The following is a 130,497-nucleotide window of genomic DNA, read 5'->3' as shown; positions in this document are numbered from 1 at the left end:
CTCCTTAATAATGTTGTTAATTGAGTGTCTCAATACTGTCTTTAGCACAACTTTCTTTTTCCTTCCTACGATTTGGCTTCCTAGATCTTCCCATGTCCAAAACGTGAATACAGTTCAGAATGCAGTAGACCGTGACGGAGAAAGGAGGAGTGCCAATTTGGGCCTTCTGGCGGCCATGACCGATATTTTTTATTTCTTGTGTAGGAATTCCTTGGGGTCAGGCGGTCATGATATGACATAAAATTAAGGTCAGGTCTGAGCCATTCATTAGTTATGGGGGGGGGGGGGGTAAAGTGGGGGGTAAAATTCATAAACAGCTCCATTATGACAAACCTACATTATATTTTTGGATTTTTTCTTCTTAATTTTCATGTAATAATCCATATCAAAACATTCATTAGTAAAATTGATTGAAAAAAATATTCCATCGTTGAAAAGTAGGTCATGGTAATTAAGCTCATTAATTGCTAATTATATTAAAGATGAACTTAATTTTCTGCCTTAATGCACATAAAAACAATACCTTTATCATGTGTCATGCTTTAGTAAGATTTATTTTTGAATACTTTATAGAAAATGGAGAATTAATTAATGGGAGGGGGCGGGTTCACACTTTTGACAACTTTTGGTTGATATCAGAGTTGTCTTATGTAATTATATTAGATAATAAATATCTAATAAATAAATGTTAAATTGTACTGCACTAAGAACTGTTTAAAATAAATTGCTTGATAAATGTAGAGATATTTAAACCAGTTTGGTACGGCTGGTTTAGCTTTAAGCTAAAATGGCGGGATATAATGCCATCCCCTGACATATACCTTGTTAAGGATCTTTGTGTCTACCGGTGAGTATACATGTGCACCTTGTCTCAGACAGTTCATATACCCTTATATATACAATTAATACGTGGCAACTACACTTCACAACCTCAGCGATTTTAGTATACTTTCTTGGTTTGACTGTCACTGATATTGTACATATAATTTAGACATATAATTGTAATTCAACTGTTGTTCATAATTTTGTTCATCCAAATTAAGGTTTTAATAAGGAGTGTTTTCTAAGTTTATGCCCTGTTTTCTTTTCTTTTATCAATATGCCAGTGCACAGGCAGTGCGCTTGTTGTAAAGCACAATATAAAGTAAGGCTCTGCTGTCTGAATAAAACAGACATTCTGTCTTACTTGAAAGCAAATATTAATGATGCCTTAAGGTTTGGTGACCCCGTATGTAAAAAATGCAGGGGAAGATACTACAATCACCATTCATCTACTGAACATCCTAGTAGCGATGTAGAGCACCAGCTTGAGTCACCTGAAAACAAAAAAATCAAACTTGACATTCCACGGGCTACATTAGGTGAATCTCGATGTTTCATTTGTAAAATGTTAAGAGAGGAATGTAAAAGTAAAATGGTAATGCTCTCAACAGAAATGCGAGTAAAGATTTTTATTAAGACAGGTATCCTTGTCCCAAACACCTGCAGATGTTGTTCTTCCCACATAGTGAATGGTGATTTCCCATCTGATAGTCTATCTTCACTCGCATATTCCAGCAAAGACACTGAACTGGATTCTTCTGAAATATCAGAGATCCTTTTGACACTTAGGGCAGCTGCTTCAACGAAAAGTTGTTTAGACTTTGATTCCTCAGATGGATTAACTGATCAAGATTACTACCGTCTCACAGGTCTGTATAAAAATCAATTTTCTGACCTTTTACGATCAGTTAATCCCTCTCTTTACTCTACACTGAACAGAAGCGCAAGGACTGCATTAGCCATCCTGCTTGTAAAGTTGAGGACTGGCATGTCTTTATCAATATTAGCTTCTCTGTTCAACATGACAAAGAGAATATGTGGAAAATGTATTCATTCAGCTCGCCAAGCATTGATGACCCACTTCGTTCCTTCACACCTTGGCCTGCAACACATCACTAGAGAACAAGTAATTCAAAACCATACAACGGTATTTGCAAGGAAGATGTTTGCCTCTGGTGAAGATGTCGCTATAGCTGTTGCTGATGGCACATATATTTATGTTGAAAAGTCCAGCAACTATACTTTCCAACGACGCTCTTTTTCGATGCACAAAGGACGCCCTCTCCTGAAACCAATGCTTCTTGTGGCCTCAGATGGCTATATACTGTCTGTCCTAGGCCCATATTTAGCAGACGGTCGAAATAATGACGCCAACATTACAAAACGCATGTTGAAAACTAACACTGAGAACATCAAGGATTGGTTTCAAGATGATGATGTTCTTGTCGTTGACAGAGGCTTCAGAGATGTGACAGAACTGTTGAATGATGCTGGCATCAAAACAGAAATGCCATTTTTCTTGCCAAAGGGGCAGAAACAACACACACATACTGAGGCAAACGAATCTCGTCTTGTAACAAAGGTAAGGTGGGTTGTGGAGTCGGCAAATGGGCGGATTAAGCAGTGGAAGACCTTGGGACATGTTTTGCCCAACACTCTCATTCCAGTTGTAGGTGATTTTGTGAGAATTGTGTCTGCAATTTGTAATGCTTTTCGCCCCCCACTTGCCTCTGATTCTCCCAATGACCTCATCATTGCTGAGCGAATGTTGGCTCTGTCAAAATGTCCCAATAAATTGCAAATTCAAGTTGAAAAAGAAGGTTTGGCTAGGAAAAGAGCCATATGGGTCAAGCTTGATGAGGCCAGTTTGCCTGACTTTCCTCAGCTGACAGAACCGGAGTTGAGAGATCTTACCATGGGAGTATATCAGTTGAAGCAGGCAAAGTCATATACCATGGAGCACTTGTCTGAAGATGGCCAGTATGAATTAATGGCATGCAGGGAAAAGCCTGGCTTAATTAAAGTTCAGATTCGTTCCAGACATGTTGCTTCGAAACTGTACAACCTGTGGATTGAGTATTCCCCTGGTTTGACTCCTATATCTGGTTGGTATTGCCAGTGTAAGGTTGGTGCCAGGGTAGTGGGCTGCTGTGCCCATATTGCATCTGTTCTCTGGTACCTTTGTTATGAGCGACACCAGCCTAGGATAGCACACCCAACTGCCTCATCAAGCTACCTCAGCTGTGCTGATGACGCAATGATGATTGAGGACTGGTCTGAGTCTGACAGTGACAATGAGTAACTAACTATGTGTACGACCATTGTATGTATAGTGGAGTGAAATGCAACACTAGAGGTTAAGATTGATATCTTTCATTAGCCATTTCTGTGTTAATACTTCGGTAAAACCACTAGATACAGACATATGGTCAAAGTTGTCGAACTAAAATTCAAAGCGCCGCCTCTTCTTTGTTTTCTTTAAAGTATGCAAAAATATTTCTTTTTAAAACATGGTACATGATAAAGGTATTGTTTTTATGTACATTAAGGCAGAAAATTAAGTTCATCTTTAATATAATTCGCAATTAATGAGCTTAATTACCATGACCTACTTTTCAACAATGGAATATTTTTTTCAATCAATTTTACTAATGAATGTTTTGATATGGATTATTACATGAAAATTAAGAAGAAAAAATCCAAAAATATAATGTAGGTTTGTCATAATGGAGCTGTTTATGAATTTTACCCCCCACTTTACCCCCCCATAACTAATGAATGGCTCAGATCTGACCTTAATTTTATGTCATATCATGACCGCCTAACCCCAAGGAATTCCTACACAAGAAATAAAAAATATCGGTCATGGCCGCCAGAAGGCCCAAATTGGCACTCCTCCTTTGTTCAGGTAAGTTCTATTTATAGCTTGCTCTACAGCTGTTTTTCATGCAAACAAAGCCAAATAGGACAGTATAAGTAAAACCATAATACCTCATAAATGCATTTTCCAGTTGAAAAGTTCACACAAGATCAATTTTGTCTCCTCTGCTATTTGCTATTTTGGTAAATGTCAAGAAAATCTTGTTTAACAAAACAAAATTGATTCAACTTGAGTGATCTTTTCCAGTTTCAAAAAGAAAACAAACTGCAGACATGTTATATAAAAATATTAAATTACCTACATAACTTATCATTAATTAATCAAATGTAACCTGACATGGGCTGCCTTCAAGCCGAGTGTTCCTTCAACAGCTATATATTGTATCTCCATCCATTAATTCCTTCAACAAACAAGAGGTCTCGTGGACCTGCATCTCTCACCATTTCACAGATACACTATACCCACATCATTAATCTTCAAAATAGATCTGAATTAATTTACTTAAACCAACTAAGACTCTCCAGACTGATTATCATTGGTCTACCGTGAGTAGATTTTATTCTGGAAGACTTTCAATTTGTTAACATGTATTTCTGAATAAAAACCTACAAATAACATTTTCCCCATCATCTGGTACAAGATTTTTGGTTAATTAAAAGAATTTAAAAGTGTATTTTCACATATATGACACATCCTGTGACCTTGAACATTGGTCAAGATCATTACATTCTATTGACAAACCTTTAAGCACTTAAAGCCAGCAACCTTGTAGTCAAATATTACTGTATGACGGTGTCAACAAGTGACCCTTGTGACATTGATTATGGATCAAGGTCATTTGTGTTTGAAAACTTTGTCTAGCCATTAGGACAGATGGACAAACAAAGTCAAACATCCCTCATCAGTTCCTTCAACAAACAAACAGTAATCTTTTACACCATCCAGTTCCTCCTAAAAACAAGTTATCACATCAAACTGACAGTATTCAGTCCATTTTTACTACCACCTTTCCGATGTTCTGTCTTTTGAAGATCATTTTAAAAGCATTGTTGATCTGTGAACAGACGAGTAAACTTTAAGAAAAGATGATAAAAGGAACAAATAAATTTATTATATACATGTACTAATGATATATTATCCTTGAAAAAATCAAATGATACTTTTATCTGTATAAACTTGTTCAACTCTCTTTTCTTTAGAAAAGTTTTCCTCTCTCTATGTACCCTATAACAATTTGAAATGCAATATGGTAAATATTTAATCATTAAAGTGAAATAAGAATTAAAGTTAATCTAACTTCATCGGCCGAACCTCTCTTCTTAAATATTTATAGAATGAATAAAGTAACAAATGTTTTAGCAAACAGATTTATGGTCTCCTAATACACATTGTGATTGCTGACTAATGAGCCATGATAGGTTTGTGATAAAGATTACAAAAAAAATAACACTATTTGCTAAAACTGTCACCATTTACTAAAACTGTCATTCCTTAAACAAAGACAACGTACCTCTGATAGTAAGGGGGATTATGCCCAGCAGCTATCACTTCAAAACAAAAGACAACTCACCTCTGATAATGGTAGTATGTCTCCAATGTGAGGGGAGTTATGCCCAGCAGCTATCACTTCAAAACAAAAGACAACTCACCTCTGATAATGGTAGTATGTCTCCAATGTGAGGGGAGTTATGCCCAGCAGCTATCACTTCAAAACAAAAGACAACTTACCTCTGGTAATGGTAGTATGTCCCAATGTGAGGGGAGTTATGCCCAGCAGCTCTCACTTGACAACAAAGACAACTTACCTCTGGTAATGGTAGTATGTCTCCAATGTGAGGGGAGTTATGCCCAGCAGCTCTCACTTGACAACAAAGACAACTTACCTCTGGTAATGGTAGTATGTCCCCAATGTGAGGGGAGTTATGCCCAGCAGCTCTCACTTGACAACAAAGACAACTTACCTCTGATAATGGTAGTATGTCTCCAATGTGAGGGGAGTTATGCCCAGCAGCTCTCACTTGACAACAAAGACAACTCACCTCTGATAATGGTAGTATGTCTCCAATGTGAGGGGAGTTATGCCCAGCAGCTCTCACTTGACAACAAAGACAACTTAACTCTGGTAATGGTAGTATGTCCCCAATGTGAGGGGAGTTATGCCCAGCAGCTCTCACTTGACAACAAAGACAACTTACCTCTGGTAATGGTAGTATGTCCCCAATGTGAGGGGAGTTATGCCCAGCAGCTCTCACTTGACAACAAAGACAACTTACCTCTGATAATGGTAGTATGTCTCCAATGTGAGGGGAGTTGTGCCCAGCAGCTATTGCTTCCACACAATCATCTATAGACTTCGAAAAGACTGGGTAGTTCTTCCTGCTGTAGTCGCCCCAATAAACACCAGTAACTGAACAAGACTTCACCAACAGCAGATTGGCTGGAATGCTAGGGATTTTTCCTGAGGTGTAACCGATGGTCAAGATTCTTCCCTCATGGGCAAGGCTATGGAAAGATAACAAAGCAATTGTCAAGATTGTACCTTCTATGGGCAAGGCTACGGAAAGATAACAAAGCAATGGTCAAGATTGTACCTTCTATGGGCAAGGCTACGGAAAGATAACAAAGCAATGGTCAAGATTGTACCTTCTATGGGCAAGGCTACGGAAAGATAACAAAGCAATGGTCAAGATTGTACCTTCTATGGGCAAGGCTACGGAAAGATAACAAAGCAATGGTCAAGATTGCACCTTCTATGGGCAAGGCTACGGAAAGATAACAAAGCAATGGTCAAGATTGCACCTTCTATGGGCAAGGCTACGGAAAGATAACAAAGCAATGGTCAAGATTGCACCTTCTATGGGCAAGGCTACGGAAAGATAACAAAGCAATGGTCAAGATTGCACCTTCTATGGGCAAGGCTACGGAAAGATAACAAAGCAATGGTCAAGATTGCACCTTCTATGGGCAAGGCTACGGAAAGATAACAAAGCAATGGTCAAGATTGCACCTTCTATGGGCAAGGCTACGGAAAGATAACAAAGCAATGGTCAAGATTGCACCTTCTATGGGCAAGGCTACGGAAAGATAACAAAGCAATGGTCAAGATTGTACCTTCTATGGGCAAAGCTATGAAAATATAACAAAGCAATGGTCAAGATTGTACCTTCTATGGGCAAGGCTATGGAAAGATACCAAAGCAATGGTCAAGATTGTACCTTCTATGGGCAAGGCTATGGAAAGATAACAAAGCAATGGTCAAGATTCTACCCTTGTGGGCAAAGACATATAATATTCAGACACTTATAGTGAGCTTCATCTGAACCCTGCAATATATGTGGGACAAATTTTTTTGCATTTCATGTCAAAGAAATAGAAGATTTTGTTTAAATTTTGCTTCATATTATTATAGTCAACTTCAATCTCTCATACTAACCTTCAACCCCAGCTGAAAATTAACCAACCATAACTATTTCAGATGAAATCTGCCAATCTGAGGAACTAACTGATATGTCTCTGTCCTTTGACATCCTCACCTCTTCAGACACGTAAGGAACAAATCTCCTCCTACAGTATCAAACACCACGTTAGGTCCCTTTCCGTCTGTAAGTTCTTTGAGTCGACTCCGCACATCCTCTGTATTGTAGTCTATGATGTGTGATGCTCCTTTACTTCGTATTACGTCAGCTTTTTTTAGACTTCCACAGGAGCCAATAACCTTCACGTCAAAGCTAAATATTAACAACATGGCAACAAACTACAACATACTGTCCTAACTACCCAGTACATGATCTGACACATCAAATTTATAAACATAGATTTTTTCATCATACTGCAGTGAAATGTACATGTATGTCTATGTGTTAATGTACAAAATGATGTTGACTGAAACAATCTATGAGTTGCAACAACTACTTGTTTTTATATTTTAGATATTACCATCCTCCCTTCCATAAACACTATTAATACCTACCTTTGCCCCTAGCTGTGCACCAATATCCACAGCTGACAACCCTGTGCTGCCTCCAGCTCCTGTTACAAACAACGTCTCTCTGGATATCAAATAGTATAGGTCGGCTGATTAACTTATTTGACAGTGCTCTTTTTGTTGTGACTTTATTTTCCCCCCAAAACAATTCTAGTTTTAAAAGTTCAGTTTTTATACATGTGAGTCTCTTAAAATTTGTAAATATATTTACAGTTTTATAGATGTTTGTGCATTACCGGTATTTTCTGATTCAAAAAAGAAGTAAAGATCAGCATGGCTTATAATGTATTTACTTCTAAACTTGCATTTGTGTAAGGAAAACTTAGCACTGGATAAGATTGATGAGCTTTCATAGACATTTTTGGTAATTTTACATGCCAAACAATTTTCTTTTATTAATCTTACATGAGGTTAAGGTCACAGTGACCTAGTTAGAAAGCAGTAGATTTCTGTGGGTTATCAGTGTATTTAGAAAATCAGCTCAATAGTTATACAGTTGTAGTAACTCACAACATATCAAAAATCTTCATATGCACATCATGCAAACATCATACGCACATCATGCATACACATCATACGCACATCATGCATACATCATACGCACATCATGCAAACATCATACACACATCATGCATACATCATAAGCACATCATACATACATCATGCATACATCATACGCACATCATGCATACATCATGCATACATCATACGCACATCATGCATACATCATGCATACATCATACGCACATAATGCATACATCATGCATACATCATACGCACATCATGCATACATCATATGCACATCATGCATACATCTGGCTCAGATCAAAATTGTGCCATGTAGTGTGATCCCACAACTGTAGTTTTAGCCTGAATTCTGACGTTATATTTACAAAGCTGTCTGCTCTGGTACCTATCAACCAAATGTCAAGTGTGAGGGAGATAATACATGTATATCCCTTTAATGTCCAGACTAACAGATTAGATTTTCATAAGATATTAATATAAACTGCACCTGGACATGTTGATGTTACAAATCAAATGATGCAAAATTCTGTGCTTAGAGAGTATAATACTTACAATGAAAGAATGAAGTTATAATAACATACCCCATCTTAAGATTGGCCTTTTCAAGTGCCAACCGAGATGTTGCATAGTTGACAACTGACCCTGCAGCTACCTCATATGATATAGATTCTGGAACTTTCCTTAAAACCTGTTGATATATACACCCAAGAATGTATACATATATAAAGCATCTTTTAATATAGTAATATAGTGCAATGATCCTATGGTGTTTAGTAAAATTATGATCCTTCATGATAAACAAACTAGTCATTTGAAAGGAATCATTTATGATAAACAGATCTTTTCAATAAATAAACAGATTTTCTGAGGGGATTGTTTACTGCAATGAAACATTTCACAAACATATTTGAGCTTTGCAATAACACAACATATTAAAAGTGGGTCATGGTCATTCTTGCAAACAAATAAAGGAAGTTTAGACAAATATATGATATTCATAGCTCGATGTTCAGATAATGTAAATACATTTATGTTCTGGCCAAGGCACTTTAAATTAGGTCAAGATAATTAACTTGGTTACAGGGATAAAACAAATATTGAAAGCAAATATTTCTTCCTTTAGCGTGTTTTACAGACCAAATATTAAGTCTGATGAAGTTCTGTTTTCATTCATTTTGTCATGTGTCTGTCTTTCTGTGCTGTTTAAGTCCATCAAGAGTATTCATTTGAACAAAAAATGTTCGCTACTCATTTTTGTTACTTTGAATATTAAAATACTTTTCTCACAGATGATACAACAAAACTCTCTTGGTTATTTGACAGAAGCCATATTTTCAGGCAGATGAGATAAAAATCTTCTCATTACAAAACAAAAATAAAGATGGTGAAAAAGCAAGGCATGTCAGACTTGTCATATCAGAATATCTATAACATATGTAAATGATTCTCTCAATACCTAAACTACCTTTCATTTTTAGGTCATGAACACCATATTTGTTTAAAGAGTGACAGGTGAGTGACTGACCATTTCTGGGATTATGCAATGGTTGGAGAAGCCTCCAGACTTCAACAAAGCAAACACTCTATCACTGGTTTTCAATGTTTTCACATTACTGCCTACAGCCATCACCTCCCCGGAGATCTCCATCCCTGTAATGTGCCCAGTCAGTCAATAACGATCAGAGTAGAAATAATATTTTCATCTCCCTCACTTGTTAGGTACCAGTAATATGAATTAACAGTTCTTATTAATTTACTTGTGACCATACAATAAAATCATAATTAGATTGTTGTGGTTCAGATAAAACTACACAATTTTCCACAAATGTTATATTTATAATCTATACAGATATTTAAAACTATGTCATTTTCTTATACTGTGTAAACTTTTACCGAGAAGATTTCAAATAATGTAAAATAACACCAGGGTGATGAAATAAATAATACCTCTGGTTGATAAAGACACTATTAACATACTGTCGGCTTTTTAGACTTTGTTAAAATACCATAATCATACTACCTGGTACAAAAGGCGGCTGGTTTACTTCTTGGTAGAGCCCCTTACATTGTAATAGGTCAGCATAGTTGATGCCGCAAGCTTTGATGGCTACAGACACCTGCAGGAAGCGAGTTTATAACAATGACACCAGTAGAAAATTTATTTCCAAAATATTCTCATGAAAGTCAGACTCCAGATTTCAGATATCTCATTATTTTTGCACATCACAGATCTGGTTTAATATAATACAGATGATGAATAGCATGAAAACATTGCTATATGAATCAAGGGCAATAACTCTTTTAGCCTTTGATTCCTACAGCTATAATTCAGAAGTTTCAAATACCTCATTTTCACCAAGACTTGATGGATCCAGTGTTTTTCCATCATCAATGATCTCCAGTGGTTTAGAAAAGTCTGTACAAACTGCTGACATGTAGGTTGCCTTCTGAGAACATTGGATCCCATTCCTATAAGTTTCAGTTTAATTGTATTATCAATACTTTTTTCTTTTTTGTTTCACAAGTACATATATCAGCATTATTTTGTTCTCAAGTGAACATTTAATTCATCTCTGAAGTTTTTGATTCAAAAGCAAATGTGAGCATTAAATAACTATTTGTGTCATAAATGAGCTCCATCATCTGAAGGCAATACATACAGTGTATGTTGATTGGTAGGCACAGACAAAATGGGTAATTAAATTGGGACATTGGGAAATCCGGCTGGACAATGCTAGATTCTTAGGTACTAGATTCTGAGTGGAATGCTCATTTGCAAGGAGTAATTTACTGGTGATAACAAACACTTCCGGGTGATTACGTGTTTTTGGGTATTTATTACCCACTTTTCTAGTAGCATACCCAAAATCTAATCCCTAGTTTTAGGCCAGTTACATGTCTGTGTCTGTCTTTTTTTTATATCAATTTACATGAGATTCACAGTCACACGTCAGAGGCGGTCTTATAGATGTCAATATACACGTAGATCGCATATCATTGTCCGTCTGAGCTGGCCTCACGTACCTAACATAATGCATGTTGACTATCGCTGATGAGTAAAATCAGCTGATTAGGGGTGTATCCCAGACGAAATAACCAAGAACCTGACCACATCGTTCTTGTCAGATGTTTTGCCTCATTAATATATGCTTCTACTGACATAACACTTTGACAATTACCTGCACCACAATGCCAAATATCGACATTTACTCCACATGTTCATCGCCACACTATATTTAACCTATTTAACCTTACCGGATGTTGACAAAATGAAACAAGGCATATAAGTGTAAACTTCCTGTGCACGTGCGTACGTAATGATAATGTGTTCTTTACCATATATGTACATCTCTGGTGGGCCACGTCACTGAATGTCTTCTGGTTTTCATGCGAAGTTTGGAAGACGAAATATGGTACGTGTGACAATTTTTGATAAGCATAAATATTGTTTTCTTGAAAAGGAGCAAAAGGGATTTTGTACTCTCAGGTGGTATAGACAAGTTTATGAAAAATGAAAATGTTTTCATTATTTTGCTTTTACAATAAAAAATTATTCCGATACCGACTTAGGACACACGTTTCAATCTCTCATGAAAGGAGAGGGGAGAAAATGGACAGAAAAAAGTCCAAGTCCCTTTTCATGACTCATGGTGCCATCTGCAAATGTAATAATCAAACCCTCTAGCTCTGCAATTAGTTGTCTGGCAAAACTACTGTGCACACACAAAAATGTAGTTAGTCTCTATGGCTTAATTTGATGCAAGTGCATATTTAAAAAAAATAAAAATCAAAACATGTTCATATACAATACTGTTGAATGCATATATTAAAGATGTCAATTTTTACACCTTTTATATGTATCAAAACATTTTCACTCGTTATATATTCCTTGTTGAATTCTTTGTTGAGTTCCTGTATGGGACTGCTATTGATATGTGTACATTCTAATCGGCTGATCTCTCAATTTAATTAAGTTTTCAGCTGACATCTTGAAGAGTTACTGCCCTTCCGCTGTTTAGTTTAAAGAAATCTGTTTGAAATTGCTTTTTTGATCAATTTTGATAGATTATTGTAAAGTTACTGTTTTCAGTATTTTTTTTTCATATTGATGCAGTGATACCACTTAGGTATGTCACTTTTTTTTTAACTTCAAACAGTCTAGATATACTACAGACATTTTTTATTTGGAAAATAACTTCCTTGATTTTATGATTTTATTTGATGCCAGAGGTCGCCCTCGACGTCTTTGATCCAGGGATGGGGATACATTGGAGCCCCTGTTCACTTTGTTTTATTACTATTATCACCAAAAGTCAATTATATGTAATCAGTAATAAAAATCTACACTTAACTTACTAGAGTTGGGTATATTTAAAATGTTGATGTGTGTCTATCGCTGTTATTCATTAAATACTTTGAGGGGAAAAAAAATTAAAAATCATAGTTATTGCCTGTTACAAGTGATTCAGATAGTGTTTGCATTTGCTAAGTATCGATACAATTTTTTCAACTTATAGAATGGAAAAGCGTTAATCATGGTTATATCTCCTACTAACAGGCCGATTACAAGGCAAGTGTAAAAAGGTCACAAAGACTGATTTTTTTAGAACTGAAAGTATCAGCATACTTGCATAACTACACCATTTATTTGACATTACCAAAAAGCATCCTGTAACATACATCAGAAATGATGTTAATTTTAAAGTGATTCTTGTAATATTGATTTTGATCAAACTTAACTGATCTTAAATAATTTAAATTTATTTAATATAATGAACGTTTACATGCCATTGTTAAATGTATGATAATTCCATACAAGTATACTTGGAAATTTCAGCAAGTAAACCTTGTACAATGTCCCCTTGTGGTCAGATCATCTAATTTAGTAATAATTGAATCAGTTGTTGTTTAGTCTCTACAGTCATTAACATAAACAATTTGGATTATTATCTAAATACTTATTCGATAACAAGCTGTCCATGAACAAGTATTTACATATCAACTAATATTTAAAATGCTGCCATGTCTAAGAAATCATCATATCTATTTTTTTAATGTCACAATATTTGAGTCATATGTGAAGCAAGAAAAAGCAATAGGGGTAGAAAAAAATTGTGCTAGGAAAAGACTTTGGTTAATTATTTGGTTTATCACTAGTTTCTTTGTAAAAAATATTAGATTCAAACAAATAGATGGAAAAATAGAAATTGAAAAAATAAAGAAATCAAAAAAAAAAAAGAAAGAAAAATAATGATAAAGTGTCCCAGTTGAGCTCTGAATTCAACACCTGTTATCAAAATTGGTGATGTATTTACATGTTAAAAAACATACAGCTATGGCACGGTGAATCTATTGACCTAGAGTTTCACAAAATGGCTGGCACTGAGGTACAAGAACTTGAATTGAAATTAAATAGTGTATATTTCATCAAGTAAACTTTGTTCAAAGTCAGCTAAAGATGTACTTGAATCAGTTGTTGTATAGTCACTGCAGACATCAATATCGAAATTCAGATTATTATTTATAAAAACATATTTGATAATTTTAGATTGATTTAAAAAAAAAAATCTTTTATGACTTTTTTCAAAGAACTGTTTACAAGCATTTTGTAAATGAATCAATTACAGTATTAATATCAATGTCCTGTTGACAAGCTAGACATAGCAGTGGCAGGATCCTAGAGAGGAAAAGGTCACTATATTTCCAGTATTTAATCAAAAAAAGAATGAATTAATTTACACTGGACATTAAAAAATGTCTACTAGAATTGCTATTCCTGAACTTCATCGTAAATAGTGAACAAATTGACTTGGTATGTTGGGAAATAAGATTATGTATATACACAGCTGGCTTTGTCAGAACAAAGTAGAGCCATATGTTACTGATGTAAGTAGAATTTAATTCAGGAGACTGAAGGAGTGGGTTGATGTTATATAGACCATTTCAGAGCAACCTTTCCTTTCTAATATATACATTAATTGTTTTATTGTTTCCAGGCAGTGACACACAGATGTAAGGTCTAAAAGCTATGGTGTAAACTCTAAAAAAATACCCAATATCTGGTACAGGACAGAAAAAACTGTAACCATTGGTTGACATACCGGGGGCTAACAAGGTTAGATAAATTGTAACCATTGCTACAAGTACAGAGGATAACAAGGTAAAATAAATTGTAACCATTGGTTGACATAGGAGGATAACAAGGTAAAATAAATTGTAAACATTGGTTGACATACCAGGGCTAACAAGGTAAAATAAATTGTAACCATTGGTTGACATACCAGGGCTAACAAGGTAAAATGAATTGTAAACATTGGTTGACATAGGAGGATAACAAGGTAAAATAAATTGTAACCATTGGTTGACATAGAAGGGTAACAAGGTAAAATAAATTGTAACCATTGGTTGACATAGGAGGATAGCAAGGTAAAATAAATTGTAACCATTGGTTGACATAGGAGGATAACAAGGTAAAATAAATTGTAACCATTGGTTGACATAGGAGGATAACAAGGTAACATAAATTGTAACCATTGGTACATGTACAGAGGATAGCAAGGTAAAATATATTGTAACCATTGGTTAACATACCGAGGCTAACAAGGTAAGATATATTGTAACCATTGGTTGACATACCAGGGCTAACAAGGTAAAATAAATTGTAACCATTGGTTGACATAGAAGGATAACAAGGTAAAATAAATTGTAGCCATTGGTTGACATACCGTGTGTTAACAAGGTAAAATAAATTGTAAACATTGGTTGACATACCAGGGCTAACAAGGTAAAATAAATTGTAACCATTGGTTGACATAGAAGGATAACAAGGTAAAATAAATTGTAACCATTGGTTGACATACCGTGTGTTAACAAGGTAAAATAAATTGTAAACATTGGTTGACATACCAGGGCTAACAAGGTAAAATGAATTGTAACCATTGGTTGACATAGAAGGATAACAAGGTAAAATAAATAGTAACCATTGGCTGACATACCGGGGGCTAACAAGGTAAGATAAATTGTAACCATTGGTACATGTACAGAGGATAGCAAGGTAAGATAAATTGTAATCATTGGTTGATGTCCAGAGGATAGCAAGGTAAGATAAATTGTAACCATTGGTTGATATAGGAAGATAGCAATGTTAAGAGTATTCTTTACAACTAGAAATGTCAAATAAAATTCTTTTACCATTGTAAAGTCTTTCAGGGGCTTTGTGAAATTCAGAGCTGTCCTTAGGCTAGCTAGGTGTCTCCTGTGAGTTGGTTTACAATGATTTACATAGTTTACCTTGTTTAAATAGGAAAATTATATTTTTAACATTTTCAGCCAAACAAGCAAGGCAATTCTACTCATATTACGCCACAAGAATTCAAAAAGGTGAAAAAATTGATTTATGGGATGCCCCCCCCCCCCATCCCCCAACCCTTATGGCCTCATTTCTCTAAAACTAAAATTGCCTCATATTTCTTTATCTGTTTTATTTTAAGGACTGTATATAATAAAAGGTATACACCATCTGGTACAACATGTGACATACATAAAAAAAAAAGTAGGCAGTTTTACATAATAATTAACACATTCTTTTCATATAATATTATCATGTACATATGATATGTTTCTGCTGTGTATTGAAGAGGTAGGACCAATGGAACAATCATGTCCCCGTACCTTAACATAGATCAAAAGTATATGTTTTAGTATAATGAGAATGTAACCCCACCTCAGGAATTGTATACCAATCTGTTTACATATGTTGGTAATAATAAGTTGGCCATCTTGTCATTACTTGTGACTTGCCAATGAAAGATACGGTATACCCTGAATAAACACACATTGTATATTACAATAGTAAGTCACCTTTCATTTGACTCTCGCAAAGGTCAGATACAAGGAACTTTGGCACCCTTTGACATTTCAGGCACCCTTTGAGAGTATGATCATTTCAGTATGATCAAGCTTACACTCCTTAGAGAGTATGATCACGCTTACACTCCCTTGGAGAGTATGATTAAGCTTACACTCCCTTAGAGAGTATGATCAAGCTAACACTCCCTTGGAGAGTATGATCAAGCTTACACTCCCTTGGAGAGTATGATCACGCTTACACTCCCTGGGAGAGTATGATCACGCTTACACTCCTATAGAGAGTATGATTAAGCTTACACTCCCTTGGAGAGTATGATCACGCTTACACTCCCTTGGAGAGTATGATCAAGCTTACACTCCCTTGGAGAGTATGATCAAGCTTACACTCCCTTAGAGAGTATGATCACGCTTACACTCCCTTGGAGAGTATGATTAAGCTTACTCTCCCTTGGAGAGTATGATCAAGCTTACACTCCCTTAGAGAGTATGATCACGCTTACACTCCCTTGGAGAGTATGATCACGCTTACACTCCCTTGGAGAGTATGATCACGCTTACACTCCCTTGGAGAGTATGATTAAGCTTACTCTCCCTTGGAGAGTATGATCACGCTTACACTCCCTCGGAGAGTATGATTACGTTTACACTCCCTTGGAGAGTATGATCACGCTTACACTCCCTTAGAGAGTATGTATGATTGATTAAGCTCCTCCCTTGGAGAGTGATCATGCTTACACTCCCTTAGAGAGTATGATCACGCTTACACTCCCTGGGAGAGTATGATCACGCTTACACTCCTATAGAGAGTATGATTAAGCTTACACTCCCTTGGAGAGTATTGGAGAGTATGATCACGCTAACACTCCTTAGAGAGTATGATCACGCTTACACTCCCTTGGAGAGTATGACCAAGCTTACACTCCCTTATAGAGTATTATCAAGCTTTCACTCCCTTGGAGAGTATGATTAAGCTTACACTCCCTCGGAGAGTATGATTAAGCTTACACTCCCTTGGAGAGTATGATCACGCTTACACTCCCTTTGAGAGTATGGTTTAGCTTACACTCACTTGGAGAGTATGATTAAGCTTACTCTCCCTTGGAGAGTATGATCACGCTCCATTCCTTGGGAGGATACAATCATGCTACACTCCCTCTGAGGGTATGATCCTGTAACACTTCTTGAGAGGGTATGACCTTGTTAAACTGTATGGAATGGTATAATGATGCTACTCTCTCTTGGAAGGTATGACCTAACTATAGTCTTTGGAAGGGTATGATCATGCTGTACTCTCTAGGTGAGTATGATCAGGCTACACTCCCTCTGAGGGTATGATCTTTTTACATTTCTGTGGAAGATATGCTACACTTCCTTGGAGAATATGATCATACAACACTGCCTGGGAAAGTATGATCTTGGTACACTCATTGGGAAGGTATGTTCATACTACACTTCCTGGTAGGGTATGTTTTAATTGGCTATGATTAAGCTATATGTGCCAAGAGGTTACATGTATGATCTTTGATGATGCATAGTAAAATTCCATAAACTTATTGCTTGATCTCTCTTTGATCTTGTTTTTTCATTAAGAATCTGTCATCTAGAGTATTTAAACTTAACATAGTTCAGTATAGAAACACTTATAGTTAAATGTAGATTTCATCTCCGAAAGATTTTCAAAATTAAAAAACATTTAATTTTCATTACATACAGCAAAAGATATAGATAGACAATCTATGCTGTCACAAAAGTGGTATGAGAATTGTGAAGTTGGCCAAATGTTGTGAGGGAAAGGTAATATTTTTAACACCCATTAACGCTTTTTGTAACATGTGTTTTTCAACTCAAAATTGACAGATGAAAAACCTCACCGAAAGTTTAAAATAGTTCAGTTACTTCACCAGGTGTGGTATATGTGAATTAGTCATAAGAATATCTAAATACTGCATTTGCTTAAAACACTCGACAGAACTTTTCTTACAGAAAAATTACCCTGACAAATGTTGACCATTTGTCGACTAGGATTCATCAAGGCTGTATTACTACAGATGCTGATGCTATAGGAGATGTAAAAATGCTGAGAGGTGTGAGTATGTCAGCTTCAAGTCTCATTATCACTGACTAAAGCTCCACCTTACAGGAAGGCCATCAGCAGCTTGAGGGGTCGAGTGCTCACCAAACATCCACCACAGTACTCTCACTAGGACTTACCAATCACAGTCCCTCACATGGACTACACGCCAGTTGCATCATGTTTTGTGGGCCAGATCTCATCTGTTTCCTGTGTTTATAAAGTAATGTAAAAAAACAAGGCAGGATGTCACATGATGCTGCAGAAAAAAAGTGCTGCTGTAAATATTTATAGGGAGTTGGCTGAGGTCGATTGAGGATTATTTTATTATGGGGTGAAGATAGTGATAAACCTTAACAAACGAATATAGTTATACCTGCCAATATACAATGGAAAATTTCATATTCTTTCATCCAGATTTTGGTGAATGGATTATAGTTCTAAAGATAACAAAAGGAATTTTATCTTTCAAAGGAAACTGCTTAACAGGTTTCGTGAACAGGAGTTGGTGTCTATTTTTTCTTTCCCCAAATTAAAACAAGGTGGACAATTGTCAGAGCACAACAAGGAAATTGAAATGAGGGCCTGAACACTTGACTTATTGAGAGTGTAGGGTTTATCTATTACCATTTTTGACTGACAGAAATAGTAATGGGCCAGGAATTTTCTCTTTCGGATTATACCTTTCTCGACACTGAAGATATCTTTGAATGTAAGTACAAGTATGTCCTCATGTGAGGGCAATTGTGGATTAATTGTGAGTGACTTGAGAGGCCTCTCACATACTTTGATGTGTGATTAAGGCAGAGTTTCCGTACTTACTTTGTAACTTATTCTCCAGCTATTTCCTATTTATTCTCTGAAGAAAACACATTAATGTGCTTTTCAAGATAGTTAGAACACTTTAAAATTATGTTTTTCTTATATTGTGCAAAAGTTTTACATTCAACAAAAATATCATGATGATGGGTAAGTAGACTTAAGGACAACCAACAAACTGTTTGGATGATAATTAATGTTCTAGCTTTCAGGAGGATATTATACACAGGCCATCGTAGAGTAAGTAGAAATGAAATTGAAGAGAATTCAAAAAGCATGTTTCTACCATTTATGTAAAGAAATCTTGACTATAAACAATGCAAATATAAGTGGAAGGAAAACTGTACCTATGTCATGATTTTGGTGTAGAGATACAGAATGCAAAAAAAGGAAAATAGGTTGAAAGCTTTAATCTTTTTTTCCAAAATGATCAAGGTCAGAGGACATTAGTTTGTAGTACTAAACTAGAAAAGAGTACTATACAGTTTAATTATCATGTAAAAGACCTTGATCATTCTCTAGGGTCACAGTGATCAAATCTATTAAAGCTGAAAGGATATAGATAAAAAAGAATGTAAATATCAAAAGGTAAAGATTTAACATTGATCGATCAGCAGCTTGTGCATAGAACCAAGGTATTTACATTGGTAAAAACTATAATCATTTTCTTCTAAAGAACCATAAGTCTGTGAATCATGTTATTTGGATTGCAGATGCCAAGAGTGAAATTCTATGGAGTTTCCTCATATAAATTGCCTTTAAGTATACAATACTTTTAAGAACAAACAAGTTGATATCGGATAGGAGTTGGCCCATCGGAAAGTATACACCAGCTTTGGCTTCAGAGTCAAGTTACATCCTTGGGGACATAGTCTGTGGTTGATTAACATGAAATAGCTAAGATTTAAACAATCTATGTACACAAACAGATATAAACAAAGTAAATTATCTCCAGGCTTCACACCTGATAAGTCCTTGTGTTAGACAACTGATGAGATTGGTTCTTGCAGTATTTGTGATAGTTGGGAATGAATGAATGTGTGTACAGAGATATTCCTCTGATCCTTTTCATAATGATATAGCAGCTTTTGCAACTTTCTTTTTGAGTTAAAGCTTGGTTGAGGTCTTTATTACATCTCCTTCTAATGAAAGGCACAATTTGTTAGTAGAGGTTCCTCTCCTTGTCCTTCTTATACTGTCTTGTTGGGGCTGTAACTTTTGAACAAATTGAGATATTTTGATAAAACTTGAAGTATATCTGCATTTTTCATAGGTAATGTGCAGTGTGCTAAGGTGATCTTCATCTCAAAGTTTAAGGTCAAATAAGTGCAAGATATCTAGTATATTTTTGTCCACTTGTAACATATACTTGCACTGCATCATTCACATGCAGGTTGCAGTTCCCTGAAATTAGGTCACTGTGACTGGGACCAGAATACATTTTCATGTGCGTATGCAAGTTAATGGAGTGGGTGGGAGGGTAGATAGTGTTACACATGCCTGTTCCATCATGTCTTAATGCACTGCATCCTGAATCATTGTCAGTGTCATGTGACTTTAGGATCGATCAACATATTTCACCCCATAGTATATTGAAATTAAGTTCTACTAGTACACATAATCAGATTCTGGTTTACATAATATGTATTAAAAATTTTCTAATTTCAATATTGTATTTTCCTGGCCTTAACTTTTAAACCATCAGAGATACAACTTTACAAAGATATTACTCAAATGTCTCCTACATATTGTAATTACATGTCAGTGTTGCCAGATCAAAGGTCAAAAGTCAACTTTAAAATATTTAACTGGTTTATATTTGAATTTTTTAAAGCAAAACTGATAACAACAGTTGACATGTTACTTTACTTACAGATATCATCAAGGTAGGAAAATAAGGATACATTTTTGTTAAATAAGGGGAGATATATTTCTATACCTCGTGTATAATACATCTAACAAGGAAGTCTCGTCCAGGTTCAAAACTAAATCTCTTCGCTTGTCTGTACGTGACATTCGTCTGAAAGACAGGAAATATTACCCCACCATCCTGTGTTAAGTACTCGATAAAGGGAAGTATATTCTGACGTAATTATAAATTATATTTATATCTTGAAGATAGGTTTGCGAGTTAAGGACCACTACAGTGTTGTTCAAACGGTGATTGTATTTTCTCTGAAAGTTAGGAAACAGTACAGTGTGTATAAATAGTGATGGTCTTTTTTCTGAAATTTAAACAGTTGTTTTTTCTGAAATTTAAAGTGGTTTTTTTTTCTGAAATTTAAACATTGTTGTACAAATGGTGATTGTCTTATGTAACAGTTTGTATTTCTCTGGTGAATATTTGAGGTATCTGGTTGGACACTCCCTACCCATTGCAGTTTGTTTTTCTGTGGTGAAGATTTGAGGTATCTGGTTGGACACTCCCTACCCATTGCAGTTTGTTTTTCTCTGGTGAAGATCTGAGGTATCTGGTTTGACACTCCCTACCCATTGCAGTTTGTTTTTCTCTGGTGAAGATCTGAGGTATCTGGTTTGACACTCCCTACCCATTGCAGTTTGTTTTTCTCAAGAAGCTGAGAAACGTACCAGTCTGTGCTGTTTTGTAGTGTCCTTGGAGAGACACTTCACCCTAATTGCTTTGTTAGTTATACAATGGGCCTCCCGTATTCTGTTCAGTGAGACAGCCACCAGTTACTACAATAAGCCATCGCCTCAAAATAACCTTGGCTGTTCATGGAGCAGTAAACCCAATAAACAAACAAACAAAATCTGTTCATTCCTCAGCACTTTATTTTCTTCAAGTGGTAATGTATCTTGCTATATTAAAGATGAAAACAAAATTTGAGACTGAGCAAAACAATTAACATCTTTACTGCTCCCGGATTGACATGACATTTTCCACTCTTTGATTTAAACAGGACTTAGTTTTGATGAGACTTTGACAATCAAAACATGATGAACAAGATGGTATCTAGCCATTTATTATGAAACATCCTGTAAAATTATTTGGCAAATGTTTATGAATTATGGACTAAGGAGGAAGTTTGTAAACAATGTTGATATGAGGCCTATCAAAGTTAGAACAGCGATAGACTTGGAAGCTCCACCTATCAAACTGTCCTTCAAACCGTTATCTGATCAGTTGATGGATGATGATGTAATTATCATCAATATAAATACTGGCCTAGATCAGGTGCTGTAGATGTAGAACTCGGGTAAATTTTATGTACAAATCCCATAGGAACATCAAATTTAAAGAACTTAAACCTGACACCTGGTGACCGGTACAGGTGTGAACCCTGACAAGTAATTAGGATAATTATGAGAAATTAATCTTGTTTTCATGAATTAGTTTGCTGTCTGATTATCTGATGAAATGTTGCGATGCCTGCAGATGTCATAGAACTTTCAGGACAATGATATGACGTCACTGTAACAATCCATCAACGTCACATCAATAATTAAATCAACAATGCAAGCATTGCGACAACAAAAGCACATAAAAGTACCCAATAAAGCCAGCAAGGTAAGAGAAAAAACAGTCATTCACCTCCTTGTTGGTGAGATAGGTGGATCTCAACCCTCGGGAAAAGATATTTAAGTTGCAAACACTTCGCAATCCTCGTGTTTGCTAAGTTGATCATGTTTCCTTTTGTGTTGAGATCCACCTGTCTCACCTCCAAGAAGGTGAAAGATTACATTTTTCTAGTACCTGTATTGCCTTCATGTATACTTATGATGCAGAGCTGAGATGACTTTTGATGACTATTTCAGAATTTTTTTTTTAATTTTTCATTTATACCCTTATCTGATGTGACACTACAACAGCAAATGACAGCCATCAGGATGTTAGGTCCAAATTTCCAGTAGAACAAGCTGAGAGGGAATTTTTTTCAGGACAAAAACTTCCTTGTTGTTCCTTTCAATTCTCATCCCCTTGGTTTGAGCTGTGCTACCAAGAATTCCCTTCATTTGTGTTGTTTTGACGTTTCTTCACAAACCCATCTACCTGAGAAGCTATTTCCGTATAGAAGGAATGTTAAACATAAGGGTTATGAAACGCTTCTGTAGTTTTATTTCACTGATAAAGGATTTTCTGACCCTGTTTTAATTAGCTGTGACATGTATATTCCATTTAAAACTGATTGGAAATAGAATGTTTCTGTAACAGTGAAGGTTAACAATTCTACCTTGTAGCTTCAAACAAATAACCAAATGGAAGTATAAATCTTACAGAGAATTTCAAAACAGCCTTTTTACATTTACTGATAAGATTAAAGTGAATTAGAGAAGTTTAACTGAGAGTCTGCTGTCTCTGTTTTAATTGATTACAGATGCCAAGAGTGCTGAGTTTTTATATATGTGAAATGCAGTGCTAACTCAATCCAAATCTCAAACACATTACTGAGAGGAAATTACAGTCAATTGCTATGTTACCTTTGAACTAGCCTTTCACTTCAAGTTTGTGGTATTCTACTCCTGCTGGTCCAGGGAAGCAATGCAAGTAGTTCATGGGAGATATCAGGCAAAAAAAAAAAAACCCAGAAATTTAAAAATAGGGTTTCATTGGTAGAGTAAATGAAACTTTCATTGAATTAGATGAATTTGTGCCAAGGAACCATTAAATAGTTTGTATTGTTTAATGTAATTCAATCAGACATTTTGACTCGCACAACATGTACTTTTGTCAATGACTCAAGGAGAAATCTGTCCACTTGTATGATTATGACTCATGAATTAATTTTCTATTGCTTGAAAAATATTGACTCAAAGAGATGCATGTCACTCCATTGTCATACATGTTAACTCAACTCGCCATTGACTCGCACAGAGATAACTCCATTACTATAACCCTAATGACACGCCCATCAAGAGTGACTCACAGAGCCACTACTTCAGATGTTTGACTTATAATCCTACTGTTTTGCAGGTAGAGAACTCGGCTAGCTTCTCTCTTTTTGTTAAGGTCCCATATGAAAATATGTAATGAGGAAGTTAACTATGTAGGGCACTGGGTCAGGCCACCATCAACCAGGCATTTTCCTTAAAACTGTTTTATAATTTGATGTATTGTTTTCATTATGACCAGGCAAACTTCCTTTAGAAGAAGCTCCGCAGAGCTTCCTCAATAAAGGACACTCTACTTTATAAGTGATCAAGTGCCAGTTTTAATGATTTTAGTTTTTTTTGAGAGTACTGTAATAATAATAATAATAAATCTGATGAAGCAAATATGGCTATAATCAGGTGTGATAAGAACAGTAGACTTAAATTGTAGACTTCAGATGTGGGTCACCTGACTATACGAGAGGTAGGCTACAGGTGTGACTTGGAAGGTAGAGCACAGGTGTAACAAGGAAGGTAGACTACAGGTGTGAAAAGGAAGGGAGATTACAGGTGTGAAAAGGAAGGGAGATTACAGGTGTGAAAAGAAAGAAAGGTTGCAGGTGTGAAAAGAAAGAAAAGTTACGGGCGTGAAAAGAAAGGTAGACTAATGGTGTGACTAAGAAGGTAGACTACATCTATATGCATGATAAGAAAGGTAGATTATAGATATTACAAGGAAGGTAGAATAAAGTTGTGACAAGGAGGAAGGAAGATAAACTTAAGGTATGACAAAGCAGATAAACTAAAGATGTGACTTAGGAAGTTTGACTGCAGGTGTGACTTCAGATGTGGCTAGGTAGGAAGACTTCAGGTGTGACTAGTTAGGTAGACTTCAGGTGTGACTAGGTAGGTAGACTTCAGGTGTGACTAGGTAGGTAGACTTCAGGTGTGACTAGGTAGGTAGACTTCAGGTGTGACTAGGTAGGTAGACTTCAGGTGTGACTAGTTAGGTAGATTTCAGGCATGGCTTGGAAGGTAGACTTCAGGTGTGACTAGTTGGGTAGACTTCAGGTGTGACTAGTTGGGTAGGCTTCAGATTTGACTAAGAAGGTAGGCTTCAGATGTGACTAGTTAGGTAGACTTCAGGTGTGACTAGGTAGGTAGACTTCAGGCATGGCATGGAAGGTAGACTTCAGGTGTGACTAGTTGTGTAGACTTCAGGTGTGACTAGTTGGGTAGACTTCAGGTGTGACTAGGTAGGTAGACTTCAGGCATGGCATGGAAGGTAGACTTCAGGTGTGACTAGGTAGGTAGACTTCAGGTGTGACTAGTTGGGTAGGCTTCAGATTTGACTAAGAAGGCAGGCTTCGGGTGTAACTAGTTAGGTAGACTTCAGGTGTGACTAGGTAGGTAGACTTCAGGCATGGCATGGAAGGTAGACTTCAGGTGTGACTAGTTGGGTAGACTTCAGGTGTGACTAGTTGGGTAGGCTTCAGATTTGACTAAGAAGGTAGGCTTCAGGTGTAACTAGTTAGGTAGACTTCAGGTGTGACTAGGTAGGTAGACTTCAGGTGTAACTAGTTAGGTAGACTTCAGGTGTGACTAGTTTGGTAGACTTCAGATTTGACTAAGAAGGTAGGCTTCAGGGGTGATGAGGTAAGTAGACTTCAGGGGTGACGAGGTAAGTAGACTTCAGGTGTGACTAGGTTGGTAGACTTCAGGCATGGCATGGAAGGTAGACTTCAGGCATGGCATGGAAGGTAGACTTCAGGTGTGACTAGTTAGGTAGACTTAAGGTGTGCCTAGGGGACGAGGAGGATAGACATCAGGTTCAACAAGAAATCTAGACTACAGATTACCAAATAGATAGACATCTATCTTAGTTATGATATCGTTACAAAGCATACTACAGATTATATATAGTTTTATCAACTTTACTGCACCAATCTTCTGGCCATGTGCATTTTGTCTATTATTAGTTCACAACAGTAGCTTTGATCCTGAGTGGTTTTTATTTTTTTGCAGGAAATAGTTGCAATACTTGGCTTTTGTAGACAAAGATTATCTTTGCCAATAACATCAATACATCATTTTCAAAAAATATTTCTCTGTACTCAAACAGGAATAGAATATGAAATTCAAATTATTTATAAAAAAATTGTGCTTTGAAGGAAAATATGAAAGAACACTGTAATAGTCATAATTTTCTATAGAATAATAAAAAAAATACCCATAGTTTGATTCACCAAGAGAAAAAGATTGTAAAATGTACTTTAGATATAAAGGATAATTAAATACACCTACTTTCTCTTTAGGTACAATTAGTATGTACTGTCCTGAACTCTCCTGGATGATAGTTTTTCTATGCGACAGCAATGCTTTGTTTGTTGGTAAGGAAACAACAGGCTAACAGACACACAGTCTGCACTAGGTTTCCATCTGGACCAGGGCAGATAAAGCATTCACAGCTTAATGGTGGTTAAATCATATAACAAGGGAAAAATACAGAGAAATCCCTGGGTTTCTGATCCAATTCATCTGTAAGGAAATATTATACATATAAAGACAGATTGAAGATGTATCAGGGTGTGATGATATTTAGTTAAATAAAAGATATTTCTCATTACAGCTAAGCTGGAGATACATGTTCTAAACCTCGTAAGAAACAGTAATGAAGACATATTTAACTGGGAACCACAGCTCTGAAAGACTTAATGCATGAGAGGTGCTGGAATCGCTAACCTGTTTTAAATGTTGTGTCACTTTCTGCTGGGGCTATGTTTTTTGTTAGGAACAGGATTAGCAACCTATTAGTGATGGAAATTTTTTTCCTCTCATCTAGCAAAAAACACTTCCACAAAACCGCATATTTTTCTCACTTAGAAAACACAGTGAATGGAAAAACAATCTTACTTGTACCAACCTTGATTTAGTCTAGAATTAGTCAAAAAAAATAAAAATTCGGAAAATCATACCAGGTAATCTTTAGCACTTGATTTAAAATTATTAATTGAATCCATTAATTATGCAGGTGTCGATGTAAAAACATTGTACACGTAACTACATACAGGTGTTAAGGAGGTGTGAGGGTGGAATTACATATGCAGGCCAGAATCTGATTTTAAAGAAGTTCATGGAAATGTGTGCAAATTTTAATAGTGTATAATTAATTTTTTTGATTGATTCTGAGATAAATAATCTGACGAAATCCTGACAATTATGCCATTTGATTGTATTTGTATCATTTTTATTTGATATTTTGTGGAGTTTAGTTCAGTTCACTTTGTTTGAATTTCTGCAGGATATTTAAATAATGACACCATATTTGGATCTAGAGAATATCAGTAAACAATGCTGATTGAGACATTTTAATTTCCTGTTGTATATAATGGTGCTATCAGTGTATCACTAGCTTATGTATGTAGAATTTATCAGGTATAGCTTAGATATGATTAATAAATTTAGTTTTTAAATAAGACTTATATTTTCAAGAATCAACATCATTCATTGCAGTTTACCTTTCAAACTGATAAGCTTCTTTTCTTTCCACTCAGTTAAATGTGTTATCTTAAATTTGACATTTTCACAAAGATTTTAAATCAGTAGTACTATGGAATAAGTACACTTTCACATTTTTGCTTCCTCAAGTTAAAGGTCAAGGTAATTTAAGGTTGAAGGTCACTTTGCTGAACTTTCTATCTTCGACACTCTCTATTTTATTACTCACAGTTCATGAAATTGCTTTTAAAAGTCTCATTTTCCATTTTTTCCTTGTATTGAATTTACAGTATCTAGTTTTACACCAACCAAGCTCCAATCCTGTTTTTAGGTAAACACATACTGGGTTTTGTTTATCTGGTAGATAGACTTGTTAAATATGTTTCAGGAACCTAAATTGCTTTTCCAGAGCATTTTCATTTTTTTCTGCTATCTTTTGTATTGCAATTATTGGAGTGTTGTGTGTAACACAATAGAACAAACATGATGCTGGTTAGGTAGTGAGAAGTTCTACCTTTGCAGCAATTTTCTGTTTGTATATAAAGCTTTACATAGGAGGGAGATACATTTGGACGAGAAACTCATCACCATGTCTCCATTATTTGCTGACTCACCGATAGATCAGTTAAGACAATCTTGATAAGATATTATCTAAAGTATAGGAACAGTTGTTTACTGTGTGAAGCTTAAATTTCACTTGTTCCAGTATCAATTTATGGTAACACAAATTATTATACTGTAATGAAGATATGGAATATACCATTGAGGAAATGTCAAACCTTCAACATTTTTCTTTCAATACGGATAATTTCCTGTTTATTTAGTTGAAACATGTAAATTTATCAAACCATATTGAATTGTAGATCAGAATGAACTTCTTTTGAACCTGTTTTAATAAGTAATTGACTTTTAAAGATTGCTAGCCTTCTGAATATTGGACACGAGAATCAGCCATTCAAATTTAAATTGACTATTGTAAAATGATACAGTAATCACAACCATCTGTGTCCATTTTCTGATGTTCAGTAGAATTGCTTACACAATGATTTTTTTTTGTCCTTGAATACTCCAGGAGTTGCCCCCTCCTTGGGCTTATTGCACCAAACTTGTATGTATTTAATTAAGGAATTTTATGAGATTGAAGTAAGACCTGCATTAACATGCCGTTCATTACATTAAAAGGTGCCGATACTGAGGGTTTGCCGACTCTCGACTTCAGTGTGGAACTATCACTTAGCATGAATAAGATAAACTTGATCTGTTGGGGGAGGGTGGGGGAGAGATATAAACATAATCAATGGCACATGTTTCAAGAAGTGAATTAGGTTCCCAAAGGTGCAGACGTCTTGGATCAGTTAAACAATGACTCTGAGACAAAAAAAAGTGTAGTTTGATGGGAACATATCAATGTGATTTATATAATGGAGTCCAGATGTATCTATTATAGAGCAGGCACAAACCTAGTAGGAGATGTGTTTATACCTGTGGTAGATAGACATAATCATCAGTATGATGTGGTAGATATAATCAGTATGATAGAGATGTTTTTAAAGACCAAGTGAGAATATTTTGTAACTTCATTCTGGGCAACTTACAAGTAACATGATGTTGAAGTCAGTTTCATCCAAATATAATCACTACCGCCACTGTTACCCTGTCTTAATGTAAGCTCCTGTCCTTTCATGGCTCTCATCTGACAAAAGATCTTTGTAACTGAAGTTCAAGAATAAAGGCCAAACAGGTGAACAACACACTCACACAAGCTCATTGTGATAATAGATGGACAAGGACAAAAGAAGCCCCTTGTGACAAAACTTAGTCATTACAAGTTCCTTGTGACAACAGGTGGACAGTACAGACCCTTGTGACAACACATGGACAATACAGGCCCCTTGTGACAAAACTTAGACATTACAAGTTCCTTGTGACAACAGATAGACAATACTGGCCATGACCCCTTGTGACAACAGGTTGACAATACAGACCCTTGTGACAACAGGTGGACAATACAGACCCTTGGGACAACACATGGGCAATACAGGCCCCTTGTGACAACACATGGACAATACAGGCCCCTTGTGACAACAGATAGACAATACAGACAGGTGGTGACAACATATGTACAATACAGACCCTTGTAACAACACATGGACAATACAGGCTTCTTTTTACAAGAGGTGGATAATGCAGTCTCCTTGTAACAACAGAAAGACAATACAGGCAGGTGGTGACACAGTTTTCTATAATATGCATATAGCAGGAAAGAGATGGGTTTCAATACCTTTAAATCATCATTAAATGGGTTTTCTACCAAGAATGCTCATGGAATGTTTTTGTAGTTAGGGTATTTGAAAAAAAGTTTGTTGTGGCGCTGAACATTTCAGAACTAAGTTGAACACAGGTGCAGTCTGGAATGATATAATGTTGAAGGTAGTTTGACTTATGTGTGGCATGAACAGGAAAGAATACTTAACACACATACTTCTTCTTCCTCTGATTATGTAGGAGTTGGTACAAATCACTAGATTGAATTTCATCTGCGTCAGGTTCTGTATTGTTATAAAAGCCTTACAAAAGGGCACAGTGAAGCTGTCCTTGAATCGTGCTATTTTGCATAGAGTACATGCCCTTGAGCTAAGATACCTCACAGGTGGTAAATATCATTGAATCGTGATGTTCAGCTGAATGTAAATGTCCTTGAGTTATGATGTCCTGCAGGGAGTAAATGTTCTTGAGGCATAATATCCCATACCTAAAATGAGTCGGTGGTTTAAGGTTTTAAGGTAGTCAAAGGTTGGCGTTACTCTTTATAACTTAAATGTAAGGGAATTAATGACTTTATGTATATCATTTAGACATTCTCAAGTTATATATATATATTGTTTGTTTTCAGATATAGATGGACAGATTCTAGACTTCCACATCGAAAACAAGGCCTCAAAATGGAAACTAAAAGCTCGTGTGTTAGAGAAGAAAGCGTCCACTTACTGCCGGCAACGGTCAGAGACTGGAGCTCCTGTGGTAGGGAGAATCAACCTACCTCTCTCCCAGAGAGAGGCTGGGAGCTCAAACACCAATGGTATGGCTTTCCTAATGTTTAGCATATAAAGTGACCTAGCCTTGACATGTTTGTGTCAGGAAATGTGAACACAGATTAGATCTTTTCCTCTATTGTGGGACTCTACATATATGGAGGTACTACTGACAATTGGCAAGTTTGTTGGAGGAAGAGTAAAGTGAAGTAAATTATATTGTATGAATTTTTGCCATTTCTGGTAATAAGCCCACACATGTCTATTGCAGTTTCAGTAAAAATAACAACAAATTTTTAGGTCACCTGAGACAAAGTTTCAGGGGCCATAAATGGTCAAAATGATTGACACTTCAATAATCTTCCTCTCAAATCCCAGGTTTGGTAGAATCAAGAACTTTTCATGGATGGAAAGGCCTTCAAGTGCCTTACCAAAACTTGACTTACCTTGACAGACCCCCAGGGGCTGATGGGTGGGGTCAAAAATGGGTCAAATTGACTGAAATTTCAAAGATAGAAGATTTTATATGTATATAGGAACATTCAAATCTTGAATGTTATTTCCTGTAATTAGAACTTAGTTAGAAGCCTTTGCATGGGACAGGTGTTAATGTATACACAATTTACATTTTCTTCATGTATACTATATAGTTAAAGTTATATTATATTTTTTAACAAAATCATTTCTTTATTACTAGAAGCATGGTGACTCAGGTGACGGTTAAGGCCCTTGGGCCCCTTGTATGTCCTTAACTTGTAATAAGCCCATCCCCAGATTCTGAGTCAGAGTCATTATGTTGGTTCTGAGTCAGAGTCATTATGTTGGCAATCTGGCTTATGGTCTTGTAATAAGCCCACTCCTTGCTTTGTGTCAGAAGTCATAAGTTAGCCCCTGGGTTTGTGGTCATGTAATAAGCCCAACCTCTGACTTTTAGTCAGAGTCATTGTGTTGGTCCCTTAGGCTTGTGATCCTGCAATAAGCCATACCCCTTAACTTTGTGTCAGATGTTATGTGTTAGACCCAAGAGTTTTGTAATAAGCTCACCAGCCGACATTGAGTTAGGGTTTGATTGTGTTAGCCCCTTTGGCTTGTGGTCTTGTTATAAGCCCATCCTCTACCTTTACCTTTGTGTAAGAGGTTATGTGTTAGTCCTCTGGGTTTGTTGTCCTGTAATAAGCCCGCCCTCTATTATTTAGTTAGAGTCAATGTGTGGACTCCCTGGGCTTTTTGTAGAATGACTTTATGAATACAAATACATTTTTTTTTTGTATTTATGGAGAAATATTAGAAAATCCTTCTGTAGGATGTTAAGTTATTATGTCACCTATATAATGATTTGAGCCAAAGCAGATTTGTTGGGTATAAGAAGACCTTAATACTTTTATATTTCATGTTCAGAAGCAGCTTATTCTAAAGATAGAATATATATTGATTCTGTAACTTCATAATTAACCACCTAATAAAACCTGCAACACGCTGAATGTAAATACGTGGACAGAACAATTTCTGATTTTCTGAGAAAAAATGTTATCAAAACCAACAGAAAGTGTTCAACCATGACCAAAGAGTGCGCAAAAGGACTAGGATTAGAAAATGTTTTACTACCATGAACAAAGATTGCTTACAAATTCCAAAAACAGAATATTTAACCATGAAAAAGAGTGCACAGAAACACTAAAAACAGAAAGTGTTCAATGATTAACAAGAAGTGCTCGCAAACACTGAAACAGTAAACTTTTTTTTTGTACCACACTCCTGAAGGAAAAATGCTTAAAACAAAATAGAACAAAATTGTTGCCAAGATTAAAAAGTGAAAAAAAAACATACAACCCATAAGATGTCTTAAACAAACATCAACAAGTCATTACCCAAATAAACATGTTTTACACATTCATGGACAAATTATTTTTTAAAAAATTATAAACAAACATAGTTTAAACGTTTTCAATACAATCATATGCAAGATGTGCAAAACAGACATAAGCAGAAAGGGTTCAAAATTAACATTAACAGAGAGAGTACAGATATAATGAGACAGCGTAAAGCAGGAACACCAACAAATCCTGTTGGGACTAAGCACTAACTATGATAGAGAACTTGATGATGATAGTGATGTGTGTAGTGTGTGAAGGAGTAGTGTATGTTAGAAGATGATTAATTTGGTTAGCTTGTGTTGTGAAGAGCAGATGGAAAAACCTGAAGTATTACAGCTGATCGGGAGTAAATTAACCATTACTCTATAGTTACACCTAATATTGTGTGATGTGTGTCAGACTGGGTTTATAGGTACATGGATCAGGATTTGTAAGACTAGGCTCATAGGTACACAGATCAGGATTTGTAAGACTTAGCTCATACATACACAGATCAGGATTTGTCAGGCTGGGCTCATATGTACCCAGATCAGGATTTGTCAGGCTGGGCTCATAGGTACCCAGATCAGGATTTGTCAGATTGGGCTCATATTTGGGCTCATATGTACACAGATCAGGATTTGTCAGGCTGGGCTCATAGGTACACAGATCAGGATTTGTCAGGCTGGGCTCATAGGTACCCAGATCAGGATTTGTCAGGCTGGGCTCATAGGTACACAGATCAGGATTTGTCAGGCTGGGCTCATATGTACACAGATCAGGATTTGTCAGGCTGGGCTCATAGGTACACAGATAAAGGATTTGTCAGGCTGGGCTCATACATACACAGATCAGGATTTGTCAGATTGGGCTCATATGTACACAGACCCAGATCAGGATTTGTCAGGCTGGGCTCATAGGTACCCAGATCAGGATTTGTCAGGCTGGGCTCATAGGTACCCAGATCAGGATTTGTCAGATTGGGCTCATAGGTACCCAGATCAGGATTTGTCAGGCTGGGCTCATAGGTACACAGATAAAGGATTTGTCAGGCTGATCATAGTGACCATGTATCAAGATAAAGGGTTTGTCAGGCTGATCATAGTGACCATGTATCAAGATAAAGGGTTTGTCAGGCTGATCATAGTGACCATGTATCAAGATAAAGGGTTTGTCAGGCTGATCATAGTGACCATGTACCAAGATAAAGGGTTTGTCAGGCTGATCATAGTGACCATGTACCAAGATAAAGGATTTGTCAGGCTGATCATAGTGACCATGTACCAAGATAAAGGGTTTGTCAGGCTGATCATAGTGACCATGTACCAAGATAAAGGGTTTGTCAGGCTGATCATAGTGACCATGTACCAAGATAAAGGGTTTGTCAGGCTGATCATAGTGACCATGTATCAAGATAAAGGATTTGTCAGGCTGATCATAGTGACCATGTACCAAGATAAAGGATTTGTCAGGCTGATCATAGTGACCATGTACTAAGATAAAGGGTTTGTCAGGCTGATCATAGTGACCATGTACCAAGATAAAGGATTTGTCAGGCTGATCATAGTGACCATGTACTAAGATAAAGGATTTGTCAGGCTGATCATAGTGACCATGTACTCAAGATAAAGGGTTTGTCAGGCTGATCATAGTGACCATGTACCAAGATAAAGGGTTTGTCAGGCTGATCATAGTGACCATGTACTAAGATAAAGGGTTTGTCAGGCTGATCATAGTGACCATGTACTAAGATAAAGGGTTTGTCAGGCTGATCATAGTGACCATGTACCAAGATAAAGGGTTTGTCAGGCTGATCATAGTGACCATGTACCAAGATAAAGGGTTTGTCAAGCTGATCATAGTGACTATGTACTAAGATAAAGGATTTGTCAGGCTGATCATAGTTGTCATGTACACCAATAATAGTTATCAATAACTGATTACCTGGTAATAGATGGTAACAATGGTAGTAAGAGATGGAAATGAGGACATGGAAGTTAGAAGAAGTACACAATTCATGATTGTTTATAATGGTGGGCTCCCTTGTTTATAATGCAGGGTTCCCTTGTTTGTAATGGTGGGTTCCCTTGTTAATAATGTTGAGTTCCCTTGTTTATAATGGTGGGTTCCCTTGTTTATAATGGTGGGTCCCTTGTTAATAATGGTGGGTTCCCTTGTTTATAATGATGGGTTCCCTTGTTTATAATGGTGGGTTCCTTGTTAATAATGTTGAGTTCCCTTGTTTATAATGATGGGTTCCCTTGTTTATAATGTTGAATTCCCTTGTTTATAATGGTGGGCTCCCTTGTTTATAATGTTGAATTCCCTTGTTTATAATGGTGGGCTCCCTTGTTTATAATGGTGGGTTCCCTTGTTTATAATGATGGGTTCCCTTGTTTATAATGGTAGGTTTCCTTGTTTATAATGGTGGGTTCCTTGTTAATAATGTTGAGTTCCCTTGTTTATAATGATGGGTTCCCTTGTTTATAATGGTGGGTTCCCTTGTTTATAATGGTGGGATTCTTTGTTTATAATGGTGGGTTCCCTTGTTTATAATGGTGGGTTCCCTTGTTGTAATGATGGGTTCCTTGTTTGAAATGCTAGGTTTCTTGTTTGTAAAAGTGAGTTCCCTTGTTTGTAAAAGTGAGTTCCCTTGTTTATAATGGTGGGTTCCCTTGTTGGTAATGGTGGGTTTCCTTGTTTATAATGATGGGTTCCCTTGTTTATAATGTTGGGTTCCCTTGTTTATAATGGTGGGTTCCCTTGTTTATAATGGTGGGTTCCCTTGTTTATAATGGTGGGTTCCCTTGTTGGTAATGGTGGGTCCCCTTGTTTATAATGGTGGGTTCCCTTGTTTATAATGGTGGGTTCCCTTGTTGGTAATGGTGGGTCCCCTTGTTTGTAATGGTGGGTTCCCTTGTTTATAATGGTGGGTTCCCTTGTTGGTAATGGTGGGTCACCTTGTTTGTAATGGTGGGTTCCCTTGTTTATAATGGTGGGTTCCCTTGTTGGTAATGGTGGGTCCCCTTGTTTATAATGGTGGGTTCCCTTGTTTATAATGGTGGGTTCCCTTGTTGGTAATGGTGAGTTCCCTTGTTTATAATGGTGGATTCCTTGTTAATAATGTTGAGTTCCCTTGTTTATAATGATGGGTTCCCTTGTTTATAATGGTGGGTTCCCTTGTTTATAATGGTGAGTTCCCTTGTTTATAATGGTGGGTTCCCTTGTTTATAATGGTAGGTTCCTTGTTTATAATGTTGAGTTCCCTTGTTTATAATGATGGGTTCCCTTGTTTATAATAGTGGGTTCCCTTGTTTATAATGGTGGGATTCTTTGTCTATAATGGTGGGTTCCCTTGTTTATAATGGTGGGTTCCCTTGTTGTAATGATGGGTTCCTTGTTTGAAATGCTAGGTTTCTTGTTTGTAAAAGTGAGTTCCCTTGTTTGTAAAAGTGAGTTCCCTTGTTTATAATGGTGGGTTCCCTTGTTGGTAATGGTGGGTTTCCTTGTTTATAATGATGGGTTCCCTTGTTTATAATGATGGGTTCCCTTGTTTATAATGGTGGGTTCCCTTGTTTATAATGGTGGGTTCCCTTGTTTATAATGGTGGGTTCCCTTGTTTATAATGGTGGGTTCCCTTGTTTATAATGGTGGGTTCCCTTGTTGGTAATGGTGGGTCCCCTTGTTTATAATGGTGGGTTCCCTTGTTTATAATGGTGGGTTCCCTTGTTGGTAATGGTGGGTCCCCTTGTTTGTAATGGTGGGTTCCCTTGTTTATAATGGTGGGTTCCCTTGTTGGTAATGGTGGGTCCCCTTGTTTGTAATGGTGGGTTCCCTTGTTGGTAATGGTGGGTCCCCTTGTTTATAATGGTGGGTTCCCTTGTTTATAATGGTGGGTTCCCTTGTTGGTAATGGTGGGTTCCCTTGTTGGTAATGGTGGATTCCCTTGTTTATAATGGTGGGTTCCCTTGTTTATAATGGTGGGTTCCCTTGTTGGTAATGGTGGGTCCCTTGTTTATAATGGTGGGTCCCTTGTTTATAATGGTGGGTTCCCTTGTTGGTAATGGTGAGTTCCCTTGTTTGTAATGGTGGGTCCCTTGTTTATAATGGTGGGTTCCCTTTTGTAATGTTGGGTTCCACGTTTAAAATGCCGAGTTCCCTTGTTTGAAATGCTAGGTTTCTTGTTTGTTAAAGTGAGTTCCCTTGTTTGTAAAAGTGAGTTCCCTTGTTTATAATGGTGGGTTCCCTTGTTGGTAATTGTGGGTCCCTTGTTTATAATGTCGGGTTCCCTTGTTTATAATGGTGGGTCCCCTTGTTGGTAATGGTGTGTTTCCTTGTTGGTAATGGTGGGTTCCCTTGTTTTTAATGGTGGGTTCCCTTGTTTGTAATGGTTGGTCCCTTGTTGGTAATGGTGGGTTCCCTTGTTGGTAATGGTGGGTTCCCTTGTTTATAATGGTGGGTTCCCTTGTTTGTGATGGTGGGTTCCCTTGTTTATAATGGTGGGTTCCCTTGTTTGTAATGGTGGGTCCCTTGTTTATAATGGTGGGTTCCCTTGTTTATAATGGTGGGTTCCCTTGTTTGTAATGGTGGGTCCCTTGTTTATAGTGGTGGGTTCCCTTGTTTATAATGGTGGGTTCCCTTGTTGGTAATGGTAGATTCTGATCAATTCAGTTATTCTATTGCCTTATGTTATAAGGTGCAGCACAATTATAGAAAGAAGATGCTAGATAATTATAGACAGTTTTTGTCTGTTTATTTTAGGTTCCTGGTATATTGGTTAATCTTCTGGGCAGCATGTAGAGATGAAAGGTTTGATATTAGTGCTTGCACCTTGTATATAGTATATATACAAAATGTGATGAATAGCTTGGAGAGTCAGGTACTGCCAATGTACATGGTGATGATGCTGTTTTTAAACACTTCCTGTTTCTGGCAAATTGCTTTGAATTCTCTAGGTGTTGTATCAGACAGTTGGTGGCTATGGGGTGTAGGCCTCCTGGGGAGTCTCCATTGTAAGGTAGGTGGCAAAGGTCACTGAGGTCAAATGTGAAAGGTTATTGGACAGCCATGGACTGTTGGATTTTTTGAGCCATGTGTTTCAACAAGTGGCCTGGACAGTTAGTGTTATAAAGCATGATGAACTTGAATATTTTTGTACAATGAGGAAACTTTTCCTGTAAAACTGTCAGATATATCAAATCATTTTTCTTTCCTAAACAGGTAACTTTGTCTCGACCAATTTACCTAGAGTTGAAATTTTATGATTGTAAAAGGAATTATTTACAATGAATTAGAATTAATCTTCTATGTTAAGTTGAATGATCAGCATACTTGTATGTTGGCATGGGGTGGTGAGTGAATTATGATGGCTAGATATCACTAAATGGCCTGATGGTGTTTATACAGGTGCTCTCTGTGTTGTTGCTGAAATTATCTACTGATATGTTATTGAATGTAAATGATGACCCTCTGTTTCAAGTCTGTCTATAGTTTTTTTTTATTTCAATAGAAAATAATGTCACTTGAATCCATCTCCAGCAATATAACTTTATAATTTAAATGTAAATGATGACACCTCATAAATCTTTCTGTATACTAGAGCTTAAATTTTGTATGGATGACCATCTAACAAGTCCAAGAATTGTTCTCAACTAAGGTGTGTTTCTCTCAATTCTCAGTTCGGTGTTCAAATTTAGATGTTTTATGTCATGACAATGTGGATAGATTTAATTGATAATTCAGATTCTATACCAACTTTAAAATTATAATTTAATGTTTTAGTACATAATTTAAGAAATTAAGCTATTCCGACCATAGATATCTTATTAGATTTTGAATTTGTTTCACTTGAATACACTCTTCTGTTTCAAACTTAAATTTCCTGCCATCTGTTTCAGGAAGTAGTGTTATACAAACTTTCTATAGAAACATTTGAAAAACTTCTCTGTGAGAGACATTAAGGGTGCGAAGAAGTTCAGTAAGTTTTGATTTCCTGGTCAATTCAAAGCCACATGTGTATTTAAAAGCATGTAGAGTTTTTAATTAGCTAGTAATGGGTGGTGAATGGTATTCCCCTTATGTAAGGTGATGGTATTACCAACAGTATGGCTTGTGGAGTTCTTCCTTACTTCTGAATTAGTTTAGTATGTCTAAAGTTGGATATCACCCAGCAGGACGCTTCCGCATGTGATAGCAATGTAGAGGTGGAGGTCTCGTTTATAGTAGAAATATAATTCTGGAACCTATGTTTACATCTTAATACTAAACTTGATGAAACCACCATCATCTCTGACACAAAGAACCTGGAGGAGGATGTAAGCTTCTGACATTGATCTGTCGTCATGGTGAGTTGATGGAATGGTAAATTTCATTTAATAATTTGCCCAGAAGAATATGAATATTTTCACTGTTTCATGAGATGCTTTAGTGGAATGTGATTTTGGTCCAGTATTTTCAGCTCTTATGAATTTGATTTGAATTTGATAGCCTAAATGACTCACATGCTGACGGGCAGGTAATGCAGCTGTGGTTGAAGCACCTGTCTGTAGTTCAGAGGTTCTGGGTTCAAGTCCTGGCCTGGTCATTACATTTTATTCCCTGATATAGATATACATACACAGAAGGTGTACTGTGTGACTTTCTTGAATAAGGAAGAAGTGTATTAGAGGTGTAGATCAGGTTAATCCTGAGGTTGGTGATCAGCAGAATATGTTACTCAGTCTAGTAGATATAGGTAATAATAATATAGATAATGATTTGTTCTGTATGTTAGGATGTAGGCTGTAGGATCTATAGTCAGTCTAGTAGGTATAGGGTATGATTTGTTCTGTATGTTAGGATGTAGGCTGTAGGATCTATAGTCAGTCTAGTAGATATAGGGTATGATTTGTTTTGTATGTTGGGATGTAGGCTGTAGGATATATAGTCAGTCTAGTAGATATAGGGTATGATTTGTTCTGTATGTTGGGATGTAGGCTGTAGAATCTATAGTCAGTCTAGTAGATATAGGGTATGATTTGTTCTGTATGTTGGGATGTAGGCTGTAGGATCTATAGTCAGTCTAGTAGATATAGGGTATGATTTGTTCTGTATGTTAGGATGTAGGCTGTAGGATCTATAGTCAGTCTAGTAGATATAGGTTATGATTTGTTCTGTATGTTAGGATGTAGGCTGTAGGATCTATAGTCAGTCTAGTAGATATAGGGTATGATTTGTTCTGTATGTTAGGATGTAGGCTGTAGGATCTATAGTCAGTCTAGTAGATATAGGGTATGATTTGTTCTGTATGTTAGGATGTAGGCTGTAGGATCTATAGTCAGTCTAGTAGATATAGGGTATGATTTGTTTTGTATGTTGGGATGTAGGCTGTAGGATATATAGTCAGTCTAGTAGATATAGGGTGTGATTTGTTCTGTGTGTTAGGATGTAGGCTGTAGGATCTATAGTCAGTCTAGTAGATATAGGGTATGATTTGTTCTGTATGTTGGGATGTAGGCTGTAGGATATATAGTCAGTCTAGTAGATATAGGGTGTGATTTGTTCTGTGTGTTAGGATGTAGGCTGTAGGATATATAGTCAGTCTAGTAGATATAGGGTGTGATTTGTTCTGTGTGTTAGGATGTAGGCTGTAGGATCTATAGTCAGTCTAGTAGATATAGGGTATGATTTGTTCTGTATGTTGGGATGTAGGCTGTAGGATCTATAGTCAGTCTAGTAGATATAGGGTATGATTTGTTCTGTATGTTAGGATGTAGGCTGTAGGATCTATAGTCAGTCTAGTAGATATAGGGTATGGTTTGTTCTGTATGTTAGGATGTAGGCTGTAGGATCTATAGTCAGTCTAGTAGATATAGGGTATGATTTGTTCTGTATGTTAGGATGTAGGATCTATAGTCACTCTAGTAGATATAGGGTATGATTTGTTCTGTATGTTGGGATGTAGGCTGTAGGATCTATAGTCAGTCTTGTAGATATAGGGTATGATTTGTTCTGTATGTTAGGATGTAGACTGTAAGATCTAAAGTCAGTCTAGTAGATATAGGGTATGATTTGTTCTGTATGTTAGGATGTAGGCTGTCGTATCTACTGTTGTCCTGGGTGTTTCCTAAGTACCACTTAGAGTATGTTAGACCTTAATGCCATTCAGGAGGCCATGCCTTGATATTAACATGTTTTGATTCATAAATGTCACATGCTTTATGGCAATTTTGTTGTTTGAATTGATATATCAATAGTAATTGATTGTATTGTATTGAAATATTGTCCTGTTAGGGTATATGGTAGTAAGGACTTTAAATGTCCTTTACCATATAGTTATAGATTAGTGTTGACTAAGGCTCCAAGGTCTAGTATATGGCCCATAGTTTACTGTAGTGATGGAACTGTTACCTAAGGGCATCATTGGTATGTTGTTTATACAAAAAACAACCCAAGACTTGACTTCTAGTTAAGCTGTTTATTGATAATGAACAAGAAGTCTTCTGTAGCAACAAAGAACAATCTCTTTGGCATAACAGGGGCTACTCACTCATAAGCAAACTACTGAACATTTAATTGTGACAGGCTTGACTCTGCGACATCAGAGAAGCAAAGTAAAAGTGAACTGTGCTTGACTCCGGAACAGGAGAAATCACTTGACTCTGATGAACAGAGAAGCAGCTAGACTCACTGATGCCAGAGAAGCCAGGAATGATAGGGCTAGACTCTGTAAGAGTATAGAGAAGTACTTGACTCTAAGAGACTCCAAAGGTTCTAGGGAAGTGACTTGACTCTGACACTGACTCACAGAGCAGCTAGTATAATACTAGGACAAACTTGACTCCAGGGTAACCAATGAGAAGACTCTGGACTCTGAAATGTTACAGAGCAGTGACTTGACTCATGAAAGGACCCTGTCAAGAAGCTTGACCCCATTTACGCACATCCAATATAGTAAAATTTATGGATGACATGTATAAAACAAGCTAAAAGGAGATTTTCAAATTGGGGGATAAAAATCCCCAGGAATTTAAAAACCAAAACGACCGAGTAAATGAGCTTACGAGCGAGTGCCCCCAATTGATAAGGACCATATATTTATAGATTAGTGTTGACTAAGGCTCCAATGTCTAGTATATGGCCTATACTTTCCTGTAGTGATTGAACTATTACCTAAGGATATCATCGGTATGTTGTTGAAATGTTCCTGGGACAGTGCTAGACTGGATTTTGTATTTCTGTATAGTTTCTATGCTACATACATACGATACTGGGTTGATGCCAGCAACCTTACATTAGAAAGGTAATATATATCGGTGTTAACATTTGTAATATTGTCTAGCTGTGAATGTGTTTAACACACTGTGAAACCAAACTACATAGGCAATTTAATAACTCGTGTTTCTCATTACTTATTTACCAATTAATCAAAAGCTTAATTTTCCTCTGGTTTTTCATTCCTTGTTACTTTATGGTTAAGGGCATATAGTTTTCTGTCTTTATGGCATTTTGTCATGCTGTCCTTACTGATGTCATAATTTTGTCATAACTTTCTATCAAATACATATATAGTATATATTGTTATGATAATACACAGGAGTTGTGGTGATTTAATTTTAAAAGTTTACAACTGATTCTACCACATGACTTCAATTTTTATTTCAAGAGTCAGGCATACATCTCTTGACATAGTCAATTGAAATAATACTAAAATGTTCCAAACTGTTCCTTGGTTGCTGGCAGGGTTGTAATACTAAAAAGTTCCAAACTGTTCCTTGGTTGCTGGCAGGGTTGTAATAATAAAATGTTCCAAACTGTTCCTTGGTTGCTGGCAGGGTTGTAATACTAAAATGTTCCAAACTGTTCCTTGGTTGCAGGCGGAGGTATAATACTAAAATGTTCCAATCTGTTCCTTGGTTGCTGGCAGGGTTGTAATACTAAAAAGTTCCAAACTGTTCCTTGGTTGCTGGCAGGGTTGTAATACTAAAAAGTTCCAAACTGTTCCTTGGTTGCTGGCAGGGTTGTAATACTAAAAAGTTCCAAACTGTTCCTTGGTTGCAGGCGGAGGTATAATACTAAAATGTTCCAAACTGTTCCTTGGTTGCTGGCAGGGTTGTAATACTAAAAAGCTCCAAACTGTTCCTTGGTTGCTGGCAGGGTTGTAATACTAAAAAGTTCCAAACTGTTCCTTGGTTGCTGGCAGGGTTGTAATACTAAAAAGTTCCAAACTGTTCCTTGGTTGCTGGCAGGGTTGTAATACTAAAAAGTTCCAAACTGTTCCTTGGTTGCAGGCGGAGGTATAATACTAAAATGTTCCAAAATGTTCCTTGGTTGCTGGCAGTGTTGTAATACTAAAAAGTTCCAAACTGTTCCTTGGTTGCTGGCAGGGTTGTAATAATAAAATGTTCCAAACTGTTCCTTGGTTGCTGGCAGGGTTGTAATACTAAAATGTTCCAAACTGTTCCTTGGTTGCTGGCAGGGTTGTAATACTAAAATGTTCCAAACTGTTCCTTGGTTGCAGGCGGAGGTATAATACTAAAATGTTCCAATCTGTTCCTTGGTTGCTGGCAGGGTTGTAATACTAAAATGTTCCAAACTGTTCCTTGGTTGCTGGCAGGGTTGTAATACTAAAAAGTTCCAAACTGTTCCTTGGTTGCTGGCAGGGTTGTAATACTAAAAAGTTCCAAACTGTTCCTTGGTTGCTGGCAGGGTTGTAATACTAAAAAGTTCCAAACTGTTCCTTGGTTGCTGGCAGGGTTGTAATACTAAAAAGTTCCAAACTGTTCCTTGGTTGCAGGCGGAGGTATAATACTAAAATGTTCCAAACTGTTCCTTGGTTGCAGGCGGAGGTATAATACTAAAATGTTCCAATCTGTTCCTTGGTTGCTGGCAGGGTTGTAATACTAAAAAGTTCCAAACTGTTCCTTGGTTGCTGGCAGGGTTGTAATACTAAAATGTTCCAAACTGTTCCTTAGTTGCTGGCAGGGTTGTAATACTAAAATGTTCCAAACTGTTCCTTGGTTGCAGGCGGAGGTATAATACTAAAATGTTCCAATCTGTTCCTTGGTTGCTGGCAGGGTTGTAATACTAAAAAGTTCCAAACTGTTCCTTGGTTGCTGGCAGGGTTGTAATACTAAAAAGTTCCAAACTGTTCCTTGGTTGCTGGCAGGGTTGTAATACTAAAAAGTTCCAAACTGTTCCTTGGTTGCTGGCAGGGTTGTAATACTAAAATGTTCCAAACTGTTCCTTGGTTGCTGGCAGGGTTGTAATACTAAAATGTTCCAAACTGTTCCTTGGTTGCAGGCGGAGGTATAATACTAAAATGTTCCAATCTGTTCCTTGGTTGCTGGCAGGGTTGTAATACTAAAATGTTCCAAACTGTTCCTTGGTTGCTGGCAGGGTTGTAATACTAAAAAGTTCCAAACTGTTCCTTGGTTGCTGGCAGGGTTGTAATACTAAAAAGTTCCAAACTGTTCCTTGGTTGCTGGCAGGATTGTAATACTAAAAAGTTCCAAACTGTTCCTTGGTTGCTGGCAGGGTTGTAATACTAAAAAGTTCCAAACTGTTCCTTGGTTGCTGGCAGTGTTGTAATACTAAAAAGTTCCAAACTGTTCCTTGGTTGCTGGCAGGGTTGTAATACTAAAAAGTTCCAAACTGTTCCTTGGTTGCAGGCGGAGTTCCAAACTGTTCCTTGGTTGCAGGCGGAGGTATAATACTAAAATGTTCCAAACAGTTCCTTGGTTGCTGGCAGGGTTGTAATACTAAAAAGCTCCAAACTGTTCCTTGGTTGCTGGCAGGGTTGTAATACTAAAAAGTTCCAAACTGTTCCTTGGTTGCTGGCAGGGTTGTAATACTAAAAAGTTCCAAACTGTTCCTTGGTTGCTGGCAGGGTTGTAATACTAAAAAGTTCCAAACTGTTCCTTGGTTGCAGGCGGAGGTATAATACTAAAATGTTCCAAAATGTTCCTTGTTGCTGGCAGTGTTGTAATACTAAAAAGTTCCAAACTGTTCCTTGGTTGCAGGCAGAGGTATAATACTAAAATGTTCCAAACTGTTCCTTGGTTGCTGGCAGGGTTGTAATACTAAAAAGTTCCAAACTGTTCCTTGGTTGCTGGCAATATACCAAACTGTTCCTTGGTTGCTGGCAGGGTTGTAATACTAAAAAGTTCCAAACTGTTCCTTGGTTGCTGGCAGCAAACTGTTCCTTGGTTGTATAATACTAAAATGTTCCAATCTGTTCCTTGGTTGCAGGCAGGGTTGTAATACTAAAAAGTTCCAAACTGTTCCTTGGTTGCTGGCAGTTTTGTAATACTAAAAAGTTCCAAACTGTTCCTTGGTTGCTGTTCCAAACTGTTCCTTGGTTGCTGGCAGGGTTGTAATACTAAAAAGTTCCAAACTGTTCCTTGGTTGCTGGCAGGGTTGTAATACTAAAATGTTCCAAACTGTTCCTTGGTTGCAGGCGGAGGTATAATACTAAAATGTTCCAATCTGTTCCTTGGTTGCTGGCAGGGTTGTAATACTAAAATGTTCCAAACTGTGGTTGCAGGCGGAGGTGTTAATCAAAATGTTCCAAACTGTTCCTTGGTTGCTGGCAGGGTTGTAATACTAAAAAGTTCCAAACTGTTCCTTGGTTGCTGGCAGGGTTGTAATACTAAAAAGTTCCAAACTGTTCCTTGGTTGCAGGCGGAGGTATAATACTAAAATGTTCCAAACTGTTCCTTGGTTGCTGGCAGGGTTGTAATACTAAAAAGCTCCAAACTGTTCCTTGGTTGCTGGCAGGGTTGTAATACTAAAAAGTTCCAAACTGTTCCTTGGTTGCTGGCAGGGTTGTAATACTAAAAAGTTCCAAACTGTTCCTTGGTTGCTGGCAGGGTTGTAATACTAAAAAGTTCCAAACTGTTCCTTGGTTGCAGGCGGAGGTATAATACTAAAATGTTCCAAAATGTTCCTTGGTTGCTGGCAGTGTTGTAATACTAAAAAGTTCCAAACTGTTCCTTGGTTGCAGGCAGAGGTATAATACTAAAATGTTCCAAACTGTTCCTTGGTTGCTGGCAGGGTTGTAATACTAAAAAGTTCCAAACTGTTCCTTGGTTGCTGTCAGTGTGGTAAACCTCTGGTCAGTCTGGGAAACTTTTGTTAGGCTTTCGTAATTCTTGTAAACCTCTGGTCAGTCTTAGTTCTCTGGTCAATTTAGTAAACTTCTGGTCAGTCTTCACTATGACACCATCATGACCTTGCTATTTCTATGTGACATTTCTATAATTGTGAATTCATCATCTCATTATGACCTCACTTTGCTACAATTAAATCATCATTTCTGTGACCTAATTATGACCTCATTTAATCTACAAATTCATACTAACATCTGTGACCTCATTATGACCTCACTAAGTCTATGACTTCATCATTACCTCTATGACATCATGATGGCCTAATCATGACATTACTGTGACCTTGTTATGACATCATAATAACTTTTCTGTGACATAATTGTGACCCCTTAGCCTCCTTGTAGCTGTTGGAATGTTAAGCATTGTTTGTTATTCAGCAGAATCACCAGTATATAACAGGGTAAACACAGTGGTGAGTTTATCAGTACTAATGACCCCCAATCATGTTTTATGGGTGTCAATGATCTGGGAGGGTCATGATGACAACACATACATCCATATCAGTAAGGAACAATATACCTATTAATCTTGGTGCCTCATAAACCACGTCTAACTGGACTATCAGGGACTTTGTTAGCCTTCTTCACCCGTCTGTGGTGATCTGACCAATCACTACAGGTTCAGCTCTAAAGAAGTTCAAGGTCTTTGTTTCCCTCTTTACCCTACTGTGGTGACCTGTACAATCATTACAGGTTCTAAGGAAGCCACTGATCTCTATCAGTTTGATTATATCTCTACAAATACTTGAAATGGTGCTGCAACTTTAATCTTCGTGTGTTAATCAAGATTTGATGATATTTGTGTGACTTCTCTTGACCGACAACCTAAAGACTAGATGTCAAGAATGAAGAGTTTTTCAGGACATTTAGCATGGAACTTTACTAGATAACAGGGAGTTTCACTGACAGACTTGATAACAGGGAGGTTCAGTGACAGACTTGATAACAGGGAGATTTACTGACAGGCTTAATAACAGGGAGTTTCACTGACAGACTTGATAACAGGGAGATTCACTGACAGACTTGATAACAGGGAGATTCACTGACAGACTTGATAACAGGGAGATTCAGTGACAGACTTGATAACAGGGAGTTTCAGTGACAGACTTGATAACAGGGAGATTCAGTGACAGACTTGATAACAGGGAGTTTCACTGACAGACTTGATAACAGGGAGATTTACTGACAGACTGATAGACTAGATAACAGGGAGTTTAAGTGACAAACTTGATAACAGGGAGATTTACTGACAGACTTGATAACAGGGAGATTCACTGACAGACTTGATAACAGGGAGTTTCACTGACAGACTTGATAACAGGGAGATTCACTGACAGACTTGATAACAGGGAGTTTCACTGACAGACTTGATAACAGGGAGATTCACTGACAGACTTGAGAACAGGGAGTTTCACTGACAGACTTGATAACAGGGAGATTCACTGACAGACTTGATAACAGGGAGATTCACTGACAGACTTGATAACAGGGAGATTCACTGACAGACTTGATAACAGGGAGATTCACTGACAGACTTGAGAACAGGGAGTTTCACTGACAGACTTGATAACAGGGAGATTCAGTGACAGACTTGATAACAGGGAGATTCAGTGACAGACTTGATAACAGGGAGATTCACTGACAGACTTGATAACAGGGAGATTCACTGACAGACTTGATAACAGGGAGATTTACTGACAGACTTGATAACAGGGAGTTTCACTGACAGACTTGATAACAGGGAGATTCACTGACAGACTTGATAACAGGGAGATTCAGTGACAGACTTGATAACAGGGAGATTCAGTGACAGACTTGATAACAGGGAGATTCAGTGACAGACTTGATAACAGGGAGATTCACTGACAGACTTGATAACAGGGAGATTCAGTGACAGACTAGATAACAGGGAGATTCAGAGAATGGTGCAAGAAAACAAACATTTTGAGATGCAATGATTGACATGACAATGATTTACTACAAAATAGGTCCAAGTTACTGTGCTGAACACCTTTTCTGGTTTACTTTGGAAACAATTATTCACTATGGATTTAGGAATGGAAAAAGTGTAATATACATTATGATATCTTAGCAAGATAATTTGTGGGATTTATTTTTCTAATAATGTTTGGAAGAATGAAGAGGAACAAGACCAGACCATGGGGCAAGTTGTCATTTCATTGTCTATTAGTTATACTGGCTCCCATATTTAAATATATTGTATTGTGATAAATCATGGACATTAACAAACAGGTGCTTTGCTTATTAAAGAACATACACCTGGCTATACTAATAAGAGAAAAAGAGATAGAGATAATCTATTCATATTAACATTTCAGTGGTACCAAAGATTAAATTGACAATTATACAAAAATCTGGTCTGAAATAAGAAATTTAAATTTTAGATTTAAGGCTTTCGATTTAAAACTGGAGATTTAAGACTTCTGGTTTAAGAGATTTAAGGTTTTAGATTGAAGACATCAGATTTAAGAGATTTAAGACTTCAGATTTAAGACTTTAGATTTAAGAGATTTAAGGTTTTAGATTGAAGACATCAGATTTAAGAGATTTAAGACTTCAGATTTAAGACTTTAGATTTAAGAGATTTTAGACTTCAGATTTAAGAGATTTAAGACTTCAGATTTAAGACTTTAGATTTAAGAGATTTAAGACATCAGATTTAAGAGATTTAAGACTTCAGATTTAAGACTTTAGATTTAAGAGATTTAAGACATCAGATTTAAGAGATTTAAGACTTCAGATTTAAGACTTCTGGTTTAAGAGATTTAAAGTTTTAGATTGAAGACATCAGATTTAAGAGATTTAAGACTTCAGATTTAAGACTTTAGATTTAAGAGATTTAAGACATCAGATTTAAGAGATTTAAGACTTCAGATTTAAGACTTTAGATTTAAGAGATTTAAGACTTCAGATTTAAGAGATTTAAGACTTCAGATTTAAGACTTCAGATTTAAGAGATTTAAGACTTTAGATTTAAGAGATTTAAGACTTCAGATTTAAGAGATTTAAGACTTCAGATTTAAGAGATATAAGGTTTTAGATTGAAGACTTCAGATTTAAGACTTCAGATTTAAGAGATATAAGGTTTTAGATTGAAGACTTCAGATTTAAGAGATATAAGGTTTTAGATTGAAGACTTCAGATTTAAGACTTTAGATTTAAGACTTCAGATTTAAGAGATTTAAGACTTCAGATTTAAGACTTTAGATTTAAGAGATTTAAGACTTTAGATTTAAGACTTCAGATTTAAGAGATTTAAGACTTCAGATTTAAGACTTTAGATTTAAGAGATTTAAGACTTCAGATTTAAGACTTTAGATTTAAGAGATTTAAGACTTCAGATTTAAGACTTTAGATTTAAGAGATTTAAGACTTCAGATTTAAGACTTCAGATTTAAGAGATTTAAGACTTTAGATTTAAGACTTCAGATTTAAGACTTTAGATTTAAGACTTCAGATTTAAGAGATTTAAGACTTCAGATTTAAGACTTTAGATTTAAGAGATTTAAGACATCAGATTTAAGAGATTTAAGACTTCAGATTTAAGACTTCAGATTTAAGACTTCAGATTTAAGACTTTAGATTTAAGTGATTTAAGACATCAGATTTAAGAGATTTAAGACTTTAGATTTAAGAGATATAAGGTTTAAGATTGAAGACTTCAGATTTAAGACTTTAGATTTAAGACTTCAGATTGAAGAGATTTAAGACTTCAGATTTAAGAGATTTAAGACTTCAGATTTAAGACTTCAGATTTAAGAGATTTAAGACTTCAGATTGAAGAGATTTAAGACTTCAGATTTAAGAGATTTAAGACTTCAGATTTAAGAGATTTAAGAATTTAGACTTGCAATCATTTCATTACTGTCTCCTTATCTGGCAGAGAGTCGGATTTGATTGGTTGATTTCCTGACTAATCCAATGTGGGGTGATAACCATTGAGAGTATAGTTATGTCATACACAGGGTATAATGAGATATGTACAGATATGAGTTTAAGTGATATTGATGGTTTTCTGACTGGAATACTTCCTGAATGTGACCCTTTCCTGATAACAGTTGATAGATACACACCGGTTTTCATTTCAGTAATAATTACTTTAACTTTTGTTTGCATATATCTTCCACTAATTCTAGCCAATTAAACCCAGTAGCTTTTTCATTGTCAACTTGATCTGTAAAAATACAAATGCTGCACTGCAGTTAATTAATATTAATAGGGCTTTAGATAATAAAAACAAACCTTTAACTGGTCAAGGGTTAGGCCATAACAGAATTAATGCATACTAAGTTTATCAATATATCTCAGCTGTATTTATGATGGTATGTATTGTTGATTCTGTAAACATTACAAAGTCCATACCAAAATTTGCTCACGACTTGCACATGAGGAGCTCATAAGATTCCAACATGAGAACTAACATATGAGGCTCATGCATTTTAACATGCAAATGAGGCTGTAATCATATGTAAGTATATTGCCCATGTGAGAGAAATGTTCACACAAGCAGCATGTGCAGCATAAAGCTCATGTATGCTAAAAAAACTCACACGACAGAAAAAATCCAATTCCTTTACAGTGTTTCCAGATATCCCCAAATAAGGGCTCTCCTGTGAATGGAAAAGTTTGTACTGGAAGGTGTGTATGGGAGAGTGTATAAATGAGGGTGTGTATGGGAGAGTGTATATAGGAGGGTGTATACAGGAGGGTGTGTATGGGAGAGTGTATACAAGAGAGTGTATACAGGAGGGTGTGTATGGGAGAGTGTATACAAGAGAGTGTATACAGGAGGGTGTGTATGGGAGAGTGTATACAAGAGAGTGTATACAGGAGGGTGTGTATGGGAGGGTGTATACAGGAGGGTGTATATGGGAGAGTGTATACAGGATGGTGTGTATGGGAGAGTGTATACAACAGGGTGTATACAGGAGGGTGTATATGGGAGAGTGTATACAACAGGGTGTATACAGGAGGGTGTGTATGGGAGAGTGTATACAACAGGGTGTATACAGGAGGGTGTTTATGGGAGAGTGTATACAAGAGGGTGTATATGGGAGGGTGTATACAGGAGGGTGTGTATGGGAGAGTGTATACAAGAGAGTGTATACAGGAGGGTGTGTATGGGAGGGTGTATACAGGAGGGTGTATATGGGAGAGTGTATACAAGAGGGTGTATATGGGAGGGTGTATACAGAAGGGTGTGTATGGGAGAGTGTATACAGGAGGGTGTATGTGGGAGGTGGTGTATGGAAGAGTGTATACAGAAGGATATATATATAGGAAGATGTGTGTTGGATGTTGTGTTTGGGATGTGGTGTGTGGGAAGGTGTGTTTCACAAGTCATTTTCTTATTCTGAATAAAAAGCCAAAGCATTGTGAAGAGAACTTGATTTGACAATACTTTAATGATGGATGTGGAGAAGGCAAAATGGAGAGGTCACCATGAGTAGTAAATAAAAACTTTTTATTACATGTGGATGGATAGGTGCTGGTATTGACATAACTTTAAAGGGTAGATAACTGTTGGTGATCTATAAATTACATAATTACATTATACATTGTATAATCATAAAGTTGTAAAATTATAACTTTTATATTTATAACATTGTATGATTATAACATTGTATATATAAAATGATGGCATTGTATGATTATAAAATTGTATGATTATATATTGTATGATAATTATGAAATTGTATAATGATAACATTGTATGATCATAAAATTGTATAATCAAGACATTGTACGTTTATAACATGATATAATTATATTATTGTATGATTGTAACATAACATGTATAATTGTATCCATCATGTTATAATTATACAGTGCCATGATATGAATAACTTTGAATGATTGTATAATCAAATAATTGTATAATTCAGGCACTGTATGATTATAACATTGTATCATAAAACATTGTATGATTAAAACATTGTATAATTATAACATTGTGTAGTTATACAATTATAAATTCACAGCATCATATGAATAGATAATAGTTTAGCCATGCAAACAGGAACGTGAACCTGAAAGGAAGTATATGTAGGAGTTAGCTCCTGAAAAATGATTGGCTTTAGTGTGATCTGTTGTCTCCAATTCATGTCGATGTGAATCTCCTTTCCACAAACAAGGAATCCTTCTATTATAACTTGCTATAACTATTAAAATCCATTCAGACTGCTACTAAAATATCTTTGTAAGCGTTTTAAATTATTTTTTATTAGATGAAACCCTATTTTTAGTTCACCTCCATATTGGGCACTACAAAGTCTGTTTGTGATAAGATATATACACTGTGTATATATATATCTGTCGGAAGGAATGAATAATTTTGCATCCTCTTCCTGTCAATAGTATACTAAACCATATAGACCAGATCTGGTCATACAGCTCTAGGCTATCTCCGTAAGTATGAATGTCACAATCTTTACTTTAATATTGTATATTCTATGATATCTGATGCCACATCAGTCTTGTATGTGATCTAAGAATTTCTACAGAGCTGATATTGTAAGTTACTGTCCTGTTTTGCTGAAATCTGATATATATGTTTAATATGTGTGGCCCCGTAGTCGTCAAACTGCCCTGTGGTGTAATAATACTTCCTATTATAATGGACGAGAGACCATGTTTAAGTATCATGAGCTACGTCATGACAGTATCTTACAGTAGTTTGTATGTACAATAGTTTGTATGTCAGAGATCTACACTATCACACAGTCAACATTGATCCTAGTACAGAGACTGACTTTTTTGGTGGTACCTGTTCTTACTGAAAACAACTTTGGTTCAGAATGAATTTTGATCAAAAGAATGTTAAACAAGTCAAGTACCTGAAAAGAATTTGTGTTATGTGTTAAGTGGTAGAGATCGTCTTTACTTGATGTAGAAGACTCTCATTGAAGTTATTTCATTTCTGAATGGGTTTTACAATCAAACTTTAATTCAGCATTTGTTCAGTAAGTGAATCAATGTCCCGTTTTTTGTCTGTTGTTGAAGTATATACAATGTATATCTATAGAAATATTTCCATATTTTTCTTCTGGTTTCATTTATTAAAGGATCATGGTTAATTGTGTTTCTGTGTTGAATGATGTTTAGGTTTAGGTCATGATCATCAACAGATCAGTGAGGATAAATGTATTTTAGTTCTTTTGATTTTCAAATCATAATACAGATTAGTAATTGCTGCAGTTATAGTCAAATAGATCCTGTCTTTCCACATACTCTAAACTTACTTAATTTGGTACTATCAAATTTAAGCAGATTATCACTTTTTGGTACATATGATGTAAATTTGCATATATTTACTTTATGAACGATGTACAGCAACTGCAATTAGCAGGATCATATTTTAGTGCAAAACTTACAGCAAACAAAATGAAGTAAGATTATGGCTAAAACTATTAAAAAGGTACATTTGTGGTAGTATTATTCATTTAACATCAACTCCATTATTGCCATTTCATTGTTATAAGCTATTTTACCGACTCAGAGGTTATGTGTTGCCCCCTGGTATATCAGAGTGGGATCCATTATAGGTTATCACTTGCCCCCTGGTATATCAGAGTGGGATCCATTATAGGTTATCACTTGCCCCCTGGTATATCAGAGTGGGATCCATTATAGGTTATCACTTGCCCCCTGGTATATCAGAGTGGGATCCATTATAGGTTATCACTTGCCCCCTGGTATATCAGAGTGGGATCCATTATAGGTTATCACTTGCCCCCTGGTATATCAGAGTGGGATCCATTATAGGTTATCACTTGCCCCCTGGTATATCAGAGTGGGATCCATTATAGGTTATCACTTGCCCCCTGGTATATCAGAGTGGGATCCATTATAGGTTATCACTTGCCCCCTGATATATCAGAGTGGGATCCATTATAGGTTATCACTTGCCCCCTGGTATATCAGAGTGGGATCCATTATAGGTTATCACTTGCCCCCTGGTATATCAGAGTGGGATCCATTATAGGTTATCACTCAGGATTATTCTATTGATGTTTCCATCAGATGAATAATTACTACAGAATCATTGAAAAAGTAGTGCTAAGGAAGGAAATATTATTGAACCATGAGTTTTTACAGAAGAAATTCTGTACAAAGTTAGAGGTGACAGTTTCAGTGTTAATAAGGAAACACATGTGCTGAGGCATAGATGGATGATAATAAGTTTTATTTACATAATCGTAATTCAGCTATGACATGTACTTCCTGGTTGTCTGAAGTGTTATATCATTTTACCTGGTATATGTATTCAGTGGGGTTTCTTTTGTGTGCAATATTTACATTCTCTTGCATTGTTCTATTATGCTTCCCGAAGGGAAAGCATATAGTCACTGCTTTGGCCGTCCATTTGTCTGTCCTTCACAATTTTGTGCAGAGCATAATACAAAAACTACTTGAGGTATCAACATAAAACTTCCTAAGGAGAAGTGCCATGTACAAGAACCATAACTCTCATTTGTATAATATAGGAGTTACTGTCCTTTGTTATTTTACATACTTAAATATTGTCTCATTTGAGGAGCAGTACCCGTCTCTGACAGGCCTTGTTGTTTTTGTTGATATATTTTCTTGGTTGATGTATTTTGTGATGTATTTTCTTTGTTGACATATTTTTCCTTTTTTTTATGTATTTTGTTTGTTTAAGGTATTTTTCTTTCTTTTTTGATGTATTTTTCTTATCAATGAATTTTCTGATGTATCATTTTTTGTTTGTTGATGTTTTTTCTTTGATGTTGCTCACTTTCAAAGATTAATACAGATTATTGAATCTATTCACTTACATTAAAGATGTTATCTTAGTGTGATAACACATATTAGGATAACCTGATTGATTTTCCAACTTCCGTGTATTTTAGTTTTAATATCTTCTTTCACAGGAGACAATAGTGACTTCCCACTCCCTTCTACAGAGGAAGAAATCGAGGCTTTTGACGAAGAATTCTTTGAGAAATACACTAAGACTGTTGAGGTAGAACTCCGGGGAAAAAGTCGATCAAGATCCATACCAGATCTGTCCAATCTGAAATCAAAATTCTCCAGATTTACATGTAAGTTACTTCAGATGTTACTTACTCATTGTCTCATTTATTTTTGTCTATTACGTTTACCTACATGTTTATTCTGGGTGTACACTTTCTTTGATAGAAAACTGTACACAAATATTTCAAGTGTCTGTCACTTTGCCGGCCAAGTTTGAGTGTACCAGATAGTTCAATGAGGGCAATTCACTGTAATCAATGAGTTGTTTAATTACAAAGAAAACCAGTTTTCCAAGTATTCACAAAGTATGTGCTTGTCATCATGTGACTAATGGTGTTATGTAATAAGTGATTCTACTACAAGTTGTGATCACTAATAATAAAAAAAACTGGTTTAATAACATAATCTGACACATGAGATATCAGAAATATTTTATCTTTTCTTACACACAAAAATGGCAGATCTTTGTCATTACAAGTTGTGATTACTAATAATAACTAAAACCGGTTTAACAACATAACCTGAAACGTGACAAATCAGAAATATTTGATCTTTTCTTACACATAAGAATGGTAGATCTTTGTCATTATGTAATTATTGTGCTATGTAGAAACGGAGCATTTATTGTGATTTAAATAAAGGTTTAAGTGCTTTCACAGAAGGTCAAGTAGACTTGGTTTTCTCTTCCTGTTTACATCACTCAACACACTGAAATCATTTCTCATATTTTTCACATTGAACAATAAGGAAGTTTTCACAATCTTAACAATATGAATCACAAACGAAATTGCAAAAGAGAGTCGAAAAAAATTATGGAAAATATGTGAAACCTGAAAAGGTTATTGATCAAAGGGACTCCGTGCTTTGATGTGATTCACTTGAGCCAAAATACAAACTATATACTATCTACTTCCATCTTACTGCAAGGGGGATAACATTTCAGGTCAAAGGTTAAGATCACTGTTACTCTTATCAGAAAATAAGTGTTAGTAAAATGAGTTCTCTCAGATTGATTAAACTTAATACAAAACTTTTTACTAAGAGGGGCTTTTAAGTGAGCTGCATTTGAATTCAATGTGACCACAATGAATTAGAAATATATCTTGAATTTCGTCTCCTGAAGGCTTTCAAATTTTATATCTCAAACAAGTATGCTCAGATTTTTTGTGAAACTTCTACAATTTTACAATATTCTTGTAATCATGAGCCAAAGTTTAATTCTAAGTAGTATCTTTAATTCAAGATCACCATCCATGAATATTTCTTTAATTGGAATGTATATGTTATTTTTTAACAGGATTAATCCTGTAACATAGGCCCTACAGGCAACATCCAGTTCTGTCCATCAAAAATTATTGATACTAGGTTTAGTGAATGGTTAAATGTATTCTTCACTAGAACCAGTAGATAGTTCTGATATTGATTTATGGTCCTAACAGCCCTTTGGTAAAGTAAGGGAAGTCGTGATCAGGTCACTGTTGTATGTCTGTCCATCTGTCTTTATATCTGTCCATACATCCACCTTTATATCCATATGTCCAAACATGGATATTGTCTTTCTAAACAACCTCCTACAGCTTTCACCCAAATTTTGTGAATCTCCTCAAATACAACAACCATACACAGCCTAAAGTTTTGTCTGGTATGGATCTAACTGTTATGTAGAGAATACAGAATTATTGGTTTAATCATATGCAGGCTATCCTTCCTACACTTTTCATCCAGGGTTTAGGTTAAGCGTACAAATTTAATAACACTGTCTTTAGTGATGCATGTGCACATGTTTTTTCAATCTAATTATTCAATGAGAGTTCAAAGAAATCTTTAGACAAGCATGTTGATTTATATTAACATTGTGTTCAGAGAATATTTTCATAATCTGATACCTAAATTAGACTGACTTTACATGTTGTCATGTGTATAACTAAAAATAGTTGACAGCAGTGACTTAATGCGTTTGTTACAGTAATCTATCATTTTTTTATGTTGGAAATTAAGAGCAAAAGGCAGGATATCTAATACTTAATGAACCTTTCGTTTACACTTGTATTTGTTCATGTGAACAACAAATTTATGTAGAAATTGATAATCAGTCTAATTTTACATTTTCCTACAATACCTGTACTGTTTTTCCTGGAAGTTACAATGTAAGATGTATAGACTTTATGTCACCGGAAACAGGAAGGATGATCATTATTGATATGATCAGTAATAATAGACATCACTACAAATCTTTAAGTACTCAATGTACTCATTGTACAGAATTTTTGCTTTTTTGGCAGTTATACCTAATATAAAATAACAATAGTCTTCTCCTAATTACCAAATTGGATTTTAGTCAAATTTCATTTGTAAGTTGCCCTTGGTCCATAGTTATGCTTTTTTGGATTCTGAAACTGATCAGAAAAAGTAAAATGGCAGACAGACAACCATCTTGGATTTGACAGTTTAAAATTAAGATATTTCTTAAAATAAATTTTCAAACTTCTTGTAAATCAGGACTAAAACAGAGGAGAGAAGAAAATAAAATAGAGAAAATCCAACTTTAAAAGAACAAATAAAGATCAAACAATGGTGGACACGAAGATCTTTGTGGGATCTCTTGTTTTAATTATACATATAGTTAAAACTTCTTTTTCAATACCGGTGCTTTAATGGGCATGTCACAGTCACACAAGATAGAATATGTCTATAACCAATTGCATTTATACGACTGTAAATGCAGTGAAAACACACTTCAATCTCAATATATTCTTCAAAACATTGGAACCCTCCTAACCTATCCCCAACATCTACATTCATATGAAGTTCAAAGATCAGCTTTTGTACCTGAGCACCCTTACACCCTATTTTAGCAAAAGACCTTGACTCATTGCCTGCTTTCAATGATTCAATGAGAATCAGTAGATGTTTTTCTGTATGCCTCCTACACTGGGTCTATAATTTGGAGTGGTACAGTATATAATTGGTTTCTTAATAATGCTTATGAACCACTACAATCCGTAATCCATCACTGCATGGTTTTACGTGGCATCACTGTAATGTTAACGGGATGGAGGATTATCCACATCACCATCAAAGGACTGTTTGCTTTCTTTGAAAATTCCCATTGGGTTTGTGAAAGACAAATCGAGTTGAAATTGATTTTGTCTAGGAAAATGCATGCCACTCTCTATAGCACATATTGACATGCTTATTGATACGGAAATGGAGTGTATGGTATAGTGATGCTGTAGACTATTAGCAGACCTATGTTTGTGGAGCTGTGCAGTAGTCGATGGTAATCATATGGGAGCTTGACATTAATAATTCATCAATGATAATCATTGACTCAATAGTGAAGGCTTTCTTACTCATCATTGCAAAGTGGCAGATAGAGTGAGTATCGGTAGTTGTGTAGCGGCACCACGACCTTGCCCTCCACCATGACAGTGCTGGGTGACAGTATTGGGAGTCAGCAGCGACAGCATCAATGAAACCAGCAGATACAACCATGGATTTTTGTGCTTCGCTACCACGGGCTCTGAGGATTCAATACTAGTATTCAGCATTGTACTGAACAGAGTAGCTATGTTAAACGTGTGACAGTGGAATTATAGTGTTTGTGTAACCAGCCACCATGTGCATGTGGGGTAAGATAATTCCTTGATATATGTTGTACGAAAAGAAAAATGACACTAATATGTATATCATTATGAGTACCTATAAGTGGTGATAATATAATCTTGGATCTATACCTCTGTTGTGACACGCCCCAGAGTCACCATGTGTATGTGCGGTAAGCATTTTGTTTGTTCTCAATATCTTCTTATGACATTTTTACCATATCTATTTCTTTCATATTTCTATACTTGCGCACATTTTTCCTTTTTACACTCACACATTCAGAGCAGTTGTACTCTAGAATCCATTTCACATTTCTATATTGTGTTGTTTTGTTTTCTGATCCTGTAGTGTTATCCACCCTGTCTAAGCTGACTCACCGATTCCATTTCTATAGGGATATTGATGAGGCAGGGTGATTTTATAGATTTTTTCCCGTTTATATATTGTAATGGTATTTGTGTTTAGCTGACATTGGAGTTGAGACATTAGCAGATGTGGCTGGAGTATAAATCTATTGATTTCTCTCAGTCTCAATGTACACCAATAACGACACATGGACACAGGAATTTTATCACCAGAATCCTTTTCCAATTAGAGCTATTTTGCCAAGCCACATTTCCCGGGGAGTGCAGTTTCTCCCCATTACAGTGTCTGTTAGGGTGCACATCTATTCAGCAGGATTTAAATTAAGGTCCTATTGTACTAGCAGTAACTGTGGGATGGGTTACAGGAATGGAAAAGACAGCATTTTAACAAGACTTTGACTACAACTAAGGAATTCAGTTCTGATCTAAAATTCCTACAATGAATGGTCTATAGTTCGTATATATGGTCCCTGGTGTCTAAAGGTCTGTCGTTTGTCCCTGTGGTCTATAGTTCACATATGTGGTCGCTGGTGTCTTAAGGTCTATCGTTTGTACCCATGGTCTATAGTTCACATATGTGGTCCCTGGTGTCTAAAGGTCTATCGTTTGTATCCATGGTCTATAGTTCACATATGTGGTCCCTGGTGTCTAAAGGTCTATCGTTTGTCCTCGTGGTGTTTAGTTGACATATATGGCCCCTGGTGTCTAAAGGTCTATCGTTTGTCCTTGTGGTCTATAGTTCACATATATGGCCCTTGGTATCTAAAGGTTTATCGTTTGTCCCCGTGGTCTATAGTTGATATATATGGCCCCTGGTGTCTAAAGGTCTATCGTTTGTCCCCATGGTCTATAGTTCACATATATGGTCCATGGTGTCTAAAGGTCTATCATTTGTTCTCGTGGTCTACAGTTCACATATGTGGTCCCTGGTGTCTAAAGGTCTATCGTTTGTCCCCATGGTCTTTAGTTCATATAAATGGCCCCTGGGGTCTAAAGGTCTATCGTTTGTCCTCGTGGTCTTTTGTTGACATATATGGACCCTGGTGTCTAAAGGTCTATCGTTTGTCCCCGTGGTCTATAGTTCACATAAATGGCCCCTGGGGTCTATAGGTCTATTGTTTGGCCCCATGGTCTACAGTTCACATAAATGGCCCATGGTGTCTAAAGGTCTATCGTTTGTCCCTGTGGTCTACAGTTCACATAAATGGCCCCTGGGGTCTAAAGGTCTATCATTTGTCCCCTTGGTCTATAGTTCACATATATGGCCCCTGGTGTCTAAAGGTCTATCGTTTCTTCTCGTGGTCTACAGTTCACATAAATGGCCCCTTGGGTCTAAAGGTTTATCATTTGTCACCATGGTCTATAGTTCACATATTTGTTCCCTGGTGTTTAAAGGTCTGTGTTGTTTGACTTAATGGTCTATATCTATATATGGACATATATATGCCATTTTGTTGAGATATACAACTACTTATGTAGATCGTTTTCCTTTTCTCAGAGTTTCATTGTATGCTCTCATGTGTGACTACATTGGAATCCAAAACTGGAGACTTGACATACAAGGGCCTGTAACGATGTTTATAGGGTACGAGGGTTTTTACGGTTTATATATACAGACCCCTGTGTGCTAAGTTTCGAGTTTTGGACTCAAGTGTGTTCAATGTAATCACATATTTATTTCACAACAGTAAGCATACTTAATTTGGCGCAGATAATTTTTTTTCACATCAGCACTTTTAGGCAAATTATTTAAAAAAAAAAAATGATTAAATATGAACAGCATATGGAAAATGCAATTAGCACAATCAAATTTTAGTACAATACTTTCACTGCAATAAGCACTAAGGTTCCACGAAATTCGTAGGTTTACAGTATATTTCTCCAGAGTGAAAGTGTGGTACAAAACTGGAGATCTTTATTTTTACTTAAATAATGTGTTTAATTCTTAAACTGAGTGAGTGATTGCAGTACATGAGGTTATAAGAAAATATTTCAGCACAAACATGATTCAATTTAAATAATTTTAAATATAATCTCCAGTTTGTGAATGACCTTAAATCCTTGATAAAGATCTCCAGTTTTAATCCCTTTGATAGATTTGCTGAAAGCATTTTTTTTTTATTTTTTTTTCATCCATTTCAATGTCCATTCATTATACCAAAACTGTCCTTTCCTAGCACATTGATTTTTGCCTTATCATAATCATTATCATAAATTATTATGTAGAAAATATTTATTATTTCATGAATGATTTTTCCATGTTGTTTAAGATATTAGGTGAATTAAGAGATGCTTAGAGTCTTATTCCACCAAGAATGTTGCTCAACAATGACTATATGTTATGTAAACAATAATGAGCAAAATATGTTTGGTTTTAAAGTGAAAATTCAAGACATGAAATGTACCATTTTGAAATTTTTATAATTCTTCTGCTTAAATAGACAATCGAACATGGCATTGGAGAATGGTTTGAGCAATTCTGTACAAAAACTTTCTTTTCCATTTTATTCAACTTTAAAATTTTAGACTCACGATCTTCCACCCATTCGATATCCTATTCACCATCAAAAATTGACATCTTTTCCCTTTTCATTGTCCCTTTTGTTTTGGGTTGACATTTTAAAATCAATCTTAAAAAAAGACGAAAAAAAACCCCAAAGAAATATTGGATAAGCTTCTATGAATACTACTCATGTCTAAATTAGAATCAAGAGCACTGGTAATTAACTTGTCACAGTGTGTATAATTACCTAACACAAAGATACTGGCTGACTCAGGCAGGAGACGATCTTTATGAATTATACATGACACAGCAATGGTACTATTCAGTGGACCCTGTGTTCAAGCATTCTCTTACACAACACTCTGGTAAAAAACTTTCACAGCATTGTTAATTTTTGTCTCTTTGAACAAAAAAGGAAATGTTAAAAGAGAATCAAGACTTCTGGTAGACATGTTAGTACATATGTACTTTATAAAAAAATAATTCCGCAGCAGGTGCCCACAGAAATTAAATTGATTTAACCTTGAATATATTTTGATCAATGTCAATTTGACACTTTTACTCATCATCTCAATAGAAGCAAACATTTACTGGAGTGAGATTCTTGCCTATGGTATATACAATATATGTATGTTTTTATGATCAATTACATTGGTTTTTTTTTTTTTTTGGCTCTTTTTGAGGCAAAGCATCCAAGTGATTTGAATGATGTTCTGAATGCAATATGCCAAGTGTTCTGGGTTGAACAAGACAGCTGTAAAAATCATATTGAGTTATTAAACCTCATACAAACGGGTACAATGTGAGTGGTGAGAGGGATGGGTAAACATGTTTGCTTGTGTTTTGACAGAAGTTTGTTGGCATTGACATATCAATATGTGGAATGTGGATTCAGACTTATACCTACAGATAAGTGTTTATGAAAATTGTGTCATCAGTTTTATGATGCTTATTTTGATTTAAAAGTTTTAAAGTCACTTAATTGCACAATGACTATCCCCTTTTATTACCTCAAATGTCTTATCAAAATGGGAAGTGAAATACACTTGTTAGATCTCAAAGTCTCATGCTGACCTATTCAAATACGTTTCATCCATTTCATCCAACGACGTGCAAAATCCCTTGATCCAATTTCAATGAAATTTTTCAGAAAACTTCCCTCTCCTAAGATGAACCAAAATTATGAGTTATACAGTCTCCATCCCTCAGGAGCAAAAGGGGCAGGGCTAAAAGGTGTCAAATTAACTTGGATTTCAAAAATTTTCTTCTCAAGACCCAGATATGGCAGAATCAAATACTCTTTATGAATGGATGAATCTTAAGATGCTTTACCAAAATTGTGAATTTCATGGCCCAAGGGTCTCAAATTTCCCCGTTGGGAGGGGGTAAAGTTCACTATAGTTTATATAGAAAACTAGATTTTATAGAATAATTTGTTTTAATTTCCATTGGAAATATTTCAAACATGGTTAAAGTTATGAGTGAAGGATGAAGGCTTGATGGTTTGCCAATTTTGATCCTAACTGACTCCCAGAGGCTGTTGGGCAGAGCAAAAGGGGTCAAATTGACTTAAATTTCAATAATCTTCTTCTCAAGACCCAGATTTGGCAGAATCAAATACTCTTTATGAATGGATGAATCTTAAGGTGCTTTACCAAAATTGTGAATTTCATAGCCCCAGGGTCTCACAATTCCCTGTTAGGAGGGGGTAAAGTTTACCGAAGTTTATATAGGGAAACTAGTGTTTTTAGCATAATTCATGTAATTTCCATTGGAAATATTTCAAACATGGTTAGAATTACAAGTGAATGGTGACAGCTTGATGGTATGCCAATTTTGATCCTGACTGACCGCCAGGGGCTCATCAGGTGGAGCAAAAAGGGTCAAATTGACTTAAATTTCAATAATCTTCTTCTCAAGACCCAGATTTGGCAGAATCAAATGCTCTTCATGAATGGAAGCATCTTAAGGTGCTTTAATTACCAAAATGAGTCTCACATTCCTTCCTGTGGGGAATATTTTTTATAGACTTTACTGTAATTTTTTATAGGAAAATTGCATTTTTGTACATAACGTTGGTTATTTCCCCACTGGATAAGAATTATCAGTATAGGATGACAGTTTTGATGGTATGCATACTGACACTGGCTTACTATATTCATTGTCACAATTTCTGTTTCATGACACTTGACAACTATCCTTTAACCTTTATGTTCAATATTGCTTATCTCAGGTGACCATCAAGGCCGCTAGGCCTCTTGTCTTGTAATACAGAGTTGGGGACTCAAGTTTTGTCTGCTGCTGTGTGCACAACATTGTGAGAGCAAGACATGAATGAAATTACACTGAGTCAAAGCTAATGAAATGAGATATAGGTGTGTTATTGGTGATTCAGCTGCTAATATTGGTCATACCATCAATGTGAATAGTGACCACATAAGAACGATTATTGTTTCACTAGTATCCCTATCTATAATAAGATTTTTATCATATGATCTCAAATTGATTTTTTGAATTATAAGAAAAACATGAAGAGAACTACCACTAGACAGAAAAGTGATTGTTTTTATTTAAAAAGTCATGTGTTTAAATTCCTCGCCTAGTTTAACTGACCGGAGGTATATTGTGTCTTCAGACAGCAGTTGACTTTCTAATGTAATGCATGATATGAAGAGTTATGGCCCTTTGGTTTTTTTGGGGGTTTTTTTTGTATAGAAGTATGGCCAAGGAGGGAAAATAATGTCTTGTCCATCATACTGAGCATTAGGTCAGTGTGATATGTAATATGCTTAGAGCCAAGATGACAGGTAGAATCTAACTGATTGTAAGACCTGACTCTTCTGTTGAGATACTTCCTGTACCAACACCAAAGTGATTTAATGTGTTAACACGAAGATGGTATTACCCAGGAGGTTGAGGCAGAGACCTCAGATAGAAAATTTTAGATAACCATTAAGAAAAGCTTCTCAACAAGAATGGATTAAACAAAGTTAAACGAACATTCATGTCCCATGGGGAAGATGTTTTCTTCAAACTTGGTTGATTACCTTATTTCCTAGAAGGACAGAAGCAAGGTCATTTGGAACAGAGGATAGCTAGATAACCTTAATTGGAATATCTGATGGATTTTTTTCTTCATGCCTCAACGTATTTTTTTGGTAGTGTTGAGGGACATAACTTACCCAATAGTATCATAACATCAGGCTCTTACAACAAATAAGGTTTTCTGGTTTCAATAAGAGAAAGGGCATTCATGTCTTGTAAACAAATTTTAAACAAATTTTACATCAGTTCCTAAGTCTTTATTGAGGATTAAGCTGCATTCTGTATTTGGATTCAAGAAGGTTTTAAATAATTAAGAGAAGGCATACATTGTCGTTGTCATAGATCAATATCGGTGATCAATTGATGTTCAACCTTCTTCACAGGGTTAATGAAGGGCTTCTCACAGCTGTCTGCATTACTTGTTCAGCTCCTTTATAACCTCACCCCAAAATCAATGAAAGCCAACACTGTGGAGCGGGGCAGCAAACACATCTTATAATTGGTAGCCGAATAGGCCCATTGGGATATTTTAATACCCTGTATTTGGACCACTGGCTGTTCCGTTCAGATACTTAAAAAAAAAATTTTTTTTTACATAAAATTCTGTCTCCAGTCATGTCCTGACTATGACTGGGGAACAGTGCCCTCTCTATGACAGAGGAGCAGCACCCTATCCCCTAGAGCCCTTCGTTTACTATAACACCATACTTTTCCATGCCCCTGCAGTTAGAATCTGCTGTGTTTACTTGGTAGTCTCCAGCACAGTGACATCCTTGATGCCTATAACCATACAGATATGTCCCTAGTTATTCTGAACCTCACAGCCTGCATACAGATCAGACAGGGGAAAAATCAATATCTCTCCCTCCCCAATACTACAAGGAAAACTGTCGTATGTTTCTCTTGGGAATCAACCACCCTATTTAGATGCAAACATTTGACAAAACTACATGACAATATGTTGTTTTTATCGTAAATATTCCAATACCAATAGTACAGTTTTAAACAGAATTATCAACAACGATGCTTGGTACACCTTTAAATTTGCTGGACAACACTCAGTGCACCTTCAGTTTTAAACACCTAACTATAATTACTGTACTGCTCTGGTAAGCCATACTGCAAGAGACTTAAAAGCACTAAAGATAATGGCACTGTTGAGAACCTGAAGCTAATTCCCCCGCACACAAAGCAGATCTGCTGAAAGTTTAAAACGCGTGATAGAAACATGTTTATATATTGGGTTTTCCATTAATCAGGCAATTTCTGGTTGCTGATTAATTATTCAGCTCTCAATAGGCAACATGCATCAGCTGACATCTGGATTTGTTTTTCCATGTTCTGAAAGTTTTTATTCATCATAGAATTAGTGTGATGATAAAATTATCTTATTTCATATAAAACGTTTCCAGTTACGTGCTTACTAAGTACCAATCTTCTACCATTGGAAATTCTCTAAATCATTGTGAAATCAGAGAGTACATGTATTTTGACTTTGTGATTCAGAATCAGTATTAAAGCTGTTATTTATTTGGGTTTTAAAACTTCCATTTATTTCTCGTTTTCCAGAAACAAAAAACAAAACAAAAAATTTCTGGGAATTGTATTTAGATACTGAAATATCATTTAAGAGTTTTCGTGGTGAATTTGCAATCATTTGATTAACATTGGTGATATAGGACCCACAAGTCAATTGGTCAAGATGTAATTTTGTTTGGCCATTGTTCTACCCTGAGAAATCCTAAGATTTCCTTATAGCTCAGATCTTAAGAAGTCATCGACTGCAATACTTGCTTTCTTTCGAAACTCTGAGTCACTGAATTCAGCTATGACAAAGCAGCAATATGAAAATATATGAGTAGAGTACTACAACACTGGTTCAGGTTAGTGGCCAAGCACATGCTTGTCTTGACCAAGAGTTCAAACAATACTGAACATCGTGACACTTTCCTAGAGGCCATAAGGATGGTCACCTTTGTCTGAGGAAGACCTCAGAGTTCAGTGATCATTGTGTTCATTGATACTTTTACTCTTGTACGACTTTTAATAACTGGCCAAATTAACAGGCCAATCATAGTTAGGTCATAGGTCAAAGGGCAAAGTATTTGTTCTGGCCCATCGGAGCAACATTTATAGATGTAGAAGTACTTCAATGTTACATACAGAACAGTAAGTGGGTTCTTCCTGTAATAGACTGAGTGTAATAAATGTTTAAACAGATGTGCTGAACACCGGCCTCTGTCCCTAAAAGTCTACAGCAGTGGTATCTCTCTGGGGGTATGGTTTGTGTTAAGGAAAACTAGGAAACACAAAATCCATACTGTTTTCTGATAGCAGGTAATGATGTTTGATGTAGTATCAATGAAAACACAACATTACATGGTTTTTGTCTACAGCTGCTGTCCAATAAAATATCAATGTGTATATCAAGTCTGCACTACATCTACACCAGACAGAATGCGCAGGATTCTGAATTTTACGACACAAATGAGATAAACTTTACCATACATTAGTGGTGAGATGCTATTTTGAGGTCTAGCCTAAGTTGTCGCGATCTCCACTTCCCTGTCCCACCCACCCACTGACGTAGGAAGCCAAAACAATGCTATATGTAAGACTATAGACGTCTTGTCTCAGTAATTTTCTGATTCTATTGACACCCGACTTTGCTGATCCCTCTATTTAGACAAAAATCTGTCTTACCAAATACTTGACATTTTGGGTACCTGTCCTTATCAAGACCTGCACCAGACAATTTACTGATACAGGTGACTCAAACCTGACTATAGACATCTCACTGTAGAAGATCCTGTTGTTAGGGGACATACAAAATTAAAAATAACTGACTTTTAATGTTGATGTTCCATATCTCAGCCAGGTGAGAGAATCGAAAAATAAATTACTTTTAATGTTGATGTTTCATATCAAGTGAGAATCTATGTAAATGTATATATACCTATCCTTGTCATTCTGTGTGCTGATCAATGTTTAACTATTCATATATTTACCTTATTTGGTACACAATAATACTGATTTTAGTCATTTTTTACTTCTGATGTTTTCTTCCAATTTTTTTGTATATTTAGTGATTTTCAAGGACCTTGTCATAATTTCCAAAATCCTGTAACAGAGTTTTCTACACTACATAATCACTTATCTAATATTTTGTTTATTTCAACCAACAGCACCAAGCAAGCCCAAGTTCTTGGACAGATTGTTCAGCAATGTCAGTTTCTCTCGGAAATCTGGACGGAAAACAAAAAATGGATTAGTGATTCATACTCGAACATCACTCGAAAAAGGTGATGATGATGAAGATGATGAAAATGAAGATGATTGTTTAATAGGAAGACTTCATAAAAAATCTGACGACCCTGGAGGTCAAAGAGCAGTAGCGCCATCAACCAGCAATTCAAGTGATTCTGGAAAGGGATCTATTTTAGAATCTACATCAGATTTTTCGCCAACTGGATGTGCTAACGGTTCTAGACCTGGCTCTCCGAATATAAGTGGTATAGTACAAAAGCGATTACGTGATTTTCAAATTTTAAATAGTGCAAAAGAAACGTATTCTGCACCGCCGTCTCCTGGAATATATAGGAGTCGGACTGTTGTCCGGAGTGGTGGGAAAATTCTTCTGTTTCCTAGCTACACAGATAAAGCTAGGAAGCATTGTTGTGCATTTTCGCGCGACGAGAAATTTAGTAATCTAGTTATGAAAAAAGGCTTTGTAAAAGCAGTTGTTGAACAAATTAATCATAATGAGCCTAACGGGGAAAAAACTTCCAATCTGGACAAAGATGGTACAAAAAGTGTGCGCGAGTTGAAACAGAAGTTTGAAAGATCTAATAGTAGTGATGACTCCAACAAATTTTTGAAAAACAAACATAAACCACGAACACCGCAGGGGTCACCACGACTCCGACGGGATAGGAATGCCATTTCCGTGGATACCTCCGACAACAGTGCCAGGAATAGTTTGCGATCTTCAGAGTTTGGTGGAACGTCACAGTCAGACAGTTTCTCTAATGGGCACGATCGGACGGAGGCCGAGTCCGGTATTGCCTCGGATTGTAGCACTGTTGGATTTTCAACAGTTAATGTAGTGGAGTTGTTTGACTCGAGTTGGTCAGACTCCGACATGAGTTTCGATGAGTATAGTGATTGGGACAGTGATGTCGACAATCATGAGGATGAACAAGATTTAGACAAAGTAAGTATATAGATGTCACATCCTTATTTAGCTCACCTGGTCCAGAGTATGACCATGTTACACCCCTATTTTGCTCACCTGGTCCAGAGTATGACCATGTCACATCCCTATTTTGCTCACCTGGTCCAGAGTATGACCATGTCACACCCCTGTTTTGCTCACCTGGTCCAGAGTATGACCATGTCACACCCCTATTTTGCTCACCTGGTCCAGAGTATGACCATGTCACACCCTTATTAGGTCACCTGGTCCAGAGTATGACCTTGTCACACCCCTATTTTGCTCACCTGGTCCAGAGGATGACCATGTCACATCCTTATTAGGTCACCTGGTCCGGAGGATGACAGTGATTAAGACAAAGTATGTATATAGATGTCTCATCCTCACTTAGCTCACCTGGTCCAGAGCACGACCATGTCACATCCTTATTAGGTCACCTGGTCCAGAGTATGACCTTGTCACACCCCTATTTTGCTCACCTGGTCCAGAAGATGACCATGTCACATCCTTATTAGGTCACCTGGTCCGGAGGATGACAGTGATTAAGACAAAGTATGTATATAGATGTCTCATCCTCACTTAGCTCACCTGGTCCAGAGTACGACCATGTCACACCCTTATTAGGTCACCTGGTCCAGAGTATGACCTTGTCACACCCCTATTTTGCTCACCTGGTCCAGAGGATGACCATGTCACATCCTTATTAGGTCACCTGGTCCAGAGGATGACAATGACTTAAGAAATATACACCTGTGATAATACTACAGGTATAAATGACATTATTTTGTCATGTTTGCAAAGTGTTAAAGTGAGTGATCATGTAAACTATAGTGATTGGAAATCAGTTAAAATCCATAATCAACTATCAGTTAACATCAGATAGGCTTTTCTGTGTATCAAATTGACTACATAACCAGCTGTGTGTTCAATATTCATAGAAAGTGAATGTGTTCTCTGTGGCAGTAATATTTTCTTTTTTTTTTAACTTTGATGATAAATACCTCACTTACCTTGAATTTAGATAACAATGAATATTATTGTCAATTGGCATCTTACTATGCATAATATGAATTTTATTTTGCTAAATCACAAGAAATGATTAAGGTTCTTTTGATCGGTTATTAAAAATTACAATCGATCATTACATCAAATGAGATTAAATGATTTGATAATCAATTAAATTCGATCTTCGTCCCATCGTTTAATCATAGGCTCACAGGCCTCCTTTCCTACAGCTACACCTCTCTTATTGATATCAACTTTTAAATGCTTCTTTTTTCTGGAACAATTACCTTTTTGTTATATATGGCTACGATATCTCCTACCATGATTGTTGTGGTAGGTGTCTAATTCATGACCTCACTAGCCTATTGACTTCAGTATGTTATTGATTTCTGACTAAAAAATAACGGGCAATGGTAAATTTCTTAGACCTGAACCTAACTTCACTGTATCTATAGTTGCTATAAACATTTCATTATGTATGAGTAATGTTGGAGGTAAGAAAATATCATTACTTTCATATGAAGCTGATGATGAAAATAAAATTGAAGGGGAGGTAACTCTGGTCAGTTCATACCTAGTACAGAGTTATGCTATTGTAAAACAATTTCTGAGGTGGGTATATTATTGGACCAGGTTATGAAAAGAGTGCAGTTGAACTGACTTATTTTTGATAGAACATGCTAGATAACCAATTCAACTTCATTTCACTACAGTCTTGTTGTCACTTCTACATTATAATTCCTACCTTATTACACATAGATTATAATACAGCTGCATAGTCCTGCTGATTCACTATACACATCAGTACTAATACAGTTTGTAATTTGTGTGAGAAAGTTCAACATGCATATGAAGTTATTGAACTTGTTGTGATAGAGCATCTGTTCTATACAGAGTTATGCCCCTTTGTTCATATTTGTTATCCGAGTTTGTCAGACTGTCTTTATAAAGTTTTCTACCATGTGTCTGGTAGTAAGGACATATTCTGATTTGTATCATTGATGAGAAAGTTTCCAGATGATAAAATATTTCTGTACTATAAAGACAGTTTTTCAAGAGCTCAATCATTTTATGCTATTTTCAAGGATGAGTAGAAAAAATGAAAATAGACACTTAGAAGCATAGTTTGATACAGTAAACCTTGTCCATTTTATAAACCTCAGGGTAAATAAAAAACCTTTGAACTTTCTTTTTTGTTGAAAATTCCATTTTATGAATGTGAGGGAAAATATATCCTCAATGTTTACTTTTGCTGAAATCAAGAAATTTTGAAACTTTGAAATAAAAAAAAAACAAACAACATGTTTTGCAGACAATTAAAGCCAACTATCCTTACTATGTCTGATTTTGAATCAAAACATTAAAACATTATTATTACTGTCTACATTGATAAAAAACAATACTTTATTTGTAATTTCAGACTTGTGATAACAATGTCACGCCTGAATGTAAACTACACAGGATCGCAGAGGAGCTCTTCAAGACAGAAAAGGCCTATGTGTCACGGCTTTATCTTCTTGATCAGGTAAAATGAGGTCACTTATTCATAACTGATAGATATTTGTGTTACAGAATCACCTGAATGACAGATACAGGTATATTGTACTACATGTGATTGCTGTGAACAAGTTTTGCCTTTCCACAGCCTTAAAATGATCCAGTTAACTTGGCTGCTGAAATAGACAAAAGCATTTGAAAAGGACTGTAGTTAGTTAGCAGCAGGAATACACACAAGCTTGGCTTATGATCAGAAAGATATGCTCTAGCATAATGAGCCGAGTAGTTGGAATTTAATTGACTCTGTGTGCTAAGTGAAAGAATTACATTGATATGTGGACATGGCTTTGCTTATCACTAGTATGTTTTGGTACTGTTTTAGGGGCAAAAATACTTTCTGATGTCTACTATCAATGTTTAAATGTTTAATTGCTAAACTATAATTTAGTGACAAACAACAAAAATGCATACTAGCATCTAGTGTTTGGTTAAAGTAGTGAAGAGAATATCTAAGATGGAAGGATTAGTTAGAGAGATATACAACTGCCTGCCAGTGTTTGGCTAAACTGTTGAGGAAAAACACCTAATGCAGAATAATTGGAGCTAAAGATACACACTTGCTTCCACTGTTTGGCTAAGCAAATGAGGAGAAAGATATATACCCTGGTGTCTGACTGAGCTAATGAAGTGATATATACAGGGAGAACATCACCTCTTGGGTTTGTCTCTGTCTTGATTCAGATTCTGAGACTTTGGTGGGAGGGATGATGACCAATTATGACCAGTTTGGTCTAGACCAAGTAGCTTTGCCATAAATCTGAAGGCTTTAACCTATTTGGCCCGCCAACGGATCAATATCTGTTATCAGACGATAATACCAAATAGTTTAACATTTATTTGTTCTCGACAAATGTTGTAAAGTCTCATCTCTCAGACATTTCAAATTTCCAATATATCACTTTTTTGGTGAGTGTTTTATTTTACAGTTTATTGATTGAGTATCTAAATAGTTGTGTATTTCTGTTAATGTGAAAATGGCTTTCGCATATAAACGTCAGGCTAAATACAGGATTCTGTTACTTAGCAATGCCATTGAAACTGGCAGCAGATGACAACTGGAAAACCTCTGTTGTTGGCAACAGAATTATTTCAGTCATGCTAGAAATTGTGTGACATGAGTCCGTAAAGAACTCCATCTTCACTAAAACCAACTGTTCAGTTACATCAAACATTCAGGGACATTTATGTGAGGCTGGTTAGGTTGATGGAAGTCTATTTTTAGACCAGATGGAGAAATTAAATAAAACGAAATTGATTAGGGCTGTAGTGCAGTGTGGAAACATCTGAATTTGACAGTAGCATTTAAGTTTCTGCTAGCTGATCCAACTCAGCTGGCATAAAAACGGTAGCCAATTGATTGCTTGTGAATAAAATAGAAAAAAAAAATTGTCGAAACCAGAATGTATTTCTGTCCTTAAATGCTTGACTCATGTTGCTGGCTGTATTGTTGGTATGTATTTAATTGTCACATTAGCTGGCCAACAGCCCCTACAGTCATTCCACACCCACAGGGCTGGGTGTCATTTGTTTTATATTAATTAATAAATTAGAATTACATTCTTGTTTTTTTTTGTCTCTAAGTGCCATTAGTTTGTATTGGCACACATTGTAGGGTGTAAAGTGTTGAAATGAAACAGATAATGCTTTCTATCAGCAGTTTTCATCTATTATTACATGTCTGTGTGTGATTATAAAGCTAGCGATGAAGTACTGCTCTGAGGACAACATTGGGGATGCTAATGATAATGAACAGTTCATTGAAATTAATGCATTTTTGATTTATTGGATTTATCGATATGGTTTGTTTTTTATTGGTGGAGTTATTGATTTACTTGTGAGCAAACATCAGATTATCACAGCTAATAATACTGTAGTATTAAGACTCTGTTGTGGTCAAGTATTCAAACACTGGCCATTCAAGGTCACTGTACATAAAGAATCAAAGTATCTGTTGTGGTCAAGTATTCAACCACTGGCCAGTCAAGGTCACTGCACATAAGGAATCAAAGTATCTGTTGTGGTCAAGTATTCAAACACTGGCCAGTCAAGGTCACTGCACATAAGGAATCAAAGTATCTGTTGTGGTCTAGTATTCAACCACTGGCCATTCAACCACTAAGGCCATTCAAACACTGGTTCACTGCACATAAGGAATCAAAGTATCCGTTGTGGTCTAGTATTCAACCACTGGCCATTCAAGGTTACTGCACATTAGGAATCAAAGTATCTGTTGTGGTCTAGTATTCAACCACTGGCCATTCAAGGTTACTGCACATAAGGAATCAAAGTATCTGTTGTGGTCAAGTATTCAACCACTGGCCAGTCAAGGTTACTTTACATAAATACTTTACAAGTCATTTGTACTTTAATGGGTTTTTTTTTAATTACTGTATTGATTTAGCCATTTTTATCCTGCTATTTTTAAATTAAGTGAACTCTTAATTACAACTGAATTTTAAGTTAATTGATTTTTTTTTATGTATACATATATTTATATCTTATCTGATGTTTTTGCTCCTGTTTGTATGAATACCATAATTGAAATAACATGTATATTGGAGAAGTATTCAGAATCTCTATCTGAAATTGAATAGAAGGTTTCAAAGTTTGTTTGTTTGATGGCAAAACCACTATATTTTTTTTTCAACAGCTATTGACCAGTATCCTTCAAGCCGTAACGAAACAAATATTAAAGATATAAGAAAGAGCTGCACTTGCTGAGGCCAGGTTTCCAAAATAATTGTGTTTAAACATGACTTCCTAAGAGATTTGACCGAGACCAAAAAATTTGATCCACGTACTGTTGAAATAGATAGCGGAATCTAAACTGATTAATGAATTATTGATCGAAATATTTGTGCCTTGGATCCCTGACAGTCTTTTCCTTGTGTTTTTAGATTTTTCAGGCTCGGGTTCGTGAGGAGAACAAGACACATAATTTCCTATCTCAAGACGTGATGAACCAAATATTCTCAAACGTCACGAGTATTTACCAATTCCATAACAACTTCCTGTTACCACAGTTAGAGAACAGAATGAAAAACTGGTAAATAAATGCTTTAACCATAGGACAATTTATTAACATTGGATGGAAAATGTACAGTATATATGTTGTCAGGGGTATGCATATTACAAGACAAATAGGTATAGCTCATAAAATTTTACTGAAAATCCCTTTCTTCACTTAATACTACTGTTTGAGAAAGTACAAAGCCATGAGCTTTGCAGAAATTCTAAGGAATGCTGTCTAATTGCATTGTAATTAATTCTGAATTTGAATTGGAAATTACACATGATATATATAGACTTATAGATGCTTCCTAGTACAGTTGTTAGTAGTGACAGAGGTTGGTACAAGTTAACGTTGTTGTGGAACCACAGTCTACATCCTACAAAGTAATAATAGACAGACGATAAATTACATTGCTGGGTTGACAGTGAGTTCTGAATCCGGATAATTTAAAACTTTAATGATATTTAATCTGCCTAGCATTGTGAAAAAAGAAGATTACTGTAAATTTTGCAAGAGAAAAAACTATCATTCAATCGAAACATTGTAGCATAGATAAGTCGATAAAATTGTGTGATGTTGGGATTTGCATGTCAGTTATATCAAAATGTTGTATACGTTTACAGTACTACATCCAACTTGTGCATTTCTATCTTGGCTCAGTTCCTAAAATCATCATAATTGACCACTAGTTCTGGTTTGTTTTGATTTCTCCTCTGATTTTCCTCAAAAAATATAGTTTATATTTTGCCATTCAATGGCACCACTACTTTGATAAATTGTGTTGACTTTCGTTTCAATTTCTTATAACAGGGAATCTGATCCAAAGATTGGAGACCTGATGCGGAGCAATGCTCCATTTTTGAAGCTTTATACAGAGTATGTTAAAAATTTTGACCATGCCATGAACCTGATAAATCTTTGGTCAGAAAAGTCTTCCAGATTTGCTGCCATCATGCAAGAAATACAGGTAGTTATTTTTATTCTAACATTTTTAAGATTCGGTTTAAATCAAACGTAGGTTGATTATGATTAAGTTCAGTCAGTTTTACAAAACCTGCTAATATTTGTCATGATATGCCTTATCACATTGTTTAGTCACAAATTGGGCTATGACAGGTATGCCTCCCATATGGCATAAAGGTCACAGATGAGTTAATGACTTGTACATAGACCAGAACCACTTTGATGCTTTGTTAGCAGTGAATGTGGTACAATGCCCATATGAATAAACCTGTCTGATTTGCTGGCATTATTGATATGGTGCTTCTGTATTGACAGCGACATAAAAGGTCAATCCGAGTCATTGAAAGCTTGTATGGGGCTTTTTATGCAGGTGACCCTGTCATTGAATTAAAACATGCTAGCGATTTATACCTGAGAGTTACCAGGTGGGTTTTTTTCAGAATCCAGAATTCTGTGGAATAAACCATCCTTATCTCTGAAATCAATAACATATTTACAACATACACTTTAACTGTATGCACTATACATACATGTAGAATGAGGAAAACTGCATGTCAGCTTAATCATGTAATATCGATCAGCAAACTTTTAACTTTCAAAATTAATGTTTACTAACCATGATTAAATTGGCAATGAACTGTCTTCGATCATGAAATTCCTGTTATAAATAGCATCTGAAAGAAAATTGGCTTAAAGTGTTAAGTTCAGAAATAATTTAGTTAATGTATGAATATTAATATTTTTTCAACAGAAATCTCCTGAATGTGGTAGTCTGGCCCTGCAACATCACATGTTAGAACCAGTCCAGAGGGTTCCTCGTTATAAGCTCCTCCTACAAGGTAACACCCATCTTACAACATAATATCATATGTAAGATCAGGTCCAGTGGGTTCCTTGTTATCAGTTCCTTCTACAAGGTATCATCGGTGTCGCAGCATAATATCATATTAATATCTTGTTATCAGCTCCTCCTACAAGGTGGTAACACTCATCCCAAAAAAGGATGTTCGGTCAGGTGGAGGGGACTCCAATTCCACATTAAAGGTTACATTTTTGTCCTACACTATTAATTCTGCATAAAAAATGTTTGAGAAGATGTTCATATTTTGTCTGATTCAAAACTGACATTGAAGGAGTTATCTCCCCTTGCAATTCTGCTCAGTCCATTGTAGTGTATGTTCCTTTTTATAGAATCTGCAATTTGTGAAGATGATATATGAGCCTGCATGGTCCAGCAATTTCTATCTCTGATGGACTCCGGTCTGGAGACTCTTTCTTTAATCAGTCAACGTAGCAATGCATCAATAATGGGTATTCATAGTCTGCCATCTGTCTGCTGGAGATGGATCGCCCTGATTAGGACCCCCCTCAATACTCCCTGTCCACAATACTAGTCACACAGTGGTTGACTATCATTTTTCCATTAATTGATCATTAAAATTTATAGAGATGGCGGTGGAATTTATTGTCTCTGAAACACACAAACTAAAGTGATATTTCTTTGTTCTTAAATTAATTTGGGTTCCTGGTTGTGTGGATTCTATTGCATATCTTTAGATGAATTCTTTATCCCTTTGTAGTAATCATGATTTAATCTGGACCATCAATCTAAATAGCTTTTAAGTATGACTGAAACCTGTATTACTAAAAATAAATTTTGACTTACTCCAATTTTGGGACAAGAACAGACTAAAGCACAATTTTCTTTTTCTTCTTCACGAGGATGACAAACTATCAACAGATTAATGATTATGTTGTGTAATTTCTGAATCAGTGAATCTACAGTACTCATTATCCATGTTTAGAAATTGTTATTAGTGTAATAATTATTAAGCTCAACTATCTTTCAGCGTAAAACAATAATTCATTGACTAAAATAAGTACATGAACTTACTTATGGAGATTTTCCACTTTATGACAGTAATTGAGTTGCAGTCCCACCTAAACTGAATCTGAATGAGAGGTAAAAATTAAATATAGATATGATTATAGTTGGTTTTTCTTGCTAGATTACCTCAAACACTTACCTGAGGACTCCCCGGACAAAGACAATGCTGAAGGTATGTAAAGAGATGGCACAGTAGAAATTTCAGTGTTGACATGGCAGAGAGATTTAAAGTTACGTGTATAGATATTTTAGTGTTTGCCGAAGAATTTCATTGTTACAGTTGAGATTTGTTATGGTAGATATTTCTGTGTTACTTAAGAGATCTCTGTGTAATGGTAGATATTTCTGTGTTACTTAAGAGATCTCTGTGTAATGGTAGATATTTCTGTGTTACTTAAGAGATCTCTGTGTAATGGTAGATATTTCTGTGTTACTTAAGAGATCTCTGTGTAATGGTAGATATTTCTGTGTTACTTAAGAGATCTCTGTAATGGTAGATATTTCTGTGTTACTTAAGAGATCTCTGTGTAATGGTAGATATTTCTGTGTTACTTAAGAGATCTCTGTGTAATGGTAGATATTTCTGTGTTACTTAAGAGATCTCTGTGTAATGGTAGATATTTCTGTGTTACTTAAGAGATCTCTGTAATGAGATATTTCTGTGTTACTTAAGAGATCTCTGTATGGTAGATATTTCTGTGTTACTTAAGAGATCTCTGTGTAATGGTAGATATTTCTGTGTTACTTAAGAGATCTCTGTGTAATGGTAGATATTTCTGTGTTACTTAAGAGATCTCTGTGTAATGGTAGATATTTCTGTGTTACTTAAGAGATCTCTGTGTAATGGTAGATATTTCTGTGTTACTTAAGAGATCTCTGTGTAATGGTAGATATTTCTGTGTTACTTAAGAGATCTCTGTGTAATGGTAGATATTTCTGTGTTACTTAAGAGATCTCTGTGTAATGGTAGATATTTCTGTGTTACTTAAGAGATCTCTGTAATGGTAGATATTTCTGTGTTACTTAAGAGATCTCTGTAATGGTAGATATTTCTGTGTTACTTAAGAGATCTCTGTGTAATGGTAGATATTTCTGTGTTACTTAAGAGATCTCTGTAATGGTAATGTGTTACTTAAGATCTCTGTAATTAGATATTTCTGTGTTACTTAAGAGATCTCTGTGTAATGGTAGATATTTCTGTGTTACTTAAGAGATCTCTGTGTAATGGTAGATATTTCTGTGTTACTTAAGAGATCTCTGTGTAATGGTAGATATTTCTGTGTTACTTAAGAGATTGTAATGGTAGATATTTCTGTGTTACTTAAGAGATCTCTGTGTAATGGTAGATATTTCTGTGTTACTTAAGAGATCTCTGTGTAATGGTAGATATTTCTGTGTTACTTAAGAGATCTCTGTAATGGTAGATATTTCTGTGTTACTTAAGAGATCTCTGTGTAATGGTAGATATTTCTGTGTTACTTAAGAGATCTCTGTGTAATGGTAGATATTTCTGTGTTACTATAAAGATTTCTGTTTTATAGTGCAGATTTAATTTCAATGTAAAGATTTCTTAACTTCAGAGATGTCTGTGTTACTGTAGAGATTTCTGTTTCACTGTTAAGATTTTCATTTCACTGTTAAGATTTCTGTTTCACTGTTGTGATTTCAGTTTCACGGATGAGATTCATAAGATAACTATTCAGTTGATTTCTGTTTCACTATTTCTGTATTCCTGTAGATATTTTTGAGTTAAAGTACATATATCTCTGTTGATGTTTTAGTGGCCCTAGAACTTGTTACTAAGGCAGCTAGTCATTCCAATGAAGCCATGAAGAAAATTGTAAGTAAAACATTCTCCAACTGTGTAATATAAGTAATGCTTATTAAGTGCTGGACAGGGCAACTTATCATAGAAAATATGAAATCCTGATTCAGTTTTGGTATCAGTAGAATTTTCTGCATCGTCCTTTTTTGAAAAAATAATTTTATGAACTTTATTAATTGTTCTAAGAATTTGCCACATGGTAGTTATTTCTGTTATATTTGAAAACCAGACATTGAAATACAAATAAATCCTAGAATCATATTTGGTGATTTACAGCCATGATGTAGAAAAAGATATTATTGGGATCCAATGTCTTTTATTACTGGGTTAAAATGGGAAGATTTATTTTGACACATCTCACAAATAAATACACACCTTAATGTACCTAGAGTTATTTCCCCTGATTGATAGTATTGTACCACTGCTGTATGATTGATAGTATTGTACCACTGCTGTATAATGTTCCTGAAAGTGGATTTGTAGATTGTAGATGTTAATCAGGATGGCCTGTGTTTTGTTTAGAGTTTCAGATTTTTCTAACAATTTTTAAATATTTTCAATGGAGAAAGGCTTGTATTTATTTTATTTTAAACAAACGTTTTCTGTGATGCAAAGAAGTTTGTGTTTATCTTGTTTTTCTGTAGGAGAAGTTCCAAAAGTTGCTGGAAATAAATGAAAAGTTTGGTGCTGCAATTGACTTGATAAGTCCCACACGAGAGCTTGTAAGGGAGGGACGTATCACCAAGATTTCTGCGAGAGGTGGGGAGAGGCTAGACCGTTATGTATTCTTGGTAAGTATCTTCTCTCATTAAAGTCATATTTCACAGTTCAAGTCTCACTGAAATCTTTATGTCACTCAAAAAAGTTCAAATTGATTAAAAAATATTTTCTGACAGTATCTTGTGCCCCTTCTAAAATATAGTCACATCACAGTTTGTTGAATGTAAGGTCACACTTTCGATAGAATGTATCATGTTGTCAAAATAGATTGATTTTTTCAAAGATGAAAAGCTTTTTGCACTTCCAACCAAATCAAAATTAGATGAAGCTACAATGACTCATTTATCCCCATACCCTTCTCCACCACTCCTGAAAAAATGTTCTAAGCTAATGTTTCCCAAGGGATGGACAATAAACAGCGGTTTTCAATTTAAGCCTTACAGCAATATGATACTATGACTTTGAAGGATATGGCAATATAAATATGGTTAAATGTCAGTTTCATTTTTTTCAATTGACAATTATAGTTGTTACTTTCAATATTTAATTGATTTGTAGAAATACAAGCACCACCAAACTGGGCCTGGTGACAGCTATTTGATTTGATTTTGTTTTGTGTTTGGGTTTTATTCACATTTCTTTGGCCCGAAGGAGTCTTCACGTACATTGGAGATTTATTGATTACCAAGTTTGTACAACTTAAAGAAATATTGCCCATTGCCCATTACTAGGTTTCTGTGGTTAGAGAGAACGGGCACCGGTGTGATAAAACAGCCCTCAACACCATACGGCTGACAGTGTTACTGGCAAAAACCACTGATTGCATCAATTAACAAGAGGTTTTTTGGCAATTTAAAATCTAGTTTTGTGATGCTAGCAAAGGAAAGATGATGTGTGGGAGACATTCCATCTTCATCATTGTCATCATCACTGTCATCATCACTGTCATCATCATTGTCATCATCACATTAATTCTAATGTTGACATTACAGTTCAACGACCTCATGTTGATTTGCTGTGAGCAAATACTTGGAAGTTTTCGCATCAAAGCCCAGTTGGACATGGAAGGATTAGAGGTTAGTACATTGTCACAATGTCTAGGTCATTACAATCATGGTCATCATTAAACACCATTATCAAGGTCATCATTACCACAATATTACCACTATCATCAATGTCACAACTATCACTTTGTAAACACCATTTTCAAGGTCACCATTACCACCATTGTCAAGACCATTTTTGTTGCATTACCATCAGCTTTACCCTGCATGTTGCAATGTTTAATTTTTATTTAGATACTAAGAATTAAGTTATATATATATATCAAACGAAAATTCTATTTTCTGTTATTCCAATTGCTGTGTAGTAGTGTGGCTAAGGATTCTTTTTTATTTCAGTTTGATAAATAAGTAAAAAGCAGGATTGTAGAGATGTCAGTTACACACTTCAACATATAAAATCCTAGTTTATACAGCGGTAGCTGCATCTTGTTAGTTATCACAAACCCATGTCCTGAAATATTGTGGAATGTCATGTGAGAATCATGTGACTTTATAGTCACATGGGTCTATAGAATGTCATGTGACAGTCGTTTGATTCTATATCAGAATGCTATCACCACAGTATATGTTGTAGTTAGAACAGTGTTATATATGTACAGTAGTAAAAACCAACAAGATGTATATATGTTGTTGATTCACTTTCGTTTCTTTTTTGGTGTATTTTGTTTTGCATGATGCACCTTTTTGTTGTTTTATTTTGTTTATTTGCGTTGTAGATAATGGATCGGACTGACAAGTGTGTACGCTGGGTAGGTGTTAGTCTGTACAATACTTGTTACACTTCAGATTTATCTGATATTATCTTATTGGCATACCAGGCAAACATGTAAAACCATGTAGATACAAAACATAAAAATATGTCACAAACAAGATAACTGACTTTATCATTAAAAAGGAAGATAAATTAGATGGTATATTATAATAACATGTCATTTTTTTCTTGCAAAAAATACTTCTATAGAATTTTTGTCTAAAAATATCTCCTTGTGTCCAGGAAACAGTGGAAAAGAAAAAATCCTATTAAACACTTATTTCTTGTGAAAACTGATGTTAATTAGTTCAACAGATCATTCCTATTAACCACTTTAATTACATTACACAAAGAAGTTCCCCTGGCTGTTCTGAAACATAATGATTAAAACAAGAGCTCCTGAAGGAGATTGTAATAATAATCTAAACGCAATCAAAGTCAATCAGAAATTATTTTTGGCTCTACTTTAGTAAATCAGCAGTTTTACATTTTTTGCTTGCTGTCAGTTTTGTGTATTACACAACTTTCCATAAATTTATATAATATGCATTTCATTTGCTGCAATTTTTTTTCTCTTTAAAAGTTTTAACTGGATTCTATACACGTCAAATCAGCATTTTAGTCAGGCAAGCAAATGCGACATCATTATTTAATCTAACACAGACAAGAGGCCCATAGGGCCTTGGATAAATCCCACAAGTCAATGTGACATCAGTACTTAGTCTAACACAGAAAAGGGGGCCATAGGGCCTGGTGTACATACTAACATCAATGAGAAGTCACTTCTTAGTCTAACGCAGACAAGAGGTCCATAGGGCCTGGGATACATCCCACAAGTCAATGTGACATTATTTTTCAATTGAACACAGACAGGAGGCCCATAGGGCCTGGTGTACATCCTGTAAGTCAATGTGACCTTGTTACTTAGTCTTACACAGAAAAGAGGCCCAGAGGGCCTGGGATACATCCCACAAGTCAATGTGACATCATTACTTAGTCTAACACAGAAAAGAGGTCCATAGGGCCTGGTGTACATACTTACATGAATATAAGGTCATTTCTTAGTCTATCACAGACAAGAGGCCCATAGGGCCTTGGGTACATCTCACAAGTCAATGTGACTTCATTATTTAGTCTAACACAGAAAAGAGGTCCATAGGGCCTGGTGTACATACTAAAATGAATATAAGGTCATTTCTTAGTTTATCACAGACAAGAGGCCCATAGGGCCCTGTGTACATCCTGTAAGTCAATGTGACATTGTTACTTAGTCTTACACAGAAAAGAGGCCCATAGGGCCTGGGATACATCCCACAAGTCAATGTGATATCATTACTTAGTCTAACACAGAAAAGAGGTCCATAGGGCCTGGTTTACATACTAACATGAATATAAGGTCATTTCTTAGTCTATCACAGACAAGAGGCCCATAGGGCCTTGTGTACATCCTGTAAGTCAATGTGACATTGTTACTAAGTCTTACACAGAAAAGAGGCCCATAGGGCCTGGGATACATCCCACAAGTCAATGTGATATCATTACTTAGTCTAACACAGAAAAGAGGTCCATAGGGCCTGGTTTACATACTAATATGAATATAAGATCATTTCTTAGTCTATCACAGACAAGAGGCCCATAGGGCCTTGGGTACATCCTACAAGTCAATGTGATATCATTATTTAGTCTAACACAGAAAAGAGACCCATAGGGCCTGGTGTACATCCTACAAGTCAATGTGACATCAAGTCAATGTGACATTGTTAGTCTTAACACAGACAAGAGACCCATAGGCCTTCCCACAAGTCAATGTGATATCATTAAGTCTAACACAGAAAAGAGGTACATACTAGAATATAAGATCATTTCTTATAGGGCCTTGGGTACATCCTACAAGTCAATGTGATATCATTATTTAGTCTAACACAGAAAAGAGACCCATAGGGCCTGGTGTACATCCTACAAGTCAATGTGACATCATTATTTAGTCTTAACACAGACAAGAGACCCATAGGCCTTGGGCAAATCCTACAAGTCAATGTGACATTGTTATTTAGTCTAACACAGACAAGAGACCCATAGGGCCTGGGGTACATCCTACAAGTCAATGTGACATCATTATTTAGTCTAACACAGACAAGAGACCCATAGGGCCTGGGGTACATCCTACAAGTCAATGTGACATCATTATTTAGTCTAACACAGACAAGAGACCCATAGGGCCTGGGGTACATCCTACAAGACAATGTGACATCATTATTTATTCTAACACAGACAAGAGACCCATAGGGCCTGGGTTACATCCTACAAGTCAATGTGACATCATTATTTATTCTAACACAGACAAGAGACCCATGGGGCTTGGGGTACATCCTACAAGTCAATGTGAAGTCATTTTTTGTAAAAAGAGGCTTGTTAGTATATGTATATTGAATTCATCTACCCACATCAACTTAATATGAATTGTGCAGAGGAAATTTCTATGTGAATATAACAAAGTACGAACTTGTGCATTTGAAAATGTTTTTTTTAAGTACTGTATCTGTGGATTAATATGACCAACATTTAAAAGGTGTTTGTAATACTTTATCTTTTTAACAGATACTGGAGGGAGAAAACATTGACATTCCAAATACATTTTATGTAAAAAGTCGACAGAAGATTATCCAATTCCTTGACGAGTAAGTAAAGACGATATCTTTTGTAAGAAAAAAAAAATAACCTGCTTTAGCTCTGATAAAAACATTACAAATTGCTTTAATTTACTGATTTGTAAGTGAGACATGTTAAGTAATAACTTGGGCTCACTTTTATCCTGCAGTAGGCTGTGGGAGCCAAAATGTTCTTTCTTATTCAAAATGAAAAGCAGGCTTATTAAAAGCCAAATAAATAGTATTTGTTTATAATTTTGCTTAAAAAGCAATATGCAGGTATCTAGTTACATGTATTGAATAAAAAAAAGACTTTAAAAAAATAATAATCTACTGTCAAACCTTTCAATAAAGGCCACACATCTACTGTCAAACCTTTCTATAAAGACCACAAATCTACTGTCAAACCTTTCTATAAAGACCACAAATCTACTGTTAAACCTTTCTATAAAGACCACAAATCTACTGTTAAACCTTTCAATAAAGGCCACACATCTACTGTCAAACCTTTCTATAAAGACCACAAATCTACTGTTAAACCTTTCTATAAAGGCCACACATCTACTGTCAAACCTTTCTATAAAGACCACAAATCTACTGTCAAACCTTTCTATAAAGGCAACACATCTACTGTCAAACCTTTCTATAAAGACCACACATCTACTGTCAAACCTTTCTATAAAGGCCACACATCTACTGTCAAACCTTTCTATAAAGACCACAAATCTACTGTTAAACCTTTCTATAAAGGCCACACATCTACTGTCAAACCTTTCTATAAAGGCCACACATCTACTGTCAAACCTTTCTATAAAGACCACACATCTACTGTTAAACCTTTCTATAAAGGCCACACATCTAAAGTCAAACCTTTCTATAAAGACCACAAATCTACTGTTAAACCTTTCTATAAAGGCCACACATCTAAAGTCAAACATTTCTATAAAGACCACTCATCTACTGTCAAACCTTTCTATAAAGACCACTCATCTACTGTCAAACCTTTCTGTAAAGGCCACTCATCTACTGTCAAACCTTTCTATAAAGACCACCCATCTACTGTCAAACCTTTCTATAAAGACCACTCATCTACAGTCAAACCTTTCTATAAAGGCCTCTCATGAAAACAGAGAATATTGGCCTTTGTTGGCAGATGGTCTTGATATAGAGAATTGATAAGGAATCGTAAATGCTTGTTCTATAGAGGTGGTTAAGTGTTTAATTGTGCTAGCATTTGAAATTTCTGTCTCCAGGAATCCTGCTGGCGAACTGATGGGCTGGTGCGAGGTAAGTACTTACTAATATATACAGTGTAAATTTATTTTAGACAACTTTTACTTTACTAATTATGTAAAGTTTATACATTGTTATAAAAATCAGCAGGAAAAAATAAATTTTCATTTGTGTTTTTCTTTATTATACATAAATTAGGTGTAAGTTTTTCAATATTTCTAGTGTGATATATACAATCATATTTCCTATGTTGAAATATGTCACTTAGGTTTACTTGTAATTACAGTATTTTTATTTTTTCCAACAGTCAATGAAAGAGACGCTAAAGGATTACCGCCACAGGAGACAGTCTCTGAGGGGCCATGAGGACCACTTAAGGGACAGTGGGGTATGTACCTGGCTAAGGTTCTCATAATGTTCTAAGGGAAAGCAATTTTCAAGATTCTAGATTTAATTTAATACATGTATAATGGTTTTATGATGAACAGAAAGTGTTTTAGGACTAAGAAAGTAATCAGATTTCCTACTTAAGTAAATTTTTATGGTTTTCAATCTAATAAACACTCTCTGTGCTTACAAAACAAGAAAGATGCGCATAATATAACTGTTTACAAGAAAAAAATTCCACATGAAATAGGTTGAGGCTTTGGCAGGAGGAGACACAATTGAAAAAAAAAATTTAGCCAAGTTTACTCTTAAGAAATAAATTTTTGTTTTAGCTGAGGAGTAGAGATTCCAACTCTTTTTATTCGGATATATCCAGAACGAGCAGTTCTAGATCTGATACCTCCAGATATTCCAGTATTAGGTCTTCTACTGAACACAGTAGGCACTCTGCTTCTCGCGAAATACTGCGAAATGACAGGAGAAATTCCTCTGAAATCAGAAAAAGTAGAAATAGGAAATCTACTCCTTCTGAGATAGTTAAGGTACCAGTCATGTACCGTGTGATATGTATTAAGTCCTTATACATTTATTTCTATATTTGTACAAAGTATTACACATTATATGTATATGGCATTAGTACAATATATCGATAATAGTATATGGTATGTTTTTAAGATATCAAAAAACAATATATAGTATTAATACATTATATCGACAAATAATCTATAGTATGTCATATAATATGTCAGCAAACAATATGTAATACAGTCTGTCAGCAAACAATATGTAATACAGTCTGTCAGCAAACAATATGTAATACAGTCGGTCAGCAAACAATATGTAATACAGTCTGTCAACAAACAATATGTAATACAGTCTGTCAACAAACAATATGTAATACAGTCTGTCAGCAAACAATATGTAATACAGTCTGTCAGCAAACAATATGTAATACAGTCTGTCAGCAAACAATATGTAATACAGTCTGTCAACAAACAATATGTAATACAGTCGGTCAACAAACAATATGTAATACAGTCTGTCAACAAACAATATGTAATACAGTCTATCAACAAACAATATGTAATACAGTCTGTCAACAAACAATATGTAATACAGTCTATCAACAAACAATATGTAATACAACATGTCAACAAACAATATGTAATACAGTCTGTCAACAAACAACAAACAATATGTAATACAAAATGTCAACAAACAATATGTAATACAGTCTGTCAACAAACAATATGTAATTTGTTTTAAACAATATGTAATACAGTCTATCAACAAACAATATGTAATACAACATCAAACAAATGTAATACAATATGTAACAAACAATATGTAATACAATGTCAACAAACAATATGTAATACAGTCTGTCAACAAACAATATGTAATACAGTCTATCAACAAACAATATGTAATACAACATGTCAACAAACAATATGTAATACAGTCTGTCAACAAACAATATGTAATACAATATGTCAACAAACAATATGTAATACAACATGTCAACAAACAATATGTAATACAGTCTTTATACATGTATTTCTATATTATGTAATACAAAGTCTTACACATTATATGTATAGCAATATGTAATACAATATATCAACAAACAATATGTAATACAGTCTATCAAAAACAATATATAATATGTAATACAGTCTATCAACAAACAATATGTAATACAACATGTCAACAAACAATATGTAATACAGTCTGTCAACAAACAATATGTAATACAGTCTATCAACAAACAATATGTAATACAACATGTCAACAAACAATATGTAATACAGTCTGTCAACAAACAATATGTAATACAATATGTCAACAAACAATATGTAATACAGTCTATCAACAAACAATATGTAATACAGTCTGTCAGCAAACAATATGTAATACAATATGTCAACAAACAATATGTAATACAACATGTCAACAAACAATATGTAATACAGTCTGTCAACAAACAATATGTAATACAGTCTATCAACAAACAATATGTAATACAACATGTCAACAAACAATATGTAATACAGTCTGTCAACAAACAATATGTAATACAGTCTGTCAACAAACAATATGTAATACAGTCGGTCAACAAACAATATGTAATACAGTCTGTCAACAAACAATATGTAATACAGTCTGTCAACAAACAATATGTAATACAGTCTGTCAACAAACAATATGTAATACAGTCTGTCAACAAACAATATGTAATACAGTCTGTCAACAAACAATATGTAATACAGTCTGTCAACAAACAATATGTAATACAGTCTGTCAACAAACAATATGTAATACAGTCTGTCAGCAAACAATATGTAATACAGTCTGTCAACAAACAATATGTAATACAATATGTCAGCAAACAATATGTAATACAGTCTGTCAGCAAACAATATGTAATACAGTCTGTCAACAAACAATATGTAATACAGTCTTTCAGCAAACAATATGTAATACAGTTGGTCAACAAACAATATGTAATACAATGTCATACAATATGTCAACAAACAATATGTAATACAACATGCCAACAAACACAATCTACACTTAGAGTCCAGAGGTGGGCTTATTACAGAACAATGATATAGAATTTTTTGTAAATTTTTCAAAACAGCAGTAAAGATGAATGGGTTTATACCAGGCATGGACTTATTCACAGACATATACACTGTATATATTATACAATAATCATGTACAGATGTATGTGTGGTATAACTTTCAATTATTACTCTTATAAGTAAAATCAGATGTACCCATGGCAGTGGGAGTGGGACTTCCACAGCTGAGGCTCTGAACTCCAGCATGAACATACAATTTTATTTATGACATTATATTGATAAGCTCTTTATCAGCAGATTTCTAAAGAATGTTTATGTCTTTAAAATATTCATGTAAGTTATTCATTAGGCTGTGGAAGGAATGATTATTTTTATGTTACAAAGTTATAATAAAATGTGAATTCAAATTATATACAATATGTATTTATATTAAGTACAAAATTACCGTTTTACTTTAAAATGAAAACTTGGTGATTTAGTTCTCTAAATTACAAGATATTAACATTTTTTTTAAAATAAAAGTCATCTTTTTTTAAAGCTTAATTGTAGAATGTCCGTTCAGAGTGAGTTAAAGAAAGTGCCGAAGGTAAAAAGGACCTTCTACACAATGTCTGTCACTAAACAGTATAATGGATCCCTCAGGACTATACCTTACTTCTATACATTTACCCATTTTTCCTCCTTCACTTGGCTAATATGGTAATATCTTTATCTATCCTACAGCATCAGAGAGATATGGCAGTCTTATATCATATTGCTTTTGTTGATGCCTTTCACAAATCTATCAAAAATTCAAAACAACCTTTCCAAACACATTGCATCTCTCTCTATGTATGATAATATCAAATTCCTATAATTCTTTTCCTCCTTGCAGTATTGAAAATTACTAAGTTGTCTTGAGAATATCATCTTCCATCTGTCTCCTAAAAAAGCAATGTATGACTGCAAGCAGTTACAATATCAAAATGTGTTTCTAGTCTTAAACAAAGGTTCTGGTTAAAGTTTAATATTTGTAAGTAACTATAAGTAATGATATCAATAAATTGGATTGCTTGTTTTAATTTAATAGTTTCACATACAATTAATATAACTATTATTTCTAAGGTTTACTTTAAAATCCAAGGGTTCAAACTTTTGCCTGGCTTGATGTATAGTCATTATATTTCAACAAAAACTTTAACCTATCTGAAAAATTTTCTCTCTGTACTTGACGGAAATATATGAAGTCTTTTGCTTTCGAGAATGTGTGTGTACAATCAAGGTACATGTATTGGTAAAAATAAGTAGAAATTAATTCTAAAGTTAATGTATGGCTACACTTTCATGTCAAAGTATCACCTTAATTATTTCTTTATTTATTTATGCGGACGTAGTAATGAATATGGATTTAGCAATGAATTTGGACGTAGTAATTTATATGGACGTAGTAATTTATATGGACGTAGTGATTTATATGGACGTAGTAATTTATATGGATGTAGTAAAGCATCAAAACGGAAAATAATAAAACCTAACCTCCAAAAAACAATTCATTTCGGAAATTTTGAAAACAATTTTGTGCAAGAAAATGGAGAATTTTTAATATCTGTTTGAATTCTGTATTTAGGTGTAGATTAGGTGGTAAGAATATAATTCTATCACTAAATATATCCCCCACTTTCCAGGGAAAATTAACAGGAATATTCATTAGCAATTGTTCATCAAGGGAGACAACTCTTAACTATTACAATAGCTGATTAACTTATGACTTAATTCAATCATTTTCATAAATTTTGTATTTCAGCTTCCAGAAATGGAGATTGGAAAGTTAGCACCAAAGTGGATTAAAGACGACGAAGTTACTATGTGTATGCAGTGCACAAACTCCTTCACAGCATTCCGACGGCGACATCATTGCCGTGCATGTGGCATCGTAAGTTATAATTCCATAACATTACCTACTGTGCCATCGACAATCTAGGTCAAACTTAAATACCTCTTTAGATATTTGAATTTTTATGAAACAACAAAAGCAAAAATATCTTTTGAGATATAAAATCTTTCAAGTAGGGAGTAAAACTTTGAATTTGTGAAGGGGTGACTCTATTTAACCTTTGACCTTACAGGTGGTGTGTAGTAAATGTTCTGGTAAGAAGGTGCCGCTGGCCTATGACAACTTCAGGTATAACCGTGTCTGTGACAAGTGCTATACAGTACTGAAGAATGGAGTGGATGAGGAGGAAGTGCCAGAAAAACAAACAACAGGTTCAACACGTCGACGGGTGTTACAGGTAATTTGGATGAAATCTATACCAGCACAGAGTATATAACAATTTAAAATCTTTTTTGGTTTTTAGGTCATCTGACCCGAAGGGTCCGATGACCTATAGTCATCATGCTTCGTCCGTCGTCGTCCGCCGTGCGCCGTCCGTAAACTTTTCATTCAAACGACTTCTTCTCAATAATTGGAAGGCCCAGGCAACTAATATTTGGCCTGTAGCTTGCTTTGATGAAGCCCTATCAAGTTTGTTAAAAAGAATGACCTTGACCTTCATTCAAGGTCACAGGGGTTTCTTCTCAATAACTGGAGGGCCCAGGCAACTAATATTTAGCCTGTAGCTTGCTTTGATGAAACCCTACCAAGTTTGTTCAAATGAATGACCTTGACCTTCATTCAAGGTCACAGGGGTCAAATGTCTTTAAATCTTCAAAGGACTTCTTCTCAGTAATCAAAAGGCCCAGGCAACTAAAATAAGGCCTGTAGCATGCTGGGATGAAGGACTACCAAGTTTGTTCAAATGAATGACCTTGACCCACTTTAAAGGTCACAGGGGTCAAATATGTTAAAATCTTTAAACAACTTCTTCTCAATACCAAAAGGCTCAGATTGCTGATATTGTGCCTGTGGCATGCTGGGATGAAGGGCTATCAAGTTTGTTTAAATGAATGACCTTGAACAACTTTCAAGGTCACAGGGGTCAAATATGTCAAAATCTTTAAATAACTTCTTCTCAAATACTAGAAGGCCTAGGGGGCTAATACTTGGCCCATAGCATGCTGGCATGGAGCCCTACAAAGTTTGTTCAAATGAATGACCTTGGCCCACTTTCAAGGTCACAGGGGTCAAATATGTTAAAATATACAAAGGACTTCATCTCAATAAGCAAAAGTCTATGAGTGCCGATATTGGGTCTGTAGCATGCTGGGAGGAAAGGCTACCAAGTTTATTCAAATGAATGACCTCAACCCACTTTCAAGGTCACAGGGGTCAAATATGTTAAAATATACAAACGACTTCTTCTCAACAAGCAAAAGTCCATGAGTGCTGATATTGGGCCTGTAAGATGCTTGGAGGAGAGGCTACCAAGTTTGTTCAAATGAATGACCTCAACCCACTTTCTAGGTTTGGCTTGCTTTTTGTCAGATGACCGTTAAGGCCCATGGGCCTCTTGTTATAATTTCTGGTGTTGTTTTAAGATGTTTTATTTACACTGATATGATTTGTTTTATTACATTTTTGCCAGTGTAAAATAGGAATTAATCATTTTGATAAAAACTTACATTAACATTACTGATGATAAAACTTTCATAGTTTTCTTAGAGAAGTACTTTTGAAGCGATTACTTGTTCCTGGAAGCATACACAAACAAGCTCCACTGAAGTGTACGCACACAAGCTCCATTGAAGTATACACAAACAAGCTCCATTGATGTATATACAAACAAGCTCCATTGAAGCATACACACACAAACTCCATTGAAGTGTACACAAACAAGCTCCATTGAAGTATACACAAACAAGCTCCATTGAAGTGTACACAGACAAACTCCATTGAAGTATACACAAACAAGCTACACAAACAAGCTCCATTGAAGTGTACAAAAACAAGCTCCATTGAAGTGTACACAAACAAGCTCCATTGAAGTGTACACAAACAAGCTCCATTGAAGTGTACACAAACAAGCTCCATTGAAGTGTACACAGACAAACTCCATTGAAGTGTACACAAACAAGCTCCATTGAAGTGTACACAAACAAGCTCCATTGATCTATACAAAAGCAAGCTGGAGGAGCACAAACTCCATTGAAGTGTACAAAAATAAAACCCATCAAAGCACAAGAGAAAATAGGAAGCATGCGTTAATTATCTTGTCTGTATATACCTCCACTAAAACCTATAGATAAAGCTTTGAAGCACACATAAGTGCACTGAAACATGCATATAAAGATATTGTATTTTGTTAAAAGATCTTCTTTTTTCCCTAAACAGAAGAAAGCCAGTGATCCTTCGGTACTTTCCAGTTATCTTCAGGTCAGCACTGACCGCGGCAAGAGTTGGACTAAGCGTTGGGTTGTCGTCCAGTCTGACTATGTTCTCTACTGCTTCAAGGCACACCAGGTAAAACCGTCATACCCAGCAGTCATATGATCTTTGTTTACCATACCTATGTAATGAAATCTGTAGATATGTGATTAAAACAATTATATTTTAATGTGTTTTATATTAAGAACTATAAGAGCTATTCCATAATTTACAGATGAATACTGAAAGGTCAGAGTCAAAGGTCAATGTCACATTTATTGATTAGACTTGAGAAAGAAATTCATTGGCTGAAGATCAAATGTCAAGGTCATTAAAAATGTTGTGATGTGTTTCTCAAAGCAAGAAATTTGATACGAAAAATACACACAATTTTCAATACAAATCAAGTGAGATTAATGATAATGAAGACATCACTCAAATTACAGGAGCAAGTGACATTTTAGAAGACGGAGCATATATGCATATACAATTTTTATACATACCGTAAATATTTGCGTATAGTGCGCACTCGCGTATAGTGCGCAGGTACTTTTTGGAGATCAGATTTTAAAAAAAAAAAATCTACAGAAAAATTAATTGACTGGTCACTGCGACGAAACATTTGATGTGGTCTGATCCATTGATAATTAGGAAACCACAATGAGCGTGACCCTAACACATGTAATTACCTTAAGTAAACAAATTTACCCAGGTGACCTAACAAGCAGGAAAGGCTTGGCTGATTGTATAATTAACGGTTAATGACAGTTAACACATTGTGTATGAGGAGACTGATGACACCCGGCTTGGGCTGAACGCGTACTACTGGTCAGAAAATGATGTTGTTTTAACTGTCTGAACAAAAAGCAGGTGGTTTGTTCAGTATAGGCATGATCTTTCATGGTATCTGTACCCACCGCAGTATCCGAAGGTATTTAATGATAGATTGTTTACACCGACTTCGACATGGGGAAACTGTGAACGCCATTTGACTACACCGAGAGACTGGAGTTTCGTGCCGCCGGTTGCAACTTCGACATTCCAGAGTGAAATATCAAGGCACGGAAGAGAGAAAAGACCATCTAAAGTCCCAACCACTGACCAGAAGGGCTGACATAGGTGCGACAGCGAAACACCCAGAGATGGAGAGAGAGAGCTGTTCAACTTTGTTATTTTTGATACATGTTTTAACAGACAGTGACCTATGACCTTTGTTTATCTTTCCTAGGATGTGTGTGCACTTTTCTCAATCCCACTGCCTGGTTATACTGTGGAGGTGAATGACACAGACTCTGCTGACAAAGAGAAGGGATTTAAACTATACCACAAAAACCAGCAGGGACAGATCCATCATTTCTTGGCAGGGGAGCAGAGCCATCGAGACAAGTAAATTATTTCTAAATATGTTGTCAACAAAACCTTCACCACAACTTGTAAGCCTACAACATAGTTCTGATCCACTATCACCACAAGAAAGAATTCAGATCCAATGACATAGTTCAGATCCACCGTCCCAGTAACACAACATTGTTCAGATCCACAGTCACCAGTAACACAACAATGTTCAGATCCACAGTCACCAGTAAAACAACAATGTTCAGATCCACAGTCACCAGTAACACAACATTGTTCAGATCCGCAGTCACAAGTAACACAGCATTGTTCAGATCCACAGTCACCAGTAACACAACAATGTTCAGATCCACAGTCACCAGTAACACAACATTGTTCAGATCCACAGTCACCAGTAACACAGCATTGTTCAGATCCACAGTCACCAGTAACACAGCATTGTTCAGATCCACAGTCACCAGTAACACAGCATTGATCAGATCCACAGTCACCAGTAACACAGCATTGTTCAGATCCACCATCACCAGTTACACAGCATTGTTCAGGTCCACCATCACCACAAGAAAGAGTTCAGATCCATTGACATACTTCAGATCCACCGTCTCAGTAACACGACATAGTTCTGATCCATTGATATAGTTTAGATCCACTGTCACCAGTTACATAGTATTGTTCAGGTCCACCATCACCACAAGAAAGAGTTCAGATCCATTGACATACTTCAGATCCACCGTCTCAGTAACACGACATAGTTCCGATCCATTGACATAGTTTAGATCCACTGTCACCAGTTACACAGTATTGTTCAGGTCCACCATCACCACAAAAAAGAGTTCAGATCCAATGACATAGTTCAGATCCATTGACATAGTTCAGATCCACCGTCCCAGTAACACGACATAGTTCAGATCCACTGTCACCAGTTACACAGCATTGTTCAGGTCCACCATCACCTCACCACAAGAAAGAGTTCAGATCCAATGACATAGTTCAGATCCATTGACATAGTTCAGATCCACCGTCCCGGTAACAAATCATAGATTTCACACAAGGTTCATTTTTGTCACTAGTGGCTCCTTTTCAATATTGAGAATAAGAAAAACAAAACGGCTGGCAGGTGGCCATCTTGTATTAAAACTGGTTAAGTTTGTGATCACTTTCTCTTGAAATTTACAGGAAGGATCTTTATGAAAGTTCATGAATGTTTCCAAAAGTACTGAAAGGATCTTTCTCAAATTTCCCATGTAGTTTCCATTGGTCCTCTTGGTCTCTAGTGGTCTCAGTAAATTTTGAGTGAGACTAAGTTAACAAAATGGATGACAGGTGGCCATCTTGAAGATTTATCATACATTTATTTGCAGGTTTGTGTGAAGTCTAGTTGTGCTTTTTAGATGGAGGTCTTTTTTTATATTTATTAGAAGAATCTTTCATTGACAGTGAAATTTTAAAATTTGATAAATCTTAATGTCACAGTTTCCGACATGACAGATACAAAAAAGATATTAATGTTGAAATATGAAAAAAAAAAAAAAAATGAAAAGAAGTTGAGGACATATCAACTTCAAAGTAGATGAATATAAAAAAAAGTGTTAAAAAGAATAACATGTCTAGGTTTCAACACCATTATACCATAACCTTCACAGACTTAATCATACCCATTCAGCTATCACAACTGTTATATAAAATCAGTCTGTACTATTAAAAAAGGACCTAATTTGTGGTTAACAAAACATGTCATTTTTGTTGACTTAATTGTAAACAATTGTCACGTGCAGAGAGAATATATGGTTATGTACATGGAGTGAATTACCAACCTGGAGTCCATATAATGTATTGTAGTTAAAGGATTAATACCTATATATACATTGATATGCCATTAGTTTTACATATCTTTAAAATTTTATCATATATTCTTTGTATTTCTTACCATTTCCAAATTAATTTCTCTTACTTCGTTCATGGATCATTTTTAATGAAATTTTGTGCAGTCAAGGAGAATTGTTTCCTGTTTCTACTCATAATATTTCAATTGTTTTCTGTTGTTTACATACTAGTCAAATTTTCAGTATTCTTATGGGCAAGAAAAGTGTTTGAACAACATTTTTGACTCGATACATTACTTTCCTCATTGTGACACAGTGTATGACAATGGAAATATTTTATTTACAACATGCAATTTTCCGGATGCCATTTTGACATCATTATGGTAAACGTACATAGAAAAAAAGCCAATCATTGTACAAATGGCTAAATATTGTCAAAATCAAGAAAATTCATTGAAAAAAGTCAGAAATATAAAAAATATAACATAAAATGAAAAAACTGTGAAAGACTATTGGCACATCACTGTATATGGAGTATGGGCTGGAATTGATGCCTAGTCTCTATGGTTATTTACTTCAAACATGTAACTTGTAGGATCGCCATTATTAGGGATCCTAGAAATTTATGGCAATTGTTTGCTCATATATTGTTTAAAGATGAGGCCCGAACAAGAAATATTTGTTTTGTTTTCTAAATCTTGTACCTAACTTATAAGTGTGTATAACTTTAAATATTATGACATTAAATATATTAGTACATTGGTAACATTGTTGTTTGTAACTTGGAAATCTAACCATTTAAACGATGTAAGAAAACTGAGAGAGAAAAGAAAAGGGTAAAAAATATAAAACTATTCGTGGTCTGTGGTATCAGTATGCGAACTTCTCACATTTCAAAGTCGTCATGTTGTATAACTTTATGACAATGTGGTCTAAATGCATGCTCATAAGCAATTGTGAATTTTATCTGATTTGAATTTAACTTAAACAAATTTAAACAGTCAAAGGGGAATAACTGTCGCACGTTTACATGCCTGTGATGTAGGCAAAATCAGAAATTAATGAAAAAATGTAGATATTGCTTTGTAAATATGTTAAATAATAGGTTCCAGTAATTTTGTACTTAATTTATTTTTTATACTATTAAGATTTCATCAGGTATCACTTTAAAAATGTAACTTAAAGACGATAACATGAAATACAAATGATAATCATTAAATAATAATGTTGCAAGGGAAGTAACTCATATGGTATCTGATCAAATTTTCTTAATTTGTTTTTGTGAAAAATTGAAATTTGATGAGTTTTGAACATAGTCTTGTCATAAAATTTTATTCAAAATATTCATTTAACATTATCTTTGCATAATATATGATAACATTTTTTAATTTGTGAAAGGTTTTGGTAAAATAAAGATCACAACTATTTAGTATGCTAATTCTCTGTGCATACATGCTTAAATGTTCTTGTGACATTTATAAGTCTGTTTTGTAATTATAGTAGTTGCGTATTTTTCGAGCGTTCTTATGGATGCTTTTTATATTTCTCCTGTTGGATAACACAATGTTATCCCTCCCTAACAAAACAAAGTCAAGCATTATACAGAAAACACATGTGCAAGATAAAATAATATATTAGAATACAAACACAGCTTACACTGAATGCAGATCGACATGCCATTTCTTGCATGACACATTTCCATTCTTTGGAATACTCACAATACACATGCACCGTTACTGGATATTGTTTCTGTAATTATATTTATTTATGGATCTGCTGTACCTCCCTGCCTATATTTTTATTTTCATTTGATCACTTTGGATTTTCCTCAGTCACCTCCTATGCATCACTGAAAAGTCCTAGAAGCACAAAACAGCTGTATGATATAGTTTAATTCATTATTTGGTTCTACTGTATCAAACTCGAATTTTTTTTTTTAAAAGACACTGTTCACTTGTGTGTCTTCTGTTTGTTCGTGTAAAATCTGCAGAAAGTATAAATCTCAGTGTAAATTGTTTTGTTTTTTGTATCAATGCAATCATTTTGATTAATTCAAATTTTCTTTTATTTGTATGCATCAGTTTTTCTCATTATTGTTTACATATTTACATATATACAAACAATGTTAGTACCAGTACGAAGGATATCCAGGTATATCTTTGCTATATGTTGTACTTATATGTCATATAAAACTTCTCCAGATTTGTTGGATCTTCATAGATTTTTTTATTTTATTTATTTTAGATGGATGGATGTATTAGAACGAGTAGCAAGACTAGAACTACCAGAATCAGAGGAAAATAAAAGAGCTTCAACCCAGTCCTCTAGCAGCAGTAGTGGGACTGCAGAAATTCAACAATTATAGCAGTAGTCTCCCCTTACATGGGGAAATCACCACAGACCTTGTAACAGAACAGTAAATTATTATCTAATATCTCCCATGTATTTGTATGCCTGGGATTCGTTTCAAAACCATTAAGAATATGTTTTCTATTATTTTTTTACTCTAAATCAAACACATAGGTAATGTACTTAATATTCAGCCGAAGATCACATTTTAAATAACAATACATTGATCAATGTGTTATGTTCTTATGTGTCGCCATTAATGGCCTTCTATTCAAAATAGATTCTTAAGTAGCTGACTATTCCATTTACTGATCAACATTTGGATGTCCCTGTAAACTATAACTGACAGTAATTGACATCTAATGGGACATGTAAACATGGTACTTAAACTTCTTATAGTAATTATTTAGAATATCTGGAGACTATACATATGATTAGTTAGAACAGGAAAGTTTATAGGATTCTGGTCAAATGACTCCTCCTACTTCTTGTCTTGTCAGGGAATCAAACCCAGGTTGGCCTGCTGAAAGGCTAATGTGTTTCCTAGTATGCCACCTCTGTATTAGCCGTGTTACCAAACTGTTACAGAATAGTGGAAAGCCATCAACCACAAAACAAAGTTGGTTACTGTTTAAATCTATATAAGTTTCAGTGGAAATGCCAACAGCTGACTCTGAGTCAGAATTTACTCATTGGCCCCCTGAGCTTTTTGGAGGATAAATAGTATAAGGAAGAAGTTCCATTCTTTATGGTTAACGCCTTTTAAGTGGATTGTTTGATAAACATTTTGTCAGAAGGTGAACCTATTTTACATCTTGGTCATACCTTTTTACTATTTCCAGATATTTCGATTCAAACAAAGAGGTTTAAGTAACATACGACTTTGATAGATCATCCCTTTTATTTCGTAATGATGATTTGGTGCTACAACATTCACAATTCCATCAGGCTGACAAAGGCTTTTTTTATTTTACTTAATCAGTCAGATTAGCTGATGTCATCAGTTCCTTATGTCAAATAAGTGGATCATGAGTTATGAGCCTTATGAAAGAGGTGACGTGCATCAGCATAGAGAATCATTCCTTTTTCTACTTATTTTGAATCTGACATGTGTTTGCCAGAGTTAAGTTCATTTGTCACCTCATTGATGAATTATGTGGTTGCGACTGTATAGCAAGGTCATTTGCAAGGTCAAGATTATTTCAAATTATTCAGATGTTCTGTTGATTTTTATGTATTGGTCTGGAGTCAATGAACTTCAGGTAAGTACATAAAGAATGATAGAAATTCAGAATAATTTGGACAAGATAACGGAGTGAAATGCTCTGGACTAAATTGAAATATGTTGATCAGTGTATGAAATAACACATCTTTAATGGATGGTGAATTGCTGACTTCGGTCGCTTTAACCAGCATGACAATTAAAAGACATTACAGATCTATGTATAGATATATACTTAAATCCTTATAACAGCTTGTACATGTTGATGGGACTGCATTAAAACTACAGTGTCTTGAAAAATCAATGCTTAATATGTAATGCAGTGTCGTCATTGGAGTGTATGTGATGTGCTGTACAGTCAGTGTGCATATTTGCTGTATAAAATGTCCTGATATTGTACAAAGTCATTTCCATAAATTTTACTGAATTAGTGCAGTGTTAATTCAGTGTATTGTGAAGTATGAGTGTAGTGTATTGGAAGTGGTATTGCCGTATGACAATGAGCATAGAAAGCATGTGCTGCATCATCATTTAAGATCCCATCGGAGCTTATATTCATTTACAAATGTATAATGTGAAATTTCTTGTTTACAGATATGTAAACTGAGTTGCTGATCTCAGTGTGTGTCTAGATTTGTCTGTACGCTGTGTTGTTGTTGGAAATGATTCTCAGATCATAAGAAAAACCATTGTTATAATGTATGATATCTAAATGACATGTTACAGAAATTAGAAATAAAAGTGTTTATTTAATCAGAAACACATTCAACAGACACTGAAGTGATATAGATACAGAAATATTAACTTAATTTTGTCATCATTTGATCAGTACCTGGTGATAATAAATCTAGTAAATATATTTATTGAAAAAGAAAATGTCAGCAAAATTATTAAGCAGTTTCAAGGACAGTTTATCTTTAAATTTATGGTTCAAGAACATATTTGAGATTTTATTGAAAAGACTTGAAGTAAGCTTATCGAGTAGGCTTACACAGAAGTTAAATTACCACAGTATCTGCAGATTTAAAGAAAGCTTATCCATTATGTTAAGATAGAGCTTACTCAGTAAGTTCATATAGAGTTTATCCAGTAGGCTCACACAGAGGTTAAATTATCGTGCAGATTTAAAGAAAGCTTATCCATTATGTTAAGATAGAGCTTACTCAGTAAGTTCATATAGAGATTATCCAGTAGGCTCACACAGAGGTTAAATTACCACAGTATCGGCAGATTTAAAGAAAGCTTATCCACTAGGCTAAGATAGAGCTTACCCAGTACGTTCATATAGAGATTATCCAGTAGGCTCACACAGAGGTTAAATTATCATGCAGATTTAAAAAAGCTTATCTAGGTTAAGATAGAGCTTACCCAGTAGGTTCATATAGAGATTATCCAGTAGGCTCACACAGAGGTTAAATTACCACAGTATCGGCAGATTTAAAGGAAGCTTATCCACTAGGTTAAGATAGAGCTTACCCAGTAGGTTCATATAGAGATTATCCAGTAGGCTCACAGAGAGGTTAAATTATCGTGCAGATTTAAAGAAAGCTTATAGAGTAGGTTAAGATAGAGCTTACCCAGTAGGTTCAAATAGAGCTTATCCCATAGTTTCAGATAGAGTTTAACCAGTAGGTTCAAATAGAGCTTATCATAAAGGTCCAGATAGAGCTTATCGAGTAGATTGAGACAGAGCTTATACAGTAAGTTCAAAGCTCATCACCTAAGTTTATGTAGTTAATGCTCTGATCGAATGAGCGATCACAGCCCCCAAATTAGAGGGAGACAAGTATAGGATTATGTATAGATAATTTATGTTACAACGCACCACACTTACTTCAGTAAATATGGTATGAAAATGTGTGTTATGTGATTTTGGATGAAGATTTCGAGTCAAGAGGAATGTTATGATTGGAATAAACATTATGATGAATAAACAATAGCTTGGATCAGTGTTTACTAGATGGTCATTTACTGCTTATTGGCTTTTGTATATAATGCTGTGTTGTTTTCTGATCGTAATTGTATGTCCTAAAATGTTTATGTACATTTCAACATCATACAAATATCTGCTGGAACAAAGTCCTTACTTTCATGCAATTTCTCATCAAAAGAGAGTATTTTTCAGCAATAATTTATTTTGAATAATTGCGATAAACCTATCTTGTATGATATGTAGATTGTTTATAATTTATATTAGTTCGGTTTGTACAGTAGGTGCCCCTTATTTATTATTTTATCTGAAAAATATACTTACAAAGTTTCTGGGAAAAAGTGTTCATTACTTCAGAAATAATAATATATGAATGTTGGACATGGTGACTGTATGCCATGGTTATTGGTCCTGTATTCTGGTGCGTTTTTATTTACTCCTACAGAACAGAAGTCATTCTGGTTTTATTGAGAGCATTATATCCCTGTTCTTATTTCCATGTTGTTTCAAAATACAAGTTGTCCTCATCAGTCTCTCATTAAAGGATACTTTGTGAGGTACATACATGTGTACAAATATTTGTACTTGCATGACAATGCCACGATATGAAGCAACTATAAAGATTTGTTATTAAAGATACAAGAAATGCCACTCAGTGTGTGGCCGTTGTGATAGAAACAGCCACAGTTTGCGGTCAAATTGACTGTTCCGTTCCATGGATTACACCATTGATAAGGAATGTTTACTTTAGTAAAAATAAAGTTGTGATCAAAGACAACATAATGGGTAGGAATGTAAATTTAAGCACTTTGTTATGGCATTTATGGTCAATATAAATGCCACAACAAGACAATGATTAAGTATATCTTGATTTAAGGCAGAATTACCTTCTTATGGGCTTAAGCATTATTTCTTTTATTGGTGTTGAATTAAAGGGAATTCAAGATTTTTATCAATCTTTAATTTTCATTTACTTTCCAGCTTTATAATTAAGTTTACCCTTTCGATGAAATTTGATATTATTTTTCTTGTTCTTGCTTCCATGTTGGTTATAAGGTGAGCTCTATATGTCAACTGGATGTTTATCATTATAAATATTATCCACAGCCATTCAGCATAGGATAGTTCATTAAGGCCTGTAAATGTGAGCATTAATACAAAATATCAATTTGAGTCACATGCCAGAATTTAATGTTTTACAGTTCAGACAAGTGTTTTGTGCAGTCTGATTCAAAGTAAATACAACATGCTTCCATGAAAGATCTATGTCTTAATTAGATATTATAATTATGGTCACCATACGGTCATCGTTATGGTCATCACTATGGTGCTGAAATCCTGGTTATAGTATAGGGCCAATTTGACTTGTTTTGATACCGGTATATAATTTCTAGATTTACATGTTTTTACTAAATGGTACAAAACGTGTTTGTTCATTTTTGTAGATATTTTGTAACATGATATAAATATTTGAATTTATTAATGATTTTTTTTATTTCTTTTTGTTATAAAATGTAAAACATTTTCTGTGATCATTGTAACCTATTTATACTGTTAAACCTGGATTAATATGTAATGCAGCTTCAGTTGAATCATCAATAGGCCCTCTGCTAATAAATCCACCCACGTCTATTATATACATGTGTTTCCCTGGACGTATTGATAGATAATACAGTATTATATACACAACTGTACAGTATAATCTTTTTATCAATATGAACACATTTTGTCAAAATTTTACCCAGAAATATTTTACCTTTGGTATAAATAATTGATGTTGCATTATCTACTAATTCACCTTTGTTAATGGGAAATTTGACACTAAAGCACATGAGATATTGCTGTAACGCAAGTTTCAGCAAATGGAAGTTTCATACAATTACAGATTTCAGAATCGTTTTTGCGATAATGCAATATTAAATGTGTATTTGTGAAGTATGTATTTGACAACAATTTTGAAATGAACTTTACTTAATCACACTTGATGGTACTGACGGCCTTCAGAACACAGAACCAATCTGGTCTGGCCGATGATACACAATATTTCCTTAATTCAAATGAATTATAATGAAACAAATTGAATCGAAAAACTTAATAAGACAATTAAATTTACTACACCATACCCACCAAATCATTCATGTGACACTGCAGGTGTTTATTGTTACACATGCATATGGTGGTGCTATTTAAAAGTTTTGATAGAGAAATTTTAATATCTCTGCAATTATTATTATTTTTTTAATTTCTGTTATATTCTTTTTTTCATGGGTCATTGAGATGACTCTGTTAATTTTTTTTTCAAGTTTGTGTGAATTAAAAGAATGTCTTTTGTTAATTTGTAATAGTGAAAATGATGTTTGTGAAATTGTTTTTTAAAAGTCATTTTCTTAACCCAATTATATGGTTCAAATAATTCCCAAATATGAAGCAAAATGATGTTCTTTATAATTTTACGGCAAGAGGGAGATGTTTCTGACCCTAAGGTCACTGATATCCTTGGTAACTGTAGGATCTGTTGTCTGTTGAACTTTCAAGTATAACCTGAAATGTAAAGGTATTCATGTTAGAAGGGTTTTATTGTTTGTCAGTCAACAATAAAATCTAAATGAAATTTATTTTCCTGTTAAATGTGTTACAAATTGGTGCATATGAACGGTACTTGTTTTGATTATAATTTTTGTATAAATGAGATGATGTCATACTAATGGTATGGTTTGTGCTCTCATTTCACTTCATAATAAAATCAACTATGTTATAAATTAAAATTTTGTGTTTGTGATCAATTTTAACTTCACATGTCCGAAGAGCCAATGAACTTATAGTGTGGTATTGTCTGTCCATAGTCTGCCAAGGCAAACAACCTGACATTTTACAAAACAAATCCAGGTTGGAGAAATTTCAAGGTTGTCAAAAAAGCTCGACCAATGTATTAAAATCTTCTTTTCAAGGACCACAAGGCTTATAATATTATGTAAGTATGACATTATAAGGATTATAATATTTGTTATAGTGAATGACCTCGTACCACTTCAAGGTCACATGGATCAACTGTATTTAAATCTTCAAACAACTTTCTTTCAAGGACCAAAAGGCTTATGATATTATATAAGTAACACACAGGAATAAAGGATTATGGTCCTTGTTACAATGGATGACCTTGAACAACTTTCAAAGAAATGGGTTTCAGTAATAATTTTTCTGAAAAACTTTACAAAATGTATACGACCTTCTGTATTTAGTATTAATATGATAGATAACATCAAATTTGGAAGATAAGGTTGAAGTAATGTTATACAAATTAACATCATTACAGGTGTGAGGGAGGTTTCTAAATGTGTACCAGGTGTGACTATTATTTATGTAAAGATAGATATATCCTCACAGACCGGAACAAATTAGTTCAGAACAACATAATAAATTATGATAGATATGCACTACAACTTTTACTGACAATAAAACGAAACTGAAAACAAGAAAGATGAACAGACTGATGGACAATATATGGTTGTCCAGATGTTGTGTGGTCTGTTGTTGTTCTTTAATGTGATATTTTTCTTGAATATCTCTTGTATCTATTTATGTCTTCAACTTCAGTATGAGAAGTTTCGGAGCTGTTAGATTTGTATTTGATATGACCATATAGAATTTGTGAAGGCTGTTGTTATGGATAATAACATGCCGGTAAGATACTTTGTCACATCAAAATCAATAATCACCAGAGGCTGGCTCTTCATAATCGTAGTTAAACAATGGACAAAACACCTTTTATATCTTTCCTACAACGAAACCAACATGGACAGCTTTCCACCAAGCTGTATGATAAACGTGATGGTTTCAATTTCCCAATTGTGAATTTTCCACTTCTGGATAGCAATATTCCTGAATCCCCATCATATAGTGTTTACACAGTTAATACTGACGAAGGTAACTCGTAACACATGATGCTGGTTGATGAAAATCATGGGGAAGTTTTACGGTCATCATAGTAATCCCATTACGAAATATTTTATTTCCTTTCGCAACATGAAGCTGGACATGTTTGATGTTCGTTAGTTTACTTGTTGGTTTCGTTGTTGTATATCTTGTTCTGATTTGAGAACATGACATTGCTTACTTGGATTGGCCAAGGTTTGAATGGTCTCCGTGTAAATCTTTCCTTTGATCATATTTCGCCCTATTTTAATTGAGGTTGGATTATGATTATGTTGACATATTGGTATTTTCTTGTTTGTTCCTGTTTAGATGAATCAAAAATACGTTTACTGGATTTCCTTTCTTCATCGACAGTCCCAGCAACTGTTTATATAAAAAGCCACATCAAAAGCAAGCCGTAGTTCCAGCTTGTTTTCTAATCCTAAAGATAGGTCAAGATTAAAATATGCTTTTCCAAAAAAATATTTGCCACCAGTAGCTGCTTACGACATAAGGGTTTTACCGGAAGTCACGACTAGAAGGCATCTCTATTGCCTATCGCTACGTGGTTTTCTTACTGCTGACTGTCTAAACGGTGTATGGTTAAATGTGAACGCCTTCCCAACCGTAACATCCAATCACCAATTCTCTACTTAACCTTGGACGTCTCCACCAAACCAGGAACATCCAATCACCAATTCTCTACTTAACCTGGGACGTCTCCACCAAACCAGGAACATCCAGTCACCCATTCTCTACTTAACCTGGGACGTCTCCACCAAACCAGGAACATCCAATGAGCAATTCTCTACTAAACCTAGGAATTCTGTAATTCTCTAGATCAGGAACACCTCTACCAAACCAGGAACATCCAATCACCAATTCTCTACTTAACCTGGGACGTCTCCACCAAACCAGGAGCATCCAATCACCAATTCTCTACTTAACCTGGGACGTCTCTACCAAACCAGGAACATCCAATCACCCATTCTCTACTTAACCTGGGACATCTCCACCAAACCAGGAGCATCCAATAAGCAATTCTCTACCAAATCTGGGAATTCTGTAATTCTCTAGATCAGGAACACCTCTACCAAACCAGGAACATCCAATCACCAATTCTCAAATTAACCTGGGACGTCTCTACCAAACCAGGAACATCCAATCACCCATTCTCTACTTAACCTGGGACGTCTCCACCAAACCAGGAGCATCCAATAAGCAATTCTCTACCAAATCTGGGAATTTTGTAATTCTCTAGATCAGGAACACCTCTACCAAACCAGGAACATCCAATCACCAATTCTCTACTTAACCTGGGACGTCTCCACCAAACCAGGAACATCCAATCACCAATTCTCTACTTAACCTGGGACGTCTCCACCAAACCAGGAGCATCCAATAAGCAATTCTCTACCAAATCTGGGAATTCTGTAATTCTCTAAATCAGGAACGTGTCTACCAAACCAGGAAATCCAATAAGTAATTATCTACCATAGCAGAAGGTCAGGATGGCCAATAAGCAATTCTCTACCAAATCTGGGAATTCTGTAATTCAGGATGGCCAATAAGTAATTATCTAACGAAGCAGGATCGTCAGAAACACCCAATATGCAATTCTTTATCGAATTTGTAATATCCATCGAACAAATGTCTTACCAAGAACATATCCGCCCATCTCAAGCTACCACAACAAAATATCCTGTTTGGGAGTCATCAGCAACCACAATTGACCTGAGTCAATGACCACCTACTCGGGGGACCTCTTGTCGTGAACAATTAACAGGAAGTTTTACTTAAGAGTCGTTGCAGTTAGAAACTTGAATTTTCAGTTACTGTTACCGGAGATTTCAATCATTATCAAGTCCTTACAGAAGATAAGTTTTCAACCAACACTTGTGACAATGACAAGTGGTACAACACACTCCAAGGCTAGGATTTAAAGTTATAAAACAAAATATCCTTCTATCGATAGTTATAGCTGGCGCCAGTGTCACGAATCTTCTCTGAGGGATTTTCCTTAACTTAAAATTCCCCATAGGAAAGCATTGCTTAAGTCACGAAATTTTCCTTAAATTTCAGTTTTCTTTGCCTCATGGAATGCTTTTCTATGTTATCTGAGATTTCCTTAAGTTAAGGAAGATACGTGAAATTGGGGCCTGGAGCATAAGTGATTAGTATAAGTTTAAATAACTTGTTTCGCAATTGTTGTAAAACAAATAAAGTTTATATTATATTATATATCTGTTAAAAAGAATAAAAACATTTAAACAGTATTTAAGAAAATTGTAACGGTAATTTTCATGAGTTTAAACTCTTTAATCAATGTAATTTTCCGTATAATGTTATCTTATTTTTGGTTTTTGAGTGATTTCTACGTAACGGTGGTATATCTCTCTAACATTTTAATCTGTGAGCTAGTGTCCGTTACAGCTCTAATCTACCTTTGTGAATGTATCTTCTACTGACTATTTAACAAGCGCTCATAGTGTGTATACCAATATTATCATTTCATTAAAAGTTTAGCAGACCTCGCTGACTTTCTTTACAGCTTTCGTTTATTTTACCGTCGGTAATCATTTTTCTCTAACTCGTTAATGCAGAATCAATTTACATGACTTAGCGTAAAACTTAATTTATTTTCGACAGGAAATCATGATTGATGACAAATATTGGAAATTTTCATCGACGACGCACACGAGTAATAACGTTTGGGTAATTTTCAATAAAGTACTACACCAGACGTAACGTGACGAGGTAACATAAAGATTGCATCTCTATAGCTGATGTGAACCACATTTACATTAGATGCTACTGAATATACAAAACAAGTTTTAAAAAACGAGCACCGTTATGCAAAAAATGTTCGAAATCCAATTAGTGGACAGCCTTGACAAACCACAACCTGTCTTATCGTTCTCATATTTCATCTTTTTTACTTCCCTTCCGCATGTTGTTCAATGAAGTAGCATCCAGCTACATATACTACAAGGGAATCACGTTTCATAATTACCGTGGCTGTTCAGGGGGTAATCATCCCAGTAAACAAACAAACAAACAAACTTATTATTCTAATATCAGTATTGATAATGAGTGTTTAGTTTACCTCAAAATTAGTGTAATAACTTACTATCAACAACGACGCACTTGTGACCAACCCCTTGGACGAACCGTCAACCCAAATGACGAAAATTTCGAAATATTTTCTTCAGCTTGATAATGTCAACTGAATAGAAGATTAGGGTGTGATGTTTCGATGACTACACGGTCACCTCCATCAAACAAATGACTAGTGTGGGGCGTACTAGCACCGACGTGCGTAGTGAACGAGGTGGTGTACAAAGCTTGGCCGAATTGACTACAAAACAAGCTTACCATCTCGTACACTACGTACGTCGTTGCTAATACGGAGTACTTGTGTTACTTTTATACTATTTAAAATTGACGGACGTTTGAGTTCTCAGTCTTGTAAAGACTTTTAAAATAAACACCCCAGGCTAAATCAAGCGATCAATATTCTTTCTGAAGTTTGATTTCAATTATGATCATGTAGAATTGAAATTATTAACTTTTATTCGGAATGTACTTTTCAAATCACGTTCCATTAACTATAAAATCCACTACAAGAATTCTCATCCTATATAATGCATGTATCAACAAAGTTAAATGTGATTGATTATAAACCTACTATTTAAGTATACAATAAGTACAAGTTGTACGAGTAATTTATTGTTACCTGTCGAATTACATGCAGCACCAAAACTATCAAATCTCATTTTAAAACTTACCACAAGCCAAGTCACGTTTATTACTAAAGGGGATATCTCGATTGAAGTTTTCATAAAGTTAGGATTATTTGAGATATTGTATTTCTTTCATGATTTCTCTATTTCATTTTGAAAATGATCTCAAATTTAAAATACATTTCCGGGGAGGTATCTAGTTGGCAATGAAATCCCACTCCGCCCTAAATCCCCAGAAGAAAATATGAAGAGAATATTGAAATCGACTGCGTACGTCCACTGCTATTTATGCACAATATATTGTTTTTATTGGACCAACTGTTTTCAGATTTCATCACGTGCATCTTCACAGAAAGTGCTCTTCCAGTATTGTTTTTTTTTTTTTCTGTTCGAAAGGTCAAAGTTCAAGGTCATTCAGGTTCCCATTAACAGAAAATAAGTTTTAGACCCAATTCCACTAGGACTTCACTCGGTGCTTCAGCACAAAAAGTACTTGCTTTGGTTTGGTCTTAAGATTTGGAAGTCAAATGCCAAGAACAACTATGACTAAAGTTAGGAAATTCTTAAAGTTTTCAGTTTCTTTTAAGCCGTTTTCTCTCAAAATTCTTCCATTGCTTTCCTATTTATACACTTTTACATTCAAATGAAAAATGTGCTACACTGTTCAGTAGTTGCGCACATTATCACTTTGCTGTATGATGCAGTTTAATTCATTGTTTGGCACTACTTTTTCTCATTCTAAATTATGAAAAAGTGCTATTCATTTGTGTGTCTGTTGTACATTTTTAAAATACACATACGGTTTAGTACAGGAAATTAAGAATTTACAATAAATTAATGTTAAATTTACGACTTTTTTAACGGGTTTTACGTCCACTATTTCGACCTTTCGACCCTTCAGCGGACGAAAATTTACGACTATATTTATTATTTATTTAACTAGCTTTACGTCCACAATTCCGACCTTAAGGGCCGAAAATTTACGACTGGGGAAAATGTGTTCTATATATCGTCGGCTGGCTGACAAAACCTCGTAAGTCCATTTTTGTGGAAAACAGCTTTTTCACATAGCGCCAATTTACAAATTAAAATGCACCTCCTGACAAAATATTGTAATGCAGCACCAATGAAATTTTGAGATATAACCATGTGTTCAAAAATTGTACTTGCATTGGTCCAAATGAAAGTCGTGACAAGATCTCGTATGTCACATCTCCATTGAATTAACGTGTGATGAGAAGGTCTAACTTGTTCATCGGAGCCGAGGACCATTTGACGATATTCTGTGAGTAATTTTTTGCATTTGACTGCATTAATGAGCTGTATAGTAAACAAGAAATATTTCAATTTATTTATTTTTCTTTTTTTAAAACGAGACGTATAACTTTAGTAAGTTTATTTTCACATACGATATTTTAGACCTCTTTCTTGGGGTGTATGTCACATACGATAATTTGATGCATTTTACTTCTGTCTTTAAAACTGCATTTTTACTGCCTAGTTTCTAAACAGCGATTGGGTTCTTTTACTCCATATATCCACTTAAGACAATTTGGATCTATCACCACCCTCAGTTTTCCCATATTTTTTTGTGATTTGATGGACATACGACATTTTGAAAGTGTTTCCACTTCGCTTTCTATTTAGCAAAGTTTGGACATACTATATTTTGTCTTCCAATAGAAGCTCATTTTTAAGAAATAATACAAGTATTTTTATCTCAGAATTACACGGCATTTTATAGCATACAGACTATTAGACTAAATTACGAACAAGAAATTATAGGCATTGTCCTGAATTGACTGGAAAAAGCTTGAAAACTTACTACAGGTACTTTCAATATAGTCATGACTGTAATGAATCCTAATATAAAATTTCTTCTTACATAACAAACGTAACTTTGTGTTTGTATTGAAGGGGACATTGATATTGCTTGTCTATTTTATGACGTAACACTCGTAGCGTCTGGTTGGGACACTTGAGTGATGCTGTGCTTATTATATTGTAGGTAGTAATGTCAACATCTTCTTGTGAAGACTTTGAAAGAATATGGACATGTTGCCAATGTGATAGGGTTGCAAAAAATCCTTTTCATTTAGAAGATCAACAGTTAACTGGACAGTATGTTTTTACTGATACTGATGGAAAAATTTGGTTATGGTGTCTCTGTTGTCACCGATATTTCCATTATGAGTGCGTAGAAAACTTACCTGACAATTTAACAGAAGGTGACTTCGTAGAGGACTATTTATGTGCAGACTGTGGCTGGGGCATGTGATCCTTTAAGTATGAGTAACGTTTGGAAACGAAACGGCGCCGATATAAAAACTTTGATTAACTTCAAACACTATGAGCACTCGCAGTTGGAGTTACTGAGGGAACGTGAAAATGGAACATTTGCAAAGACAAACAACACCCAATACAATTTTATGCAATATTTTTATTACAGTATGTTTCCGTCCTCGACACCTAGATATTTAGTTATATCAAGAAAGGGCAATTCATATGAGCAAATTGAATTTAAGTTCCATCCAAACTGTAAAAACGGTTGCTAATGCTGTGGCTTTTTGAAACATCAAAAATATGCTTTCACGGGGTATGTTAATGGTTCGTCTTGCAAGACAGAATGCGGACAAATCAAACTCAAGTAACACCAATGAATACAACACCCACACAAGTTCTGGAGATGGCGTACATTGTACAGTGCAGGGTAGTACAATTACAGCTACAATTGCAAAAGAAATGCCTGATATTGCTTCCTGTGAGGCACTTCATTGTAGTATCCAGGGTGGTACAATTACAGCTACCAATGTAAATGAGATTCCAGATATTGCTCCTAGTGATGCAGATATTCCAGATATTACTTGCTATGAGACCCTTCAGGAAACAGATAATGAATTTTCTGGTTCTAGTTTAAACGTCAAATCTCCAAATAGCAAAAGGCAAAATCTACAAGAAAATACTTTGGATGAAACAGAACATGATTTTTCAGAAGCTGATGACAGTTTTGATGATCCAGATTACGTACCAGAGAGTGATGCTGATGATCCTGTAGATGAAGATATGAAGGTAGATCATGAGGAAGTTGTCGATGAGAAACCAGTCAAAAGGAAGAAATGTAATAGTAATGAATGGGTAAAAAACAAAAACAAAATGCTGAGAATGTCAGGAAAACAGTATTCTGGACTGACAAAAAAAGACGGCAAATATCAGTTTTCGGCTCAAAGACCAGGTCGCATATTGGCCCCAAAAGGTTGTTCCAAAAAATGCCAAAACTCAAAAGTTAAAATGTGTGCAGAATTTAGTGAAGATGACAGGCTTGTTATTTTTAATAAATTTTGGAATAACCTTGACTGGAATCAACGAAAAGTGTATGTCAACTCGCTGGTGTCTAAATCTGAAACAAGTAGAAAAAGAACAGCAGCAGCCGAAAGTAGGAAAAGCCATAGCTTTGTTTATAGATTGTGGAAAGGCCAGGAAAAAGTTGTGGTATGTAAAAGTATGTTTTTAACAACTTTGGCTGTAGGAGAACAAACTGTTTATGGTTGGGTCAATATGTCGAGCACAGGTATTCCAATCAATCCACCTCCATCTAAGAAAGGAGACACGAGGAGAAAAAGAGACGCAGAGTTAAGGACGAGTGTTGTTGACTTTTTGAAAACACTTCCGAAACTAGAGTCTCATTACTGCAGGTCCTCAAGCTCTAAGCAATACTTGGAACCTCTTTTTACTACACTGACGGAGTTGCATCATGAATACAAACGATATTGTGATGAAAATAGCTTGAAAGCAGCGTGTCTTAAGTTGTTTAAATCCGAGTTTGATGACCAAAATCTGAGTCTTTTTTCTCCAAAAAAAGACCAGTGTGATCTGTGCTGTGGGTTTGAAACTGGCAATATTAAAGAGGAAGTGTTTCAGAAACACTTGTCAAGGAAACAAGCTGCAAGAGACGAAAAGAACAGAGACAAGGAAAAGTCGATATCTGACAATACCTACAGAGTTGTAACTATGGATCTTCAGTGCGTTCTTCTTTCACCAAGACTTCAGGCCAGCGCTCTTTATTATAAGACCAAGCTTGCATGCCATAATTTCACACTCTATGACTTAGCAACGAAAGATGTTACTTGCTACTTTTGGCACGAAGGTGAGGGTGATCTGACTGGAAATTCGTTTGCTTCTTGTATTGTCCACTTTATTGAAGACATGCTAGCTCAATCTGATAAAGAGATTAAAACAGTTGTACTTTACAGCGATGGTTGCACATACCAGAACCGGAACACGGTGTTAGCAAACGCATTGTCCAAATTAGCAAAAGAAAGGGGTTTAACTATCTTACAAAAATATTTGGAGAAAGGACATACCCAAATGGAGGTAGACAGCGTACACAGCACCATTGAAAGCAAACTGAAGAGAAAGCCAATTTATGTGCCACAGAATTACGTAGATATAATCAAATCTGTCCGTCCGTCTCAACCTTACCATGTTCACTACGTCGATCACACATTTTTCAAGAACTTTTCGCACATAAACTTGTATTCAAGTATCAGGCCAGGTACTAAAGTAGGTGATCCTGTTGTGACTGACATTCGTGTTTTGGAATATTCTCCCCATTGTGGTATTAGGTATAAGCTGATGTATGATCAGGAGTTTTGTGACTTTCCTAGAAAGGCCAAACTTAATGAACAAGCTACACCTGAAATGACAGTTGCACCACTTCACGCTACACAATGTAAGGTGAAAGAATCAAAGTACAAACACCTTCAAGAACTAAAAAATGTGATTCCACGGGATTTTCATCCGTTTTATGACGTACTACGCCATACATGAACCTGTTCAGTCTTGAAAATTATTTCTATCGTTTTCATATCGGATTATGTTATACTTAAACTGTTTAGATCTAAGAATCATTGAATCATTGAAACGCTTAGCAAAAAGTAAAAGGTGTTTAAAAGTAACATTTACAGAAAATACTTAATGTGATTATTATGTGAATCTATTGCTATACAGTTAAAGCTGAATTGTGTATTTTTTGTTGTTGATAAAAACAGACAGCCAGTCTAACAAATTATCTGTGTTGATTCCCGAATGTATATCTAATCTTGTATTAGGTGATCATCATTTTATAAGGACTGTGGTTTTTGCTTACATTTTTTATCCTTTTTTGAACTTTTATGCCGAAAAGCATGAATAATGTTTATACTTTTTTTTAAATTTTAATGCTGAAAACATGAATGATGTTTATACGCTATACGTTTTACTTTTGAAATAATTATTTATTTTTTTCTAGTCATACGAGAGGTTTAATTATTTCATTGATACTGTTGTTGAATTGCTTTGGTTTTGTTCATGTTAATTAAACTCTGTTTTATTGATTTATGAACGACTTTCGTTATTTTTATGGTTTTTTGTTAGATTTTAAAGTCGTAAATCAAAGCATACATTTTATGCAAAAATGTTGTATGTCCAAAATTGGCATAAATTTTCAGAACCAAAATATTGTATGTCCACTTCTTCATTACCCAACACAATAAACATATGTCATACCAAACACCATGGATATATCCCATATCCTACATCAGGGACATATCTCGTACCCAACACAATGGACTTATACCTAACACCAGGGACATATCTCATACCTAACACCAGGGACATGTCTCATACCTAACACCAGGGACATATCTCATACCTAACACCAGGGACATATCTCATACCCAACACCAGGGATATATCTCATACCTTACACAAGGGAAATATCCCAATACCAACACACAAGGGACTTATATCCCATATCCAACACCAGGGACATATCACTATCATACCCAACACCAGGGACATATCTCATATTCAACACCAGGGACATATATCTGGACATACCTAACAACAGTGACATATCTCATTCCCAACACCAGGGATATATCAAATATCCAACACCAGGGACATATCTTGTACCCAACACAATGGACTTATACCTAACACCAGGGACATATCTCATACCTAACAAGAAGAAAATGCCTCATAACTAACACCAGGGACATGTCTCATATCCAACACCAGTGACATATCTCATTCCCAACACCAGGGACATGCGTTATACCTAACACCAGGGACATATCTCATACCTAACACTAAGAACAAATCTCATACCTAACACCAGGGACATATCTCATACCTAACACCAGGAATATATCTCATATCCAACACCAGGGAACTACTCATATCCTATGGACATGTCTCATACCCAACACCATGGACTTATCTCATATCCTCACACCAAGGACATATCTCATACCAACCACTATGAACGAATCTCATAACCAACACCAGGGATCTTTTCCATATCCAACACCAGGGACATATCTCATACACCAGGGACATGCCTCATATCCAACACCATGGACATATCTCATTCCCAACACCAGGGACATATCTCAAATCCAACACTGGGGACCTATCCGATATCCATCACCAGGGACATATTTCATACCTAACACCAGGGATATGTCTGATACAAACACCTGGGACATATCTCATACCTAACACCAGGGACATGCCTCATACCTAACACCAGTGACATATCTCATACCATGCACCAAGGACATGCCTCATACCTAACACCAGGGACATGTCTCATATCCAACACCAGGGACATATCTCATTCCTAACACCAGAGACATGTCTCATATCCAACACCAGGGACATATCTCGTACCCAACACAATGGACTTATACCTAACACCAGGGACATATCTCATACCTAACACCAGGGATGTGTCTCATATCTAACACCAGGGACATCTCTCATATCCAACACCTGTGACATATCTCAATCCCAAAACCAGTGATATATCTCATACCTAACACCAGGGACATATCCCAAATCCAACACCGAGGACCTGTCTCATATCCAACACCAGAGACATCTCTCATATCCAACACCAGTGACGTATCTCATTCCCAAGACCAGGGGCATATTTCATACATAACACCAGGAACATGCCTCATACCTAACACCAGGGACATATCTCGTACCCAACACCAGGGACATATCTTGTACCCAACACTAGGGAAATATCTCGTACCTAACACCAGGGACAAGCCTCATACCAAATACCAGGGTTATGTCTCATATCTAACACCAGGGACATTTCTCATACCTAATACTAAGGACATCTCTCATACCAAACACCAGGAACATGCCTCATACCTAACACCAGCGACATATGTCGTACAAAACACCATGGATATATTCACATATCCTACACCAGGGACATATGTCATACAAAACACCAGGGACATATCTCATACCTAACACTAGGGAAATATCTCATACCAACCACTCTGAACGAATCTCATACCCAATACCTGGGACATATCTCATACCCAACACCAGGGACATATTTCATACCTAACACTAGGGAAATATGTCTTACCCAACACCAGGGATATATCTCATACCCAACACCAGGGACATTTATCTAATACCAGGGACATGCATCATACCTAACACCAGGGACATGTCTCATACCTAACACCAGGGACATATCTCATACCTAACACCAGGGACATGCCTCATACCTAACACCAGGGACATATCTCATTCCCAACACCAAGGAAATGCCTCATACCTATCACCAGGGACATATCTCAAATCCAACACTGGGGACCTATCTCATATCCAACACCAGGGACATATCCCATACCCAACATCAGGGACATATTTCATACCTAACACCAGGGACATATCTCGTATATAACACCAGGGACATGCCTCATACCTAACACCAGGGACATATCTCATTCCCAACACCAAGGAAATGCCTCATACCTAACACCAGGGACATATTTCATACCTAACACTGGGGATATATATCGTACCCAACACATTCAACTTATACCTAACACCAGGGACATATCTCATACCTAACACTAAGGACATGCATCATACCTAACACCAGGGATATGTCTCATATCCAACACCAGGGACATATCCCCTATCCAACGCTAGGGATTTATTTCATACCTAACACAATAGACATATGTCGTACCAAACACCATGGATGTATCTCATACCCAACACCAGGGACATATCTCGTACCCAACACAATCGACTTATACCTAACACCAGGGACATATCTCATACCTAACACTAAGGACATATCTCATACCTAACACCAGGGACATGCCTCATACCTAACACCAGGGACATGTCTCATATCTAACACCAGGGACATATCTCATTCCCAACACCAGGGACATATCCCATACCCAACATCATGGATATATCCCATATCCTACACCAGGGACATATTTCATACCTAACACCAGGGACACATCTCATACCTAACGCTAAGGACAAATCTCATACCAACCATTAGCGACGAATCTCATACCCAACACCAGGGACATATCCCATATCCAACACCAGGGATTCATCTCACACCTAACACCAGGAATATATCTCATATCCATTGGCAGGGATACATGTCGTACATAACACCAGGGATACATCTCATACCCAACACAATGGACTTATTCCTAACACCAGGGACATATCTCATTCCCAACACCAGGGACATATCTCGTATATAACACCAGGGACATGCCTCATACCTAACACCAGGGACATGTCTCATATCCAACACCAGTAACATATCTCATTCCCAACACCAGGGACATATCTCATACCAAACATCAGGGACATGTCTCATATCCAACGCCAGGGATTTATTTCATACCTAACACAATAGACATATGTCGTACCAAACACCATGGATATATCCCATATCCTACACCAGGGACATATTTCATACCTAACACCAGGGACATGTCTCATTTTCAACACAAGTGACATATCTCATTCCCAACACCATGGACACATCTCATACCCAACACTAGGGAAATATCTCAAATCTAACACCAGGGACATCTAACACACCAGGGACATATGTCACTAACACTTGGGACATGCCTCATACCTAACACTATGAACATATCTCATACCATGCACCATGGACATGCCTCATACCTTACACCAGGGGAATGTCTCACATCCAACACCAGTGACATATCTCATTCCCAACACCAGGGATATATCAAATATCCTACACCAGAGACATATTTCATACCTAACACCAGGGACATATGTCGTACAAAACACCAGGGATATATGTGATACCCAACACCTAGGACATATCTCATACCTAACACCAGGGACATGCCTCATACCTAACACCAGGGACATGTCTCATATCCAACACTGGTGACATGTCTCATTCCTAACACCAGAGACATGTCTCATATCCAACACCAGGGACATAACCAATATCCAACACCAGGAACATATCTCATACCAAACACCTAGACATGGCTTATAACTAACACCAGGGACACGTATCATATCCAACATCAATGACATATCTCATTCACAAAACTAGAGATATATCTCATATCCAACACCAGGGACATATCTTATACCCCACATCTGAGATCTATCTCATACCCAACACTAGGGAAATATCTCATACCAACCACTATGAACGAATCTCATACCTAACACCAGGGGCATGTCTCATATCCAACATCAGTGACATATCCCAAATCCAACACTGGGGACCTATCTCATATCCAACACCATGAAAATTTCTCATATATACCACCAGGGACATGTCTCATACTTAACACCAGGGACATGTCTTATATCCAACACCAGGGACATATCCCACATCCAACATCAGGGACATATGTCATACCTAACACAAGGGAAATATCTCATACCAACCACTTTGAACAAATCTCATAGCCAACACCAGGGAAGCATCTCATACCTCACATGTAGGCCATTTCATACCCAACACAAGAGACCTCCTATTCCATAAAAAGCACCAGGATATATCCCATATTTAACACCAGGAACAAATTTCATACAAAACACCAGGAACATATGTCGTATCCAACACTAGGGATATAACTTGTACCCAACACCAGGGACGCACCTCATATCTAACACTATGGCCATATCATACCCATCACCAGCGATCTCCTACACCATACCAAGACTTGGGACATATCCCATATCCAAAACCAGGGACATATCCCATATCCAACACCAGGGACATTTGGCGTACAAAATACCAGGGACATATCCCATATCCAACACCATGGACATATACCTAACACCAGGGACACATCTCATACCCAACCCGAGCGACATATCTCATACCTAGCACCAGGGACATGCCTCATACCTAACACTATGAACATATCTCATACCATGCACCAAGGACATGCCTCTTACCTAACACCAGGGACATGTCTCATATCCAACACCAGTGACATATCTCATTCCCAACACCAGGGACATATCTCATACCTAACACCAGGGACATGTCTCATATCCAACACCAGGGACATATCCCATATCCAACACCATGGACATATCCCAGAGATCACACCAGGGACATGAATCATATCTAACACCAGGGAAATGTCTCATACCTAACACTAAGAACATATCTCATACCTAACATCAGGGACATATCTCATACCTAACACTAAGACCATATCTCATACCTAACATCAGGGACATGCCTCATACCTAACACCAGGGACATGTCTAATATCCAACACCAGTGACATATCTCATTGCCAACACCAGGGAAATATCTCATACCCAACACCAGGGACATATCTCATACATAACACCAGGGACATGCCTCATACCTAACACCAGGGACATGCCTCATACCTAACACCAGGGACATATCTCATACCTAACACCAGGGACATGCCTCATACCTAACACGATGAACATATCTCATACCATGCACCAAGGACATGCCTCATACCTTACACCAGGGACATGTCTCATATCCAAAACCAGTGACATATCTCATTCCCAACACCAGGGACATCTCTCATGCCCAACACCAGGGACATATCTCATACCCAACACCAGGGACATATCTCATACCTAACACCAGGGACATGTCTCACATCCATCACCAGGGACATATCCCATAATCAACACCAGGGACATATCAAATATACAACACGAGGAACATGTTTCAAATCCAACACCAGGGACATATCCTATCCCACCAACCAGGGACATGTCTTATATCCAACACCAGGGACATATCCAATATCCAACACCAGGGACATATCTCATACCCAACACAATGGACTTATACCTAACACCAGGGACATATTTCATACCTAACACCAGGGAAATATATGTCATACAAAACACCAGCGATATATCCCATACCCAACACTAGAGACATATCTCGTATCCAACACAATGGACTTATACCTAACACCAGGGACATATCTCATACCTAAAACTAAGAACATATCTCATACCTAACACCAGGGACATATCTCATACCAACACCAGGGACATATCTCACCTAACATACCTAACACCAGGGACATGCCTCATACCTAACACCAGGGACATGTCTCATATCCAACACCAGGGACATATCTCATTCCCAACACCAGGGACATGTCTCATATCCAACACCAGTGACATATCTCATTCCCAACACCAGGGACATATCTCATACCCAACACCAGGGACATATCTCATACCCAACACCAGGGACATGTCTCATATCCAACACCAGGGACATATTTTATACCCAACACCAGGGATTTATCTGATACCCAACACCTGGGCCATATCTCATACCTAACACCAGGGACATGTCTCATATCCAAAACCAGTGACATATCTCATTCCCAACACCAGGAACATATCTCATACATAACACCAGGGACATGACTCATACCTACCACCAGGGACATGTCTCATATCCAACACCAGGGACATATCTCATTCCCAACACCAGGGACATATCCCATATCCAACATCAGGGACATATCTCTTACCTAACACAAAGAGCATATCTCACACATAACACCAGGGACATGCCTCATACCTAACACCAGGGACACGTCTCATATCCAACTTCAGTGACATATCTCATTCAACAACACCAAGAACACATCTCATACCTAATACCAGGGACATGCCTCATACCTAATACCAGGGACATGTCTCATATCCAACACCAGGGACATATCTCATATACCTAACACCAGGGGACATATCTCATTCCAACACCAGGGACATATAACTCATATCCATACATAACACCAGGGACATTTCTCATACCTAACACCAGGGACATATCCCAAATCCAACACCCAGCACCTGTCTCATCTCCAACACCAGGGACATATCTTATACCCTACATCAGGGATCTATCTCATACCCAACACTAAGGACATATCTCATACCTAACACAAGGGACATGTATCATATCCAACACCAGGGACATATCTCATAACCAACACCAGGGACATATCTCATACCCAACACCAGGGACATATGTCGTACAAAACACCAGGGACATGTCTCATATCTAACACCAGTGATATATATCATTCCCACCACCAGGGACATATCTCATACCTAACACCAGGGACAAGCTCATACCCAACACCAGGGACAAGCCTCATACCTAATACCAGGGTTATGTCTCATATCTAACACCAGGGACATATCTCATACCTAACACTAAGGGCATATCTCATACCTAACACCAGGGACATGTCTCATACCTAACACCAGGGACATATCTCATACCTAACACTAAGAACATATCTCATACCTAACACCAGGGACATATTGCAAATCCAACACCAAGCACCTGTCTCATATCCAACACCAGGGACATATCTTATACCCCACATCTGAGATCTATCTCATACCCAACACTAGGGAAATATCTCATACCTAACACCAGGGACATGCCTCATACCTAACACCAGGGACATGTCTCATATCCAACACCAGGGACATATCTCATTCCCAACACCAGGGACATATCCCATATCCAATACCAGGGACATATCTCGTACCCAACACAATGGACTTATACCTAATACCAGGGACATATCTCATTCCCAACACCAGTGACATACCTCATTCTCAACACTAGGGACATAAGACACCAGGGACATATCTCATACCCAACACCAGGGACATATCTCGTACCCAACACAATGGACTTATACCTAACACCAGGGATATATCTCGTACCTAACACCAGGCACATGCCTCATACCTAACACCAGGAACATGCCTCATACCTAACACCAGTGACATGTCTTATATCCAACATCAGGGACATATCCCATATCCAACACCAGGGACATATCTCATACAGACATGCATATCCAAAACCAGGGACATATCCCCGATCCAACACCACGGACATTTGGCGTACAAAATACCAGGGATATATCCCATATCCAACACCAGGGACCTATTTAATAACCAACACAAGGGACATATGTCATATCCAACAACAGGGACATATCTCATACCTAACACCAGGGACATGTCTGCTATCCTACACCAGTGACATATCTCATACCAAACACCAGGGATACTTCACTTAACCAACACAATGGACTTATACCTAACACCAGGGACATATCTCATACCTAACACTAAGAACATATCTCATACCTAACACCAGGGACATGCCTCATACCTAACACCAGTGACATATCTCATTCCCAACACAATGGACTTATACCTAACACCAGGAACATATCTCATACCTAACAATAAGAACATGCCTCATAACTAACACCAGGGACATGTCTCATATCCAACACCAGTGACATATCTCATTCCCAACACCAGGGACATATCTCATACATAACACCAGGGACATGCCTCATACCTTACACCAGGGACATGTCTCATACCTAACACCAGGGACATATCTCATACCTAACACCAGGGACATATCTCATACCTACGACCAGGGATATGTCTCATATCTAACACCAGGGACATGTCTCATATCCAACACTATTGATATATCCCATATCCAACACCAGGGACATATCTCATACCTAACACTAAGAACATGTCTCATTTCTAACATCAGGGACATGCCTCATACCCAACACCAGGGACATGTCTCATATCCAACACCAGGGACATATCTCATTTCCAACACCAGGGACATATCTCATGCCCAACACCAGGGACATATCTCATACATAACACCAGGGACATACCTCATACCTAACACCAGGGGAATGTCTCACATCCAACACCAGTGACATATCTCATTCCCAACACCAGAGTCCTCATATCTCATACCCAACACCAGGGACATATCTGATACCTAACATTAAGGACATATCTCATACCAACCACTAGCGATGAATCTCATACCCAACACCAGGGACGCATCTCATACCTAACACTAGCGATGAATCTCATACCCAACACCAGGGACATATGTCGCATCCAACACCAGGGACATATCTCATACCAAACACCAGGAACATATCTCGTATATAACACCAGGGACATGCCTCATACCTAACACCAAGCATGTCTCATATCCAACACCAGGGACATATCCCATGTCCAACACCAGGGAAATATCTCATACCTAACACCATGGACACAAGCCTCATACCTAACACTAAGAACATATCTCATTCCAACACCAGGGACATGCCTCATACATAACACCACAGACATGTCTCACATCCAACACCAGGGACATATCCCATATCCAACACCAGGGACATATCCCATATCCAACACCAGGGACATAACCTATATCCAACACCAGGGACATATCTCATACCCAACACCAGGGACATATATCATGTATAATATCAGGGACATGCCTCATACCTAACACCAGGGACATGTCTCATACCAACACCAGGGACATATCTCATACCTAACACCAGGGACATGCCTCATATCCAACACCATGGACATATCTCATTCCTAACACCAGGGACATATCTCATACCTAACACAAAGAACATATCTCATACCTAACGGGACATATCTCATACCTAATGCTAAGAACATATCTCATACCTAACACCAGGGACATGTCTCAAATCCAACACAAGGGACATATTTCATACCCAATACTAGGGAAATATGTCTTACCCTACACCAGGGATTTATCTGATACCCAACACCTGGGTCATATCTCATACCTAACACCAGGGACATGCCTCATATCCAAAACCAGTGACTTACTCATTCCCAACACCAGGAACATATCTGATACATAACACCAGGGACATGCCTCATACCTAACACTATGAACATATCTCATACCCAACACCAGGGACATCTCTCATACCTAACACCAGGGACATATCTCATACCCAACACCAGGGACATATCTCGTACCCAACACAATGGACTTATACCTAACACCAGGGACATATCTCGTACCTAACACTAAGAACATATCTCATACCCAAAACCTGGGATGTGTCTCATATCTAACACCAGGGACATCTCTCATATCCAACACCTGTGACATATCTCATACCTAACACCAGGGACATGCCTCATACCTAACAGCAAGGACGTCTCAAATCCAACACCAGGGACATATTTCATACCCAACATTAGGGAAATATGTCAACACCAGGGACATCTCTCATATCCAACACCAGTGACGTATCTCATTCCCAAGACCAGGGGCATATCTCATACATAACACCAGGGACATGCCTCATACCTAACACTATGAACATATCTCATACCATGCACCAAGGACATGCCTCTTACCTAACACCAGGGACATGTCTCATACCTAACACTAGGGAAATATCTCATACCAACCACTATGAATGAATCTCATACCCAACACCGGGGACATGTTTCATATCCAACACCAGGGACATATCTCATAACCAAAACCAGGGACATATCTCATACCTAACACCAGGGACATGTCTTATATCCAACATCAGGGACATATCCCATATCCAACACCAGGGACATATACCTAAGACCAAGGACATATCTCATACCAACCATTAGCGACGAATCTCATACCTAACACCAGGGACATATCTCATACCCAACCCGAGCGACATATCTCATTCCAAACACCAGGGATATGTCTCATACCAAACACCAGGGATATATCCCATAACCAACATCAGGGACATGTCTCATATCCAACACCAGGGACATATCTCATTCCCAACACCAGGGACATATCTCATACCTAACACTAAGAACATATCTCATACCTAACACCAGGGACATATCTTGTACCCAACACAATGGACTTATACCTAATACTACGAACATATCTCATACCTAACACCAGGGGAATGTCTCACATCTAACAACAGTGACATATCTCATTCCCAACACCAGGGATATATCAAATATCCTACACCAGGGACATATTTCATACCTAACACCAGGGACATATGTCGTACAAAACACCAGGGATATATCTCATACCCAACACCAGGGACATATCTCATACCTAACACCAGGGACATGCCTCATACCTAACACCAGGGACATATCTCATACCCAACACAAGGGACATATCTCATACCTAACACCAGGGACATGCCTCATACCTAACACCAGGAACATGCCTCATACCTAACACCAGTGACATTTCTTATATCCAACATCAGGGACATATCCCATATCCAACACCAGGGACATATCTCATACATAAAACCAGGGACATGCCTTATACCTAACACCAGGGACATGTCTCATATCCAACACCAGGAACATATCTCAAACCCAACACCAGGGACATATCTCAAACTTAACACCAGGGACGTATGTCATACAAACCACCTGGGATATATCCCATATCCAACACCAGGGACATGTCTCATATCCAACAGCAGGAACATGTTTCATACCTAACACCAGGGACATATCCCATATCTAACAACAGGGACATATCTCATACCCAACACCAGGGACATATCTCATACCTAACAGCAGGGACATGCCTCATACCTAACACCAGGGACATGTCTCATATCCAACACCAGGGACATGTCTCATATACAACACCGGGGACGTATCCAATATGCAACACCAGGAACATATCTCAAACCCAACACCAGGGACATGTCTCATACCTAACACTAGGGAAATATCTCATACCAACCATTATGAACAAATCTCATACCCAACACCAGGGACATATCTCATACACAACACCAGGGACATATCTCATACCTAACACCAGGGACATGTCTCATATCCAACACCAGGGACATATCCCATATCCAACACCAGGGACATATCTCATACCTAACACCAGGGTCATGCCTCATACCTAACACCAGGGACATATCTCATACCCAAAACAAGGGATATATATTGTGTTCAACACCAGGGATATATCTCGTACCCAACACCAGGGACATATCTCATATACCTAACACCAGGGACAAGCCTCATACCTTACACCAGGGACATGTCTCACATCTAACACCAGGGACATATCAAATATCCAACACCAGGGACATATCTCATACCTAACACTAAATATATATCTCATACACAACAGGGACACACCTCATACCTAACACTATGGCCATATCATACCCATCACCAGGGATCTCCTACACCATACCAAACACTTAGGACATATCCCATATCCAACACCAGGGACATATCCCATATCCAACACCAGGGACATATCTCATACCTAACACTACAGAAATATCTCATACCAACCACTCTGAATGAATCTCATACCCAACACCAGGGACATATCTCATACCCAACACCAGGAACATATCTCATACCTAACACCAGGGACATATCCCATACCCAACACCAGGGACATGCCTCATACCTAACATCAGGGACATGTCTCATATCCAACACCAGGGACATATCCTATATCCAACACCAGGGACACATCTCATACCTAACACTGGGGAAATATCTCATACCAACCACTATGAATGAATCTCATACCCAACACCTGGGACATATCTCATACCCAACACAATGGATTTATACTTAACACCAGGAACATATCTCATACCTAACACTAAGAACATATCTCATACCTAACACCAGGGACATGCCTCATACCTAATACCAGTGACATGTCTCATATCCAACACCAGGGACATATCCCATATCCAACACCAGGGACATATCTCATACCCAACACAATGGACTTATACCTAACACTAAGAACATATCTCATACCTAACACCAGGGACATGTCTCTTATCCAACACCAGCGACATATCTCATACCTAACACCAGGGACATGCCTCATACCTAACACCAGTGACATGCGTTATACTCAACACTAGGGACATGTCTCATATCCAACACTATTGATATATCCCATATCCAACACCAGGGATATATCTCGTACCTTAAACTAAGAACATATCTCATACCTAACACCAGGGACATGCCTCATACCTAACACCAACGACATGTATCATATCCAACACCCGTGACATATCTCATTCTCAACACCAGGGACATATCTCATACCCAACACCATGGACATATCTCATACCTAACACCAGGGACATATCACATATCCAACACCAGGGATGCATCTCATACCTAACACCAGGGACCACCTATAACATACCTAACACCAGGGACATATCTCATACCCAACACCAGGGACATATCTCATACCTAACACCAGGGACATCCCAACACAATCAACTTCTACCTAACACCAGGGACATATCTCATACCTAACACCAGGAACATATCTCATATGTAACACTAAGATACCTAACACCAGGGACATATCTCATACATAACACCAGGGACATCCCTCATACTTAACACCAGGGACATGTCTCGTACCCAATACAATAGACTTATACATGACACCAGGGACATATCTCTAACCTAACACTAAGAACATATCTCATACCTAACATCAAGGACATGCCTCATACCTAACACCACGGACATGTCTCATATCCAACACCAGTGACATATCTCATTCCCAACACCAGGGACATATCTCATTCCCAATACCAGGGACATGCCTCATACCCAACACTTGAGACATGTCTCATACATAACACCAGGAACATGCCTCATACCTAACACCAGGGACATGTCTCATATCTAACACCAGGGACATATCTCATACCCAACACCAGGGACATATCTCATACCTAACACTAAGGACATATCTCATACCTAACACCAGGGACATGCCTCATACCTAACACCAGGGACATATCTCATACCTAACACCAGGGACATATCTCATACAAAACACAATGGACATATACCTAACACCAGGGACATATCTCATTCCCAACACCAGGGACATATCTCATACCCAACACCAGAGATATATCTCATACCTAACACCAGGGACATATCTCATACCTAACACCAGGGACGTTCCTCATACTTAACACCAGGGACATGTCTCATATCCAACACAAGTGACATATCTCATTCCCAACACCAGGGACAACACCAGGGACATATCTCATACCTAACAATAAGAACATGCCTCATAACTAACACCAAGGACATGTCTCATATCCAACACTAGTGACATATCTCATTCCCAACACCAGGGACATATCTCATACCTAACACCAGGGAGATATCCCAAATCCAACACCAGGGACCTATCTCATATCCAACTCCAGGGACATATCTCATATCCAACACCAGGGACTCAACTCCCACCTAACACCAGGGACATATCTTATACCTAACACCAGGGACCTAACACCAGGGACATATCTCATACCCAACACCAGGGACATATCTCATACCCAACACCAGGGACATATCTCATACCCAACACCAGGGACATATCTCATACCAACACCAGGGACATGAACATCTCATATCCAACACCAGGGATATATCTCATACCCAACACTAGGGACATATCTCATATCCAACACCAGGGACATATCTCATGCCCAACACCAGGGACATATCTCATATATAACACACTAGGGACATATCTCATACCTAACATTAAGAACATATCTCATACCTAGAACCAGGGACATGCCTCATACCTAATACCAGTGACATGCATTATCCCATATTTAACACCAGGAACATATTTCATACCAAACACCAGGGACATATGTCGTATCCAACACCAGGGATATATCTCGTACCCAACACCAGGGACGCATCTCGTACCTAACACTAGGGATATATCTCATACCCAACACCAGGGACGCACCTCATACCTAACGCTTTGGCCATATCATACCCATCACCAGGGATCTCCTACACCATACCAAACACTTAGGACATATCCCATATCCAACACCTAGCGCCAATTTACAAATTAAAATGCACCTCCTGACAAAATATTGTAATGCAGCACCAATGAAATTTTGAGATATAACCATGTGTTCAAAAATTGTACTTGCATTGGTCCAAATGAAAGTCGTGACAAGATCTCGTATGTCACATCTCCATTGAATTAACGTGTGATGAGAAGGTCTAACTTGTTCATCGGAGCCGAGGACCATTTGACGATATTCTGTGAGTAATTTTTTGCATTTGACTGCATTAATGAGCTGTATAGTAAACAAGAAATATTTCAATTTATTTATTTTTCTTTTTTTAAAACGAGACGTATAACTTTAGTAAGTTTATTTTCACATACGATATTTTAGACCTCTTTCTTGGGGTGTATGTCACATACGATAATTTGATGCATTTTACTTCTGTCTTTAAAACTGCATTTTTACTGCCTAGTTTCTAAACAGCGATTGGGTTCTTTTACTCCATATATCCACTTAAGACAATTTGGATCTATCACCACCCTCAGTTTTCCCATATTTTTTTGTGATTTGATGGACATACGACATTTTGAAAGTGTTTCCACTTCGCTTTCTATTTAGCAAAGTTTGGACATACTATATTTTGTCTTCCAATAGAAGCTCATTTTTAAGAAATAATACAAGTATTTTTATCTCAGAATTACACGGCATTTTATAGCATACAGACTATTAGACTAAATTACGAACAAGAAATTATAGGCATTGTCCTGAATTGACTGGAAAAAGCTTGAAAACTTACTACAGGTACTTTCAATATAGTCATGACTGTAATGAATCCTAATATAAAATTTCTTCTTACATAACAAACGTAACTTTGTGTTTGTATTGAAGGGGACATTGATATTGCTTGTCTATTTTATGACGTAACACTCGTAGCGTCTGGTTGGGACACTTGAGTGATGCTGTGCTTATTATATTGTAGGTAGTAATGTCAACATCTTCTTGTGAAGACTTTGAAAGAATATGGACATGTTGCCAATGTGATAGGGTTGCAAAAAATCCTTTTCATTTAGAAGATCAACAGTTAACTGGACAGTATGTTTTTACTGATACTGATGGAAAAATTTGGTTATGGTGTCTCTGTTGTCACCGATATTTCCATTATGAGTGCGTAGAAAACTTACCTGACAATTTAACAGAAGGTGACTTCGTAGAGGACTATTTATGTGCAGACTGTGGCTGGGGCATGTGATCCTTTAAGTATGAGTAACGTTTGGAAACGAAACGGCGCCGATATAAAAACTTTGATTAACTTCAAACACTATGAGCACTCGCAGTTGGAGTTACTGAGGGAACGTGAAAATGGAACATTTGCAAAGACAAACAACACCCAATACAATTTTATGCAATATTTTTATTACAGTATGTTTCCGTCCTCGACACCTAGATATTTAGTTATATCAAGAAAGGGCAATTCATATGAGCAAATTGAATTTAAGTTCCATCCAAACTGTAAAAACGGTTGCTAATGCTGTGGCTTTTTGAAACATCAAAAATATGCTTTCACGGGGTATGTTAATGGTTCGTCTTGCAAGACAGAATGCGGACAAATCAAACTCAAGTAACACCAATGAATACAACACCCACACAAGTTCTGGAGATGGCGTACATTGTACAGTGCAGGGTAGTACAATTACAGCTACAATTGCAAAAGAAATGCCTGATATTGCTTCCTGTGAGGCACTTCATTGTAGTATCCAGGGTGGTACAATTACAGCTACCAATGTAAATGAGATTCCAGATATTGCTCCTAGTGATGCAGATATTCCAGATATTACTTGCTATGAGACCCTTCTGGAAACAGATAATGAATTTTCTGGTTCTAGTTTAAACGTCAAATCTCCAAATAGCAAAAGGCAAAATCTACAAGAAAATACTTTGGATGAAACAGAACATGATTTTTCAGAAGCTGATGACAGTTTTGATGATCCAGATTACGTACCAGAGAGTGATGCTGATGATCCTGTAGATGAAGA

General features: G+C 36.4%; 2 protein-coding genes across 4 annotated transcripts; one reads left to right on the top strand and one right to left on the bottom strand.

Annotated features, from left to right (window-relative positions):
* Positions 1–3,976: 3,976 nt before the first annotated feature.
* On the bottom strand, positions 3,977–11,438 carry LOC132561179 (quinone oxidoreductase-like protein 2 homolog). Of its 3 annotated transcripts, none has more exons than XM_060225905.1 (9): positions 11,396–11,435; positions 10,562–10,685; positions 10,237–10,333; positions 9,742–9,866; positions 8,798–8,904; positions 7,674–7,752; positions 7,237–7,418; positions 5,977–6,205; positions 3,977–4,757 (listed from the first exon to the last, which is right to left on the bottom strand). In XM_060225905.1, exons 1-9 carry the CDS (start codon positions 11,431–11,433, stop codon positions 4,689–4,691), a joined length of 1,050 nt encoding a protein of 349 aa, XP_060081888.1. In that variant the 5' UTR covers positions 11,434–11,435; the 3' UTR covers positions 3,977–4,688. The 3 variants fall into 3 exon arrangements, with proteins under 3 accessions (XP_060081888.1, XP_060081889.1, XP_060081890.1); XM_060225906.1 differs by lacking the exon at positions 11,396–11,435 and adding an exon at positions 11,241–11,318; XM_060225907.1 differs by lacking the exon at positions 10,562–10,685 and having other exon boundaries at positions 11,396–11,438.
* Positions 11,439–28,463: 17,025 nt separating this feature from the next.
* LOC132561178 (FYVE, RhoGEF and PH domain-containing protein 4-like) lies at positions 28,464–98,766 on the top strand. The gene is made up of 22 exons (XM_060225904.1): positions 28,464–28,500; positions 30,197–30,382; positions 54,251–54,421; positions 67,058–68,085; positions 70,511–70,615; positions 73,545–73,693; positions 74,471–74,627; positions 75,375–75,462; positions 76,633–76,683; positions 78,293–78,351; positions 78,981–79,127; positions 80,049–80,132; positions 80,837–80,869; positions 83,470–83,549; positions 84,773–84,806; positions 85,060–85,140; positions 88,263–88,310; positions 89,508–89,636; positions 89,830–89,994; positions 91,974–92,102; positions 93,235–93,392; positions 97,427–98,766. The coding sequence occupies exons 1-22, from the start codon at positions 28,464–28,466 to the stop codon at positions 97,545–97,547; spliced, it is 3,240 nt and encodes a 1,079-aa protein (XP_060081887.1). The 3' UTR covers positions 97,548–98,766.
* The last annotated feature ends 31,731 nt before the right edge of the window (positions 98,767–130,497 follow it).

Source organism: Ylistrum balloti, unplaced genomic scaffold (genome assembly GCF_031769215.1).
Source record: "Ylistrum balloti isolate Yb309-2 unplaced genomic scaffold, AGI_CSIRO_Ybal_v1 Utg371166, whole genome shotgun sequence".
In the NCBI taxonomy this organism is placed as follows: domain Eukaryota; kingdom Metazoa; phylum Mollusca; class Bivalvia; order Pectinida; family Pectinidae; genus Ylistrum; species Ylistrum balloti.
Note: the sequence above shows the minus strand (reverse complement) of the source record. Positions and strands in the feature narration are given on the sequence as shown.

What these genes read in the sequence shown, in the direction of transcription:
- LOC132561178 (XM_060225904.1), top strand. Translation starts at nt 28,464, where the DNA reads ATGCCGTTCATTACATTAAAAGGTGCCGATACTGAGG. An exon ending in ATTGCCGTGCATGTGGCATC is followed by an intron (nt 89,637 to 89,829) that starts GTAAGTTATAAT and finishes TTGACCTTACAG; the next exon opens with GTGGTGTGTAGTAAATGTTC. An exon ending in ACTGCTTCAAGGCACACCAG is followed by an intron (nt 92,103 to 93,234) that starts GTAAAACCGTCA and finishes TATCTTTCCTAG; the next exon opens with GATGTGTGTGCACTTTTCTC.
- LOC132561179 (XM_060225905.1), bottom strand. Translation starts at nt 11,433, where the DNA reads ATGTGGAGTAAATGTCGATATTTGGCATTGTGGTGCAG. An exon ending in CCAGCCGCCTTTTGTACCAG is followed by an intron (nt 9,867 to 10,236) that starts GTAGTATGATTA and finishes GGCACATTACAG; the next exon opens with GGATGGAGATCTCCGGGGAG. An exon ending in AAGGCCAATCTTAAGATGGG is followed by an intron (nt 7,753 to 8,797) that starts GTATGTTATTAT and finishes TTTGATATCCAG; the next exon opens with AGAGACGTTGTTTGTAACAG.